The 132,423-nt window shown below is 37.0% G+C and overlaps 2 protein-coding genes across 3 annotated transcripts; both read left to right on the forward strand.

Moving 5' to 3' along the window:
• The first annotated feature begins 8,753 nt into the window (after positions 1–8,753).
• On the forward strand, positions 8,754–39,720 carry LOC139122900 (inhibitor of nuclear factor kappa-B kinase subunit alpha-like). Of its 2 annotated transcripts, none has more exons than XM_070688760.1 (21): positions 8,754–8,906; positions 18,564–18,704; positions 20,731–20,940; positions 21,653–21,811; positions 23,561–23,650; positions 24,326–24,450; positions 24,911–24,969; positions 25,272–25,320; positions 27,652–27,787; positions 28,392–28,589; positions 29,451–29,541; positions 30,592–30,715; positions 31,617–31,718; positions 32,568–32,617; positions 33,441–33,502; positions 34,249–34,370; positions 35,322–35,371; positions 36,276–36,378; positions 36,860–37,007; positions 37,806–37,993; positions 38,917–39,720. In XM_070688760.1, the coding sequence occupies exons 2-21, from the start codon at positions 18,591–18,593 to the stop codon at positions 39,047–39,049; spliced, it is 2,313 nt and encodes a 770-aa protein (XP_070544861.1). In that variant the 5' UTR covers positions 8,754–8,906; positions 18,564–18,590; the 3' UTR covers positions 39,050–39,720. The 2 variants fall into 2 exon arrangements, with proteins under 2 accessions (XP_070544861.1, XP_070544860.1); XM_070688759.1 differs by having other exon boundaries at positions 8,776–9,056.
• Positions 39,721–44,913: 5,193 nt separating this feature from the next.
• On the forward strand, positions 44,914–77,953 carry LOC139122901 (uncharacterized). The gene is made up of 12 exons (XM_070688761.1): positions 44,914–45,122; positions 48,036–48,258; positions 49,135–49,358; positions 50,005–50,102; positions 51,739–51,866; positions 58,324–58,380; positions 68,865–68,939; positions 69,688–69,810; positions 70,358–70,489; positions 71,419–71,457; positions 71,745–71,836; positions 72,919–77,953. The coding sequence occupies exons 1-12, from the start codon at positions 45,010–45,012 to the stop codon at positions 73,025–73,027; spliced, it is 1,413 nt and encodes a 470-aa protein (XP_070544862.1). The 5' UTR covers positions 44,914–45,009; the 3' UTR covers positions 73,028–77,953.
• Positions 77,954–132,423: the final 54,470 nt, after the last annotated feature.

The following is a 132,423-nucleotide window of genomic DNA, read 5'->3' on the forward strand; positions in this document are numbered from 1 at the left end:
GGTATACACATTTTAAGTCATGCTGTGTTGTTTACTTTTGTCCTTGAATGTGATTTCTCATGTTATATGCCTTTAATTCTGTGTATTATAATTGGACGACATCGCTCTTTTTAAGCTTTTCCCCCAAGAATTTTGTTTGCTATGAAAAGTTAAGCTGTTTGAACACTTGAAACATACTGTAATACTGGTTAACTGCATAAAACCTCTGATCTAGTATGCTTGCAGCCTGACAGGATTAAACATTCTGTGTAACATTTTTTCTACCGTGTCTCTACCGTAAAATCAAGTCAAGTGTACAACGCTAACCTTGCCAAGGTGACATAACAGTTACGAGTTACTTATATTACTACTATAACAATTATATGTCGTAGTAAGTAGTAATTGTAACATTACTACTACTACTACTAGTGGTAGTATTAGTATTAGTATTAGTAGTAGTAGTAGTAGTAGTAGTAGTAGTAGTAGTAGTAGTAGTAGTAGTAGTAGTAGTAGTAGTAGTAGTAGTAGTAGTAAAACAGTAATACTAGAGGTGATTGTAGGAGTAAGGGTTGACAAGAGTTCATTCGTTTAACTTGTGCAACTTAACTTCCAGAAGAAGGTAATAGACATGACATCAAGTTTAAATCTTACAAATTAACAATCCCTTTGAAATAATTTCTTGTCTTCCTTAATTGCTGGAAAATTGAAAACCTTGATTTTACGTCGATCATTAGAAATCAATGAGGGAAACTGTCTTTTTCAAATTTTCTTTGTTGTCGATTTGGCGCAGACGATCAACAAAACGTAAAAGTTGGTCGGCTGTATTTATAATCTGAACTTTGCCATTTAGGTCACCATACCTTTTGACCCTACAACTTTTCGAAGTCAAAATGAATAACTTGATTGCCCCGTCCGTCTTTATCTGCCTTCACCAGTCTTATACTGTCTGTCACAAACCTATCTAAACATGACTGTAACTATCCTGTACCGTTCCCAGGCCTTCAATCTTTATGCTTAGTGTCTGAAAATGTAAAAAACTCTACTCACAACAATGGCCATATGGACCATGGATACATGTAGCTTAAACACGTCCCTCCACAAAGTGGAGGGACCGTGGCTTAACCGACGAGTTTCGCCAGTCGTTTGCAGAGTATTTTCCCCAAAAAGCCTTTGTACTCTACTGTTCCTTCATCTTGGTTAGGTTCTTTGGTAATTTTTACGTGGCAGGTATGAAAAACGAAGAAATTTAATGCGCTGTTCAGGTTTTAGCAAGGCATACTCCTTCCATTTAGAGCGAGGCCATGTAGTCTTACACTCATGTGAGATATTATAAGCCAAAAACAAAGCTACGCCGCCTGCGCAAACGCCCACGCATTTTGCCTTACCTGTATTTGAGACTCGAATTTCTTCACTGATTTCTGATTTTCAAACACGGCTGACAATGTCTTGATCCAAACTGCGAGAGGCTTGTTTATACATTTCTTAATATCAAAATTTGGACATTGGGAAATCCACCACGCGTACTTTTACATTGTAGAGCTAATGCTTTAAGGTTAGGGATTCCCGTTACTATAAATAGCGCATGCGGGGTAGCCCCGTTTGTATCATTATTCGAATATGGCGGACGCACTATTTCTTGTAAAAGTGGACAAGCCTGACTTGAGTACCTCGTTATAGATTACAATAGTTAGATTCGAAATCCATCTGCTTTCCATGAATAGAATCACTTCTTCCTGAATCCGACAAGGTGTCTCGGAGTTTCTGCGTCTCGTTTCCCGGAAGTAGGGGCACACTAGTATGTGAAGGCACACGTAACAAGCTGCTTCCGCGATTCACGGACCCGTTGAAAGTACACTGTCACCTCGGACACACGTGCAGTGATCGTAAATTTCCGTTTGATTCATTATAATAGCGAAAAGTTTATGCAAAAGAAAATAAAAATAAATTGTGCCGTATCGAAACTGGCAGTGATTACTTAGAAAAGGATTAAATGGTGACCGAAAAGCGGTCATAATGTCGTGTAGCCCCCATGCTCATACGAGCTGTGTAATGTGTCAGTTATCGATATCAATATCTGTTCAAAGAAAGCTCCGATATTTCCGTTCTTACTATAAATGATGACTCGAAAAACTTTCTTGATTTACGATGACTCATGTTACCTTGACATTTTCACTGACAGACAACTGAACCAACAGACTGTTTTTATTACTTGCATCGAAAAGTTTCTGTAGACAGAGACCTCGAGTTGTACCGGCTACTATTGGTAGATGTCATCGCGACCAAACCATCGACCTTCGTTTGGGAAGGGGACGCAATTAAAAGAAAATCGTGCCCGAAGTCTTTTTTTTGCGAATACGGAACAAAAGAGTCTACCTATGCTATTAGAGCGGCATTTCTTCCGTTTCAAAATTACGGTTTCTTGGTGTACTCAAAACGTAGTATGATGTCGGAAATGACTACTTTTCATCCTGTCAACGCGGCTAAAAGTAGTATCAAAAGGGTAAAGTTGGCCACTGACTCCTAGTCATAATTCATTTGTCAACATTTACTTTGGTTTTGCCCATTTTCAGAATTTCTCAAATTTAGTCACTTTCAGAGAAAAATAATATTCCTAGGCATGCGCGGGAAATGGCTATCAAATACCACTGATCACTGTCCAAAACATATGTAGCAGCTTCAGCTTTGAAGAAAGTGGACTGAAGGTTTATAATATTTTCACCGTGACTCAAAAAGGGTAACTTATGATTATTTATAAACACTTTGTCTTCCATCACAAATCGAAATACAGGATTCGATATGAACATCTGGGTCCTAAAGTCCCGCCTGTTTTTTAAAGAGTGATTGTAACTCAACATATTAGACACAATATCTGAGATAAAGTACTCCGACACATCTAATTAAGGTACTATGCGCTTCGAAAGTGAAAGACTTAAACTTTTGCTAAAACTTTCCTTAAGGAATCTTTCAATCATTCTCTTTCAAAATCAAGAATAAAAATCTTTGGTCACTATGCAAATTTTGCTACCAGAGAAAAAAATAACCCAATGCAAGATTTACGGATATTTAAAAGTCAAAATGGCGGTCATTCCTGTGTTAACTCTATGGAAAAAATAAAATTTTCGAATTTTGAAAAACTAAGCAGATGAAAACTTTTCTTATACCAAGAGCTTTAAAATGAACCCCCGCAAGTGGTATATCAGAAAAGAATTGTATAAGTTTGAGAGTCCGAATATCTGTCCCCGATGCGCGCTCTACGTTGATATTAAAATATTCTTGAAACGTAAAAAAACTGAGTTTTTTTGGATTTTTGAAGAAAAATATTGTTAACATTTAAGAATTTTGAATTAGTCATTGCTTGTTACACGAGCTTTATTCCTGTTTTATATCTACTAAATAACAATTCAGTTTGAATACCCTTTGGTCTAGTGGTTGACATCTTATTATTTTCCATGTGTGGTTTTGGCGGTAAAATATAGTCTGCTGGTCAAGTGACTTGATCGAAATCTCCATATTTGCACAAATTTGTTTCCAACTTTCAAGTCATTTCGATCAGAATTTCCTCAACTTGATCCTCAGCTACTATGAAATGTTCAAAGTCTCAGACCCATTCCCAAATTTCATGAGACGCAAAGAGAACAGAAGTCAGAAAATTCGTAATAAAGATAATCGACTCTGGTCAGTATGCATCCCGCCTGCATGTGTACCGTGAATAGTGATTTCGTTATCGCTCCACCTCAAAAAGCAGAAATATCACCATCATCACCAAAATATCAACTTTGTTTGCAAATCTTCCTGTATTTCCTCTTAGCTTTCTTAACTTCTGTTAGTTTTGTCCCACCCTGCTCACTGACCTCTAACGTCATTGGAGTCAACTTCCTGATTCTGTGACAAGATCAACAACTATCTCGGAACCCGAATCCTGAACTCCCTCTGAACTTCATCTTCCGCTTTGAAAAAAAAATAAACAAACCACTCTGACCAGAAAATTTCTAGCCTCTAGATACCCAATAGTTCCTACATGAAGTCCACTGAAAGACGCTTTTTTTGTACGTTTGACCTATGAACAATTTGACCACAGACAAGGATTGACGCAGACGGTCAGGGACGGCTCAATGATACGCTCCAGGAATTTTACAGGATATCCATGTTTGTCAAGGTCTAAGTTGTTCAAGTTCTCCTGACCAGTGACTTTAATACCACAGAAACATACCATTTCTGAGAATTTTACACCCCCTCCCGCCCGCAAAACATCTTAAATCGACAAGTCATGACTATAAATTATGAAACACCTCCCTTTTTTGGAGAAGCACGACTCTCTGCTTTACATTGCACACAGTCCTTCAAGGAGCGATTTTGTGTTGGGGGGAGGGGGACGGCGGGGCGGTATCGCGATTTACCAATTTATTCGTGCCGTTACAACATGATAATCAGATTAAACATTTTTTGGTGAATTTGAATAACTTTTGAACACAATTAAGTAATTCACATTTTTGCATTTCCACGTTACGTTGAATATTTTCAACATCCGTACCCTTCAGTGTTCTGTGCATACATTAACACCCTGTGCCTACAAACTGTTCGAATGACTTAGTGAAGAGTCGTTGGTAGACGTAAGCATATCCCCTAATGGAATCAAGATAATAACAGTCAATTTATACACTGCTGCAAGAAAGATAACAAACAAAATAATAAAAAAGATACCTTATAAATGTATCTTAAAAATAATATGTCTGTTTAAGCTATATGACAAATATTTCAGGTGTTTATTTTTATATAAATATTCCAGGTAAATGTTTTATTTTTTATGTTTCTTCTCTTCGTGTAAAAACTGCATAATATGTTTTCCTATTTTACCTGATCCATAGTCTCTCTGACGTCATGAACGTGCGGTGCTCCAGGCTCCGTCTCCAATTGTATCCACCTTTGCATTGATTTAAAACCCTTGTCCGGCATTCATAGAGGATCATCGCGTTCATCATCATGTTCTCAGAACACTGCTCGATTACAAGCCTTTTCTTATCTGTAAACGGATAATGGCTTTTGAGTTTCGATATTATTTTAATTATTTTTGTTCAAGAAAAATAAATATACTTCTTCTCCCTAAGGTATGTCAAATTAAAAACTATTCACGTGAGCACACCGTATATAGTATGCAGTATGCATTGTTCTCGCCCAGACGAAATTTTACATGCACACACAGGCTGTTGATAGTGGTGAAATATATCAGCATCAACAAGCTAGAATGGAATAATGTATTATAATTAAAATCATTCAATCGTAACTTATCAAATTGTTTTCTGTCTTTGTGTAGTTTTTTCCCCTTTTTTGTACATAGAAGTAATCATATGTTGACCCCGATGAAAATCAGTCGACAAATAACGTTTTGAAAACTGGGCTGGTCACGAAAAATGTAAATGAATATCCATGACTCAAAATATTACATCTCACAATTACCGGTCTACTACCACCTGTGTATTAGTATAATTTAACCCTTGAGTGCCGAAGTCAATTTTTGTCGCCTTTCAAAAATATACCCCAGTCAATTTTTTTCAGATTTTTAAAGACACTGTAGCTAATGAAATGTGATATCCATTTGGTTCAAAATTATCAAAAGAATTACTGGAAAATTCATGAAAATTGGTAAAATGTTGCACTAAAATTTTGGTGGGAAAAATTACAGCACTCATAGGGTTTAAATTTGCGGAGGAAGCTAAGTTTCACCGTCTTGTTAGGTGAATATCAACATTGCTAAGACTCCTCAACTTGAAAAAGAAGAGCGGGGTCTTTTTTCACAAAGAATGGTGATTGCGTAAATGTTAGATCATTTACACAAAATATTACTGTAGCAATATTCTGAAGATCCACGCACATGGTGCCTGTTGTCACAATAGAGCATATGATTGATTGTTATCAATTAAAAGATAAGTATGCTATTTGACCTGTGTGTTCTAGATAAAAAATATGATGACGACCAGCAAACACAGTAGGATAGTAATTTATGTCAGAACCACTGTGACAACACTCGACGACCATTGATATCGATGTCCGATCCTGAAACCGCAGACTCCTTGTCTATGCTGAAACCAAATATGTTGCCGAGAAGAATTTTGTTCGAATAGAAATGAAACCGCTCGTGTTATTTGAGACGCACATTAGCGGTTTCATGATGCAATTTCAAGTATAAGTATCCGGCTTCGAAATCTCGATGTTTCAGTTCAAGATTCAAATAATTAAAGATAATTCGGCAGCCCTTTTATGCTAATTTTAACGCATTGCGTAGACTGAAACAGCTCGCCAAATCAAAACATCAACGATAGGGGGCAGCAAACAACTTTCGCAGCTTGTCTGGAGTCTCGCACAGGCAGTTTTGTCGCTGCATTGAAACTTTAAAAACCCCGAAAGTATGGAGATGTCCTAGACTACTGTCAGCATAAAACAGAGCAGCAAGCTTTCTCGAGCTGCTATTTTGTACTTGTGTGATGGGCGCGAAGTTTTTTCCTTCTCCCGTGCTCACGTGCCACTATAGGCCTACATCAGTAAGTAATTCAAACGAGAGAGCAAAAAATAATATGTCGTTTGGGTTTACCAAAGAGGGGTAGGAGTATATCGTTTTACGGGAAGAGGACATAGTTTACTTTGTGGGAAGTACAGAGGAAATCTACAAAGTGGAAGTTGAAAGTTTTTAAAAATCGTAGCAGGAGGGCACTTACGAATATGCCAAAGTACTCGTACAGGTTTCACTTCCCCTCCAACTTTTAAATCGATAAAAATTCCACAGGACGGTGTATTTAAGAAAATTAACAAAGAAGAGTGGAACATTCGGTCGTGTATGGGTAGTTCTCCTACATGAACTACAACACTGCCATGATGTCGGAGTTGGCGCCGGGGGTAATATGGAGTACCAATTCACGACTGAATCTTGCACAGTCACCTGTGGTCTATTCCGCTCTGCGTCTATGCGCCCCACTGACATAAGCCTGAGAAGAAGACTCCTTCTCAGGTATATGCACACACGTCTATTGGGCGCATAGACGCAGAGCGGAATAGACCACAGGTGACTGGGGAATCTTGCAGTCTACTAGCATAGCATCCCGGCAGTAGTATAGACCACAGCTTATCGTTTCTCGAAATCGACTAGTTGGATGTGAGTAACTGTGAGTAGGCCTAGCCATGCAGTGAAAATTACATGATGCGCACTATTCAAATAAGGCGAATAAGTAGTCGAAGATATATGATATCAATATCATAATTATGAAATATTGGTATTGCATCAGGAATGAGCTTCTTTTATTCTCAGCAATACTTTATTAGGCAGTACAGTGTCAGCGCGCATCAAGGTATTATTACATGCCTCGTATATCGAACGTCGCACGCTCCATAGGGTTCAATGGTAACTCGTCACGATGTCGTAGCGGGCCGCATAGTCATCACTTGACTGAAAGTGAACCGGAACTATTTTTCTGCAAAATTTTCCAAAAACCAGATTTCCTATGCATAACATGAAATTTCAACATTAAAAAAATGATAAACCGCATAACAGTAGTTTAAATATATCAATGCGCCATTCCATGATGAAAATCGTTCCATTTTTAATGGATTTTCGTCTAAGATGGAAATAATGCATTTAATTGTCATTTGCCGATAAACGTAAATATTTTGAGGGAAAACTGTGTAAGAGGGGATGTAATAAAAACATTATAGCCCAAACAAGGGACTATGTACCCTCGGTGCAGGAGACCACATGCCCTCCTAAAAAATACGTCGGACTACCATTAAATGGTCACTGTGCAATGCTACTGCTGCAACTACATTGACCATATTTCTGAGGGTCTATGCTACAACTGCGCTAATTCGGCATAAATTCTGATCATCGTTAAGGATTCGAGTGCTGAAGGGTACTTTTAACTATACAAAAATGACAGAAATATGAACTTTTTATTAAGAATATTCGTAATCATAAATTTATTAATAACAGGTTCAGTTCTACACCCGGGGTTCTACAACTTGCCTGAAAACTAATCGTCATTCAGGATGCAAGTGCAGTGGAAGTATACAATAATGGAAGAAATATTTACTTTTTATCAAAAGTATTCATAATCATAAATTTATTAATTGTTTACGCTCTTGCTATGACTAATCATAGACCCTAGAGAAAAACATAGACCCTAGGTAGTTTTTGTCTTGGGTCTATGGACTGATAGCGCCTTATGGATGATGGCCCTGTGCCTCGGCTTGAAGCACAGTCGCTTGGTGGGCTATTCAGCTCTGGGGCTATTCGCCCCATAGACGAGTGTACAGAAGCGAGAAACACCTCGCTTCTGTACACTCGTCTATGGGGCGAATAGTCCCAGAGCTGAATAGCCCACCAAGCGACTGTGGCTCAAAGGTCTAGTGTACGTGTATATATAGTGATGGAAAGAAAGTCACATATATTATGGAGGTAAAAAATGATTACCTCCATGAATATATACAATCAGCCGAGCGCCTCCCCTGGGGATGGGGGTAAATATTGTTTCGTTTGCTAGCTGCGTGTACCTCAGCAAATTCGCCCTCAACGGTGTGCTTTAGCAAACTGACTGTCGTCGCGTCGACGACGTCACTGCATAAGTTGCGCAGCGAAATTTTGTGAAATACATGAAGGTACACATTTATGAATGCATTTTTGGTGTCTTCTTCCACTACGGATCAAACTGGATAGCCTGTAAGGTGTAGAATAGGTCCCGTCCCCCTTGATCACATAATAATAATAAGCTAACGAGAAAAGAGTCACAAACAAACTAGCGGAAGCTCCCAGCTGAAAAGGGGAAGTCCCGTCAACAGTGAAATTAGTTATGATATGTGGGAACACCATTACGTCATTTTGTCCTTTTTATCACATTACAGGCAAGGAAAATTAGGCGTTGTGTAGGTAGAAGACACCATTGTAGGTAAGCCATAGCCTTACAAGGACCAGTCTTGTGGAAAAAGTTGCTAACGCGGAAGTCAATCTTCGCTATCAAGTGCCCGAAAGACGTCTAAATAAGGCCTTGTAACCCGTGTGCGACTGACTTGAAAATCGTTAAAAACTGCCCGATAAGGTAACGAACGGAATCGAACTGTAACTCGTAAGATCTTTTTCTGTCGTCCCATGCATATTTATTCTTACACTCACTATCGTGTCGCTATCAACTAACGAATAATGAAAAAAACCCAAAGCCTTCGTGCTTTTTGGTTCAGAACTTCAGTCATTGAAGGTTAGGCCACAAGATGTCTGTTGCAGCTTGGAGGTACCCTCCCTTCTGCCCCCAAGGTTGCAGTGATGATAATGTTATCGAAATAATACTCCCAAGATAAAAGATCGAGAGTTAAAATAGAAGACAATCATCGTGTCATACCTACGTGTAGACTGAAGCCTAGGTGTGACTAGAAAGATGCGGATCTCATAGTGAACGATTTACATTCAAATTCAAAATCGTCCTAGGTTTTGGAAAAGTACTAACTATTTAGCTTTTTCCAACACCGGTCAAGTCGACAGAAGTCAGCAGGAAATCAGTATACACATATTGACTGACCATGAGGGCAACAGCATACATTTGTACCCTGAGGGACTGTGAGTCACCACCAAAAACAGACTGTTTCCCCAGGCCAAAGGCTGAGGGAAACAGTCTGTTTTTGGGGTGACTCACAGGCCAGAGGGGTAAAAGACGTATGCTGTTGCCCTCATGGCCAGGCAATATGTTTTTTATAACACACCTCATGTACAGTCATGCATGACAACATACCATGTACACAAAACTTGTCGCATGTAATTATGTCAGAGTGGTTCGACAAGAAAAGGTTTTTTCTAGACAGCGTCGCAGAACTTCTGCAAAACGTTCAGTGCATCATTGATTATCGTTTTCATCCCTTTCAAATCCTTGTTGGAAACCAGAGTATTCAGTTCTTCATCAAAAAGTAGGATAAACCGAGAAATTTCCAACTATCATTTCGCTCGGCCGCAGATGACATCTTTGTTTACAATACGGTTTGCGCATGTGCAAATGTCGTTTTTAAAATCAGCGGGCATCATTTTTCGGAATTAATGCCTGGCAGGCAACAGTTCCGACAAATAATGTGTGATGACGTCGTTTACGTCGATCAACACAGAAAGAAAGCATCCTATGTGACTATCAATTGACAAATTAGAACACAGACTGCAGATAATCCATAAGGTGTTCTATAATGTAAAATGTTCCCAAGACATAAAGTGATAAATGTGCTATCCCGCTCTAAATCAGTTGTGATCATAATGTTTACATGCTCCATTCCACCTCCATGGTCTTATAAATACAAGTTGGTGAAAATCACTGTGTTTCTGTACAAATGGTCATCTTTCAGATGTATTGTGCAGAACATGTTGAGTTAGTCAAAACGCATTACACAGGACAAAGTTATGCCTTACTTTGTTTATCCAACTTGAGCTGGCAGCAGCACATGAACTTGTAATGAGAGAGTTCAACGAGGAATCCCTTTCCTGCCATGGTCAATCTGTCTGCAACAGCGTCAGTTTAGTCTAAATCCAGCACATAATATTTCCCATTTAATGTTTTTATAGCCCTGACCATTTGACGAGCTCTAAATTGACTCATGTAAAACATGATTTTTTATAGCTGCAACAATTGTAGCTCACAGGCCGTGTGCAGGCTTCATGTTGGCTGTGTAGCACAATCCCGTAGGCTATGATTCTGGACCAGTGAAAGTGCAGAAATTTTGCCCAGCAGATCTGCTAGGTGCAAAATTGGTCACACAGGCAGCCAATTTTCCCATATCTTGCTCAAATTTTGCCATAGTCTTGTTTCCTGGTAATAAGCAATGCCATCTATGCTAACAAAATGGTTGACAGTGTGTACTGTTGACTGGCAAACGATGGTTTATATCATAGATAGTAGTACTTCTACTGACCCCATGTCAATGGTTACATTTTGCAAGATCAAGGCAAGACACAAGATGGCAGCAGATTTGAAGGAAAAATTTACTCAGAGTCATTAAACAGTCGTTTTTCAGTGTAAGATTACACATTTCACTGTTTCATTAGCATAGATTGTATTGCTTAAGACCAGGAAGCAAGACTATGGCAAAATTTTCACGAGATAAGGGGAAATTTGCTGCTCATGCATCCATTTCTGTGCCCAGCAAATCTACTGGGCAAAATGTCTGTACTTTCAGTGGTCCAGAATCGTAGCCCTATGGGGTTGCTACATAGCCAACAAAACAGAAGAAGCCAATGCACAGCCTGTGGGCTACAAAAAAATTATGTTTTACATGATTCAATTTAGGACTTCTCAATGGCAGTGTTTTCCCCAGAGCAATTATAGAGTGGTGGCTGCCACTCTTTAATTTTTGGTAAACGATAGAAACTCATTACCATAACAATTACATTTATTGTTATGCAAATTAGCCACCACTCTTAATATGGGAAATATGGTGTGCTGGATTTTGCATTTCTGGTCCCAGCAGATCTGCTGGCCAAAATTTCTGCACTTTCAGTGTTTTGGAATTGTAACTCTACGGACCATTGCTACTCAGCCAACACGACAGAAGAAGCTGGCGCATGGTCGGTGGGCTACAATTATTGCAGTTTGATTTTTCAATTAGATTTTTCAGACTTGCCTGGCAATGCGCTTATAAATATGGTGTCTGCTACTCTCTTTTGACATGCCTTGATTGTGAGTGTATGTCACAGCAATCTTCTGGACAGCTCTGATTTTTGTGATGATTTTGAAAGACTTGACCCCATGAATGTGCTTCAATGGCTGAATACATTAAGTGAGGCTACCCACAATTCTCCATGATCTGTACACCCTGAGATCACTCACTGAACTGAAGCAATTTCTTCTGTACACAGAACAACTCGATCCATATTTCAAATTTCTAGCAACATAGTTCTAATAATCATAATTTTCTGATTTGTCACTGTGAATAATGAGAAGATCAACCCCTTTTCCGCAGAGGAGATAGCAATTTTGTAATTTTGTTAACATAGATTTTTGACAGCCATACACAATATTTCAAGGAAACTAAGGGAATAAGTTGCATCTGTGTTGGCAAAAGAAAGGGTATTGATTTTTTTCATGTTTGTAACAAAGGAAATTTGCATGTCTGACATGTGGTATGATGAGACCATCTTAGTTGCTGATAACTTCATCTTGGCAAGTGTGCAATTTTAAGCACCTCCAAACATCGACTTCTCATTCAATTTACTTTTGAATTAAAAAAAAAAATTTGGAACATAGTTTTACAAATAATCCTGAACTTAAATTGTAAGTTAAAAATTGTTAAGAAACTGATAAAATTGAAAAAGCCTTCAGTAAAAAATGTCAGAGTGAACAAATCAAGGGTAATTGTGGGTAGCCTGACTTACTGTGGAATGGTCATTTTTTGGCTGGTGCTTCAATGGCTGATCACATGTGAAGCTTCATTATACAGTGAACTGTACATCCATTCCAGGGATGTAGGGCAAGCTGCTTGTCACAGTCAGGCCACCCCATCACCACCATGGCATGAACCATATCAATGGTTGCTGAGCTTGCTGCAAGTTCTAGGCAAACCATGCACAACCATAAAAAAACAAAAAACAAACAAAAACATAAACAGCCAGAGCTGACACAGTACATCAATGCTCTGACAAGAAACAATTCTGAAAAAATACCTATTCCTAACTCAGGACTCAAATCAACATGTGCAATGTCTGCCTGAGAAAAGATGCTTTGAGTAAGGGATTTGAAATGGCCATTCATTAATTCTAAAGCCCATCAAGGTCATACCGTAGTAGTATGTGTAGATTTGTGTCCCCAGGCTGAGGGAAAGTAATTTTCAGATATCCTTTCGATCAATTCCTTTGTCTAACCATCGATGGATACCGTAAAGTCTGGTATATTTTCAGGGTTATAAAAAGCGCACCTGAAAATTACAGCGTGTTAGAAATATTTTCCTCTTGTAGGTACTACACTACTTGTGAGACAGATGTCAAGTGTTTGAATGTAAAGACAGTCTGCAATGTGTTCCTCCAATGGGCCAAGATTAAATATTGACTGTATTGTATACCAGTAGCATAGCGCATTCATGTGCATAATATCAAACATGTTCAAACAGTGTCAGTTAATTAATGCACCTGTTGCAGAGGTATATATCATTTGAAAATGTGTTTCAGCTCATTTGTATACAAATTAATACAAACTCAAGATTGATACAATCGTTTATAGTGCAATCAACGATATTTGAATGGTAAACATATTCAGAGTGCATATGGTTGTTAACTTATCATATCCGATGAACTTTTAACGCAAGGTCATGGGACTTTGGGCATGCATCAAACTAAAGTCAACCTTGGATTTGAGCCTTTGGGAGGTCAAAGAGGGCCAGTGTCATGCAATTCATTGAATGTACAACACTGCAAACTCAGGTTATTTGGATGTGTCTCTTGAAGAAAGTCCATGATTATGATGGCACGTAGTATTAACACAATCAGCACATACAAAGGAGGCTGTACTGTGTGTAGGCCACAATGCATTCAAAATTACATACAGCTTCTTTGAAAAATACCAATACACCACACTAGATTTTAGTCACACATTCATCATGGTCATTGCTACATGTGTGTTAGGCCTCATAAAATGACATGCTTTCATGAGGTTTGTACTGACCCTTTTTTGGCCCAAGTTACAATGTATACAGTGTACAATTTGAGGCACATGAATACTCTTCATTCATAATTAGTCATCAGCATAATTGCTGATTTGCATACCTAAGCAGTATTCATTAGTACACTTTGCATAAATGAATATTAATTGGTTTTATCATGATAGCGTTTTGTCGTGATATTTTTGTAAAAAAAATACAACATCTGGCACTACAACAGGAATAATGCATATTGCTTTGGTATCATCAATTAGCTCAGGCAGTGTAATGCATTGCAGTAGTAATGGTCGGGTGGGAAAATGTTAAGGAAGAAAACAGAAAAAAAAATAGTCACATCCATATGTCAATTTTTGTAAAATGTTGTGGACCAGAAATAAATCTGATTTTTGTCCAAAATTGGAAAAATTTATTGGAACTAATTTTGGATAAAAAGCCAGACTATTTCTATGTTCGTGGAATATTAATGCATGACTATTCGACAGTGTTGCATGCTTATCATTAACAAATAGTTTTGAAAGATTATCTAATTGGCTGTTGATATTAATATGTTGATTAGAGATTATTCCAGGATATGTTTTCATGTTAGTCATGACACATGAGTGTATTGATGCAGGATGCATCATATATCTCTGTGTTTTCATACGGCAGGACCATGGTTGCCTTGACCCTAGACCTTGTTTGCCTCTATGCCTCCATGTGGGTGGAGGCAAGCGGAGTCTAGCGTCTAGGCAAGGTCCATGGTCCCTCTATCAGGTGATAGAGGGACCATGCTGGTATGAAATGCATCATGTCGTCACCACGACATTACTGCTAATTAGAGTGTTTGTGGTTTCAGACCATAGACCCATGAAAAGATCTATGGTTTCAGACCATAGATCTTTTCACATTTGTTAGCAACTGGTGACTTCCTGTATTTATCTCGTCTATTGTTATAGTTAGGAGTGTAAATTAACCTTTTGACAACGGTAATGACCTAATTCTTTATGTATGCAAAACTTTTTACAAAAGTTTGTGTCATCATTCAAATATGCCATATTGCTTCTTTTCCCAAACAACGGTATACTGTACATTGTCAAGCCAATAGCCAAATTTGTACCATGTATTGCATGTTGTAATTATACAATTTATGTCTTGTAATATGGCCTTGTACAAAGTGCATTATGTTTATCGTGTAATATTGTCGTATAAGTGATATTATATAACTTTGTGCATTATATGATAGTACTTTATATAGCCCTTGTAAATGTGTGTCACTTGTCTTTGAGGTATCTAATACACATATGTACCAAGTGCATCATTCTATACTGCTTTGAAATGCCAGAATGTGAAGTACACTGTACATATGTCAATGTGAATGCACAGTGTATGTCAAAGACGTATTTATAGACCCCATTAGACTCTATATTTGGGCATAGACTCTCGAGGGTCTATGATTTGGGCTTGTTGTAAACTTGGCACCTGTCATCGGAAATGACATTTTTCTTTACTTTCATAAACGGATAATGGATAACATCATAGCAACCTGTTGTACGCACATGTATTTCCATAGGGAATCATGGGAAACCCCCTGACAATAGGTTGTACTTCAAGAGAAAACCTATAAGCTTGTTAAGTAGTTCACAGAGTGCATACAGTATGCAGGGTTAAACAAGGTCTTTCATCTGTGTTGAAATCTGTACCAAGGAGTACGGTAAGTGTAGTCTTAGACTGACAAAAGTAACATATTTCTCCAGCTGTTTGGCAGAATGAATGTTTTTCTGTCCCTGTTATCCAAAAGGCAAAAACTCAAATTATTGCAAAAGGAAACCCACTACCTATAACCCAATTAACTAATGTAGTTAAAGCCCCCACTCAATTATCAGATTCATCTAATATAAATATTATTTACTTGATGAAATATTCAATGGAAAACAAAAGAATGACAAACTGTTAATGGGCTGTTGACACGTTTGCTAATGCGAGAACCTGGGATTGAGAAGGGCGCCTTTTAAGTAGGTCACCAGATTGTGATCAAAATATTTTTCATAAAAATTAGCAATGTTTGCAGTAGTCCTTAAGTTCAAACAATTTTCCATCATCAATACTGTTAAACTGATCGGTGTGTTAAAAATATAGATATTGTTCAAGAAATTAACTACATGCATTTGTTCTCAATTTTACTGCATGGGCGAGGTGTAAATAAGTATGGTATTGCCAAATAGGAAAATGACAGAGTAATGATGGAAATTAGTCATTCTAACCATGTTAGCATATTTTATTAGGGTCCACTTACTTATGATAAATAACATGATCCGCTGAAAATGTTTGTGATTGAAAAGTATGCTGAAAAATTGCATTGTTATTATCAGTAATGTTTCTAATGAACAAAGCTTTTTTTTGCAAAACTTTGTGTAGTTTTGTCCGCTCTCTGAAATAAGTTTTCATCTTTGATTTAGAATTTTGGTTCTGTCATTTGAAGTGTTGACTTCCGTGAGTTCCGGCCGCTGTAAACATTATGATTCAATTGAGGTCAGCCAGTATAACCATCCTGGTGATCAGATTTCATGTAAATGAGTCAAAGAAAATGCCCCGATATTCACCTCATGTGTACACGTTTTACCAATTTTATATTGCAGTAAAAATGGACGGGACTCTAGAAAGAAAATCTTGTCATCCCTTGGTATTAGGATAATAATTTACTTATTATTGAAATTTTGGTGTAATCTATAGCATTGACATCCGTCCGGTAATCCAGTATCCTTGTTATGTTTCACAGTAGTTCATCATAGCGGCACCATGACAAAATCATCATTCACGACATAAATTTGAAAGATTTTGAGAAATGGTCTTTGTTGTCGCCCTGTCGCTTTTTAGCAATACCCATGCATTTAATTACAAAACGTAGTATTTCGGAGATATGCCCGAAAATATAAAGTGATAACCAGCGACAGTCGCATCTGAACGGCCCAACAAATATGTTCACTGAGAACAGCTTATCCTGATTCATATGTTGTATGTTTCAGTTGTGTACTTAAAAAAGATCAGCATATGTTAAGTAAAGAATCACAACTTAAAATATTACATTTGGACAACACTAGATGTAGCTTGAACCCCTTGCACCACCATGGTTTGGCCCAAACCCATTGTCACCAGTGTTTACTGTGGACCAGTTTACAGGGAATCGGGGTGAACAGGTTGAATAAGTGAATGTAATTTTTTCCCTATCGCTCTATGTGTAAGCATTTTGTGTTGTAGTCTAAAGTTGACAGTTGACCCATTTCAAGTTTGGTTCAGTGTGATAGTTTCCATTTCATGGGATAAAGTCAGGTTTTTGAGAAAAGAATCAAGTCTTTTGTGTAAACACAGCATTCATCTGTATAATTTGTTTACAAAACATACAAACCAGCCCTGAAAATTTCCAACAACGTTCACTGGACAAATGTATTGGATCAATTAATTACTGTTCTGCACTTTGAACAGAATACACAGATTTCTGAAACATTATATTTGACAATACCAAATCATCTTACTCAATATTGCATGATATAAGCAGATTCCTGATTTCTCAAATATCAAATAATTCAAATACAAAAGTATTACTGTGTCTTCAGACGTGAGATTTCAGCCTTTTAAGTTGGGTCTCAAATAACACATTTGTAGTAAAAACTCATAGAAATTCAATTGGTCATATGCATCTAGTGTTGATAGCTTCTCTTGATAGAGGAAATTGGACCTGTAGGTCAAAGTCCTTGCATGTAGTGCACATACTGTAGTAACTATGTTCTTATACACCTACTGCTATAAATGTGTATGAGTTGATTTTAAACCATTTAAACACCTCTGGTTACATTGACTTTGCAAAAATTTAGTATACCCATTTACAAGAATCATCATTATCAGGTTCAATTGCTGTTTATATTCCATTTACCATCAAAATTTATGCACAATGGAAACCTCAATGTTCATGGTACATAATTTGCATAGTGTACACAGAGGCGTCTAAAATTAATGTTTCATGTTCTTTTCATCAATTATGTACCTTTAAATTTTACCATATGTATTCATGAAATTGCATCAGTGCCATGGATTTCAATCTAAAACTTTGCTCACAAATCAGAGGAAGGCCTGATATTTTTCATAGGTCAAAGGTCAATGACTTCGTGCAAGTCAGTATGACAGGGCAAAAGGGTGGGTGGAAATCTGTCTGTTGTATGTATTGATATTGTTTTTGACCAGGTGTTGTCATTTTATTTACCTTCCTGAACCCGGACGTGGCCCAAAGGGAGCCTTAGAGATTACATGTATGTGGTAATGTCAGATTCTGTAGTAATACTAATAAAAACCTGACTTCATTAGGCTGATGGTATAACGTCAGAACATTGCTGTGAAAGTCAATAAATAAATCTTGCAAAACAGTGTGAGCAATACAACATATGCAACATGCCAGAACATAAATTGTACTGCAGAAATGAAAATCTCCAGCAAAGCGTACAGTAGTGAATATATATTTTAGGATTTTGTCTGTTTGAGATACATGTACTATATGGTGGATATCTATTGTCGATACAGTGCGCTGTATGTGTCAGTATTTGCACATGATGTATAGGCATTAATAACATATTTATTTTACATGTTTAGGTACTCAAGATATATTTGCAATTTTGACTGATTGTAGAGAAACTATGTGAGAGATCATGTAGTGTGGTCTACTGTGTGTACATCACTGGGATTGTTTTCCAATATTGTATGTATTAATTGGTAATGCATTGGGGTTTCCCATTCATTTCATAAGCAGTGCCTCATACTATTCCAAGACAATTTTCCCCAGGGAAAGCACACAGAGTATTCAGGGACTGTCCAAATAGACAACATGGCAAATACAATACACTAATATATACTCTACTATATATGGATTTATAAAGTGAATACATTGTTTTTATTTTTTCAAGGACTTGATGCATGTCTGGTAACGTGCTATGATGAACAACCCCGCGCAACTTATATCGCAAATACCCGAGAAAGATGGATGGAAATGCATAGAAAACATTGGCTCAGGTGGTTTCGGTAATGTCTTACTGTTTGAGAATAAGGTCAGTGAACTACGAATCTGTCAATGAGTTTGTGTGTTTGTGGGAAGAATGTTGAAAAATTCACACAGGATGCACCTTATCATTACGTAAAGAGATGTGGTTTCTGTATGTTCCATTTATGGCTTCATATGTGTTAGCATTTCCTGTTTTCTGAGCAAGTTCATTCCATTGTAACTCCATACGTCAGTACGCCATGGTATAAATGAGATGTCAGTTTGTTTGTTTGTTTGTCCCTATCTCTACAAATTTGTAACTATGGCGATAAATAAGTATGTCCGCAGAGTAGACTGAAATATGCATGCATTCAGTTTAAGGACACATTGATACCCCGGTTGTATAGCAAGATACATTTTGTAAATATTGCTGTCTTTGAATTGGTAGACTTCTCAGCTATGAAGGGGAGGGGTTAGGGTCACATGACAATGCATGTAGGTACATGTATGGTAAGTGTTTACATTGCAGCAGTGATAATGTCTTGTGCAAATTTTCAAATGATATGGTATGAAGGGACATGACAAGAAAGTATTTATTCATTTCAAATATTTACATCATTCAATAATAGTTGGCATTGCCAACGTCGCCCTGTTTCCATCTAATTTGCTGGCAGTTTCTGTAGATTTTTCATTTGAATTTGAAAATGGGAGAAAATAAGTCATATGTTGTCTGTTGATAAATTACAACCCTTGTCTCCAGGTAGAAAGTGCTTCACAAAAAAGGATGATGAATGGTTTGTCAAAGGCAGGAAATTCAAACTGCTGAGAGTTAAATTCAAACTACGCTGATTTTGTGTATTCAGAAGTATGTAATCAGACCAGTTTTCAAGTGGGTGCTGTGTGAGTGTGAACACAATAGCTGTGCAATCATGCTATAATAATAAATAACAAAGAAAAGTAAATAAACAAATAGGTAAGGAAAGATCACCTGTTGATAAGCAGTCAATATTTTCCTGTCTCTTCCTCTTACCTTTTCTGTGTTTGAATATAGAATATACCGTATTTCCACACGTAAGCGCCCATGTTCTGGAATGCGCGGTGCCCATTCCTAAAGTATCCACTGTGATTTTTCTCACGTTTTTGGAAATGGGAAATTAAAAGAACTTTGAAATCATGGCATTATGTGAGAGTCTGGTTCATTCTACAGTCGTTGTTGCTGACCATGAAACCAGTGTTGCAATACTGAAATGACCCAAATTTAGTGTCAACAGGCCAAAACTATATGCAAAACAATTGCCAGCTAGCTGTGTTCCGATTCTTGAACATGTTGAGCTGAGGTCCCGGTGAATAGACCCCAACGCAATGTAATTCTCGTTACCTTACAATTTACGTAGCCCTTACAATTTACGTAGCTTCGTTTGGTCTTGTGCTAAGCATTACGGGAAGACTCCATTAACTTAGGAATACCCTACTTCCATATGAGGATCAATTTCACAGACCTGCCTTTCCTACAATGGCACTACAATAGCACCAGCTGGATTAGATAAACATAACAATGGAACAGTCACACCTTGGGGATTAAAAGTCTTCTGTTTGTCACCCGAGTTGCTCAGGCAGGGACTTGGGTTTCAGGTACCATGCAAGTTAATGCAGTCGTCCCCTAATGGGGACAAACTACATGACATTGAAATGCATTGTGGTAAAAGTTGACTTCTCACCTCGGCAAGAGTTTGTAATGGTGATACCATAAATATGTATTTCTATAAGACTTATATTATCAATCTCATGGCAAAAAGTCCTGTTTGTTCATGAAACTAGCTAAACTAATGCATCTTAGCATTTCTGGTATGAAATTCCTGTATAACCTAAAACTTTAGTTGGCTTCTGTAGTCTTATGTGTTTCATCTGTAGAAATCCAGGCTATTAAAAAATATGGTTGGCCGCCTTGGACTTTTATAACTAACTTAGGTGACAAAATTGTATTTTTAAGGTACTGTGTCAGTGAGAATAACCTATATTCATACATGTATACTTGCATGTGTTCATCTGTGAATTGTAACCAAGAATGTTTTGTCATTTCTTCAATTCTACAGAATATTAAACAACGGTTGGCTTTGAAGCTTTGCCGACTTGTATTGGAAGGAAAACACCGGCAAAGATGGCAGCTGGAAGTCACCATCATGATGAGGCTGGACCATCCCAACATTGTAACGGCTATCGAAGTGCCGGATGCATTACTTCCGCCGAAGGGAGAACTTCCCAGAATGGCTATGGAATACTGTTCTGGAGGAGATCTCAGAAAGGTATAGTCTTTCTAACAAGTTTGGTTTTTGTGGTGTCGTCCGTAGAATCTTGCACATTCTGAGGGTTGTCAATATTTGCTAAATGCAACTAACGGTATTTGGAGACCTCGGATACCTTGTGCAAAGCCCTCATATTGCATGCATAAAGTGAACAAACACAGCGACAGAGGGACTGTGATATGAGCAAATAATCGGCCCTTTTCACACTTGACCTTCTAAGGATGAATTTTACTTCCTTGCAGTTTGATATGTATGATTAAATTTGCATATCAGGGTTTAGTACACTGTGATGTCACAATGTACTCATTTGCATAGTTTAGAGGATCCTTTCAATATCTTAGTCCATAATCCAATTGCAACAAACTACAGAAAGGCAGAATGATGTTACAGTATGATCTTTAGGGACATTTACTTACAACTTTTACGTTGGTGATTATCTAACAATCAAATGCCACCGGTGACAGAATTAATGAATAAATTTTATTGTGACTGTCTGGTCATCAAGGGTGATTTCACTGTGTTGTAGTAGCTTAGAATTTGCATGCTGATGAGATCAGCCGAGATATGTTTTGTGTTTTATGTTGTAGCTTTTGTTTTGGAATTGAACTTGTAAGACTGATAAACAGGAAATTTCCTCTATTTGTCATGGAAATGACGTTATTATAGCTTACTGTTTTTCCTAACTTGCAAACATACGCACTCTGTTTCACAGCTGTTAAACAAACCAGAGAACTGCTGTGGTCTGAAAGAGAACACAGTCAAAGACATAATCCGTGATATAGCGTCTGCCATAGAATACCTCCACTGTAAAAGGATAATCCATCGAGATCTCAAACCAGAAAACATTGTCTTGCAGCCTCAAGGAGAAAGGGTAAGTGCTTTACTTTTGTGCCGTGTCAGTATACATGTATCAGTCAGCTTCCTTTGGTGAAGTAGTTCATGAGAGTAATAAAGTTCTACCACTTTGACCACACCTGAATTTATAACAAGCTTGACGTGTTGAAATTCAGTTTTGAGCTCACGGTGTGGAAAGAGGAAAGAGTACATGCAACAGTCCAAGGTCTAAGACTACCAAATTATTTGCTATGACCTGTGAATTTGCCATTTCGTTTGTCCTACAGACCTTGAAACTAATGTATCTGTATTAGGATTTATTGATAAATACTTGACTTTTATTGATGCTGGTACGTACAGAGATCGTTAAAACTGAAATGATTCGGTAATATCTATCAAAAGAAAAACTCTATGAACAGTTTTGTATGGAGCTTGAAAACTGCATTTTACAGCATTCTTAATCCTTGTATCTATTTGTGAATTTTTGGATTTTTTTCATTTACATCAAATTGTCCAAAGTATTTGTAATTTTGCAGGAAAAGTTTGTTGAGTAGACTTTTATGGGGCATTGTCATGTCCTCTGTACAACTTTTGTGAACATCTTGATCTTTTGTCAGCATTTTTGAGAAAAAATGTAGATTTTTTCTTGTTGATAAGTATTAAAGTCATTATTCAGTACACTGTGCAATGACAGTGTAGATTTTTACCTAAGTTACTTGTTACAGCTGACAAAAATGTCAGTAGATGAAATATAACAAAGTACAAAGCAACATTTAAATTTGATAAAATTAGAAAATATACACAGCGAAGCCTTGTGTGTATCAAAGTTATGAAAATAACTGCCTATTTGTAGCAAAAAATGATAAAAAAATCTGCTTAACTTTGCTTTGTTCTTTTCCCTCCAAAGTCAATCAATTGATCAGTTAGTAAATCAAATTGCGATTGATAGATTGAGGACTAAAGTAGAAAAGTTAAAAAAACAGATAAGACTTCTAGCCTTTCATGAAATTGTTCATTGACAATCTGGCTGATATGCCAATAGCTTGAGATAGGCTATTCCGTATGAAAGGAGATACTACTCAAAAATAACATTTACTGTCAGATATCATGTTCCCATGCCTTTACTGTAAAGCGGGTAGTATTCAACTTGAAATTGAAAGATTTAAACTTTTGCTCAAACTTTCTGTATTAGGACATTTCGAATCATTCACATTCAAAATCAAGACTAAAATTTAGGGATCCCCTTGCAAAATTTGGTACCCCTTGCAAAATTAGGTACTTCAGAAGCAAATTACCAAATATTTCAAGATAATTGAAATTTACCCCTTTGAGCGCCAACGTCAATTTTTGTTGCCCTTATAAAATATACCTCAGTCAATTTTTATCAGATTTGTGCCAAAATTTTGATAAAAAACTGTGGCCAATGAAATGTTGTGTTCATTTGGTCTAAAATTATCAGAAAAATTACAGAAAAGTTCATAAAAATTGGTAAAATGTTGCACTAAAATTTTGGTGGGAAAAATACAGCACTCAAAGGATTAAGAAAGCAGTTACCACTACGTTATCTATATGGGGGAAAATTTCACAAAAAAGCCTTCTGAAAACTTGAGTTACTCTGCCAGCTGCAAATTAACTTAAGCTTTCCCACCCTTTGGACGTTTATTATGATGAAGTTTTACTCCTTGTAACTTGTTATGTGTATTTTGTTTTCACATTTGCATTAGTTGTGATATATTTGAAATTAAAATCTTATATTTTATGAATTTGGTTGTTTCTTTACTTTCAGACACTTTACAAAGTCATAGACCTAGGTTATGCCAAGGAACTGGACGAAGGCAGTTTATGTACATCGTTTGTAGGAACTTTGCAGTATCTGGTAAGAATATACGCTCTATCACCGTCTTTCAAATTGTCGAGGTCTGATTAAGACTCGCATAGCCCCTGGTTCATTACACAACTTCTCAATTGTCTGTAAAGGGCCTATGAAAATGGTCATACATGTACACACCAATGAAGAATTCCTAGTGGCTCTTTGACGTATACATATACATGCATTTCTGAGGGCATTTATTGCCTGTATTTGCTGGATAGTGGACAAATGAAAGTGTGAAATTCGCACTTCCTAAAAGTTAGACGAGTCAACCTTTTCCACCTTTCTGAAGATTACCCAATCTTTAAGCGTATATGTACAAAAAAAATTTCACACCTCTGTTCTGACAATGAGACAGGGCCTCATGCACAACAAAATGAGGAATTCTGTCACAAAAATTTATATATCTTTGAAATCAGTTGGAATTATGAGTCACAAGTCATTAGAATTTGATGCAACTTCAATACTCAAGATTTTCTTTCTGGTTTTAAAAAAGCTCTTTGCTTCTATATATTATTTCTACAAGAGCCTTATTCAAATGAAAATGATTTAGATATTCTAAAATTTTCAGTCAAATTGATCGACTTTCATGCATTGAAAAATGGCAATTTCTTGATATTTTGATGTGTAATTGAGTGACATGTTTCATGCTTTCCTTTCTGTTTTTTGCAATTTCTCCAGGCACCTGAATTATTTTCCAATCGAGAGTATACAAAAACAGTTGACTACTGGAGCTTCGGTACAGTTATATTTGAATGTGCTACTGGGTACAGACCGTTCCTGCCAAGCCTTCCTCCTGTGAAATGGTAAAATTTAATGTTAATTATCAACTTGAACTTTGATGTTGTATGTACTTAGTTTTGGACTGGATTACTGAGGGGTTTTTGAAGATCGATGAGCCGTACATTCCACAGTCAGGAAAGGAGACAAAAATAAAATTTCTCTGAGACTTAGCATTTTAGACATTTTCTACATCCATTATTAACCAATGCTGTCAGCTGCAAGTATATTGCACACACTGCGATATACCTGTTTTCGTATTTTCATATTGACATGCTTACCTGATTGGGACATCGATGTTACACATATGCGGAATCTTATACATTCATGGGTCTGCAGAAAATCTTTGGTTGTCTTGGACCTCCAACTATTGATTCTGTGTGTGTGTTTCTGTGTGTCTCTGTGTGTGTATGGGTGCATGTTTCATGTAACTGATGTGAAGGAAAGCTTAATTATGTTTTTGTCTGCTGTTTTACTATTTCATAGGCATGGATATGTAATGCAGAAAAGCAATGAAGACATATGTGCATACCTTGATATGCAAGGTAAGATGTAACGTCTCTGAAGGGACAGAAACTGTAACTTTTGGTAAAAAAATTCAGTATTTTTGTTCTGTAAAACAATTAGATTTTCTCATCCTTCGAAAATTTTAAAATTTTCATATACAAAATATTGTCCTTACCAACGTAGTGCGTTTGTGGTGTGGAATGTTAACCTGTGTAAAATCTAATAATCAACCAGACTGTTGCAAAATTGACAATAAACATAACAGACTTCAGTTGTTCTGTGGAGCTTTGATGATAAATTTGTAGAAAAATATGTGATATTCATACCTGTTTCATTCCAGGTGAAATTAAATTTTCGCGATTCATACCGTCACCAAATCATCTAAGTGGGTAAGTCCAAAATGTGATTTCCGCCCAAAGTTTGCTCTTTTTAGCTCCGCTGTCAGCGACGCGGAGCTTATCAAATAGGTTGATTTTCCGTCGTCGTCCGTCGTCGTCCGTCGTCGTCGTCGTCGTCCGTCGTCGTCCGTCAACAATTGCCTTCTCCTCTGAAACCGCAAGTCCAATTGCTTTAAAATTTTATATGCAGTTCACTTAAGGTGACCTCACTTCAGTTTGTTCAAATCGTGGTGAAATTTGCATATTTGTATTTTTGGGGCATTTTTTGGTGTTTTTGGTAAAGAAATCTTCTTCTCTGAAACCGTTTGTCCGATTGCTTTGAAATTTGATATGCAGTTTGCTTAGGGTGACTTCAGTCAGATTTGTTCAAATTGTGGCGAAATTTGCATATTTGTATTTAAGGCAATTTTGTCATTTCTGGTAAAAAAAATCTTTAAAAATCTTCTTCTTCAAAACTGCCAGTCAGATAGCTTTGATATTTGGTACATAGGTCCCTAGGGATGATCTATTTCAGATTTGTTCAAATTGTGCAGAAATATGCAAATTTGCATTTTTAAGGCAATTTTTGCCATTTTTGGTCAAAAAATTTATTTCTCAAAAAGTACTGGTCTGATAGTTTTGAAATTTGGTATACAGGTTTCTATCGATGAACTAAGTAATATGTATTGAATTTCTGATGAAATCTGTAATTTTGTATTTTTGGGGCAATTTTTGCCATTTTGGTCAAAAAATGTGTATTTCCAAAACTACTCATCCGATAGCTTTGAAATTTGGTATACAGGTTCCTACAGATTAACTAAATGATAGTTTTTGAAATTATGATGAAATTTACAATTTTGTAATTTTGGGGCAATTTTTACCAGTTTTGGTCAAAAAATGTGTATTTCCAAAACTACTCATCCGATAGCTTTGAAATTTGGTGTACAGGTTTCTACAGATGAACTAAATGATAATTATTGAAATTATGATGAAATCTGCAATTTTGTAATTTTGGGCAATTTTTGCCATTTTTGGTCAAAACATGTGTTTCTCAAAAAGTACTGGTCTGATAGCTTGGAAATTTGGTATACAGGTTTCTACAGATGAGCTAAGTAATATGTATTGAATTTCTGATGAAATCTGTAATTTTGTATTTTTGGGACAATTTTTGCCATTTTTGGTCAAAAAATGTGTATATTCAAAACTACTCATCTGATAGCTATGAAATTTGGTAAACAGGTTTCCATAGATGAACTAAAGGATCTTCTTTGAAATAATGATGAAATCTGCAATTTTGAATTTTTGGGGCAATTTTTCCTATTTTTGGTCAAAAAATGTGTTTCTCAAAAAGTACTTGTCTAACAGCTTTGAAATTTGGTATACAGGTTTCTATAGATGAACTAAATTTGATCTTTTGAAATTATGATGAAATCTGCAATTTTTACTTTTGGGGCAATTGTTGACATTTTTGGTCAAAAAATTTATTCTCAAAAACTACTCATCAGATAGCTTTGGTTGACATGTTCTTAGGGATGATCCTATGTGATACATTCAAAGTATGATGAAATCTTCAATTGCGTATTTTTGCAGCTTATTTTAGCCACTTTTTTCTGGCCACTGCATCGAGCTATCAAAGATTTCCACCCTTCTTCATCAACATGTGTCAAAAATAGTTATTCTCTACATAAACACAGCGGAGCTATATCGGCCGGTAGGTCGCTTGTCAAAGATATACTGTATCAATTTGAAATGCCCTTGTCCAATCATGAGCAAGATGGCTGGTCTATACAAATTTTTAATGAAAGTGAATTATCGAAGTGTGCCTCCAAAGTTAACGTTTGGCGGGTTATTTTTTCATGAGCTGTACTGCACCAAGCTGGATTTTAACAGAGTACTATCTACAGACATATAATTAATGTAAAGTTATGATGTATAGTCGCCATCAAGTTCAGTTTATGTATATTTAAGTTTGTATGCAGAGCTGTTCACAATGTTTATCTGATAGCATTTCTTATAAATTGCTTTATCAATGGTAAAAGGCTTTTATGATTTTTTTCCCCTGAAAGTTAAAAAACCTCTGTGTAGAGATATGATGAAGGGAAGAAAGAATATGTGAGGATCTGTGATTCTCAAAGTCAAGGGCATGTAAGCTAGGCCTCTAACCTTTGACCCCAACCTATGAACCTGACTAGCCCCAACCTATAAACCTGACTATAAACCCTATTGTCAAAACTTTATGTAGAGAAGATGAATATTGCAAGAATGAGGGTAAAGAATGGTGTCTAAAAATTCCACCTTCTATGGTATAATTTTCTCTAAATTTTTTTTGCGTGTCATCCTCAGGCCATTTAAAGAAGAATTGGAAAAGTGGTTGTCATTAATGTTGCAGTGGTACCCTAGACACCGAGGAGGACCTTTAGATGCAACGACAAAAAAAATTCAAGCCTATGTTTTACTTGACAGAGTCTTTGCCACAAAGGTTTGTGTCCAGAGGCTCGCTATCCCTTGCTTTTTTTTTCACAATTTTAAAACCATATTTGTTTTTTTTGCCAATCTTTACGGAAATGAGCCTGTATGACTTTGTTGTATACAATGTATTTCATGCACGATACCAAGATGCATCACATCAACGCCGATAGCTGCAACATTTAAAGTTTACGATATACATTACGACAAACATGCTTTAACTTTTATCAATTGCCACAAACCTTGGATAAAATGTTTACATTGATGGCATGTGTCCCATATGACCTTTTGGTGCAGTTCTGATGACCCCTGACCCTGATGACCCTTGACCCCTACTACTCTTTGCATGTGAGACATTTTAGTTACTGGTAACGTTTACATTTTTGCATTGTTTAAAGTATAGTGAAAGACATTAAGCTATTAAATACACAAAAATTGCTGATACTGAAACACCCTGCATTATTGCAGCCCATAGGTTAATCTGTTCACCCCTAATTCCCTGTAAACAGGTCTGCACTCACCATTGATAACAATGGGTCTGGGCCAAACCATAGTGGTGAAAAGGTTAAAGAAATGGGTGTACAATATCAGTTATTCTATTTTTTCTCTTGACACAGGTGGCTCATATTTATTGCATTCATCTTAACAAATTATTGTCCTATGTAATCTCGGAGAGTATGAGCATGCTGGCCCTGCAAACGAGACTTGCCAAGGATTCTGGCATACCCATTGAGGAACAAGATATACTTTTTCCGAAGGGAGTCGCGTATGACCCAAGAAAGCCATCCCTCCAGCTTTGGTGTGAACCAGAAGAGGTAAGGCTTTGGGAAGAAGATTGATTGACTGTTGATTGATTGATTGATTGATTGATTTCCGTGATCAAAGTTTAGATTGAAAATAGATCTAGCAGATATACCTACCAGTAAATGGTTACATATGTCTCACCTGAGTAGTAATGATTTGCGTATGAGAAAACTACAAACCAAACAAGAATGCAGATTAGTAAACATACAGGGTACGTTGAATTTATCACTAGTAAGCTAAGGAGTCATTAGGGTTAGGTTAGGATATAGCACCAGCTTGCAGTGCCCAAGAAAACCTTTTATGTTTATGTCCAAAGGTTTACGGCCACAAGTCTTCATTTGCCCCAAACCACTCTTACTGTATTGAGATAACTCTCTTTTTTCCTATGGCAAATCATGCATTTTTAAGCTGCAGTCAATATAGTTAGTTCAACATGATCAGGTAAAGTGCATAATGTAGACTCTGGGGGAAATAATTGCCAGAAAACAACATTGTGATCTTTCCTATTTTGGGCTACTTCCTTGTCACTTTATGAGAGTTTAAGCTGCTTTCTCTGTTCACAAAAAGAGGTTTTGACTGTAACTTTTTAACCCTCTTAAACATCACATTTGACTGTGCTCTGTACGAATATCAATCTCTTTTATTTGGATGGCTTCGTGTGCTGTTCTCAATTCAATGTACATTCATGCTTCAAAGTTAATAAATCCAAAATACCTCATATGGAGCTAAGGGCTTCAAGCATATAAAGTGTACTGTTGATGTACACCAGTGAAAGGTACATTTACATGTATATGTATAGCCATTCACAATTAGAGTACACAGTGTTTTAAAGCATGAATCGTAATCAGCCAGATTGCTTCTCTTTTCCACAGGGACATGAAAGTATCATATTCTTATTTAGGAAACATGCCAAACAGATTGTGTCCAATGAGAGACATATACCAGACCTTGTGCAATGTATGAGTAAGTATCATCACACCAATAGCAATTAATGCAGCTTTAAATTCAAATTGACCAATCAAATGCAGATGTACTTTGGATAAACCGATCATGGTTACGCTTGTAACAGATACTTGAATTACTGATCAGGTCACCCGCAGTTTAACTTTGTAAGTGGGAAAGTGAAGTTGCATTCTCTGTTCCAGTAGTTTACAAAAGAAATTTGCATTTGTTTACAAACGTATTAAAATTCTCCATTGTCAATTTCAGCTGTTGATACATTCACATCAGTTATTTTATGTTTACAGTGATTATTTGCTCAGTGTTTTGTATTGGATTTAAAACCATAGAAATAATTTAGTGATGAAATCTGAAAAGACAGAAAAGAATGAGTTAGTAAGTTGGAGAGCTACCAGTAGTACATGTAGCTTTTAACTTTTGATGATTTTCTTACAATTTATGTTTGAAACGTTATCATGGAAAGAGAAAATCTAACCAATCACAGATTTTAAGCGGATGGCAGTTTTTTTAAAACAGCGCCCTCACATGGGCATTTTGGATACCAAGGAGCGCCCCTTTGACCATATATGGGCATATTTAGATTGCAGGTGACCGTATACCTTTAACTACACTTTCTTTTTCTACTGCCAAAGCATGTTGAAATACACAGAACTCAGCTTGTCAACTCTCAGCCTGTACATGAGGAAATTGCTGTGTTATTGTTGACAAGTGAATACTGGTCTTGGCTGAAAATTCAAATGTAAACAATAACAGTGCATTTTGTATGTACAAAGTAGAGGCCAGGTTGACAAGCTGAGTAGTAATTGCATGCTTTGTGGAGTAGAACAAGAACTTGAATTGACACACAAGACAAAAAAGAGTGTGAAAATCGCCAAAAGTTATGTGTACTGGCCTTTCAAGCAATATTGTTGTCCTCATAAATGCATGTGTTGGCATGCTGAAGGAAACCTTTGTAACAAGACTTGGGAGAATTGAAGAGTTTCACAAATACCATTTGATATAGAAGTAACAGAAGTCTTGAAGTTTTTATTTCTTTTTACTTCTGGTTTCCAGTCTCAGAACCTCAAACCATGTTGTTGTTCGAAGATCAGAAGAAAACGTGGGCCCAAGCATTGTATTTCTGCTGTCAGCAGACACTCTGTTATCAGAGACAATTACAGGGACAAAGAGCTGCTATGTAAGTCTCAGAAAAAGAATGCCATTCAAAAGACGGAGGCCATACAAAGAAAATTATGATTTGCTGGGTTTTACTCAAAACATCCCAAGTGACAAAACAGAACAATATCTTATATAATCCTTGGAATCGAGTCGAGTACACCCATGAAATGCTCTCTGGCTTTTGTTTTAACCCTTTTAGTGCTAAAGTCAACTTTAATTGCCTTTATGAAATGTACCCCAGTCAAATTTTTTCAGATTTTTGCCATAATTTTGATAAAAATGTGTAGCCAATGAAATGTGATGTCCATTTGGTCCAAAATTATCAAAAAAATTGCAGAAAAATTCATAAAAATTGTTGAAATGTTGCACTAAAATTTTGGTAAGAAAAATTAGAGTACTGAAAGGGTTAAACGAAGAAAAGTGTTCGGAATAAATTCCCTTTCTATTTTTCTTTTGTCGAAGTAAATTTTTGTCACCTTTATAAAATATACCCCAGTCAATTTTTTTTCAGATTTTTGCCAAAATTTTGATACAAAACTGTAGCCTATGAAATGTAATGTCCATTTGGTCCAAAGTTGTCAAAAAAATGACAGAAAAATTCATAAAAATTGGTAAAATGTTGCTCTAAAATTTTGCTTGGAAAAATTGTAGCTCTCAAAGGGTTAACCTTTTGTCATCAGCATGGTTTGGTCAATTGTTGTCAGTGGTGATTGAGGACCTGTGCACTTGGAATAGGTGTGAAAAACATAAACTGTGTTCCAATATTGGTACCTCCCGTAAGTTATCTTTTGAATTTGAAGTTGTCTCAAGTTATAAACAGTAACAAAATCTATCCCGACGAAATCAATTGCATTTCAACTATTGCAAATTCCATTCGACAAGAACACCCTTGAACTTTGACCTATGGTGTTTCATTGCAGGATGAGTCTTTGGCGGCTCAATGCTAACTTGAGTAAGATGAAAGCCCAGATGATAGAAGATAGCCACAAAGTCACAGCCCTCATCGAATTTTTCAAAAAGAGGTAAGCAAAATAGATTTCATGGATCTGCCAAATTACAGATTATTTTGTGCCCAGAAAATATTGCTGATCATACAAAAAATGCAAGATGTCATCGTTATCTTATTAATTTTGATATTTGTTCACTATATGCTCTTTTTGAACACTACGCAGCTGTTTCTGTCTGCTTTATTGCTCTACACTTTTGAACCTAGAATCTGATATCTTGTTAAGAACTGTTGTATTGTTACCACAGTCTGTGAATCTATCTTATGCATTTCTAAGAAGGAACATTCATTTAAAAAAATCATTTCATTGCATACGCCTCATTTACTCATTTTGAAACAAAATACCTTTGTGACCCAGAAAAAGATCAAATGTACACCCCATCATATATTGATAGGGCTACGTATGCAACTTCTTATCTATTACCTACACTGATGCGCCCTCAACAGAGTGAAATGAAATGAAATGAAGGCTCAAAAAGGCCAGAAGGCCACACTGTGTAGTCAATGAGGAGCTGTGAGAGAGGCTGTGCTTATATACCTCGACAACATGACATCAGTGCAGCAATGCACACTGTGGGTTTTACAGTAACCTTCTCCTGGTAGATTGCATTTGTCCTGCACATTATGGTCGCTTGCCTGTCACACATGAATCTGTTTTTAATAATGGGATTTGTCAAGGAACATAAATGTACAAGTATGTGCAAAGTTTGGCTTTTCAGGAATGCTCAGGTCAGCTGACAAAGCAGTCCATTCCTCAAACACAACAATTATCAATATTAATGTTTGGCTGTTTGCTTACAAACTTTTCAAACTTTCACCAACGTTTTCTCTTCTAACCAATTGCTACCTGCATCTTTCATTTCAGTCATCAATTTGATTTGGAAAGCTACAAGACTCAAGCTAAGAGTGGAATTGGTAAGTTTCAATGTACATTCTACCTCCAGTGCTGGGGCCTTCCACCAAGAAGTTTCCAGCCGACTAAACTTTATTTTTCAGCCAAAGCAAAATGCCATTGAATAAAAGCCCTAAATAATCAGTGTGGACAGATTTAGTTTCGATGGAGACTGGAAAGATTTAGGCTAAACTAGAGGCACATTGCTTTTGACATACGTAGTAATCGGTTTATTTGGAATATTGGTCAGGCCAGAGTCATTAAATTCTTTTTTTTTTGGTACTCAAAAATTTTGAAGGTATGCTGGGTTAGATGGTTCAAAAGCACACACAAAGATTTTATGCACAGGAGCTTTATATGTACTTGATTTTTCCGCATAATATGAGTGCTTACTCAAGTATGAAAGCAGAAACTCTTTTTCACCTCCATACTTTACACTATCATGTGACTTGCTGCAAGCATTGGCACATTTTACAAAATTTGTAAACAAGTAATTCTAGGCAGAAAAGATATGTGATAAATACCTATTCAAATACACTGTGTGTGTTTTTTTTTCATGAAAACCTCCAGAAAGCTATGCATGGGGATGCAAAACAAAGAATTTAATAATATTTTGGTCTTGTGGTAGCCTACCTTGTAATGTCAAACCTGTTGATAAAGGTCTATTCAATAATCAGCAAAGTTACAAAACTTCGGTAACGCAGTTAGGTTGGCAGATGAGCGGCATTTAATTATTTCGATTGCAAAACCAAAACTAATAAACACTAAATATGACAATGTTTGGCTGATTTTTAGTCTATGTTTAATTACATCTCTCTTTTATTTATTGATACTTTTCACCGGCAGCTTCTGACAAACTCTTCAGATCTTGGGAGAAGATGGAGGAAGATTTAGCCAAGTATCAGTTGGTATGTACTGTAAAATCATAATAATGATAGTATAGACCTACATATATTGTATGAATGTTGTCCTAGTAACAATGTCACAACATTCAGTTATCATTTGCAGCATATTTTGTCATGATGTCATGGTTTAAAATTCCAAATGACAGTGTGATAACATTTACTGATCATTGATCACATGCTCTGTCATGTTGCAGTGCTTTGAAATTTCAAATGGACTGGCTACAGTATGAAATATCAGCCAGGGTCACCTAAATGTTGCTGTGAAAGCTATAGTGCATGATATTGAATTTCTTAACCCTTTGAATGCTGTAATTTTTCCCACCAAAAACTAAATGCAACATTTTACCAATTTTTATTGATTTTTCATAATTTTTTTTGCTAATTTTGGATCAAATGGATATCGCATTTCATTGGCTACAATTTTTTATCAAAATTTGGCAAAAATCTGAAAAAAAATGACTATAATTTATAAAGGCAACAAAAATTGACTTTGGCGCTCAAAGGGTTAATACTCATCATTTGATAAATTAATCATTGTCAGATTTTCACGCTCAGGGACCACTCCAGAGGGGTTGCTGAACAACTGTCTTTAGTTTGTCCTTTGGTTACTGGTTGCGAATCACATGACACACCACACAGCATGGACGATTCCGTTTGTGCAAATAATTTGAGTTTGTTGGTTTTGTATAGAGAACAATTGCCTTGTTCACGCAATATTTTTGAGTTTTGAAACTTTTTCATGTTCACAGGCAGGTAAAGTCAGGCAACTTGAAGAGGCGGCTATGGGTATGCAGGGGAAGATCATGGAGCTACAGCAAAGTCCCTTCAGCAGAATCAAACAGATTGACGCACCAACTGAACTCATTTCTATGTAAGTACAGACGATGTGGTCAAATCACGTCTATTTAGGGACAGACCATTAAATCTTTGGAAGTGAGGATGGTCACAATCAGACTGTGAATATTTTTTTTTATTTTACGATTGTAAATTTTTGAAAATTTTTTCCATGTGAGTCTGAATTTGCTAATTTTTTTCTACGTACACTGTCAGATTTATAATTTTTTTGCGTTCTGATTTATTTTTGTTTTTTTTGCAAACTCGTCTGAAGATATTTTTTCCTAACTTTTTGCATTGAAATTTGTTTTCTGTTTTTGACCACCCCCCTCCCAAGATCTCAGTGGTCCATCCCTTATGCTCTTCAGTTTTCATTTTCTCACATAGGAAAGACATACTGCCAGATATTCGTACAGCTCTGTTGTTCTCTATGGATGTGTTTGACCTTAACTCTTTGAGTGCTGTAATTTTTCCTCCAAAATTTAAGTGCCACATTTTACTAATTTTTATGAATTTTTTCTGTAATTATTTTTGATAATTTTTGACCAAATGGACATCACATTTCATTGGCTACACTTTTTATTAAAATTTTGGCAAAAATATAAAGAAAATTGACTAGGGCATATTTTATAAAGGCAACAAAAATTGACTTTGGCGCTGTAAGGGTTAACTCTTGAAGCACCATGATTTGGCCAAAAGTCATCAATGGTGTGTGTGGACACATGTTTACAGGGAGTTTTGGTGAACACATTAATTAACACTGCTGTAGAGGGAAATTTGACTAACAGCAAAATGCTTAAAAAGTTCAAATGTTCAATTTTAGTTGTGTTCTGTGAAAATATAAACAGTTTGCTAAAATGTCTTATCCTCAAATCAAGCTTCTTTTTACATTGTGAAAATGGAGATTCATGAAATCCCGTAATTTAGCTTGTGCCTTCACTCTAATATATTGAGCAGAATATTTAGAAAGATTCTTCCTCTTTTCTAGTGAACATGAGGCACAAAGGTTGTTTGACAGACTTCGGAGGACAACTAAAGGTAAGTACTCTGGTAAGCAAGAAATGACTTTAAAAAAACCCACAAAATTCAAAGCTTTAAGTTTTATGCTTGTTCACTCATAGACCCTAGGGTCTATGGTTCCACAGAAGTTGATATATTCATATTTCACTTTGATACACTTTTATAATTTTCCAGTCTCATTCAGTGCATTCCTCTATACATCAATATCTCAATGCCTTATCTTTGTTGAGATTCCTTAAGGCAGTATGTGCCTCGAAAGTGAAGACTTAAACTTTCGCTCAAACTTTCCTAAATTAAAATTTCAACATTTTCTTACCAAATCAAAAATAAAAATCAGGGGTCACCGTGCAAAGTTTGGAACTAGCGATACACATTACTCAACATTTTGTGATATTTAAAATTCAAAATGGCCACCATCCCTGTGTTAACTCTATGGAGTAAAAACAAAATTCAGAAAAAACTAAGACAGTGAAAGTTTTTCTTTCTTCAAAAGCTTTAAAATGAGCCCTCACAAGCGTTAGATTAGAAAAGAATTGTAGATATTTGAGAGTCTGAATATCTGTTGATCATTGTCGTATAACTGTGTTACAACAGTACTTCTATGTGCTGACTGCAAGACACTGTCTGCAGTTTGCCCAGCAACAGTGGGCTTACTGTGTTAAGATGTCATTGTAGTGGGTATCAGAAACTAAACCATCAATTTCTTCATCCATTCTGATACTGAACAGGGCTTGTCAGCCAGTCTTTCAGCTTGTTTCTGGAGGCACAGATATGTATAGTGAAACATGAATCTCAAAGAAACACAAAATTTGCAAAAAAGTAAAATCCAGAGATGTCTCTTTCCAGCCTTTTAGCTTAGACTGTGCCTTGGGGACAATTTATGAGACATTCACATTTTGTGAAAAAACTTTTTAACTTCCAGAATACAGGCATCAGTTTCAAGAAAATACAGAGATGTACACGACAGTGGTCAAGTGTTTGACTAGGAAGGATGCGTTGACAAAGGATCTTTCATCACATCTCAGGTAATCTATGTGAACTCTGAACTTCTGAGTACAGTTTGTATGATGCACAAACACATGCACAGTGGTTTGCGGTGAATTGTTGGCATTACGGGAACTAGACATACTGTCTAAATTTAGGAGTTGCCAACACTTGTTGGTTGTGATTATCTTCTAGGCGGTAATATCAGTTTATCACAAAGGAAATCAACTCTGTGAAAGTTGAAGCATTATCTAAATGGAGGTTAGGTACAGTCAAAACAATGCACATATCTCCCTAACTCTCCAAAACGCATCATTTGCAAATGTGGTTTGGTCCAGTTAAATGCCAAACCCGGTTTCTAAAGGAAATTACATACTCTGCATCCTCAGCGCTTATGGGGAGAATTCTGCTAATGTAGGCAGTTACTTTTTAAAGACTCAATGAATTTCTCAGAGTGTCCGTCTTTCTTATGTGAGAAGGGATTTATATTTAATGTGTTTCGTGTGTTCTGTTTGATGTCAGTATGATAATGATGTTCAAATCGGAAGTGGTGTCGCTGATGCCCAAACTGGAGGAAATGCTACAGAATCTGAGAGAAGCCAGGGCAGAGCTGACACAGCTTCAACAACAGAGACAGAAAGATGTCTGGACGCTGGTTAGGGTCGCTGCGGTAAGAAAATGCATGAACCAAATTTCTAATGCAATAAAGGGGGCTTTTCATCATTCACTTATTATTGGCCATGCGATCCAGGAGTTTACATCGGTTACTGATCATGTCCGCCACACGGTCCACCCCTCCTGAGCATTACGGGTATAGTGTGGTCTGATCCACATTTCAGACCACAGTAGGACATTGATGCTGTAAGAATTAGGACTAGAGTAGGAGAATGGGGGGGGGGGGGGGGGGGGGGGGGGGAGTTATGAAAGGGTTGACCCTCCGGAAGTTCATGCTTCCTGAAAGTTTTGACACAAGGTAATGCATGTGTAGCTTGCATGTCAATGGAACAGGATTTTCAGAAAATTTGATAGACCATGTAACTTTCGTGATCAGATGCTTTCTTTCAAAATCAACTGATCTCTCACCAAAGAAAGAACACAGATAGTAACAAGGTGTTGTTTGCATACATTTATGCACTCTTTTATAAGGCTTGAATGCTTTAGTGCTCCATGGCAACAAAGTCGCCTAGCAACATGGTTGCTTGGTAACATGCACCTTCTGAGACAGTTTGACTTAGTGTAAAAATCTGGACAATGGTGAGGTATGTATGCAGTGTCAAGCTGCTATGAAAATTAGGCAAAGGTCATGGCCATTGAGGAAACGAATCAGTATTTTTAAGCAAAAATTTGATTGCAAGTACAAGTCTACACCATATATGGACACGACCAGCTATCATCTTCAGATTGGGAAGATAAAACAGAGTGCTTCAGCATTTTGACCAACATCCTCAACATTATCTCCCTTGAACAGGGACGACAGACACCAGCGGGTCAACAGACAGCGGCGAAGGCCAGGCCGATGGATTTACCCGTAGCCGTCGCCAATCCCATGACCTCGTCAATTAACGCAGGCAGCATGAGCATGATTCAGTCAATCATGGCAGAGAACAACGCAGACTCCATGATGGCCGTCAATCAAAATGAAGAGATTACTAATCGGTGAGTTAACATTCAAGCTGTTCACACCTCAAAACTAGAAGATGCAAAATTCCGCTCAAACTTTCCTCATTTCTGTGTTAACTCTTTGGGAGAAATATTAAATTTTCCATTTTCACATAAAGTAGATAGTGAAAACCTATTCTCTTCACAATTCTTAACCCTCTGAGTGCCATATTTTTCCTTCCAAAATTTTAGTGCAACATTTCGTAAATTTTTGTGTATTTTTCTGTAATTTTTGTAACGGATGTGGACTGAATTGACATGATATCCTATTGGTTTCAGTTTTTCAGCATAATTTCTGAGAAAATGTGAAAGAAATTGTTTGAGTTTCATTTTACAAAGGGTGACAAAAATTGACGTTGGTGCTCAAAGGGTTAAAGTGAACCCACACAAGCAGACGACCAGAAAAGTATTGTCGAAATTTGAGGGTATAAATACCTGTCCCTGAAGTGTATCCTATGTTGACTTATTGGAGAGAAAGCTGACGGATTCTCAGTACTCTCTTGCGGTAGTCTTGCTATAAGATTGCATGATCTGAACGTATACAAGCGAGTCCACTTACTAATCCAATTTGAGAACTAAGAGTCGGTTAAGAAATTTCTGTGACCTGTTCACCCCTATTCCCTGTGAACCGGTCCACTGTCGCCATTGACAACAATGGATTTGGGCCAAACCATGGTAGTGAAAGGGTTACATTTTCTTGTATCAACCTGGTACCAATATGTGCATCAACCTGGTACCGATATGTGTGACACATCTGTGAGTTAAACAGAACATTTTAGAGTTCAGCGCTGAATGAAAGCAGTTCAGAGTATAGCCTGATAATAAATTGCAAAAAAACGTACTTTTAGCATTAAATGCCTGTAAATTTGTTTTAAAATTATTGATATTTGACTTCTTATTCCAATATCTTTTTTCGACAGATTTCGCGAAGCTTTTCAGAGTCTGAAGTCTGAAACCGCTGAAAGTCTTGCCCTGACCAAGTCGATGGACTGGAACTTCTTGACAGGGAGCAGTGAAAAACACAAAAGTGGTGAACAGCTCAGCAAAAGATGAAATCAACCACAAGCATACATTCAAACAAGAAAAAAGGATGAAAATAGGCCAGAGTTGTGCAGCTGATGCTTTACGTGACGTCAGACTGCTTGTTCGTTCCGTGCCTGCCTGGGTACATTACTTCACTTTGGCACTGGAGCATGTCCAAACTGAAATGCATCTGTTATCATACCAACATTACTGATAGATCGCAATGATTGATACCACATTCATCATACAAAGATCATTTCAGATGGTAGATTTATTTGCGAGTTATACGTATATAGCTGTTCACGGGTGCTCACTGTATGTACAGCCAATTAATATTTACTTACTGAATATACACTATCCTGAATCAGAAAAAAATAGCATACTATGTATTGACATGTACATGTACATCCGCAACGATGGTGCGCTTTCTCAAAGTGACTACAACTCCCTGCAGCTGGAATTTTGTGAAAAATTACTTGCATTAAAAAATGCACATTTTCTTTTCTGGCAGGGCCTTTAGTTCCCAGAATCTGCAGATAGCTTCTGTTTTTTTCAGTGACTTTTGCAAAAATGATAATGACATCAAAGGACTGGAAATGCGTACTGTAAATATTTAAAAATTGTGTAATAACTTATGATTAGCAAAAAGAGTGTACTGTAGCAAAGAATTTATTTCATTAAAATTTATGCATAGAAATCAACCTACAATACACACTTTATACATGTCATTGAAAAGTCCAAATGATTTTCTCTGATAATATTGGGTGGATTTCACACCCTATACTGTTTTTGTATCTGACCAAGCAATGGCGCTCCGAAACGTCAAAGGAAGGCGACCGTGAATGATTAACATAAATATTGCAGAAAGGACTGTGTTCCACATAACGCAAGATCTTTTGTGAACAACCCTGGCAGATAAATACAAGTCAATGGTAGAAGATTTACCAGTGCACATTTGCTTGTGGTCAAGCATGTAACTTCATGAAAAATGCGGATTGCTTTAAGCAACGTTCCACTGTGCCTGTAGAGACTTCAAAAATCCCAGAAAGTTTGGTTCAGATGGCATCCCTCCATAGTGCTCAATATAGACATCTATGAACACAAAGCAGCGCAACTGTGAACACATTGAATATTTTGCTGTTGTTTAAAATATTACAGTGTACTGGTATGTCTTCTGGCAGTCTACTGTGAAATCATACGTATTGAGTTATAGATAATATGGTGCTGAACACGCTGTGTAAAAAATTGTCAGAAAATACTCTTCCTAAGGCATTTTTACATTTTTGTGAGTCTTATCATTAATTCCGAATACTGTGATCTGTGGGTAGTTATTGTATGCATATCTATATGAAAACTGCTATCATATTTCTACCAAACTGGAGACTTTGGCTGTGTTATTACCCGTTCAGGACCATGATTTGGCCCAAGCCCATTGTAATCAATAGTAATCATGGACTTTATTACAGGGGAGTGGGGTTGAATAGTGGGCAATATAAACAGCTGCTGGTATGAACATACAGTTGTGAACAGTTGTCATTTATATACATGTATCTGTACATTTCATCCATTGTGTCTTTGTAATATACAGATACAGTACGCGTATATGTGTTGTATCCTTGTTGTCTACTGCTTAAACGGGTAACTCTCGGTAGGCCCTACCGAGAAAAATCGATAAAATGGGCGGAGCAAAACATAACTAATATGGTTTCTTTGTGAACAAAAAGTAGCAAATTAAAACAGCTGGTTGAACACCTCCAAAAATAGAACGTGCATGCCACATAATGTAAACATTGACTGCACGGTGACTTTACGTATACTATTTCACCAATTTTACGGTTTACTTTCCATACGATACATCCACTCATTTCCCCATAGGTTTGTCTTGAACATAGACTTTTTCGAAGTCTTACTGGAGCAGAGGTTCGGCGCGGCGGCGCCTCGGATTTGTACAAACCGTGATGACGTTGCCAGGCGATCGATCGACACTAGTATACGTTTCTCGTCCGAAAACGAAGCGTTTGTCATTGTATTCAGCGCGTTTTTGAATGATTCAACATAATGCGTATCATGACAGTGGCAATAGCTATCCGCATCTTTGTATACGGGTAAACGATGCAGAAATCCAACGAGTAGTTTTTCTGCCAAGGGATCAATTATCGGGGTTTTCCTCGGCTCATGTCGTACATCACTCTTGCAGGGAGTCTTGATTACAGAGTCCGAACGAACGCCGTCCTAGAAATGCCGCATTTCAGGAAAGAACGGGAAAAAATCAAAACAGTTCTGAAAGAACAGCAAATTCGCCTAAGACGTGTCCAAATTTATTGAGTGTGATTCAATGGACGATGTTGGACATTTACCACAATGCTCAACGGCCAAGTCGTCTACCAAATTTTGTAGAGCTTTACAAACAATCCTTTCATTCGACCTTAGTTCAGCGAGGCAGGGCTGTGTCTCCATTATAAAATGTAGTTTTCTACAGTTCTTGGATGGTAGTTGTAGTTTAAATTTCAAAAATTTCGTTGTCTCATGAACTCGGCGCTGTCGGATGGGAGGGTACCGACGACTATTTCCCAGGCTTCGATTACAAGTTTTATGGTGACCGAAATGAAATATGGTGTCGATTTGTTGTCTTATGATTATTTCAAAAAGCTTCTGAAAAATACTCATTTTAGAAATCAAACCTGTTAATATTTAATCACCAAAAATAAAATCAGAATAAAGTGATCGCATGAATTCTCGGCGCATTCGTTTCAATGTTCATCCCTCCTTATAAAATGGTGAGTTCTAGTATTTCGCTACTTGAACGATCCCGCCAAAATCGAGTGCACTTGCACTTCTACACTCTTCATGCAGTCGCGATACTAGTTCATTACAAACGCGTGGTAGCTAAAGTTAGAGTCAGACTGCTAATCACACTATGTCAACTGGTTTTATGAAGATAGCGGTCACTGATGAGCACTAGAGGTAGCCTCGGGAATTTTCTTTGCCAGGAATGAATTGGAGCTAGCTGTGATGGGGATCGAGCGCGGACATTTGAGTGCAACTTTGGACATAGTACGGTGACCTCAGCTGCCGCCGCGCCGGCGACGTTTGTCAACTCGACGTCTGATCAGCATAAGTGACCCAGCAGTGACGACCGAACATGCCGAAGGCGATAGCAGGCGTCAAAAAAATCCCGGTTTTGTCAGCACATTGGATTCTGGAGGCTACTTGTTTTTTGAATTTTGACTTTGTTCGCTTTGTGTTACATAGGCATGCACGGCTTAGGTCGGGAAGAAAATGTATATATATCACTTTTGGAAACAGCTAAGCGATAGTTACGCATATCGCATTGCGATGATTGCGCTTTCAACAGTACGTTGACTAGAAGGTAAAACTTGAAATTTGAAAAGAAGACAGAAGATATACAGACAATGTAGACAAAGTGAGAGATCATGCCAGAATTCGTGCTGGTACTTGTCAGTGGTCTCAACCCGAACATAGCAGACGTACTTTATGTCTGGCAGAAATGACAGTATACCGGGTAGGCCTTCCTGTCTGTAAAATGTACGGCTCAGGTAGGCCAACATAAATGAAAACGGTCCTTTTCAGGACCAACAAATTTTCCAAAAAGAGAACTACCGAATCAAATGTGTTTGCATGTATTTATTATACACAGTGTGTGTGCGTTTGTATCTTTCGGTACGCTCCAAGAATTTGGTGGTTTTTTCTGCGCTGAACAATGCTACGTACGTAAAAAGTAAACAACGTATCGCTAATGACTCATTTGCAATTTGCATATCATGTCAGTCATGCAGATTCAAACTGAACATCGAACGTTATACCGGCGATATTGACGGCAAATATTTTATTCTTTTTCTGGTTCCAGACGTCATTTCAAATTTAATTTCGTCAGAAACCAAGTATATTGTGCTCCAAATACTTATACACCTATCCCTCAATTTTCAAGAAAAAAATTAATCGGTAGATTTCTAAATTAAAGGTTTCTATCGACGACGTCCAGAGCGTACCGAGTACGTTTGAATATCCCACCATTATGACCACTCTCGTAGGTTCTCGCGCTTTTATACGGGAGTTGGGCTTTAATGTAAACATTTCTTATTGTATATAAATAAACTTGTGACAAAGTCGCACTTGTAGTTTGTATTATATGGAATCATATACTGTATGAGAGAGTGTCATGGAAAATAAATTACTAAAAGTAATATTTCCAACAAACAGAAACCCAGGGCACACCAGCGAACCACTAGTATTTTGACTTCTTCAACATGCTGAAGTCATTGATACCCTAGCAATAATATGTTGGCAGGACCACAGTCCCTCAACCACAATTCTAGATTGAAAGTAGCGTTTGGATTGTTTATAGGGGCAGGTTTTATATCAGCGTTATCTCTGAGCTAATTGACCAACTGTTCACAACTTTCAAAGGAGAAAAAAAAGGACCAAAATCACATAAACAGTGATTGTCAACAAATGCCTGAATCAGGGATTGAGGATTCAATATGTCAAATGACCACTACCACTGTTAGCGATTAAATTTGTTCTAGGTACAGTAGGCTAAAATCATATGGCACAAACCACCCGCTAAAGATTTGGAAGACTGAATTATGTAATCGGAAGTGATACAATTGCTCCAGTTACTCAGGGGAGGTCAGAAGGGTGCATTTTCATAAGCCAGAGCTTTTTTGCAAAAATCAAGTGGTAGCACAAGTAGTTGATGCCATTAAGAAGCCCATTGCGCTGTAGGATGATGAGGGCCATCACCCTCCTGATACAAAAAACTTTTAATATCACTTATTAAAACAGAGTGATTTTGGGGCCATTTAGTGTTTTCATGAAATATCTACATTATATTAGACACAGAGTGATTTCCAATTCTTACCTTGTCAATAGAGATATATGCATATGCAAATAGGAAAAAAACTTCTATTTGACTCTGCAAAGAAATCAAAATGCAGCTTTTGCACAAGTATAGGCAACAAAAGTTCTTGGGATTTTTAATGATCCAAAATTTATGATGTGGATATTAATTAACAGATGTATTCTATAACATGCTTTGAAAGACAAAAGAAATTACACTATAGCATATTAAGGCATATGTAGGCAAGTTCTTGAGCCTTTGTTGAACCTTCTTCAGCTTGCATTTCAAATGAGCTAAAAGTTGTTGGAAATTGAAGGAGAGGAGTTCTGCAAACATTCAATATTTGAGGATGGATGTAATCCCCTCTCACAACAAATACTTTTGTTGACAAGTCCTGATAAATAAGCCCCGCACATACTTGTGAGAACAAAATTGGACGCAAAATGTCAGGCAATGTGGAGAAGCTGAAGTGGGTATTCAAGGTGTTCTCAGGAGCAAAGGTGAGTGTAGCAGATACACATAATTTACTTATTTTAAAATTGAAAAAACTTGTGTTGAACAACTTACAGCAAGTTGTGAGTTACAATAATAATCACAATAGGGCATTAATAATGAAACGAAGATGTGAATATGGGGCGCTCTGAAATGAAAACTATCATAAACATGGGGTGCCGATGATGAAAGATGCTATACCACAGACAAATTTTTCTTTGACTGTGTTTATACAAATAAGACTCCACAACGGCACACCAAACAATGAATACTAATGGCTGAAAGTGACTGTTGGAGCATTATTTTTTACTTCATGTCTGCTTGCAATCTTTATTCATTCTTTCTGCCATCTTTGGCTGGAATTTTTTCAAAGGCAGCCTCTTTGAGTCTTCTGTTTTTTTTGAAAAATCTTCCAAGCCTCCTCTCCTCCTGGATGTCAAATGGTTCACCCCTGACAACGTCCAAGCATTTAGTGTTTTGGTACACCGCCATCAAGTGTTCAGATGTTGAACAACAAACGCACACATTAACCTTTGACCTCATATGAAAACATGGCGGCTAATAGTGCAGAGAAACGCCTACCAGAAGTACAAATTTGAAGCAACTCTCGAAAAAACACGGTTTGCTTCCGTTCAAAATGACGAATGCAAGTGTAAAAATCAAGATAGAGGGGAGAGACCTCTTTCCTGCCAAGACAGAAGGCCAGAGCAATGTTTTCAGTGATATGCCCTTCACATTAACCCGTGCGAGGTAGGTATCCCGGTCTCGAGTTCAGATAAGGACTTGTCAGTTGTTATGTCCTTCGCTGGTTCTTCCTGTCATGGACTGTGAAAATATCTTTATTCGCTGACTTTTGTCTTCCTCCGGAAAGAACTGGCTATCAATTAACGGTAGCAATTTTTAGCTAAACATTGACGTTGTTAAACTCTTGTGTACAAGTTTCAATTTAAAAAGTTTTATCATAGACCTCGACGGGTTTTTTTGACGTATTGTCCTGTGCTATAATTTATAAGAGCAGTGTGTTATTTCTCGATTTGTATTTCCACCTGTTTCCCCAATTTCCTTTGACTTCCAGGTGATTAATTTTTCCTGCCACGTTTGTAGAACCCGAACGGAGAAAGCAATGAATGAAAATAATATATACTGGGGAAAGTTCTCAAAATATTTAAAGAAGACTGAGTTGCTGCCTTTTAACTTCATTTAGACACCCCACGATTTTCTCTCGCAAACTCTGTGCCAATGTATCCACTTTTCCTATGCCACATCATACAAATTGCACCGTAGAAAAGTTTTGGCTTATATAGAGTGAGAACTGACAGTGACAAAATCTCGAAAAAGTGTTATTTTAGTAATGAAACAACATATCTTTCAACACTCTGACAATGCCTGTTGTCTGCCGATAAAAAAATAAAAATAAATGAGTAAATAAATACATATAGAGATAAATAAAAGATTTACAAATTTTAATGACTAAATTATATATACAATCCTTTTATTGCCATATAATACATAGCAAGCTCTTTTGTAAGTGTGAAAACATGTTCATGCTTCAGGACTGAAATACAGCATGGTGGGTCCTACTAATTACTGCCCGTCGCTGCCCTTCTCTGCCCGTCAGGAAAATAGCCTTCCAATTACTGTAATTAGTCTATATTTCAATACCAAAGACCACTACTCTTTGTAAAAACAAAAGAAATAATATTCCCAGATCCAAAAAACATTGTAATTGTGTGATCATACATGCATCACCACTGGCCACTTACATACTGCCCGTCGACGTCCGACCACTGCCCGTCACTGCCCGTCAGGAAATTTACCTTCAGTTGATATCTCATATCAAAATCATTACTTACAATAGAACCAAACAAAATTGTCGTCCCAGACCCCAGCAACGTTGATTTGCAAACGAGTGGCAACGCTATCTGAACACTGCCCGTCACTGCCCGTCGAGTCGAGAACTTAGCACTCTAATATTGATTATAGTTCTGAGACAGGACTCAGGCATTTGGAGTAAAACATATATATATGTTTATTTGGTATTATAGGCCACCGGCCCTTCATACAATTCATGAAAATAAATAGTCGTAACAGACAACATTTGGAAAATGAAAAATACTTGCAGGCTATTCACAGCACTTCTCAAATACAGAGAGAATACTGAGAGAAGGAACATTCACTGCATATTTTGTAATAAATTCTCTGTCTTTTTAAAGCTATAAAACAAGAATTTTGACTGACTTAGCAGAGTATCACGATTTTGTGAACGCATGAGCAACATAAATTTTGCCATTGTCGGTAAATTATAATAAAAGGACGGTAAAAATTTCTTTCTCAATTCATGATATACAGGGCAAACGAGACAAAAATGGAATTCGTTTTATTTGGAGTAAAACAAACTCTTATTTTGTAGTTTTCTATTATATTAGTGGTCTTTGGCATTGATATATCGACTGATTACAGTAATTGGAAGGTTAATTTTCTGACGGGCAGTCGACGGGCAGGAATTAGTAGGACCGCAGCACGGCTATTAGCCTTGCTTTATTTTATTCCTGAAGCATGAACATCTTTTCACACTTACATAAAAGCTTGCAATGTATACCATTCCTGTCTCTTTTACTTAGCAATAATGAAAAGAACATGAATGCGGCTGGTTGTTACTTGCATTTGATAAATTTTATCCAATGCAAGTAACACTTGGCCACATAAGTTTCAGAGATATCTATCCTACCTTTTAAAGCTAATTGACAGGAAACTCACATTTTCCCTTTTAGCCAAAACATTATAAAGATCTCGAAGTCTCCAGCATTCAAACTGTGTCAGTTCTCAGTATATAGTACCCTGCTGAAACTAGTCATGAAATGGAATAATTTGAGTCATAGAAAAAAAACAAAAACAAAACAAAACAAACAAACAAACCAGTGATTAATTTTGCATTTAAAAGTCAAATAATATTGAATCTTAATCGCTCATAAAAAATCAGTGAATGACAAAATGTTTGTATAAAATAAATTTTAAAATGGATATCAGGGATTGTAAAAAATAGCCGGCAGCCGGCAAAAACAACCGGCTGTAAATTAAATTTGCTGGCTGTGAAATGTAGTTTCAGTGAAAATCAAGACATTTTGCACAAACTTTGTGTAACCGCCTACACTTTTATCTTTGCCATGTGTAACCAAAATTTTCAACATCCCTGGATATGGTAAGAAAAGAAAATGCCATATAACTTGTAAGGTTTCCCTATAATGTGTCAAAATCAATTCAATGTATGTTGAAATTTAATTATTTGAGCAAGCATGTCAATTTACTCAAATTGTTCATGAGTATTTTTCAAAATTTTGCAAGTGTAGGATGGATGGTGTCAGGAGAAAGTGACAGATGATCCTGGAGTATTTTATTTCTTTTTTAAACGTAATATTACATAAAGTTTCAAAAATATTGACTGATGAGTGACTTTTTGCTAAATTTGTATAGAAATGTGTCTAATATACCATTAAAAATTTTTTTTATGTGTAGTTTAATGATCCCCAAAACTGTAAAACCCCCCTCAAACATTTCTGTAGAAGGAGACCAGTCCCCCCTGTTGTAGCATCCTAGATGAAACATTGATGTGGTAGTGTGTGGCCAGGAATATTCAAATTTACATATCATATGTGAAATCCACAGGTGGATGGAAGATCATGAAGCGGTTATGTGCAATGTGTGCAACCAGAAATTCAATCAACTTCGTCGTAAGCATCACTGCCGAGTGTGTGGTCGAGTTGTCTGCAACAAATGCTGCAAGGAGAAAGTGCCTCTGCCTCAGCTTGGCTATGCAGAACCAGAGAGGTCATGTGATGACTGTCGACCAATCACAGAGCTTATCACCAAGTCAAGGTCGCCACTTGTTGTGAGTTCTGTCTATATGCTGCTAAAACTTTGTAAATCTTGTTTCTGCCTGTTTTACCCTTTCACCCTGTTTCCAGTTGTTGCGGCCAACTTTACCGCAGAATGCAATAAGGTTGTACCAAAATTTTGGTCGGAAAAGGATTGAACATTCACAAAAAGCTACGATACATGAAATGATCATTTGACTACTAACATACTTGTAAGTAAACCTTTGTGCCCCATCATGTCAATTAAATTTGTTAGTTTTACTGTGTTTTGTCACATTCTGATAAGGAGAAAGTAGTTCAGGGAGACAGCAGTTCACAATGGGACTCATAAAATCCACTCACCCAATTGCCCTGTTTTGAATTTATGATACTGTTATGGTAGGCACATGGTTCCATGACTGTTATCTCTAGTCTGCCTAACTCCTACTAAGTGGTGGTTGGGAAATGTCGGGGTGAAAGTCCAGTAAATAACATCTTGATACCAGGCACATACAATACATTGGTGAGCAAAATCAAGGAGACAGTTGTCTTCAAACCAGAAAAAGATTCAGGTCATGAAGTTTCTCTCTGTGTGCCAGATGTAATGTAATGTGGCTGATGTAGGTTTGTGGGCTATTTTTTTCTGAAATCACAGGAATTTCTGAAGATTTTTTTATAATTTTTGGCAATTTTAAATTGTACATTGAAATCATCGTAAGTGGCTTGACTTCTTACACATCAGCAATTGTAAGTGAAAGTTCAGTAGTGTTGTGATTCTCAGCACGATTAGTAATGAGGTTTGATTTATATCATTTTAGTTTGGAAATATACTGAAAATTTGAAGACTGTTAAGTTTCAGGGAAGCTTTAATGAATGATTGATATTTTGTGTGTGTTACTTTACATTCACAGTCATTTCAGCTAGAGTCGGCAAGTGGTCTGTACCAGGCAATGCAGGACACACTGGGTCTGGTCAAAATCCTGCAGCTGGGTGGGCTGCAGACATTAGTGTATCTGTCCAGAACTGACCACACCGAGATCAGAAATACATGTGCTGCAGCAATTCAGATGTTCTCCACACACACAGCTCTGCATTCCTTGTTGAGTGATGCTGGGGCAATCAAAGCTGTCTGCAGGTACAGTCTGGTTTATGTCAGCACCAGTAATATCCTACATATTGTTCCAATTTTACCAAATTGTGAGAAGCAGTACACAAACCCAAACGGAAACACTCATTGTTTTTTGGTAAATTCACATATTTACTATCACTGACCTGTATTCTACTAGTACACTTAATAAGTGCATTCCTTCCTTTGCCATGCCGGTGTTTTATTTGCGTTTATTCGTAAAATATAAATCGCCAATGATGAACTGAACAGCATGTACACTCGTAGCAAATTCACAGAACTGCACACAGATGAAACGAAATGGTGCAAGGGTCTTTAACTGCGTTGCAAAGATCAAAATGGTTTAAAATATCTGTGATTTGATTTTTCCATGTTTTTCCTCTATGGGAACAAACATTATTACTGTACCTTGGATCAAACGTCCTAGTTTTTTAATATACAGCGCCCTCAAGCACCAATTATGAAAAACCTTTGTTTATCTGAGATACACATAAGTACCCTAATGATGGCATCATTCAATCATTTGATGTAAAGAGTATCGTCATAATGTTCTCTAGTTTGTTTCCTTTGTGGATTAAAAAATGTAGAAAATCAAAAGAATTTACATACCATGTAGTGATGGTGAATTGTTCTGTTTTCAACTTTTTCTTTCCAGTCTATTGCAAAAAGCTCACGGTAGTGAAGAACAGACAATTATAAATGCAATCAGTGCTTTGATGATATTTTGCAAATCACCTGACTTGAAATTGCAAGGTGAGAACCCTCTATCTGATCTTCTTTACTTTTCTGACTCAAAAATGAAGTTTTTAATGGGCAATGGTCAATTTTTTGTAGTGCTATTGGACATGCTTTTATTGGAGAAATTACATAAAGAAGAGATAGAGTGTGTTTTAAACTTTTAAAATTGAAGGAAAAAAGATGACTGGTGTCAGAAAATTTAAATCAGTATGCAACACTTGCAAAAAGTGAATTGATCAAACAAATTTAACCCTTCACCACCTTGGTTTGTCCCAAATCCATTATTTTCTATGGTAAAGTTGGACCTGTATACAGGGAACTAGGGGTGAAAGGGTTAAATGAGCATTTTTAAGTCTTGTTAATAAACAATTATTTCACAGAAATTTCACCAACTTGATAATTTGGCTGACGATGTCTAAAAATTTAGGGGCCAATGTTTGTACAGAGGAAGCATAAAAACTAACTTTAGGGAGATTATTCAAATTTACTGTCATGTGGTATATAAGCAATGATCACAAAATGTTAATCACAGCTGTTGCCAATATGTAGGTTTTCAGAAAATATGCACTTTAACGGGATTACAAGCTCAGTTTTTGCAGACAGTTCATTGTTTGGGAGAACCCAATGCTTGTTCTGCATCCTTAATGCTATTTTGCAACCTGATGTGAAATGTATTTTGATCAATGGATCTGAAAAATACTTCCAAGACATATGATTTAATGTAGAATGCATCTTGGGGACAAATGTTCAGACTCTCAAACTTTGAAATTCTTTGACTGATCTTCCACTTATGGGGGTTCATTTTGAAGCTCTTGGAGTTGGAAACTTTTTATTTTACCCTATAGAGTAAAAGGTGTACTGTCACCTGTTCCTATCTAACCAATCACAGATTTTAAGCGGGTGGCTGCTTTTTAAAAACAGCGCCCTCAAATGGGTATTTTGTATACCAAGGAGCGCCCCTTTGACCATATATGGGCATATTTAGATTACAGGTGACTGTATACCTTTAACACAGGGAGGACAGCCATTTTGAATTTCAAATATTGGTAAATGTTAGGTAATTTCCAAACTTTGCACCGTGACCTCTGATTGTTATTCTTGATTTGGTAAAAGAATGGTATAAAGTTTCACTGAAGAATGTTTGAGTAAAAGTTTAGGTCTTTCATTTTTGAGGCACATTCTGCCTTTAAAACAGTTTCATTCTTACATTTTCAGTATTTTGTCTGTAGAGTGTCCATAGGGTGACATTGAGCTCCATCTCTTAAATTGGTCTTTCTTTTATCCCCTGCTTGTAGCTGTTTTAGTAGCGGTGCTTGGTGCATAACTCAAAACAGTCCTTTTCATTTTTTGCAAAATATGAAAATACCAACGAAAATAATCTGTAAGTTTTGAGATGACACCTTTGCAATCATCTATTTCTGTAAAATCAGCACATCTTCTATAGCAAAGTTTGGTCATAACACAAATGTCTGTGGAGATTAGGAGGTTTAGGATATAACCTGGTACATCGCTCTAAGAATTTGACAAGTTCAATATTTCTCTATCGCTGTCTTCAGCATCACCTTATAGGGCATTTCTCCTACACTTTTGATAATAAAATGATAGTTGTCAGTTGAGAAATCATACTATTTCTTCTGTTTGTTTCACTTAGCAATAGAAGACGGTGCTCTGCAGCCCGTAATGCAACTCTGCAGTGCCAAGGAAGAGATAGCACTACTAGCCATGATGAGTCTCAGTCTTATTGTGGAACATTACGGCACCCATCCAGCCATTATTGAGGTAGGCCATTGATACCTTTCACTACAATGGTTTAACCCAATGCTCTTGTTTTGAGGATTAAATTGGATCGCCACACAGGATAATAGGGTGAATAGGTAAAAGTTTAAACAGTGTATGTTGTTGTGATCAGTCCCAATACTCATAAATACCAGTACATATGTTAGAAATGATCATCAATTATTTTTAGCTGAGACCAGTGGTGTGAATATACCAAACGTGCAAGCAAATGTCCGACAGCGAACCTTCAGTATCTTAGGATAGAATAAGCCAACCATTTTCAAGAAAAAATCACTGTATGCAAAATTGTCATGTAAAAATATTTGTCTTTGCAGTGGGGAAGGGAGAAAAATTTGAACTCTAGGTCTCTTCAGATATTTAGTGGATTATATATTTACAGGGCCCAAGGATACCATTGGAAAACAATATGGGTATATCAGGCTTCCACAAGATACCATGATTCATAGATATACCCTTTGTCACATTTCTGTCTTTGGACAGGACCTACTTTAATAAGTTTAAGGTAGTTTACACATTCAGAGTGCAAGTCTTCAACTTTTGTGCAAACTTTCTTCAAGGAAATGCTTTAATACCTACGCTGTTATACTGCATTGGGATTGAATAATTGCACAGTACTGGCATGGCACCCGCCACTTGGATTCCCCCCCCCCCCCCACCACCCACCCCCACCCACCCCCAGTAGTTACTGGACCGGACTAGACCATTGCCTGTGTGGTTATATCCGCATAGTTTTCAAAATTTGTGATTTAGCAAACTCCAAGTTCTTACTCATTCGACAAAGGAGTTTTACTTATGCAACAGGGTGTAATTTTGTGACAGTTGCTACTATAGGTCTTTGCAGTGGGCTAGATAACTGTTCATCATATCATGTTTTCACTCAATGACAGAATCTAGAGCAGCATGACCATGAACCATTACCGGATTGGTTAGAACTTTGCGTAACAAAACAATTATTCACGGGTGATTACCTCAAACTGTCCTTCAGCTATATATAGCTCTGTTATGTAATACAGGCTGGTAGAACATTTACACACAGCTCATTCTTTGCATGCGCTGTTGTCTGAAGTGCGACAAGTCAATACAGTATTTCACTTTTTGATTTACATGATGATTGAATTTAGCTTAGTGTTAGACTGGCTCCAAGTCTATAACCATGAAATGTCAAAACAGAGTAAATTGAAGGAATAAACTTCAGCAGACTGTCGCGTTAGTGGTGGGCTGTAGTGTAGATTGTGTGGTGAATGCAATGGTACGGTCCGGTCCAGCAACTGCTGCCGGGGAAAATCCAAGTGGTGGGTGCCAGTCTAGGCTAGTGTAAATAGCCCCGGCTAACTTTCTACATGTGGGCTCTTCCATTTTTATGTTTTAATAGGGATGCTAGTTCTGATTTTGCCTGGGGATGAAAAAAGTTCCATTGGCAGCCTGCTGAAGTAAAAATCTGTCAGGAAAATGATAGCGTTATATGTTTGCTAGCTGTAATTTTTATCCCATACACAATCATGACAATTGTGAGAACTATGGATTGTTTTTGCTGGCATCATAGAGGTATGGGTGATTCCAAATTCTGGGGGAAAAAAAGGGTGGACAGACTAGTTCTGATTTCAATTATATGTATACTTGTTGATCTGCCCTTCAGTAATGATTGGTATGGCCCTATCAAACAGATAGTCAAGGATTAGACAAAACCATTTAACTGACACAGGGTGGAGAAAAGCTAGGATGAGGGGGTAAGATTGTCAGTTAATAAATTTGGAAAAGTAATATTTCCTGGTGTTTCCAAGGTGTTGCACGTGAGTTCACCTGTTTTTGCGGGTGTTCACAGTGGTACACAGCTCCGCTGACACCATTTTGGCCATGTTCACACCGACAACTGAAAATGTAAAGGGTATTCACAAGCTCCAAAAGGTCATGCAGCCTGCTCAAAGGTCGTCGAGCAGGTCACAGCTCCCGGAAAGGGCATTGGCAACCGTAGGAGAGTGCATTGACCAGGGCAAGTAGCATTGACTCGCTGAGAAGCGTTGAAAGTGACACAGTTAAGGTGTCAATCAAGACCATAGAGTTCACTTCCCTGTCTCGTACTCGAGACATCCTTTGCGTCTCTCAATTCAAAGGACAGACAGCGTGAAAAAACAAATGACCTCTCCTATAGACTCTCACTGTGAATTGACTGTCCTTGTTGTTGTTGATGCACTCTCAGTCTTTCTCTTTTCCACTGTGAAAATCATTGACAAATAATTTATGAATAAGCTGCATTTTCATATCTCATGGTTGAAACCTCAGCCTCAAAGGCCGCACATTGACCCACTACATGTTATACTGAATCACAACAACACCATAGGGCCTATGGTGACACTCATCTTCAAGTATTCTGAATTATGTAAAAAAGTACTTGTCTTGTTTACAATGGCCATTTCTCAAGAAAATTTCAATGATTTAGGTTTCGCTTGCCCAGTGCATGTAATGAATTTAACTTGCAACATTTGTAACTTTGCATTATATGTGGTCCGTTGTGAGTACCCAAAACATGAAGTTCTCTGATATTTTTTTGGAACATTGTATGGACGTAAATTTTTACATCTCCTTTGGAAGTGATAATATTACTCGATATACCCACGCCAGGAATGATATCAAAATGAGTGAAATTATCTTAGCGTCAAATCTGTTGTTGGTAAATTAGAATAGATTGACTCCTCTACCCTCTGGCTGTCTTAGTTTTAGTTTAGCCCAATTGTCTGAGGCCTGACTGGAAGTTGGACTAGTCTACAGGGGTATGGGGGTGGACAATTTAATTCCTGGGTGACTGTGTCCAGCATTTTGATGTTTCAACTAAAAGAAGGAAAATAAAAGTTACAATACGGGAAATATGGAGAATAATTTTCCTCATTATGACCACAGGCCTGAGTTCTGGCAAAGGAAAGATAGTAACTGTCCCTCAGATGCACTTTGGTGTAGCCCCTTCAACACTTTGAACAGGGTCAGAATCAATTACATTAACTTGCATGCATCATAGTAAACCACAGGCCTCTTTATGGCAACAGCGACATATGTTACCGTTTTGCGTTGGTTCATGGATTGGAGAAATGTGTATGTCTGCATCATGAAACGGAGGAAAACTTGGGTATTATAAATGTAACTTTGGGACAGATATTCAATCTCAAACTTTATTCTTTTGGCATACCACTTTTGAGGCTCATTTTAAAGCTTATGGAATAAATGAAGTTTTCACCGCTTAGTTATCTGAAAATCACTCATTTTATTTTTCCCATAGAGATAACACAGGGATGGCGGCCATTTTGGATTTCAAATTTGTAAATCTTGGGTAATTTGTTTCTTTAGTACCAACATTTGCATGGTGACACCTGATTCTTATTCTTAATTTTGAAAGAGAGTGGTTGAAGTTTTGCTGTAGAAAGGTTTAAGCAAAAGTAATGTCTTTCATTTACGGTGCAAAGTACCTTAATCCTTGTTATGCTTTTGTCAAGAGTAGATACAGCCATTATCCATGTCTGTAGTATAAATCCTCTGTTGTAAAACCACTGGCTCTTGAATCTGCACGGCATCATGACACCAACATGAAACTTTTTGGGTAAACTGAGTGAATTCAGGATCGATTATTTTATGTACTGCAGTGGAAGATTTTCTTTTCATAACTTTTTTCTTCAAATATACAGTCTTCAGTTTGTAGTCTTTTAGTTGATTGCAATGATCAACATAGTTTAAATTTGTCAAAAATGTGTAAATCCCTTGCTGATTTCGTTTAATCTCAGACTGCACATATCAACAGTTTTCAGACTAGTGTCAAGTCTTATTACCGGTATCATGATGTTTTTCAATGATACACATAATGATAATAAGTCTTGCTGCAAGTACAGGAGTTGGCATTCAGGAGTAGCATTTAAGTCTTCAAGGAGTAGACCATTTGATACGGGGATGGATGCGGTGGGTGGGATGGTGGACTCAGACATTGAAGATCAAATTTTTGCAGCAGGATTTTTTCATCAGGAATCTTCTAGATATCATATTTTCATTCCTGCTCATTTCTCTCATCTTGTTGCTAAAAGTTGCTTGACCCTTTTTCAGGGCAGTTCACCTTGAGTATTTTTTTTAGCCTGCTTCTTCAAAGTACATTCAGGATATCAAGTGGGCTCGCCCATTTCTTTTTTTATTCAAATTTCATCTATGGCCATCAGACAACTGTCATTTAAATGCACAATGCGGACTTTTATGTAACTTAAGAAGTAGCCTCGACTGGCCACATAATGAGTGAAAGTTTCTGGATCGTGTACAAAATCTGTACATGAAATGAATGAAAAGCACTAGAAATGTAAGTCCAAGTGGAACTCTATAGTTTTTGGCTACTGAATATAATTTTTTTTTAGTAGATTTACTTGAAAGAGACATGGTACAGAAAGGGTTAACAGAGCCTCTCTGGTTTGATAATGTAACTTTGGCAAGAAATATAATTCAAAAAAATTTACAACAACGAATTCAACAGGGAGCTTGTAAATAATTGAACTTGTTTTGATTTTATATACAAAGTTTCAGCGTAGCCTCTTGATCCTCTCTTACTAAAATCATGATTTTGTGAATAGTATTAAATATCTTTTTCTTTGTCTCTTTTTCGAGTGCTAGTTTTTCAATTAAACATAATTTTTACACCATTTCTCCACTGATAGTGATAATGGCCTGTGGTATGAAGCTTGCAATGTACGTGTGGTATTGTTAAACCTACAGTAGACAATTTCTTACCAAGAATTAATTTGCAATTATTCTTTCAGTATGTCTTACGGAAATTTATGTTTCATGGCATTTAGTAGGTGTTAGCTGTGTTCAGAAATTCAAAACATTATGAATACTCAAAACGTCACAATCATTTCAGTCGGTTCAAAGCCCTTGAAAAGTGAAACCTATACAGTCTTTCTCTAAAGGTCAAAGGTTAAAATTGTCACCAGCCTTCTGAATGAATCAGTGCAAGATAGTTGGGAAATCATCACAGTTGAATTTGCATTCTTTAAGGTCAATGACTGCACAGTCATTGGAGCAACCGATCTCTCTGTTGGGGAGGACATGTCACCCTCCTCCTAATTATGTCTGTGTTCAAGGTAGCTACCCTACCAGTCATATTGGAATGTTCCGACTCTTTGTAATGTTGTGAATCACAGTCGATAATAATAGCTTTGGAAGGACATCATCAATGTACAATGTAATTAGGTAGACCCACAATTGCCACGCATCTCAGCTATGTGTATTTGAAAGTTCCAAAAAGTACTGAGGATATAGTTAAGGTAGTACGGGCCTCAAAATGCAAGGACTCAGACTTTTGCTAAAATTTTCCTGAACTAAGCTTTCAAACATTCTCTTTCAAATCAAGAATAAAAATCAGGGGTCACCGTGCAAATTTTGGTACCAGAGAAACAAATTTTCCAAGATTTACTGATGTCTGAAATTCAATATGGCCACCGTGTGGAATAACTCAATGGAGAAAAATTCAGTTTTCAATTTTTATCAAAATAAGATGGTGACAATTTTATTTACTTGAAGATCTTTAAAATGTTCCCCTACAAGTAGACCAAAAAAGTATTGTAAAATTTGAGCGTCCAAATATCTGTTTCTGAGGCGCATTCTGCCTTAAGGGTTTGTGCTGTATTCCTTTGAAAACAAATAATATGAGGTTATGATTCCGTAATTTTAACATCTCTGCTTCCTGTCAAACAATGTGAGACATTACCAAAAATGAAAAACATTGCAATATAAATCAGATTGTTTCGGCCATTAAATTTAATGCCTTCCACAAGGTCTCATTGTTGTTTTGGAAGTAGATGCAAGTGAACAGAATCCATTTCGTTTGATGAAATCGACAGATTGATGCTAAATACTGCATACAGTAGCATAGATCATAATATTGAAATGATATGACCTATGAGTATATGGTACCACAGTGCATTTAATGACCATATACCTGTGGACACAGTGTTACCCAAGTATTTCGTAGCATTGTTTTTTTGCATTCCCTGTGAGAATGTTTGTGTGGTGAAAACAGAATTATCCTTGAATTTAAATGTAGATTACGGAATAAACTTAGGATTTCAAAATTCATATCTAGTGGATGCTTCTTTCATCACTTATCCCAAAGGATTGAGTGTGCAAGGAACAACATCAAATGATGAATTTCTGTTATGTGGCTAAACTTAACAGTGTCATATTTGCCTGCGATATACGTGGACATAGTTCACAAACAACACTTTTGCTGTGACCACCAAAACATGTATTCATCTGTAACAAGCTTAAAAATTTCTCTCAGAGAAGGCAAATACAAAGACAGACTTGTAAGAATGTATATAAATAATTAGACAGGACATTACTTTTATTATCATAAATATGTTAATGGTATACGGCATTTGAGGACTTGATTAATTTGATTTTACTTTTTTGTCAACAGAATGACCGCAATGCCTTGCCAAGAATACTTGATCTTACCACTTCTAGAGATGAACAGGTAGGTGTTGCAACTGGTGTGTATGTTGTTTAGTTTTGGTGTGTTTGTTAGATTGCACCATTCAGTTGAGAGGGGTGGCCATTGCCACTTGAAAGATTCCTCTTATTGATAGGTTTTGTTGCACAAAAACAAATCTCCAATGGCTTGGACAGTTTCATTTTTGCCGGGGGGATGATACACTTTGACTTGTTGCTACTGTAGAAGTTCAACACTATTGTTTATACTTTGCGCAAAGTAGAACTTTCTTTGAACTCGGTCGATGGTTTATAACTTTGCGGTTCTGTCCCTCTACAAAGAGGAGATGCCGTGATTCATAAAATGTATTTAAAGTATCGGAGCCAAGAGTCAGGAACAACTTCTGAACATGTATGCAGCACAGAGAGCATACTAGCCTTCATGGCAATTGTCAGTTCAGTCGCTCCAGCGAAAATTTCGATTAACTTCTGTCATTTGGTAGTACTGCTGACGTACGTCCTAACCATGTCAGCCATGAATGCATGGTTATGGCAGTCTGATATACAACTCTGGAGGTGCACATGTAGTTGTAGAACTTGCTCCGTGATACCTTTTGCGTGCATGATTTGCTTGAGGGTAATCACAGGGTCTTCTCACTTTCAAAACAGTTGAGTGAAACCACTGCATCTGGGGGATTATGTATCTGTTGCATTGGTCGAGCAGGGCCTTTTCTCACTTTGTTACAAAAGATGAAAGTGCAAGTTTTCATTTGTTTGTGAAGTTGCAGGTCTGAATCAAGATAATACTGGTATATTTTTATGGTACAGAAAGTGTTCAGTTGCTCACACTCATTCTCTTCGTTTGATCGATTTACGTGAATGGCGGCGACCTCCGTTTTGCCGGCTGTGGAATCACCTTGAAAGATGTCAAATCTCCCTTTAGTGTTTTGTAGAAGAGATGTACCGGCAGTCACTATGAGTGAAATCTCCTTTGTCCAACCTTCATTGTTTTCTGTGGTGTGGTTTATTCCAAGTTGAAGAAAACAGGGGTGATCAGTGTTAGATGTGTTCCTAGTTGCATGGGGGATAGCATGGCCTTCGAACATGCATCCATTATCAACAAAGGGAAGTCATTGAGACAGGAAGTAGACTTATGGTTTGAAATCAACATTTCTGTTGAATAGCCAATATTTAACAGCATCGATAATTTTTGCCAAAACTGTGAAGATTTCTGTTAAACATATCAGTGGAAGTGATTATTCTCATGGTCTTAGAATCTAAAAAGTTGTGTGTGATCGCGTGCTGATCTCAATTCCATTAGAAAACACTCTATTGTCACTGTCATTGACTGTCTGCAAAACTTGTCACTCAACTGTCTGCCATCACAGTCACCCTTGACCCATCAGCAACTGATACAGTGTAGGTGCTAGGTAGAGAGTTTTGGAGGACGTTGACCTCTTCTACTCCAAAATAAAGGCATGGAACCCAAACAAGTCTGCTTTGAGTTCATTGACCTCTGAAAAAAAAAACACTGAGAAGGCTAAGAACTGTTTAATCTGTCCCCTAAAAGATTTCCATGGGAGTTAATAGCATAAACCACCCTGCATCAAATTTTGAATATTTTATAGCGATAGTCTTGTGATGAAGGGATGAATGGAGTCGAGTTTTAGTTCATTACACTTTGTAGTTGAAGATCATCGATGTAAATTCGGAATGGAATGTGAAATAGAATAAATATCTCGTCATATTTTTCAGAGGAGTAAATAGCAAATTTTACAATGATATGGTATAAGTAAACTTTTCACTAGAATAGTTTTAAAATATTCACCCCTGCTCAGGGCCGTGAACATCGAGAGGCAGTCAGATATTTGTGTGCTTTTTCATAGGTTTGTCAAAAGTATTCTCATGAATTTTCCAGATTTCTCATGTGGGAGTGGGAGGGAGGAGAAAGCGATGCAGAAACCAATTGATATGTTTCACAGTAATCGATCTGTTAGTAAAAGCACAAATTTAGCACACTTTAACTGTTCTTGAAATTTTTCCATACTTGTACTTGAAAACATTCGGATTCAGCGTAGAGAAGACTTGCACGGGAGAACCATTTGATTCCAGTCGGGGAGGGTGATACTCTGGAGGAAATTTGCATGTCCACCTATTATTCAACTCAGTATCACAACACAATAATAATATGATGAGTAGTAGAGCTACAAAGGTGGTTTGAAATTCTCTGTGTCAGTCTATGTAAAACAATTCTTGGTTTCCTCACACAGCCTGTAATGTTGAATAAATAATAAAAAAATTAAGATTATATTGAAAAATTAGTGATAAGAGTTTGGCCATTATTGACAGAAACTCACGTGACTGTGATAAATATAGAGTTTTCAAGAATAATGTGCCCATCACTTTCATATTAACTTACATTCTTTTTTGGAAGCTTGGGTGCTAAATTACCATGTAGACAAATGGCATTATAAACCAAAGACAGTTGAGTTCAGAGTTTCCAAAGAAATACATGTATTCTTCTGCCGTAGAAAAATAAATAAACAAATTTGAGATTCTAATGACTGAAAAATGTACCTCAATTGTCGCTAACAAAAGGCAAGCACAGAGAAATTCTAGTATTTCAAGGTGGTGAAATGATCAGTGCATAATGAGGTTATGTAATAGTTAATTGCGCCCAGTTAAGCGATGTATTCATTGCTTTGATCAAGTCTGTGAGTGATGCGTGATAGAGAGTGTGTGTGACGGTGTGTGTGCATGGGTGCTTTATGAACTCTACAGCGTGTGGAGGGGTTACAGTCAAAAAAATTGTATTTAACAACTATACAACTGGGCTATTGAACCACTTTTTAGGGGTGAGGATTTAGCTGAGCAGTTTTCATTTTGATGTCTTCAGTAGATGACTGAGTACTGTACGTTGTATGCTGAGTTCGAATCCCATGGAGAATTTACTGAATTTCATGCTTTCATATTCAGAAATATACAGATACAAATACTGTATGTATCACTATCAGTGTCATTGGAAGTCTCATATCCAAATCCCACAATGGTGCTGTGCTCTGATCCTCAGTAATTTTCAGCTCTTCCATCATTTTTTCTGAGGACATACTATTTGCAGCAATTTTGTCTTCAAATTCAGGTAGTTCAGCTCTTTACAGTAAACCCTTTTGTTTCTTCTTTTGAGAATAATAATTTTCGTTTTCAGCTCTGTATGGTCATTTTCTCCTTTTACTGGGGGAAGCAGCAATTATTTCTAACCCTAGGTTCTAAAATGTTTACCTGTAATCTGTAGTTAGTTCCTAAAATTTTCAACCGCCATGTCGTACCCTTCAAATCACCCTTCAAATCATTAAATGGTCCCCAACCATGAAATGAGAGTACCTTAATGTTTGTTTCAATTTCACAAAGTTTTGTCAAGATGTACTTCCTGGTAAATAAAATTAGGGTTGGACCATTTGATTTGGGAGGGGTAGTTGTCAGGAAGATTTTTGAAAACTTTATGAAAGACATTTCTTGCAAACTTCTTCAAAATCTCAGCCACAGTTGGCAAGAATAAAATAAGGTACCAAGAAAACACAGACAAAAATATCATTGATGGGACAGACCAATTCATACTGTCTTTTCCAAATGAAATGAAGGTTGCCATGAGACCCTGATTAAAAAACAAGGTGTATGTTACAAAAACAATCTTCCCCAATACCAAATGGTTCAATCCTCTGAGGTTACGGGAATGTTCATTTTAACCCTATGAGCGCTGTAATTTTCTCCTGCCAAAATTTTAGTGCAAAATTTTACCAATTTTCATGAATTTTTCTGTAATTTTTTGATAATTTTGGACCAACTGGACATCACATTTCATTAGCTACAGTTTTTTCTGAAAATTTTGGCAAAAATCTGAGAAAAATTGATTGGGGTTTATTTTATAAAGGAGACAAAAATAGACTTTAAAGAAACTCAAATTTGTCCCTGGAGTTTAGACATTCCTCCATATATCCATTTTTTCATGTCACAAAATTTTACTTTTTATTACTTGTTCAGTAAAAACAAGCAAATGCAGTCAGTAAATGTAACTATTTATAAAAAAACCCTGTGCGGTTTTCTTATTTGAATATTCCATGACAAATAGTAAAGCTGAAATTATTTGACTTGTAAAGATATGGAAAACAGATCACTTCTATGCTAGCTTTGTTGAGAAAATTTCATAATGCTGAAGGTCGATCAGTAACTGCAATATGTATAGATGTACACCTCTCGCCCAGAGACAAAGCAAGTGACCTTTTTGCTGACGGGCATGGGTCATGCCTGGTTTCCATTTCAAGGAAGACCCTGCTTTAGAGGCTAAGTTCAAATGGAACGTGACAACATGCAGGTCACAGCCTGCCAAACAGTTCAATGTACTCTAGGCCATTGAACTTTAGACTGAAATGGAGGGCAAGTGGATGGCGCCGGGCGACCTACCGGTGTGATGTTTTCAAAGATGACCTTGCAGAGGTCATTTCATGGGTGTTCATTTCAATTTTTCCGTGCTTTCAGTGTAAAGACGGTCAATGACAGGGGAGTCGGATGAGGGTGGCAAAAACTGGGGATACAATTATCTATTCACGGTCAGTGCACAAGTGCTCTTTCTTTTCCCAAATCTCATCGAAAGTTCAAACCCCAAATTAGCAGTTTTCATTGAAGTATGGCCTTGCCAAGCCATTAACGTCATTGTATGCCATGCTACCAAGTCTAATTATATGCCATTGTACAGGGAGGAGGGAGGTAACTGCTCCCCATTGCATCGGCAAAGTCATGTTGTTTCTGTAAACTGACAAATATGTATTTTCTATCACAAAAAATGTCATCTATTACACTTCTTTGTTCATGAAATTTTTCTATTGATGCTGTTTTGAAGCTTTCCTCCTTCTAAATTTTCAAATGGTACTGGTATGTTAAAGTGATAATTCTTTATTACCCCTGTACCCCCATATTCACAGTCAAATGTACCACTTAGAGGAGGAGAACAAAGGAGCCTGATCGATTTGTAGGGGTTAGTACATGCATATCAGGTGAAATGTTGTGAGGGGATAAAAATAAAACACAAATGTAGAAACCTTGGATGTAATTGTGTCATATTGAGGTGATGATATTTACTGCTTTTGTAATCTAAGCTTTCTCCGAGTCTTCAATGCAAAAAACTGATGCAGATTTCAGGAATTTCTTCGAAAGGTTAAAGTTCTCAGCGCAGAATTAATATTGGTAGAAAGAAAAAAATATGCAACATTGCCATCACGAAATGCAGACAAAGATGTTGCCAAAAAGAATAAAAACCTGTAATGTTTTTGAATGAAAAAGAAAAATTACCAGAAAGAACATAAATGTGCAACATTGTTATATGAGATGGCAAGGATTTTATCATTTGTATGAGGCACAATTAGTCTGTAGTTTTTAGCCTCGTAGTTCACCGTTGTTTTGTAATATTTTATGGTACATTTGCTTGTTATGAGCTCTTTTGCATTCATATTCTAACCTTGTTTTCTCTTTGTATTGAAGATATGAAAAATGTTTAAATATACATATGTGGAATTTACTTAGAGGCTTCAAATCTGATGACACTTCACACCAGTCAATGGCAGGTGTAGAATTGTTTCTAAACAGAGAGAAAATTAAATTTTTCAGTCTTGCTTTTGTTAAAATTTAAAGATATCATTTTTCATAGTGTGAACACAGAGATTATCAGCCATTTTGAATCTGAAAACTCATTACCTTTGAAGTCAATTGCTTCTCATAGTGTCTAATGCAAAAATCTGCACAGTTAATTTATATTTTTATATCTTTATTATTAAAGAAAACCTGAATAAGTTTCCCAGAGCAAAGTATGACCAAAAGTCAAAACTTTCTTTTGGAAGGTGTTCGAAGAACCTTCCAAGGTGTTTATTGATGACAACCATGGACAATACAATGACAACCAGAATCAGTCATTAGGTAATTTGCATACATTTAGATTCCATAGCTATCAAATATCTTCATATCAAAATTTTATGTCAAAATTGGTTGGAGGTTTCATACTTGACTGTATTGTGTAAACAGAGAAGTAATTGTACATGAATTTCTGGATTTTGTCTGTGAGGGGGTATATCTACTCATTTGCTATGTGGTGTAGAAAACTGTGTTCGGGATACAAAAATGCCACCATAAATTTTTCAAATCTTTTGTTGCAGTTAAACTCACAAACAACCAGCTACTTTGGGTTATTTTTCGTCCTAGAAGCTTTTATTGTAGAAAAAACAAACAAATCTCAGAAAGTTTGAAAATTTCTCCTTTTCCCTTCAGTTACAAAAGATTTACTTGCTATTATCCACATCTCAAATAATGTCATAGAAAATTAAAATTCGGTAAACTACCTTAAAAAAGCAGACCAATAAACAACCAAAATATTTCAGGGAATATCTGGATAATAGAGTTACTGTTCACATGAAAGTATATGTATCTCAATTTTGAATATCAGAATAGCCAGTGTTTTTACTTCAGCACATTTAATGATATGAAAAAAATTATCTGTTAATGACTACATGTACAAGTAATATTTCATTTGTTTGTTCCTTTATTTGTATGGACAAGAAATTAATTTGGGATCATTAATCTAACTGTGAAAATCTGAACTTGTACCAAGATGCATTTCTTAATATATGTTGCCAAACATATCTGAATCATTGTTGTTTCGAATGTACTGGGTACAGTGAAATTTCAACAAATGTACTACTCCCTGCATTAAGAAATCCAGATTTAGTCACTGTGATACACGTCAAAATGCATTAATCCGTGCACATCCTCTATGCTGTCAAGCCATTTCTGACATCCCACGACCAGACACGGCACAATCATGACAAACCTAGATGCACAACAATATATACTACGAAGTAGAAATGTAACCTGCTGAAATGTTGAAGAAAGATACATTTAGAAGGTTTTGAATAATTATTACAAATCGTACAACCTAGTGAAAATGTAAAAGCTCAACAAATATTCATGGAATATGATAAATATATAGTACATGTATACATGTGTAGTAAGATATATAGAATGTACAATATACCACCTACTGCTTAACGTCTTCAACAAAAGTAGTGACACAATTTAAGCAACCATATATATAATATAATATATATATATATATATATATATATATATATATATATATATATGTATATATATATATATATATATATATATATATATATATATATATATATATATATATATATATATATATATATATATATATATATCAACATCACAAGTCATGTCATGGTATTTGTTTGATCTAAGCTCTATAGGCTAACATAAGCTGCACATCCAAACCTCTCCATTCTTTGTCATGACAAGGTTTAAGCCCAGTGTTTCCTATGGCTTTTGTTTTACCTACCTGATCGAGACATGAAAATAACTGCTATATTCGCATTTTAGCACGGTTTGTACAGGCATGAGTTCTCAGCTAGAGAAAAATTCCTTTTTAACGTTTCACGCCATAATTTCAAGATACTGTTATGATATTATAGCAATAAACCACCCAAGCAACGGGTATACCACTCGATTTTGACCAATTCACTCCACATACGCATTTCCTTTCGCTTGTGCGCATATGTCGTGAAGTGGTCAAAATCTCATGGTGTACTGTTGCAGGGTGTGCTTTATTGCTTAGATATGATGCAAGAAGCTACAACTAAAAGTTTGAAAAAAGCATCACATACACAACCAGTGAGGTGTTAGTGTAAAGTTTGAAAAAATTGGCCGATGGTTGTTTTTGTCATACACTTTCATGTACAAGATGGTCCAATTCTATTGTTATCAATTATGTAGTGACAATAGATGCAGAGAAATAGGAAATCTGGCATTTGTATAGTTGACTAATTGAGAATTGCTTTAATTTGATAGGTGCAACTATTAACATAAACAATCAAATACTTTGCTGTAGATAATGAAAATGAATGAATAAAATCAAATATATTCCGTCTGTTCATTGTTACTTATAGGGTAGCTGTTCACCAAACAAAAGTGGATTTTAACAAGCATTTTGCAGTGTCCTTAGCTACTTATCAATCATTAGTATATACAATCAGTGCCATATTTTGAAATTAAACAGTAACAAAATAATTCATAAGGCTGAAATCTTGTATCACTTCAAGTTTGGTTCATGGAACTGAAAATATTTGATAGATGGTAGACTTTGAGACCAACAATCTGTAGTTCCAACTTTATTGTACTTTATCAGTTTCACTTATCATGCTCTTGGATCGAAAACAACTGCCTGATAAATTCATTAAATATTTACTCAGTGCAAAATCTCAACCCCCAAGCCTGCCATCAGCAATTCCTTGACTTCCAAGGTTAAAAATAGATAAAATGTATCCTTGTCCTTTGGATTGACACAGGCCGACCTTGACTGATTTTCTTAAGGCATGTGTCTTTGTTGTTGTGCGTTTGATACTTTATGCACAATTACCGGTCATGGTTGTTTGGGTCATTGGAGGTCAACAACCTCATAAGTGTGGGGTCACTGGAGGTCATTTACCTCACTGTGGTTCTCTACCCTGACCCTCAAGTAACCTCCACAGTGATTTGAGTCTTTAATTGACGTCTTGGTTTTTGTAAATTCTAACTTTGACTGAATATGGCAGCTGCATTATCAGCATAGCCCAAGTGCACATGCATATAAGAAGTCTATTTGACAATAGTAACAACAATAGTGATAAATATATATATATATATATATATATATATATATATATATATATATATATATATATATATAATATTATATATATATATATATATATATATCACAATTTCAACAATGTTAGTTTGCTGAAAGGTGAAAGAAGCCTGTGCATTTATCTTTTCCCTTTTTGTGAATTGTAGTTAGTCATAGACAACTCCAAGATATTGATAGTTAGATGTCAACTTCACAACTTGAATCCTGCCACAAACTCAAATACCTTTTACTCATGCAATAGTTTGTCATGAAGTGTCCATGCTGGTTGGTGATGCAAAAAAAGTCAAGTTATTAAAATGTATGTTTTAGATTTTCTTGTAAGGTTATATGATTTTATGACTAAATTTCATTTGGTGTCTAGTAATTGTCTTTTCACAGTTGCTGCCCCTGATTGCTGTGATGTCGTGAATTATCTGATTCAATAAATGGATCTGTACACTTAAAGGGCAGTTAATGGATGCTCCCTGCAGCCATCATTCAATTCATAGTTCTGTTGGCTCTAGTGAGTTAGGTTTTATGTAATACTATCCCAACTGAAATCCTAGAAATGGTTTGGTGTCAAATATCCTCTGAAATTATCATATCAGTGCTTTTGGTAGGCACACCATTTGAACTCTACATTGACACAGTTTCTGGTAACAGTAGGGGAAGTCACGGAACTAACCCGGTTTTCTCAGCACTGCATGTTCAAAGAGGAAGTTATGGCGGGGAAGGGGGCTGGAAAAAAGTGAATGAAGGACTGTAATCCTTTTCCTTAGAATTGACTCATTATGTTCTACTGTTGTAAGCAAATTCATCAGTTTCAGTCTGTGTTGATCTATGGTGTATTATTTTGGTATACTAGTAAGTTAATATAGCTATACTGTAAACTAAGAATTGTCACAAGACACACAATCTTATCAGGACCATCTTACAAGAGTTAAATTATCTTGGTGGATAAACAAGACAACACAAAACTCAAACAAGTCGATGTCACACACACAGACAAAACTGTATGCAGGGCAATGTATTTTTTTTTGCACTGGTTCTGAGAACATGTTTACTGGGAAATGGCCACAGAGCTATGCTAACATTTATGCTGTCTCCAAGTGTGACTAATTTGATATATAGTGCATACGAAGTCAAGAAAAGGACATCTACAATCTCCATGAAATTTACAAGGTTACATGCACTGGAGAAAATAACATGAGTAACTTCAGAGCTATTATTAGTAACGTAGTTTTAATGTGTTCTGCTTTTTTATTACATGCCTCATATATCAAACTTTACACATCCCATAGGATTCAATGGTAACTTGTTGATGATGTCACAGGCCGCATAGCCATCATTTGACTGATAGTGACCCAAAATATTTTCAACTTGGCAACTTTCGGTTTCAAAATCATCAAATTATAAGTTTTACGTAGGAAAACCCGATTTTTAGAAAAATATCTATTCAAAATTGATAAACTGCATAACTGTAATTTAAATATACCAATGCACAGTTCAATGACGAAAATCATTCTATTTTTAAATGGATTTTCATCTATCATTGAAAGCATATAATTGTCATTTGCAAATAAACCCAAGCATGTGGCGTGAAACTATGTAGGAGAGGCATGTACAAATAAAACGTTATTGCCAAACAAGAGACTATCTACCCTTGATGCAGGAGACCATCTGCTCTCCTTACATCAGGCAAATGTATGGTTGCCTACCCTCAGACCATGGAGCTATGCTTGGACAAATAGTCCCTTGTTTGGGCTATAAATATATACTGTGTGTTTGTCTTATCATAGATGCAGGAGGTAGCATTCAGAATATTGGCCACACTCTCTATGAGTACAGATAGGCACAGGCAGAGGCTAGTTCAGGTGAGTAATTTCAAAGTTTTGCAACAAACTAACAAACTGTAAATAAACAAAACAAAACAACTCTTCTATCGTAGAGCACATGTATCTGCAATTACAAAAAGACAGACTGGTTCAAGTTGGTCAACTTAAGTTGAAAGCAACAATATCAGGTCCACCAAAAAAATTTGTAGATTTGCACACACAATTATTAGCCCTAAAACATTGTTTTTCTGCACTTGAAATATACCAAGATATAACAAACCCAAAGTATCTCAATTGTAAAGTCTTTTAAACTCAGGAAAATTTGAACAATAATAACAAATATCAGACTTCAGATTGTATAATTATACCTACATGTACTCTGACAAACTGTTTCCTCACTGTGTGTTATCAAATCTAGCATTTGTCATGATTTTGTGCAATTCATATTTACAGGGGCCTCAGCACTGACTGCTCAAATTTCCAAATTTCACATTTTTTACATTAATTCCCTTTGCAATATCAGTAATCAATAGATTTTAGATTTCTGCTCATACCATAGCAGAAAATATTCTGGGCTCAGTCCTATAATGATGTTAATGCTGATTTACCTGAATTATTTTAAACCTTATTGTCTACATTTGAAACCCAATTAATTATTCCAGTTCAGATCAATTCAGGTTGCTTTCAATAATATTATTTGACCACTATGCTTGCAAAGGAAAGTGATGAGGGGAGGAAATACAGTTGAATTCACTCACATACCCTCTGCTTGAATTTTCTTCTAAAGGAGGATTTATCTTCTGGAAAGCGGTTCGTCCAGGCCGTCAATCGTAAACCAAAGAACACCCAAGTACTGTGCAATGCTGCCTGCCTCTTTGCCAATATAGCGACTTTACAAGAACACAATCAGGTATTGTTTGACTACTTTGTTTGAGTTAATATTTATTCTACCCAGTGATTTTACTTTTTGAAACTAGGAAATTGAATGTCATAGTTGCTTCTCCATAAAGTTTGCTTGAATTGAAAATCCTCTGTCTTTCTTGTCTATTGTGTTTCTTCCAAATCAAAGCAACTTGCTCCATGTCCATTCCGTTTTTTCATTTCTGGGACTGAGCCAAAAAGAAGCTGTACAGTAACTCCTTCATGGATCAAGAATTATTATCTAAAGAAGACCGGTGCCTTTCTTAAGATTTTGAAATATTTATCTGTAAATGATTTAGAAGGTTCTAATTAAATTTTGCTGTGTCCCCGGTGGTTGTTTTAGAATATCCATGGAACCCTAATAACATGATTTGAAGGAATCATTTACCAGCTTTCTGCCCTGAACAAAAAACTTTGACATTTGTAAAAGCTGCTGCAGTTTGTTCACAAGAATACTATTGTTCTACAGTGTCTGTATTGTATTGACTAATGTTACTTGAGGGCGCTATACAAGATTTTGAATTTTCATTATTTAGGGTTCACTACAAGACTACTTGATCTGTTCCTGTGAGATGCTAGAGCTGTATTCCACACACAATGATGTCATCACCCACGTTTCTAGAGGCATTGCAAATTTCTCAAAGTATAAGATACACACCTCCGTCATCGTAAGTCAATCTGTGCCCTTTACCACATTCAGTGCCATATTTTGGTACGATTCTATTGTTTATATGACAAAGTTGGACTTCTACATTGGAAAATGAGAGTGAAAGGGTTAAAGTTATGATGAAGGCTGTCTGTCAAATGAGATTTCAACCAGGGGTTAGCAAATCCATTTGGTATTTGCTTATCCGAAGGCCAAGTATCAAGGTCAATTCCATCAGTGCTGCAGTCTAATACTAGTAGCTTGGATACATTTCTTTCACGCAGTTCCATCATCCACAGTAACTTAAGTTTTCTGGCGTTACACGTTCTTCTTATTACTTCTGCCTGCACTGAGAGGAGTGGGTTGTATGGTTTGAACACTAAGATCGAGTCGTTCACCTTACTCTGTGTAGAAGACGACCTTTGCCATCTAAGATAATCAAATGTCAGCAAATCCTTATTTAAAATTGGGTAGTCTGATGTGACTTTCTACACTGAAGTCTTTACTAAGTCTGCTGTCATGTTTATAAAGTTTGAAAACTGGCAATGAAAAAGAAAGCAAGAAGAATATGAACATAGAGGGCGCTCTTGTATTGCAAAGGATTCCTATACATGTATGTATTTAATAAAAATTCAAAACAATATACATGTATATATATATATTTTATACAATGTGGATGTTGTTCATTCAAAAACAAACAAACTGTATGAGTACACATCAACATAAAACGAGTATTGCAGTATTTTATCATAGTCAGTGTATCAATATTACTACCAATCAGCTGTTAAATCAATAACTGTCCAATTTTCAGCCGCATGTCTATAAATTAAATGTGCAATAAGGGCTTCTACAATACCCTGGTAATCCAATAAAGAACAAGTAACTATTGCTCTGTTGTATTTCAGAAGTTTAGCTGTAAGATTTAACTCTGTGTCTCTCTTTCCTGCACAGATACAACATCTGGACAACATCATTAAAAGACTACTAAAGGTATTGTGACAAAAAATCTGCTTCCCCATTATTAATAGCATTTTCAGAGATGCCCTGGTGTTACCATGATATAAGTAAACAAGTCTAGGGCTGACCTGCAACAATCTGGCGAGTCTGTTAGTGATTAGTTCGTTTCGGTAGCTTTTAGATCAGAACAAGCAGTGACTTTGTATAATGGGTGTGTAAATCTGTGATCAGTGGCACCAGACCATGTAGTACCCCAAGCTGAAAGTTAACCCCAGCAATTTACTCATTCTGAAAATCTGTGTCTCTTTCTGTGTATCTAGTCATCAGTTGTCAATATTCAATACCAGGGAGTACGTGTTGTCCTGTATCTGCTGCGCCATTCCACAGACACCACTACATCAGCGCTTCTTCGGTGAGTACCGGCAGACTTGAAGTGACATCCCCCATCTATCATTAAAAGGACAATTGCTCACTTTGGATGACAAATCCATTTTGTTTATTCCATAAAACAAATACAATTCATTATTCTTCTCCCTAAATTATCTTTAAAAATATTCGGCTTGCAAACACATTACATTATGTATAGCATATAATGTATTTGTTGATAAATAATTTTAGCCCAGACTAGAATGAAATCGTCAACAATAACATTGGACTTTCTAAGTGTACAGGCTGTGTTGACAAGATGAATAATAGGAATTTCAAAATGGTGTTGTAATAGTAGAACAAGCGGTTATATTTTACAAAGAGAACAAAAACTCTGGAAATCATATCAAAAGTTGCGGCCAGTGGAATTTCACCCTTTCTCCATTATTGTTTAAGCAAACCCATTGTTATCAACGCTAATTGTGGACCTTTCTATTGGAAATTGGGGATGAACAGGTTCAATAGTGACAATCATGTTACCAGACCTTTTGAAATCAGATGCACAAGATCTGACAAAACGACACTTTGACACCACAAATTTCAATTGCTCTCCAACCACAAGCTACAGATGTAAATACAGGAAACACAAAGCTGTCCAAATTTCTCATTTCAGCTGACGTTGCACAGCAATGCTGTATTTTGCTTCAAATTTATGATTTCAATCAGTATTTTGTTTTTCTAGCCTTCCTTCATTAATGTTTAAGTATGTTCATCTGAGAATGAATACAGTATATTACCGGTATAAGTTTGCTGTTAGATTGTTCATTAAAGTGACTGTTATAGATAGTGTAAGAAATTCTAATGAAATACAGAAAATGAAATAATCTTTGATGCCTGTCATTACTCATTTTTAATAGGGGCCTTGGATAAATTAAAACACATCAATGACAAGCAAAACTCATTTTAATCACAACTGTTACTGCTCATTGTTCATTTTTCATTTTTGTGCCATAACAAAGAGATGTTAATTTTCAACATGTTCAAGTGAATTTCATTCAATTATCATCAATAATCAGACAAGACATAGTAACAAGTCAAATATTGCCTCTTCATCCAATTTACTTGCAGAGAGGGCGCGACAGATGTCCTGCACGGCATTGTGGGTATACCGGGTGTCATGGAGTCAGCACAGGCAGCCATATTACAGAATGTTCCTGAGAGAGCCAAGCCAAGCTAGCTCTTCAAATCCAGCCCACTTGAAGAAGATATAGGTATTGGTACATGAACCATGCCAATACAGGTTGGAGAGTTGTGAACAGAAAATACCATTGACTTTACGGTGCCACTGCAAGATTATTAGTGCAATGTGAGTGCTCTCACAAGTGTCTGTCAGAGTCTGTACCAGAATTAGACTGTGTCATTGGAACTGCGCTCAAAGGTCGTATGGGACCCATACGACTAATGTAAACACTGTATCCATGGTACGATAGTGGTTGATGGATGTCAAAACATGTCTGTCATAATCTACATCGTATAATTCAAAATTTAAATACATTGTTTGTAAACAAGAAACTCAGACAGGTGCAGTTCCGATGGCTGTGTCCCTGTAATGATTGTGAGAACACACTGTTTTAGATGGAGAGTAAAAAACATTTTACTAAAAAGTAACAGGGCTGTCATTTTGGGCGACTTGCAGTGATTTGGAAGCTGTTATCCAATTGATTGTCAGAATCTTACCGTTACAATTGAATAATACAAATAGACTCCCTAAGTTGCTGTGAATAAGGACAATCAACCAATCAGATATAACCTTGCAAACACGCTGCAAGTCAGCCGAGTCCTTTCAAAGTGACTGTACAGATCTCCCATTGCCAAATTTGGGTCTCATTTCCATGATTATGCAACCTATGATAATTGCTGAGAAAACGTTCTACATTTGACGTCACAGAGTGAGGAATTCTTGTATGCAACTTAGGTAGCTCAGTTGCAAAGTAGCAAATCTTTGAGCTTTGTTGCTATGATAAAAGTATACATATATACTGTCCATTTATAGGCAGGTTATTATTATTTGTAAAAAGAGCATGCACATGTTTATATACCAACAAGAGAGCCAATACCATCATGACAAAGTACTGCTGTCTTTGATAACAGTTTTAGTCCAACAGACAATGGACAATAAAAATACACAAAAAAGATAGGGTTTTAAAGTTTGAATGGCATTCTATCCCTTGCAGTTATATAAATGTCACTGAAATATCATGATAGAATATTTTATTTGTGTTTGAAAGTCATACATGAAACTGTCATCATACTCCTCCCAGTTTTATACTTGAGTTTCATCCATGAAATGCTGTGAAAAGGTGTGTGTACTTGTATTGTGATCCAAGTCAAGTATAAGAAAATCATGAAGAGCTTTGAAGTTATATCATTATTTGCTCCCAAGGAGCAACATTGTATCATATTGAGAGGTAAACTTATGAATTTTTGACAGGAGATGAATCTTGAACCGAAAAATTTGAAAATATTTATGTAGAGTAAAATATGTATGAGTAAAAAATTGCTTTGTCTTTAAAATCAATGAAGTAAAATAATGAAGACAGCTGGCAGTTTGTTTATATTAACCCTTTCGACACCATGGTTTAGCCCAAACCCATTGTCATCTATGATGAGTGTGGACCTGAATACAGGGAATTGAGGTTGAACAGGTTAATGTAGGATGTGCCTCGGGGACAGATACTCAGACTTCAAAGTGTTTACAATACTCTTCTGGTGTAGAAGAGAGTTGTGTTGGTTCATTTTAAACTCACAGAGTAAATAAAGATTTCACTGTCTTGTTTCTTTGAAAATCGAAAATTGGATTTTTTCCCATAGAGTTACTATGCAGGGATGGAGGCCATTTTGAATTGCAAAGGCCTGTAATTTTAAACACTTTGTTTCGTTTGTATCAAAATTTGCAAGGCTACTCCAAATTTTGAGTCTTGATTTTTAAAGAGAATGGTTAATTGCTCCCCTGAGGAAAGTTGGAGCAAAAGTTTAGGTCTTTTTATTTCTAGGCGCATACTACCTTAACCAGAAAACAGATTTGTTACAGATGTAGCCAGCACCTTGTCTTGTGTATGGTATCTATCCCAGAATGCCTCAGCATATTCAAACTACAATAGTTGAAACCTTGAAGTTTACAATTTACGCAGATGTCTCATCATCTTAGAACTGAAGAATTTCAGATGAGATTAAGAAACATATATGTGTTTGAATTTCATAATGTATATAAATGGAGGGAGCGATGTCTGAGTAAGAATTTTTCAAAACAGCTGGTCAGCGTATAATTTGCACTGGTGCGACCTGAATCAAAGTGAAAAATCAGAGTCCTATGGTAATATTTCTATTTCTCTTCTATAGTAAGTACATGAGATTATCATTTTCTGAAAATATGTGCCAAATAAGTTTGTTGTTCATTTACTTGTTATTAACCTCTTGTATAAACATGTATAAGTACTACAATGTATTTTTTAACATTTTAGATACATTCTTACTTTAAAGCCAACAATCGGTATTTGATACTTGGAATTATGCACTATAAAGGGTGTGTTTTGTTGGTGATTCTTTGAATCGGATGTTTCAGAACCACTTTCCAAATTCATAAAAATTACAAGGTTACATACTAACTGCAGGTATTAACCCTTTGAGCGCCAAAGTCTATTTTTGTCCCCTTTATAAAATAAACCCCAGTCAATTTTTCTCAGATTTTTGCCAAAATTTTCAGAAAAAACCATAGCAAATGAAATGTGATGTCCATTTGGTCCAAAATTATCAAAAGATTATTGAAAAATTCATATAAATTGGTAAAATTTTGCGCTAAAATTTTGGTGGGAGAAAATAACAGCGCTCAAAGGATTAAAATGACCTGTAAAAAAATTAAGAGTGACCTTGTCAATTATTGGGTGATAAAGCTTCACTTTGTTGAAGTTCATTTTTACGGGCCAGTTATCTTTGGTAATTTGTAAGGGAAGCTCAGTTTCAGATGTTCTGTCTAGTATATATTCTTGGCCTTTTAATTGAAATATCTATCATGTTAGTAAATTTTGAAGTAGCCTATTTCTCCATAATATCAAGAAGTGTCCTTACTACAGGCCATAAAGCCTAACCCGTCACACAGAGGGACATCATCAAAAGCTCAATGTAGGATAATAGAGCCTTAATTCCACAGAATTTGCTGCCAACTGTCCTATTTTGGTGATAAACTTAAGTCTTATATTGATCAGTGCTACATTGCATAGATTTTTGAGCACACTGAAAGCTAAATGCATTGTGTTACAAGCTCTTTTATGTTTGCAGTTTCCCTACCTCTGAGGTTCTAACTATCAAATGAGTTCGTAACCCATATTTGTAGTAGCCAGTCACTGATTAGTACTTGCGGCCATGCAAAGCAGTGATTAGTGCCGTCAATATTCCGTGTCTAAAGACATTCCTTTTTCACCACATAAATAATGCATTCAAAATTGCCGTGAGTGAATAACTTGAACTGGTGTTATCTACTATGGAACTTTTGAGAATGCATGGTCCCTCTGTGTGCAGTATCTATGCAAAGAATAGAGGCTGACGCTCATAGAGCAGTATTACTAAGTCAATGCACTTTTACTCCAGAGTTGAAAAAATGTATCTTTTATGACAACTGTTCATAAATATTCATAGTTCTTTGATCAAATATATCAAAGTTTTATTTCATCAGTACTTTGTGAAATGCAATAAACTGGTTTTGTAGCTTGGTGTATAACGGATCAAACAGTTCTAAGTGTTGGAAGAACCCTGATATGCAAATAGTGTGTAGCAGTTAGTTCCCAAACTACGTAAATCTTTGCTTCATAAATTTCAAACGTCAACTGTAACAATGCACATTATTTATCTAAATTGTACGGAAAAACCAAATGCCAGGCATTCCTTCATTCCTACAAGCAAAGCTGAGTAGAACACGATGTGGTTGATACAGTACAGGGATCAATTTAGAGTCAAGTGATGTAATTAGGATTAACCCTTTGAGCGCCAAAGCCAATTTTTGTCACCTTTATAAAATGTACCCAAGTAATTTTTTTCCAGAATTTTTGCCAAATTTTGATAAAAACCTGTAGCTAATGAAATGTGATGTCCATTTCATCCAAAATTATCAAAAAACTTACAGAAAAATTCATCAAAATTGGTAAAATGTTGCGCTAAATTTCGGCGGGCAAAATTACAGCACTCAAAGGGTCAAAGTTTACAGTATTACCCACTTATTCAATGATGTAGCTGTGGGTTACTCTCATCTAAGTCAGAAAAATCTGACCCGGACAAAATCAAATTTAGAAGGTTTACTTGACATCATGTAGAGTAGTCAGAGGATGTTATTTCAGGAAATTAAACTGATAAAGCTGAATATTAATTCAATACACAACCATGAAAAAATCACCTTAAGTTGTGGATTCTTGAAGCAAAGAATGAACTTGTTTAAAAAATCCCAATCACTGTTTAAAATTCAGAGCCATTATTTATTAGATGATACAGTGGGAAAGACACTGATAATTAATTTTTTGAAAACTATGTATGGTAACTTGTAATTTTTGGCTCGAACCACCTACCTTTAGACAGTCATCCTGATTACAGGGGTATCTACAAAGATACTAGTAAATTACTTGTTGACATGTAGTGATGAAGAAAATTTTTGAGTTACAGATTCTAATATGGTCTCCATGTCTTATATCTTAACCATAGATTTAATGACACACAGTATGTTGAAAGCTTTAAAGCCATTTATTTCGTAAATCTTCAGCACACAAATTTCTTCATAGAAATATCTACTTTTTTAGTTTGTATGACCTCTTGGGGGCGCTAATCCACCTGAAGGTGTGATCGGCCACAGTCTGGCTCGGCCAGCTCCACTAGTAATGTTGCTTGCAGATTACTGGACACAAATTAATACTTTATCAAATTTTTTCTTTAACCTTTACCTCTTCATAATGTTAACAAACATTTACTCAGATGTATTTTGGGATTAGAATAAAAATCCTAGATTATATTGAATACCAATTTGAGTAGTGTTATTTATACATATATTTTCAAACTGCTTGGTGATAACATTTCATCTTGTGTACAATTTCTCAATTTTGAAATAAACTATCTATGCAATATTACACTTGTTGTGTTCAATTTAATTGAGTATTGCAGTACAATTTTCTCAGCACTCTTCAAATCCGTTTTAGGAATGTCATGTAGGATAGTGACTTTGATTTTGAACAATTATATTAGATCTAAGAAGTAAGCAAGCATATTGAGTTTTATATATATATATATATATATATATATATATATATATATATATATATATATATATACACACACACACACACACACACACACACACACACACACAAAATGTATACAATGTGCCCTCCCGGATATCACCATAATGGCTTTATGGCAATCTCTGAACTTGGGCACAAACAGTATGGTTACACATTGTTGAGGATTGAAATATGGACTCACCAGAGTGCTCTAACGGCAACACGTACCATGAGCGAAGCATAGTGCCAAGAGTGAACGCCCCTTATATTACGCAAGAGGCTGCCCAACAATCTCAGAGTGCTCTAACTGCTATTAAAGCAGTGAGCGAAATACTCAAAATGTATACAATGTGCCCTCCCGGTTATCACCATAATGGCTTTATGGCAATCTCTGAACTTGGCATATATATATATATATATATATATATATAATATATATATATATATAATATATATATATATATATATATATATATATATATATATATATATATATATATATATATATATATACACGCTTGTATCTTCTCAGATGGATACAGTGCTTGATTCACGATGCAGGATGGCAATAAAATGAGAACACGTCAAGTATGTTTGATACCAATTATTTGAGTTTCACCTGTTTCTAGAGTTTTACCTATTTCGCAAATTTTACCTATTAAGCAGAAAATAACACATTTCTAGTTAGTATGTGTATAAAGCATATACTGATAAATTATCTAACAATTCACGTGAAAGTGAATGCACTCGTATTCTGGCTAGCCTTCCCTTCTGACGGATATCGCCGATGTAGGCACTTGCAGAGCTCACAACTGGCGGACATCTTTGGATGCTGCTGGGTTTGGATTTCATAAAAGCCAACAATTGTACTGGCTTGATCGTCAAGTTACACAAGCATTTAACAATCCCCTGGTACTTATGATGAATGGATAAGAGAGACTAGAGTTCCCAACAAACAAGTTGGAGCGGTTCCCAAGTAAATCCGGGAGATAATGCAAATTAGGGACGGACCATTAGATCTTTGGAGTTGCGGGTGGTCACAATCAGATTGTGAATACATTTTTTACAATTGTAAATTTTTGAATTTTTCCAAGTGAGTCATGATATGCTAATTTTTGTTTTCTAAGTAAAATGTCTGATTTATAATTTTTTTACGTTCTGATTTAATTTTTGTTTTATTTTGCAAACTAGTCTGAAGATATTTTTCCTTATCTTTTGCTTTGAAATTTTTTTCTTCTGTCTTTGACCACCCCCTCCTAAGATCTAATGGTCCGTCCCTTAGGCGTTTCGACGGTCCTGTTCAGACAGGTGTGAATAAAAACTTGCTGCTCCTTTCTGAATCATAAGGTGAGTGCAAAATGAATTCAGTCATCATAAATTTGATACCAAGGTCACGTGACTATGGCCGGTTGAAGCATTAGGACCGGGGGGGGGGGGGGGGAATACAACGGTTTACTAGTTTCGCGATTTACCAAAGACCTTTGGGCAAGTGACTGCGATTATGCGCTTTAAATAACATTCTTTGTTTGTCGTCCACGTGCTCGTAGGTTATCAGACGAAAATTAAGAAAACAAACACAATGTTAACACTATTACAAATAAAAATACTATTTTTCCAAAGGAAACCAAATGAAAATTGAGATATGTTATAAAATACACTTTTTTTTGTCCGTGTTTGTTTTTTTTCTCTGGCTGGCTGGTAGGTTTTCAAAAATCAAAGGACGAAAACCAAAGAATTTTGTTTAAATGGCCTTATAGGTGAACACTTTAATGTATGCGCCTTGAAAGTGGAAGACTTAATCTTTTGCTCACATTTTCTTCGAGGTAACTCCCAAATATTCTCTTACAAAATTAAGAATAACAAACGGGGAACTGTGCAAAGTTTTTGTACTAAAGAAAGAAATTGCCTAACATTTACCGATATTTGAAATGCAAAATGGTCGCCATCCCTGTATTAACTATTGACAATTTTCGATTTTCGTAAGACAGATAATTTTTCCTGTTCATTCCAAGAGCTTTGAAATTCGAATGAGCCACAAAGTGGTAGATCATAAAGGAAGTTTTTCAAATTTGGGAGCCTGAATATATGCTGAGGCGCATTCCAACTTAAAAAAATAAAAAAAAACACTGAATTATTTTCATTATCTCAATTTTAAAAAACTGTATTCAAGAGTTTTATTTCGTTATAATACTCTACAAATATCTTAAATTTGACAATGCATGAGGAATATTTCAAGTTAAAGTGTGCGTTTACAACAACTTTCGGTCTCTCGAATACACGAACGGTTTCTTTTTTTTCAACCAGGACAGCAGATTTGCAGATAAAAAACGTTAACATCAACAATTGTCGAAAAGAGGAACTTCAACTAGTCGAACGTAATGCAAACAAAGTTTTCAAAACTTACGATGACGTCACTAAAACGTAACTGACAATATGATGACCTCGCATGTCCGCATAAACGACCTATACTTATTCCAACAGATCTGTGGGAGCTTTAACCAGAGGAACATGCGAATGCAGGGTCATCTCTAAGTATGAGCGCAATACTTGCACGTGTTAAATTCATGCTATTTTAAATAAAGAAGTTAAGTACCACCATATTAATTCTTTACATAAAGAAAATTAAAACATCAAAACATTAATCTACTGTCATACTACGAACTATAAAATTGATATTCCCCATACATGTAACATGTATTTAACATTAAATAGCCAACAAATAGTGTTTTCAAAATGTAAAATTATATAAATAGTAGAAAAATATATGTCGTCTTTTGACAAAACATAGGAAACTAATCGTGCTGTCTCAAAGCACACTGAAAGAGAGAGTAATGGTTTACACGATGGTCTATAGCTTGAATAGACAATCTTGCACAATCGCTAATTTTGGCGGCCTCACTCTCGTAAATGTATGTGTAGCACTAGATAAAAGTCATTATTGGCATTGGATCTATACCCTTTCTCTACCGCATGTACATGCCACTGCCAGTTTAACTGTAGATGGCTCATAGACGTAAAACCCATCAGAGTCACATTCACTGGTTTTCATTAAGACAGTCAGGTCAGGAGTTGTCACCTTCTCACATCGCCACATTGGATGATAGTCGCTGCTTTCTAGAAGATCAGTGATGCAATTGGGACAATCGTAACACTCGGCTTCTACCAAGGTCTGTGGATAACGGTCAGTGTTTGTGTTTTCAACATTGTAGTAAGGACAAGTGGAACGGATTTCCAATGGAGCACCTGGACCGTACAAAACTGGACACGAAGTCGATGAGGGCGGGCTGTATGCCCCGGGATTGGTTGCGTGTGGAAGAGCGTTCGGTGTGTACTGTTTTAACTGAGCCAGCAGAGCATTTTCGCCCGGTTGTTGACAGTTGATAGGGTTGCCATGGACACCATTGACGTTGTGAAGGTAAAGTAAGGCAACAACCTGTAGAAAAACCGATTGAAAGGTATTTTTATCTCATTATTAGAGCTTGAACGATGTTGATGATATCCTTAAAATTACACTATAGATTTGCAATACGAGTGACTTGTATTTTGAAGAGCATTACAACTTTTGTCTCTCATATCGTCATCCTCTTGGACTAGTTCACAAGCGAATCAGAATGCGTGCGATATGATTAAATAATAAGATTTTTAGTTATAAACTCAGGGCCGACGACATAAGTAAATGTTAAAAATAGATCTAATCGATAACAGATTTTGCCCCTGCCCCTTGTACACTATCCGACGGTAATACTTACGAATAATTCGTACTGAAAGTTCATTTTAAAGATATTCCAAGGATCAGAGTCAGACTGCTTTCCTGGCAAAGCTGATTTTTGAACGAGAGGATCTGGATTATTTTTTGCTTCTGCTAGTGTACTGGATGACAGTCCTTATATACTTTACGTCCAAGAAATAAAAAAACCCATGCCTATATGGAAATGTTTCAGAGGATCTCAAGTAGTAAAGTTTGACTTCAACCACTATCATGATCTAAAATTAGAAGTTGTTGGAAACCAAATAACATCCCTTTATCCTTGTTCTGAGCGATTATCATAACACCATTTTGTGAAACGTGTCTGTTTGTATGTTTGCACTTCATTACTGATCATACAGTCATCAAGGACAACACTTGAATTATTGGTTAGTACCGTATTCCGAGTTGAAAATAATCCCCTGTAGTTCACAAAGTGCGATGCATGACCTTCAAAGATTATTTTTTCCAGCCTAGCACTTCCCCTTGCTGGCTTGCTGGGATCAACTCACAGCATAATACCTAGCCTAGGCAGTTGACCGCAATGGATAACTGAAGGGCCGATAAGGATGTGGTAGATAACAGTATTGGAAATACGGAATATCCTGAAGTACACTTAACGTATTTCCATACCATGTTTATTGTTTCCTTGTTTTGTATTTTTATCTGGGCTTGTTGTTTTGCGAAAATGGCGACTGAATGTCAATTGCGACTGTTTTCTACAGCACGCGTATTCTTACTACCCTAAAACTCTCTAGTTTACCAATGGAGGTACAAGCAACTCACCTCCACTGTTCTACCCTATGCAACCGTTTTGCGGTAAGCAGACGGCACATGGGAAATTAAAAGCAGATGATGCTCCATGGCCCTTTTTTAACTTAACGTAGTACGTGCTTCTAAAGTAAAAAAGACTTTTGCCCAAACTATCCTCCATGAAACTTTCAGTTACTCTCTTTTTAAATCAAGAATAAAATCAGGAATAACGCGCAAAGCTTGGTGCAAAAGAATAAAAATTACCCCACATCTACAAATATTTATAATTCAAAATGGCAACTATCTCTGTGTTAAGTACATAGGGAAAAATAAAATTTTCGATTTTCGAAAAAACTCAGACGGTGAAAATTGTTCTTACTCCAAGGGCTTTAAATGTGGCCAACAAGTGGTAAACCAGGGAAGTATTTTTTTAGAAAATTTAACAGTCCGTATGTAAATATATCCCCGATGCACTTTCGAGTTTTCCGCCATTAACACAATTGGAACTAATTTGGGATAATTGGATGTCATATTTTTCAAATTTCTCAAAAATGTTAGGTGCCTTATTGCTGAATGTTGCAATATTACAAATTGCTCATCGTCACTAAAATATACATCTATGTGTATGTATGTATGTATGTATGTATGTATGTATGTATGTATGTATGTATGTATGTATGTATGTATGTATGTATGTATGTATGTATGTATGTATGTATGTATGTATGTATGTATGTATGTATGTATGTATGTATGTATGTATGTATGTATGTATTATGTATGTATGTATGTATGTATGCATGTATGTATGTATGTATGTATGAAGTAGCTATATATATATATATATATATATATATATATATATATATATATATATATATATTTATGCATATATCTATGAACGTAGCTATATATGTATGTATGTATGTATGTCTCTCTATGTGTCTCTCTATGTGTGTATTTTTTTGAAATTTTAAAACAGGTATCTTAGTTACTTGATTGTTGTTGTCGTTATATGCTAATAAAATTAAAGAACACTGCTGATTTTGTATTGCTATTAACTCTTGTTGACATTTAGCATTCAATCACATTGAAAACATTAATTATACATGTATCAGAGCAACATAATAGAATTTGGCATCCATGAGTGGGGGGGAGCTATCGAGGACGGACGGGAATGAACCTGGCGTAACGCATGCCTACATGAATACAAAAGATGCAAATGAAGTAACTTTTCACCTCACACATCAACCGTTAGGGGCAAAAGTCACCTCTTCTCATACCACTTTCAGGTGCCGCCAACTGGTAGATTTCATCAATTTCGCAAAATCATCACAAAATATGTTTTGAAGGCTGATATACCGATTTCACTTATTTTTGACCTTGACCTAAAATTTGGAGGGGAAAGTAGTGCTGTTCGTAACTGCCCTCCCACTAGCATACACGGGAAAAATGCCCTCCCACTGAATTTTGACGCCTACTGCCCTCCTGTAGGAGTTATCCCGCCAGAGTTATCCCCACTCCCCACAACAATTCAAGCTCCCCACTGCCCTCTCCCCACTACTGACATTCTCCATTGCCCACTAAATGTCCTCTAGGCAATCAAAGACAGCGCAAAACCGTGAAAGCAGCTAGTACTATACCTTGGAACATTGCGCCCCTCTAAGTTATGCGCTTATATCTCCCCACAAGTGCTATTAAGCACGGCTTTCCCCTCCCTCTCTGTATTTTCCGGTACCCACTGTCAAAAATTTTCTCCCCACCCACTGAAAAAAAAATGAAATTTCTTCCCCGCCCACTGTAAATACTGACTTTTTCTCCCCGCCCGCTGATTAGTTTTGAAATTTGCTCGCCCGCTTAAAAATTGCGCACGAACACCTTTTTGCACGAATAGCTTAGTTGGCGGCACCTGCACTTTCTAACACGTGGGGTGGCATGGATGGCCCTTTTGAGGGTGTGCCCAATTCTCCCTTTCACAATCTGGGATATTTGTATTATGAGACATGCGTTTATATTCGCTACCAACAATCTCATCTCCCTTTCAATTGATCACCTTACACTGATGTTTAATCAGTCCACAGACATAGCCTAATCATCAAACCTCACCAAAAAGGTCGAACGATGTTGAGCAAAGCATTGACAGTTGAGCGGCCGCTCTGTTGTCTATGCTTAAAGGGGCAGTCTTCAATCCCTGGTTCTTACATTAACTCGTGTTGACATTGAGTATTCAAATGATGTTAGCCCTTCGTTTACAATCGAATTTCTATCAGGTGGGTCACTTTGCTTTCAGACAGCGCTGATAAAGATTATGCCCCTGTAAAGGGAGAAGATACAGTTCGCAGACATGTCTTTCTTGAAAATATGACAGATCGAAAGGTAGAATAAGACACAGCCCACATCCCACGCCGTCGTTTCTGCCGCCCCTTTGTTAAAAAACGGTATGTCGAGAACTTGCATTAACATCACTGATCTATTTTGGGCTTTACACCCTACTCAGATCGCGATTATCGAGTCTGGTGGGGCACTTTTTAACCTGGACGGACACACTCCTAAGCCAATCGCATGGTCTGTATGTAATGAAAGAAACCGAACTTCACCGTGACAGGCGGTGTGATTGGTTCGCAAAGTCCAGTAGGAACTGACTCAACTACTCAACTGCACTGTTAATAAGTATGGATGCGATGCAGATTACTGCGTCTAACGCTTTATTCGATCAAGGGATAAATAAATTACACTTTCATACAGCAACACCATCATAACATCTATACAAATCTGTGATTGTAAAAATTTGCTTTTTATATGTGGTCGATATGTTCACGATGGAAATATTTACTTTGTAAGACAATGTTGTATCTCCTAATTTATAATAACATGTTGCTTACCATGATGTTCGTAAGATCTAATTATTTTTCAACTCTTTTTATTTCTAAAATTTCCCCTTAGTAATTTACATACATTACAGATCAGTTCTAAAACGCCCATTTATATGAGAATTCTATGTAATTTAGCTTTATGATGTAATTTATGTTGGTAAGAAAAGTTTTAGGATAAAATTATTGTAACGTTAAATTATAATTTATAGATAAAATGTACAGTATCGTATATTGTGTCAGGATTTTCAAATAAGCGACTTAAATCAAAAGCCACAAGAGCGTTTGTAATATCATCGCTGGTAGAAAAAGGGATATTAACTCGGTGTACAGTGATGCAGAATCATTTGGAGTTGATGACGTCACACTTCTTCAAACCTAGGGGTTCACAAAAATCCGCCTTTAAGTAGATTTTGCTCCCTGCATGTCCATTGATGACTAAAGGACCAACATTGACTTGAATTTCCTGTTTTGGGTTCATTGAACTGGCACAATCTTTGTTTGTCAATCCATCAGCTGATAAGACCAGGTGAAGTAACTGGCAGTAGTGGGGAAGTACTCGTCTTAAAACACACTTTGAAGGTTGCATACAATACGTGACGTGACAAACCATGGCAACGAACAATGTACACATTTACAGATGTGGGACAGGTTTGAAGAAGACCGTTAATTCCTGAGCTATGCATACATTTTTATCTCAGCCTCGGAGCACTTTTCTTGGAATATCATTCATCCTCCTCAGTTTTTTCAAGGCGACGCTACTAGACTAGTATGATTTTATGCTAATCACTCGATATCGAATATGATTTATTTCCTTATGTTCTGATTGTTTCTAATTTTAGATCATGATGAAATCCTTCAAATTACAGTCGTGTGTGGGAATATGTTTTGACTTTCCCCGAAAATATACTCTGATGCTCCCGCAAATGTGGTGTTCAGATCTATACGGTATATAAAGACGATTGTCGGGTACACCTACACTTAGAAATCAAGACAGATTTACTGCCTGTGCGTAGGATCCGAACCTTCATTTGTAACATCACCTTTCCTAAGCGTCTAGCCACTTAGAAATTTTTAAATAATGAACATTCTTTATGGATTATGTGTAAGTATTCTGTTTCAGCATGCACCCTTGTCGTTCACATTGGATGATTTCCTGAAAAAGAATCCAAAAACTGTAACAATACTAACATAACTGACGCTTTCATTCGCTACAAAGATATCAGTAGTAGTATACCGGTCTGGAGACTGCACTGTCGTACTTTCTCGACGGAGGAAATGGGCAAAAATAAGTTTCGTGCTCATGTCAGTTTGTTTCTTTACAAACTTAAAGAGAAGTCCAAGCATGTAACACTATTTTTAATTCGGCTTGATTTGATCTTTTTCCTTCAGGTTGCCGCCATATTTTGTCTTTACAATATACACGGTATCCATGGTAATCCGATAAACTGTAAACAACCGAGTCAAGATTCTCTGCGGACACAGTTGGACCAATACACACCGAACGCACTCTCCTTCGCCGCGATACCTGGTTCATATAGCCCGCCCTCATCGACTACATGTCCAGTTTCGTATGGTCCAGGTGCTTCATTGGAAATCCGATCCACGTGTCCTTACTACAACGTTGAAAACACCAACACTGACCGTTATCCACAGACCTTGGTAGAAGCCGAGTGTTACGATTGTCCCAATTGCATCACTGATCTTCTCGAAAGCAGCGACTATCATCCAATGTGGCGATGTGAGAAGGTGACAACTCCTAACCTGACTGTCTTAATGAAAACCAGTGAATGTGACTCTGATGGGTTTTATGTCTATGAGCCATCCACAGTTAAACTGGCAGTGGCATGTACATGCGGTAGAGAAAGGGTGTAAATATTATTGGCATAGGCATCGTTAATATATCTCCGATTCGACGTTTTCGATATCGGAAAATTTATTTACATTTATAATTAGATGTATTTACATTGATAATTATCCCAAGATCAGAGACTGGTAAGCCGAGCGTCTTATGAAATGCTTCACAAATTATATGCACCAAAACTTTTATCGACACACGATACAAGAAAGTAATATTTTATATTCTTATTTACATACCTTTTTGTTATTAACGCGCGAGTATTGCGCCCAATATTATAACAAACGACCCTGTACGCACCATTTCTGTCTTATAGCGTCAGATACAGCTCTTGCAAAAGATCTTATTTACTGTCATGGGAAATGACAATATCGTGTTCGTTCAGGGTCAAACTATGTCAGTTACGTTTTAGTGACGTCATCGTAAGTTTTGAAAACTACGTGCCTTTGTAAGACTACCTGAGAAAAAGTATTAGGAGCAATTTAAACATTTTCATATGTGTTGTTTGTTTATCAAAAGATTTCATTTAAATTTATATAAAGTTTATTTAATATAAATTTTAATATAAATATATATCTATACTTATTTAAGAGTGTTTTAGTTAGCAATTGATATAGATGAACATATATTATTTAAATTTATATATATATATATATATATATATATATATATATATATATATATATATATATATATATATATATTTAGTATTAAGTTTCTAAAAGAAAATGTATTCAAGTTATAAGTAAGTGTCGTTTTCTTCTGAAGATAAGGACAATTTTTTCCCAAATAGGAAAGCACAAGTAATGAATAAATCCATATATATCTTTAATCCGACATTACATCGTCAGTTTCATTATTTTACTTTTGAAAGGTTTTCAGTGATCTCGTTTACACCGAAACGAAACGTTGTCACCTCTACCGACAGAGTTGACATGCGCAACATATTTTGTAAAGGATCATGGTCGTGTACTTTTTAAGAAGTGAACTTCAATGAAGCACACACATCACTGAAGCCCTCATATATATTTTGGAATCGTCAAACATTTTAATAGCGTCCAAGTGTTAATAGACTCATTATACGCCTATCTAGTCGAAGAGATCTTGAAGTTTGTTCCACAGTGCAGTTTTCCACCATGCAAAGTTACTAACTTGGGAAGTTGAGAGACCCAGAAAAGGTTGAAAATATATTTGCTTTTGCTCCTCAGTATCCTATTCTGATATAATATATGAAAGTTTCCAACACCGGGGGCATAATTATGACAAATTAAGACACCGTTATCCTATATAAGGTTGTCAATTTTTATTCACAACATATCTATGTGCTTTCACGGATTATATATTCCCAAATAGCTTTGCGTCACGCACTTCTTTTCAGAAGGACATCCGAATGAACGAAAATTTTAAGAGGGTCAACATTTTTTTTTGCTGAGTCATATCTTAATAGTGTTTGTAACTTGCATTATTTATATATTTTATAGAATTTAGAACGTTTAAATAATATAGCATATTGCAAGCTCTTGTTCGAGTCGTTGTGAAATACCGGTTTGTATTGATACGTTATTGCAATGTTTTAGTTTCTGCTGTAAGTTATTTTCAGAAAATAACAGGATAATTGGATCTTCATATTGTTTTTTCTCAAAAGTGTTGGGTGCCCTATTGCTGAATGTTGCAATATTATAAATTACTCATAAAAGCAAGTGTATAAAGAACAAAAGAATAGCAGATGAGCCCATATTTGCAGATTAAACCGACATTACTTCATTATCCAATTATAACACGATTGGAACTAATTTGGGATAATTTGATTATCATATTTTTCAAATTTAAAAAGTGTTAGGTGCCCTATAGGTGAATGTTGCGATATTACAAATTACTCATAAAAACAAGTGCGTAACTTAAATGAAAAGCAGATGAGCTTACATTCCAGATTAAATCGATATTACTTCACCATCCAATTATCCCAAATTAGTTCCAAACGTGTTTTATCCCAAATTAGTTCTAATCGTGTTATTCTTCAAATTATTTTTTAATTATACAAGATTTTCTTTTGACATCAATCCATATTTTTGGGTGACATGTTGGTTCTTTTTTTTTGTTCACCAAATAAACAAGATGAAGAAAGGAACCTAGCGTTGGTAGATGACGACCTAAAACTTTGAACGTCCGAAAAAACGTCATGTTAGTAAAATTATCTCGACCATTATTCTTACAAAAGGGGATAATCTATTTGAGAAGCTGCCTCCGCGAACACGAATCACATAACTTTCAAGGTCAAGGTCAACAACGAAAATAACGCTAATGCATCAACAAAACATTTATTGTATTATCCAGACGAACACAAAGCCCAGCTATCATGAAAATAGTTACAAGGACTGCCCCGCGGTCATCTTTCCAATGAAAGTCAAATAAAACCAAAAAACCAAAAAAAATTTAAAAAAATATTTAAAAAAATAAAAATAAAAAATAAAAATAAAAAATAAAAATAAAAATAATGAATAAGCTTATAATCTGAACATTTTCGGGGATTTATAATGGATGAATAAGTCAACAAATTCATCAATTAAGACACAAAGTGTCAAGTTGAAGGAATGACCGAGCCTTCATGACTAAACTCTATTGGAATCACACTATCTGTGTCTTCAAGCTGAAGACCGGGAAAAGGTTTCAGCAAAAGTCTAGAAAAGAAAATCCCGTGTACACTGGTTTTAAACCTTTTGGAGCGAGGATGTCAGTTCTGTATCGCGCTTTCAAATTGAAGATTTTCATTTCAGATCTTTCGACGAGAGATATAAGGCTTTATCAGTGTATATTAACACGGTTATCCTAATTTAGGATAATTGGATATTGCAGTAATGTTGTTTAAGCTCGTCTGCTTTTCTTGTTTTGCAATACACTCGTTTTAATGGGTAATTTGTAATATTGCAACTTCCAGCTATTAGGTACCTAACACTTTTGATAAATTTGAACAATTAAAAGTTCCGTAGGATAATGGTTAATAAGTTTGTAGGGTTGTCCACAAAGTTTTCTTCATGGTCTTTCAGCGTTACGAATGCTTGTTTCTTAGCCAGTGCAGTCATTCTTTTGTCGCATTCCAGTTCACTTGCTAGTGTTTTGGCTCCTTTGTTGGTTTTATTATAAACATTTCCATCTTTTGTTTTTCATTTTATTCATAGTCCAAAAACAAAAACATTCACAATTTTAATACGACTGCATGAATTAAATTGGGTAATTGTAAAGTTCAGAGTAAATCTTGTATTTAGTTCAGCAAACGAGCTCATAGTTTAGGAGGCCACCAATCGAAATATTTTCTCCATTTGAAAATATTTATGTATAGGCAATTTACCAATCAGTATAAGCAATTTAACAAAGTTTTCAAAAGCTCTAGAAAAATTATCTCCACAACAAGAAAGTACAATGTGTTTTCTTGTATATTACGTTGGCTACTTCAACAGTTTCCTTATGATAAATTCTATCACGCAAACTTTCCTCTTCTCATAAACTCATTTTAGTTTTTGTCATCATATCATTTGTGCGCGGTGGAGAGTGGTGGATATTGCGTTTGTTTAAACCACATTTCATCCAAAACAGGGAGACCCATCGTGTCGACAAAGTCACACAGTGTAGCTGCAAGCTCACCACCTTTGCGCTCTTAAACCGTGCTTTGTGGCCCTTAAAACGTTCAACTGAGCTTGTAGTATGATTAATGGACTTCCAGTGGACTATCTAGGAGAACACTGTATTATATAACTTACTAATTTCCTTAGAAATTGCTGGCCCTTGTTCAAAATACGTTCCTGCAGACCTTGAAATCGCGATGTTGGAACCTCTTTGGCGAAGACCCAGCTCACGTGCAAGCTTGAACGTCTGAATATTTGGAAATATATCTTAAATATCAATTTTGTTTTTCAAATCTCTAAAACTCTTTTGTTGGAGACTCCCTGTCGGACTGACAAATTATTGCAAGTTTTCCATCCGTGCAAATAGTAACTTTCATTTGAAATTCCTTTTCCCGGAACTGGGTCGACGGTGTTCGTCAACAATCGACAAATACTGTAACAGTAGTCAGTTAGTTAAATAGTGTCCTTCCGGAAATTTGCTTCTCGAATAGTTCTCATGAATATTTCTGGTAGGTGAATTTTTGCATTAAATTTTCCTACTTGGTTTTCTTCGTACAATGACGATAGTAAAATTAAATATTTTACTATTAGTGTCTATTTGAAAAGTTGGACTTGTTTTGCTTAAAATAGTCGCTATAGAATCATCCTGTTATGTCACTTCAATAATAATGATGTATATAATTAGCATACACATCTTGAAGTAAGGATAATTTGAAGAAAAAACATTTGAAGTAGGAATTCTCTGATATTCACAGGATTGGTGTAGGAAGCTTTCTGCTTTTACAAAGTTTTTGTACCTTTTCATGTATAAATATCAGTATAATATTCAAAGGTCAGATGAAAAGTGAATTGCCAAACGTTGAGTAGTTCACAATGTTAATTTTAAATCGTTGGGTTTTTTAATGTCGTTTCATTATGAAATCTGAATATTTTAGAAAATACTATAAAATTGAAAATTTGACTATTTGGATTCTATAAGTAAAATATGACGTTGTAGAAAAAAATGTCATTTCATGTTTTTCTTAATATCTAACCCCCCAAAAAGAACGGATTAAGCGGGGACAGCTTGAAAAGAAGTTACCTGATATTCATGGTTTTGATGTTTTGATCATGATGTCGCCATGAAACATTTTTTTAAAAACGTGGCATATTAAAGGTATTCGGTCACCTGTTTTTTAATTGCCAATCACAGATTTTACGCTGTGCCCGTTTTTAAAAGAGGGCCCCAACGGCATTTGCCATGCCATGGCATACTCAGTAGTGTCGTCTGCATGAATTTTGACGTTTCAAATATGGAGGACTGACACGTATACAGGTGTTACGGGGTAGAACGCCAAGTCCCTCCCCTTTACCATAATGGAATATACAAATTTACGGTGACCGTGAACCTTTAATGTCCTGACCGCATTGTGGTGATATATTGCGTCTGAATATTAAGGAAGATACTCAAATTCGAAAACTACATAAATGTTTCGAAAACCAAACCGTATCGCCGATAGCACGAGGTAGAATCACTTGACATAGAAGTGATTCAGAATCATCGGAGTGAATGTCATCGCGCATGTTCAGCTTTTAAAGGTCATGAAAAAACTCCACCCTGTCGCTTTTACCTCCTTTAAGTATCAACGACAAAACGACCAACGCGACATTGACTCGGAGTCTTCCGGTTTTTGTCTGTTAACCCATTCAGCTGATAATACCAGGTGAAGTCACTGACTAGAAGAGGGGAAGTAATCGACCAAAACACTCTTTGAATGCTGATAATACGTGGCGTGACGAACAACGAACAATGTACATAATAACAGATATCGGTCGGACTTTAAGGGAGACCGTTAACTTCCCAAGATCTACACGCTCTTTATCGTGGCTCACGTGCTCATTACTCTTTGAGTGAAAACCTATCCATTTCATCGAATGGTTTTACACTAATCACTTTGATTGATTATATTAATCCCCTTTATTCAAAATGATTCTAATTATAGACCGTGATTAAGTGATTCAAAATACTACCAAACGGACGGACATGTTTTGATTTTTCCCGAAAATATACTTACTTTTGCTCTTGAAAATCTCAATTGGAGTTCACATATAGATATCGTATATAAAGACGTTTGTCGTGCACCCTAATTTAAGTGAGACCCGAGCCTTCGTTCACAACATTATCTTGACGAGAAAACTTCTATAGGCTGCTTATACGCTTCGAAATGAACAAGCTTAACTTCTTTAGATTGTGTGTAAGTATTTTATTACAACCTACACTCTTGACGTTGTGATGTCTCAGAAAGATGATAATATTATGTCATAATTTACACTTTCATCTGCAATCTTGTTGACTTTACTGACAAAAAGAAGACAGGTTTTAAACTAGGACACTGTTATAAAAATGTAATTATAGACTTTATTTAATTTTATCCACAGATTGTCTCTTTGATATACACAGTATCCATGGTAACTCGATAAATTGTAAACAACCGAGTCAAGATTCTCTGCGGATACAGTTGGACCAATACACGCCAAACGCTCTCTCCTTCGCCGCGATACCTGGTTCATACAGCCCGCCCTCACCGACCTCATGCCCAGTTACGGTCAAGGAGCCTCATTGGAAATCCGATCGACATGTCCTTACTACAACGTTGAAAACACCAACACTGACCGTTATCCACAGACCTTGGTAGAAGCCGAGTGTTACGATTGTCCCAATTGCATCACTGATCTTCTCGAAAGCAGCGACTATCATCCAATGTGGCGATGTGAGAAGGTGACAACTCCTAACCTGACTGTCTTAATGAAAACCAGTGAATGTGACTCTGATGGGTTTTATGTCTATGAGCCATCTACAGTTAAACTGGCAGTGGCATGTACATGCGGTAGAGAAAGGGTATAGACATTATTGCCATTTACATCGTTCGTAGATATACGATTCTACGTTTTCGATATCGGAAACTTTATTTACATTAATTAGATGTATTTGCATTTATAAGTATATCAATCCCAAGATCAGAAACTGGTATAAGCCGCGCTTCTTATGAAATGCTTCACATTTTTTATATACACACAAAAAAGAATGTAATATTTGATATTTCTTATTTACATACCTTTTTGTCATTAACGCGCGAGTATTGCGCCCGATATTATAACAAATGACCCTGTATGCACCATTTTCGACTTTTAGCGTCAGACACAGCTCGTTCAGAAGATCTTATCTACGGTCATGGGAGATGACATTATCATGTTCGTTCGGGGTCAAACTATGTCAGTTACGTTTTAGTGACGTCATCGTAGGTTTTGACCGAGAAAAAGTCTTAATAGCAATTTCAACATTTTCATATATGTTTTGGTTTTTTTATCGAAAGATTGGCATATAATTTTCTATAAACTTTATTTAATATACATGTATACTTATACGTATTTAAGAGAGTCTTAGTTACAAATTGAAAAAAAAAATGTATTTATTTATTTATTTATAAACACATTTTAAATTCACACACTCACACACATACACCCCGAACACACACACACACACACACACACACACACACACACACACACACACACACACACATATATATATATATATATATATATATACATATATGTGTGTGTGTATATATATATGTATGTATATATATATATATATATATATATATATATATATATATATATATATCATTCAAATTTATCAAAAGATTAGTATTAGTTTTCATAAAGAACATGTATTCAAGTTAACATTAAATGTTGTTTTTTTATGGCCACAGGGACAATTTTTTCCCAAATAGGAAAGCACAAGTAATGAATAAATCCATATATATCTTTAATCCGACATTACATCGTCAGTTTCATTATTTTACTTTTGAAAGGTTTTCAGTGATCTCGTTTACAACGGAACTATCCGTTTTCACCTCTTCCTACGAAGTTGACATGCGCAACATATTTTGTAAAGGATCATGGTCGTGTACTTTTTAAGAAGTGAACTTCAATGAAGCACACACATCACTGAAGCCCTCATATATATTTTGGAATCGTCAAACATTTTAATAGCGTCCAAGTGTTAATAGACGCATTATACGCCTTTCTAGTCCGAAGAGATCTTGAAGTTTGTTCTACAGTGCATTCCCACCATTCAAACGTACTATTTTGGGAAAGTTGAGAGATCCAGAAAAAATTGAAAATATCTTTGCTTTTTTGAAGAGACTCCAGTTTCCTACACCCAGGGGCATAATTATGGCAAATTTAGACACCGTTTCTTTTGATAAAGTTGTTAATTTTTATTCACAAGATATATAATGCGCTTTCACAGATTGTATACCCCAAATAGCTTTGCGGCGTCTCACACATTTAAGGACATCCGAACGATTGAACATTTTAAGGGTCAACATTTTTGTCGATGATTCATATTTTAATAGTATCTGTAACTTGCATTATTTATATATTTCATACAATTTAGAAAGTTTAGATAATATAGCATATTACAAGCTATTGTTCGAGGCATGCTGTTATTTATTCGTATCGATACGATATTGCAATGTTGTAGTATTTGCTATAAGTTTTTTTTCAGAAAATGGCTGGATAATTGGATCTCAATATTGTTTAAATTTCTCAAAAGTATAGGGTGCCCTGTAGCTGAATATTGCAATATTGCAAATTAGTCATAAAAGCAACTGTAGCCCTATAACTTCAAAAGATATTCTTTAAGATATCAATCCATATTGTGAGTGACATGCTGGTTTTTGTTTGTTCACCAAATAAACAAATCAACAAATAAACAAGCTTAAGAAAGGAACCTGGCGTTGGTAGATGACGACCTATAACTTTGAACGTCCGAGAAAACGCCATGTTAGTAAACGTAAAAATGACCTCGCCCGAAATTTTCACAAAACGGGACAATCTATTTGAGAAACAGCCTATGCGAACGCGAATCATATAACTTTCAGAGTCAAGGTCAACAACGCAAAGACGCTAACACATAAATAAAAAAACACGTATTTTCCAGACGAATACGAAACCCAGCTCTCATAAAAATAGTTACAAGGACTATCACATGACCATCTTTCCTATGAAAGTCAAATAATAAAACTAATAGATAAGCTCATAATGCCGACATTTTCGGGGATTTATAATGGAAGAAAAAGTCAACTTGTTCATCAATTGAGAAACAACAGTGTCAAGTTGAAAGAAAGACAGAGCCTTCATGACTAAACTCTACTGATATTAGGAAGACCTGGGAACGGTTTCAGCAAAAGTCTCGAAAAGGAAATCACATGTACACTGGTTTTAAACCTTTTAGAGCGAGGATTTCAGTTCTGTATCGCGCTGTGGAATTAAAAATTTCATTTCAGATCTTTCGACGAGAGATATGAAGCTTTTATCAGTATATATTAACACCGTTGGAACTAATTTGGGATAACTGGATACTGCAGTAATGCTGTTTTTAATCTGCAAATGTAAGCTCATCTGCTTTTCATTTTTTGCAATTTGAATGCACTTGTTTTAATGGGTAATTAGTAATAATGCAACTTTCAGCTATAAAACATCAACACTTTTGATAAATTTGAACAATTAAAAGACCAAATTCTCCCAAATTAGTTCCACTCGTATACATTTGGGTGTTTTATCACGGTCCTGAATTAATTTTCAGAAAAAAGTGCTGTGAATATCACCTCGACCTAATTTGTTCCTGTTGCCCGGGAGCAGCTCACTTAAACTATCGCGTGACTCCTGGTGTAAATTACAAATGATATTTACAAATGTGCCTCACAGCCAACTTGCTCATCGTCAAATCACGCCTAAATTACAAGTGATAATGGAAAGTCTTTGGCTTCTATAGAGAGGTACGATATTCTTCGCTGAATAAATGTTTTCGACTATCTCCATGCATCATGTTTCATGTATCCTGCTGAAATGCGATATTATTGCAAAATACCAACGTGCATTATGTTATTATGGATGAAATGAAATATTGATATCATAAAAATGATTGGCATCACCCGGTATCACCAAGATAGGTTCCACAGCTTATCAGGTACGTCCTTTTCTCTATGCTAGACATTTCTTTCCCATCCACGAGTGCAATGTAGTTTTTTTCCCTTGAATCCACTTCTATCCTGGCATCACTCACTATATTGTCAGTCGTCCACACAAGCAATGCCATTTTCAAAGTTTTCTCAACAAGTAGTGTATTTCTGAAGGTCTCAAAAACATTCCTATAACTTCTGTGTACGCTAAATCGAACAAATTTCACTGTTATATTGCAATTTAAAAGTACGCTGAGATCTGTTCATTTCATCACTCTCTTAAGATGTATACCTGAAGCTCTAGCTATAGAGCGAAACGTCGTACGCAAGGAATACATCTAAGTGTAGAAGAAATAACCAGAGTGTCAGCGTGCTTCTTTTCAACATTTTTCATATATATATATATATATATATATACAACCCAAAGTATACAGATGTGCTATATGCCACAGCTTTATTGAGAGTAACATAAATTACTTCCGGCAATCCTAAGAAAAAGTATTTCTTCTTTTCCTCTTTTGCTTTATGAAGACCTGTATACGGTTTGGGATGTAAATTTCTATTTGGTTTTACTATTATGAAATGCTCACTAAATCACCACATTATGTGTTTTTAGTTCCTGTAGGTATAAAATCGCCAAAAATCAGAAAATCTTTTTTTCGCAAATATTTATTAATTGTGTTTATGTCAACACAAGCATTACCATTTTTTTCATTTTATTAAAATGCATACCCCAAAAAACAAAAACATTCACATTTAACATTTAGTTTGCAAATACAAAGTTATTATACGACTGTATCAGCGTTAAAGTTGCATTTAGTTCTGCATATTTTAGAAGACCTCCAATTGAAATATTTTTCTCCATTTGCCAATATTTATACATAAGCCATTTACCAATTAGTGTAAGAAAGTTGACAAAGTCTTCAAAAGCTCAATAAAATTATCTTGACAACAATAAAGTACGATATGTTTTTCTTTTACATATGTTGGCTTTTTCAAGGTTTACTGAGGATACATTCTATAATTCACACAAATTCAGAAATTGACAATTAAAGTCTGTGTTCGAGGGTGTCTATCTCCCTACAGACATTACAATCCATAGACGTTCTTTTATTCCAGAAGAAGAGAAGTTTGTCACACGGAAATATCTGTGACAAAAAATTCCAGTTAAATTCAACTAATTTAATCTTTTTTTCAGTGATTTTGTAATACTCAAACATGAATTTAGGTCAAAAATATCAAGAGAATGATATAACCTGATTTCCATCTATGCGCTTTACAGTGGTTTGCATTGAACCGTTGGCAATACGGGAACTAGACATACTGTCTAAATTGAGGAGTTGCCAACACTGCCAGATGAAATTAACGTGTAGGCGGTCATATCAGTCACTTACTTAGAAATCAACCCTGCAAAATTTGAAACATTGTTTGGAAGGAGGTGAGGTGAGGTGTAGTCAATACAACAACACCAGATCCGCACAAACGAGGCTCGTAAATGATGGGTTCTGAACACTGAGCTAGCTGGATGTGTGGTGTTGTTTTGAATACTCGTGACTTCCTCCTTGACAATGTTTCAACTTTCACAGTTGATTTCTTTGTTATTGACTGATATTACCGCCTAGGTGATATTTACATCTGACTGTGTCGGCAACTCCTCAATTTACACATACTAGTTCCCGTATTGCAAACGGATCAAAGCATACTACTGTATACACTACCAAGCTGCATGACGGTTAAGGCGGCCAAGAAACTGTGACAGCACATGAAACGTACAATGTTCACATCGACATCCCGACTGAATCCTTCGGCAAAACTGTTAAAAGAACACATATTCTGTCGTATTCTTCCTTGAAACAGCACACAGTGAATAGACAGGTTATCTTTTTTTTTCAAATTTCCAGTCATAAGGCGATTCAAAATTTTCAAAAGATTTCCGAGTGGATTTCTTACATTAATTGAAGTTCCGTTGGTGCATGCAAATATCAACTTTATAAAGTCACATTGGTAGAAACACAAATCTGACGAAAAAGAAATGTAAGTGACATCATAAGTATTATATACCCTTAAATATGAGACAAGATTACAGCAATAGAACAATATTTACATTGATTTAGTAACCGTGCCTAGACAGAAGTACATGTTGCTGCATCGATAACGACGGGATTATCAGAAGGATTATTGCCGTCAACTGTCAGAGTCGCCAAGAATGTTCTCATCGGTGCCGAAGTCTTCGCTCTCGTTGTAGCCTCGTTTCTTCCGTGCGTGTTGTCAGGCGCTGTAGAACCTCCAGGCGGCATGGAACGGTCTTGACGGGTATTGTGATGTGGAGCAACCGCGTTGCCTGCCTTGCCACGGAACAGCTTTCCTGTCAGCAACTCTTTGTAGGCCACAAGGAAATTCGCGTTGCTGAAACCATAAAGAAACGGGTTCAGAACTCCCGCAAGATTTCTGAGTGGGTACACAAGGATGAGAGATTCAATTGGAGGTAGCCCGCCCAGTGCCGTGTAGATATTGACGATGAATATGTAAGGTAGGTAACCGAAGAGAACCAAAAAGAATACCGCAATCAGAGCTTTTAGCATCCGAATTTCTCGTTGACTTGGTCCCTTGTTTGTGTTTGCACTCTCGTCGGGGTATGACTGGACACGCTTACGACTTTGGCGTACGTGGATAAATATCAGCAAGTAAAAGGCAACCGTCAACGCACTTGGGAAGTACATGGTTACTGCGAACTCCAGTTCGGTGACGTACGCCCGACAACGAAACACAGGTGGATGGTACTCGGAGTTGTGTGGGACACCGTAGCCATGGATAACGGTCGGCAGGGCCCATATGAACAGGACAGCGAGAGCAAATGATAATTTGGTGGTAATGCGATTGTAAATGCCGTGATGCACGATGAAAAAATAGCGATTGATAGCGATGCAGGCGGTCGAGTATAACGACGTACCTACCGCGATCGGATGAAACACGATGTGGATGACACACATGGTGTAACCGAGGTGTCAGCCACGACGTAATTGGGAGTCGATTGAGAACGTAGAGACGAAAAGGACAGAAAAAATGTCAGTCAGACTGAGATTGACCATGAATGCGTTCCAAAACGTTTGCAATTTCTTCTTGAAAATGATGGCGCCGATGAAGATAAAATTGCCAAAAAGGATAATCACCGCGAAGATGATTTCGATAGTGCTGGAAACTTGTGTCGCCCATTTTGCCGGCACGCGAAGTTGCATCTCGTTCTCTGATGTGGTGTTGTTCATGTTCTTTAAAAGATGAAGTTTCCTTGGCAGAGTTAGGTGAGCCCCTGTCCTCGTCTCGCCTTGATCTGTTGATGAACCACTAACTGTCGAATGTCAGGGTTGAAATTTCATATCACTGATAACTGTCCAACGTCCGGTGCCAAAAGCGATAGCAACGTCCCACTTAGAAGCATGTATCCAACGTAATGACGAAGCATGGCATGAGAAATTACCGAGGACTTCTTGATCATTAGCATAATGCACGCAGTTTCCATTCTTACTGGGGTGAATTTTGATCACGTGACCTCGATAGTCGCGAACTCAGATAGGACTTCGACATAATTAGCATTAACTGCAGTCTGTTTGGTATACGTGCGCTTGTTGCACAATAGACAGAAAAGTAAAAGTCAGGGCCGCGTCACACATACCGCGTGTGTAAGGGAGCGTTCAGTTATTATGGCCGGGGTTGGGCCGGCAAATTCTTCCTGTGCATCAGTCCGAATAAGTGAACCCCCTACCCATTGCACCCAAAATTGAAGATCCCCCTTTTAAGAGGACAAACATTTCATGACCCCCTTGCTTGAGTAAAGCTGCACACACAAACACCTCTGGACGCGGGGGAAGGGGATAGAATCCAAAAAAAAATTCTCAGATTTTTTCAAATGATCCCCTTACAAACTCACAAAGTGTTTATGTTCAAATTTCCCCTTCGGGCTTGCTATACAAGAAATCTGATTTTGGAATTTCACTGAAAATTTTCATCCACTATACATGGGAGTCTATGAGGAAACTATGAATATTTTTTCCAATACAAAGATAGGTAAATATGTGTATTTATGTACTCTCGATTGTCAATTGTAATATACTTGATTAGACTAGGGTGGTAACAAACGGATGTGTTCGCCAGAAATTGGAATTTGGAATTTCACCAAAATGTTGATTCACTGTACATGGGAGTCTATGAGGAAACTATGAATAATATTTTTCCAATACAAAAATAGGTAAATCAGAGTATGTATGTACTCTCTATTATTAATATTAATGTACTTGATTAGACTAGGGTGGTTACAAATGGAAATGTGTGCAAGAAATTGGATTCTAGAATTTCACCGAAATGTTGATTCACTATACATGGTGGTCTTTTAGGAAACTATGAATAATTGTTTTCCAGTACAAAAATAGGTAAATCTGAGTACAGTATTTATGTACTCTCGATTATTAATATTAATGTACTTGATTAGACTAGGGTGGTTACAAATGGAAATCTGTGCAAGAAATTGGATTCTAGAATTTCACCGAAATGTTGATTCACTATACATGGTGGTCTTTGAGGAAACTATGAATAATTTTTTTCCAATACAAAACTATCTAAATCTGTGTATTTATAGACCTTTGATAACTCATTTTAAAGTACTTAGTTTGACAAGGATGGTTAAAGGTTGATATTTGTGCAAGAAATTGGATTTTGCAATCTCACCGAAATGTTGATTCACTATACATTGGAGTCTATGAGAAAACTAAGAATAATTTTTTTTACAATGCTAAACTAAATTAATTTGTGCTTTTATAGATGTTTGATAATTGATACAATTGTACTTGATTCAAATAGGGTATTTGAAAGTTCAGATGTTGACAACAAATATTATATTGGAATTTCACCTAAAAGTATAATTGCGCTTTTCATGGTACTAGTAGTCTACAGGTAACTGTTAAATAATTTCTCTGACAAAACTTGCTATATCTCTAATATGTAAGTAATAGGAATTGTTCATTGCTCTCAGTGAGCTCGATTTACGATAAGACAAGCCTCAGAGTTGCCAAGTCAAGATGTTCATGTGACAGATAATTATACTTTTGTTCAGATTTACAGTTAAACGACTTCAGAGAATGAAATCATGCAGCGAATCATTTTTATCTCCCAGAATATTTCTGAACATTGAAACTGCTTTTTGACGGGACGGATACTTATGAAAATTAAGTGACCCCCCCGCTCTGAGCTGTTTGAAAAATACATGACCCCCTTTGTAGTTTTCAAATTTAAGGTGACCCCCCGGATTTTGCCGGCCCATCCCGGCCGTAATAACTGAACGCTCCCTATTAGTCACTGTTAAAATGTAGAAAATACCGTATATGCACTCTCACAAACAAAAATACCGTATATGCACTCTCACAAAAGAGGACAATTTGGATGGGTCTCTCCATACAAGTTATGGACATTGCCTTTCTATCAATCAAGCATAAGCCTTTAGCTAGTACATTTTATAGAATATGTTTTACAGCTTTGATTAAAATGATCTTTTAAGGAGTGTTTTGTTTCAGTGCTTGAATCGGTATATATGTAAGGAATATGGAATTCTGTAGTCTATTCCCTAGCCCGGAGTATTTTTACCTTCGGAGATTGTTTTTGATATCGTTACGTCACTGGCGTCCCTTTCAAAGTCAATCACTCAAAAGTTTGGGGGCGTAGCTACAATATAATTAGCGCGAGAAATACTAGCCAGAGAATGTGTGCCATAAATGGGCAAAATGTCATGAGAGGACCAATTTTATCTGATTGACTTTGAAAGGGGCACCAGTGAAGTGACGGTCACTGTTGGAGACCATTCACGTTAAAATTGTTGAATTATATTGGTCAACAACAACAGCAACAGAAGCACGACCGATATAAACATCAACAACAACAACCATACTGGGTCCCCTGTGGTAAAACAAGAAAAGCAAATAATGCAAAGTGAGTGATAGATAGAGAGATGGATAGACAATATTTATGCATTCAAACTTTCCTCTTCTCAAAAACTCAGTCTATTTTTGTCATCATATCATTTATGCGCGGCGGAGAGTGGTGGATATTGTGTTTGTTTATACTAAATTTCGCCAAGCACAGGGATACCCATCATGTTAACAAGGTCACTGTGTGCTGCAAGCTTTGTGGCGTTTCGAACGTTCAACTGAGCTCGCAGTACGGTTCAGGGACTTCTATCGGACTGTCTGGGAGAACAATGTATGATTCAACATCGCCTTTACTGTTGCTGGCCTTGGTTCAAAATACGCTCCTCCAGACCTTCAAATCGCGATGTTGGAACCTCTTTTGGCGAAGATCCAGCTCACGTCACAAGCTTGAACATTTGATTTATTTGGAAATGTATCCAAAATATCGGACTGACTGTCGGACTGACAAATTTTCACAAGTTTTCCATCAATGCAATGTTAACTTTCATTTAAAATCCTCTTCCCCTGGACTGACGGTGTTCGTAAAAAAATTGACCGCGTGGCACAAATACAATAGTTAGTTAGTGAATTAGCCAATCAACATGTTGAAGTGGATAACCAAACCAAAAACTTGATTCTTGTACCTTTTTCACATTTTCATGGAAAAGTACCCGGATGTTTAGTGTTCTTCTTGAAATTTGCTTCCTGAATGCTCGAACAGTTCTCAATGAATATTTCTGATAGGTGACTTTGTTCGCCTTTCTTCGTACAAAAATGATAGTAAAATATTTTACAATCAATGTTTGCTTGAAAAGTTGACTTTTATTTCCTTACAATAGTCGCTATATAATCCTGTTATTCCACATCACTCATAATAATGTAAATAATTAGCATACAGATCTTGAAGTAAGGATAATTTGAAGAAAAAACAAAGTTATCTAATATTCATAGGTTTGATGTGGTGTATCATGATGTTGCCATGAAAACATTTTTCAAAAACGTGGCATATTAATATCCTGAGTGCATTGTGATGACATTTTGTGTCTAATTAACTAGTTAAGATACTCTAATTCGAAAACTACATATAAAATGCAAAAGGTAGAATCACTTGACATAGAAGTGATTCAGAATCATCGGAGTGAATGTCATCACGCATGTTGAGTTTTTAAAAGTCACGAAAAAATCGACCGTGAAGTCAATTTTGCCTCCTCGACGACAAAACGACCAACGTGACATCGACTCGTAGTCTTCCGGTTTTTGTCTGTTTACCCATTCAGCTGATAATACCAGGTGAAGTCACTGACTAGACGAGAGGAAGTGATCGACCAAAACACTCTTTGAACGCTGACAATACGTGGCGTGACGAACGACGAACAATGTACATAATAAGAGATATCGGTCCGGCTTTGAAGGAGACTGTTACCTTCCCAAGATATACACGCTTTCCTTCTTGACTCACGTGCTTCTTACTGTTTCGGTAGAAACCTGTCCAGTTGTACTTCATCTAACGGTTTTCATCAAATCCGTCGATTTATGATATTAATCCCCTTAATTCAAATTGATGCTAAATATGGATCATGATGAAGAGATGCAAAATAGTACCAAACGGATGAAGACATTTTGATTTTTTCCCCAAAATTTACTTACTTACTTTTGCTCTTGAAAAGTTGGTGTTTTCATAACAGATATCATATATAAGCACGATAATCATGTACAGCTTCAATCTAACACAGACATCACTGCGAGACCCGAAGCCAAAGCCTTCGTTTGTGAGATTGTATTGCCTAGGAAACGTCTAGAGCTGCTTACAAGTTTTGAAATGAACAAGCTTAACTTTTATGGATTGTGTGTAAGTATTTTGTTACAAGATGCAACCTGATCGTACACAGTTGCTGTCTTAGAAAAATAATGATGTTGTGACAATATTTATGTTTTCATCTACAACTAAGACGTTCTTAATGGTATACCGAAAACAAATCAGGAAACTACAGTGTCAATCTTTCTCGACAAAATAGGCGCATTTAAGTTAGTTGATAGTAAATGGACCTATAAAAGTTTGTTAATCTATCACCAGGTAGTCTTTACAGACAAAAAGAAGACAAACGAAGGAGTTTAAAACTAGTTTCACTAAACTAGATCACGGTTTTTAAAATTTGATTACACTTTATTCATTTCCCCCTCAGGTTGCCACATTTTGTCTTTACAATACACATGGTATCCATGGTAATCCGATAAACTGTAAACAACCGAGTCAAGATTCTCTGCGGACACAGCTGGACCAATACACGCCAAACGCGCTGTCCTTCGCCGCGACACCTGGTTCATACAGCCCGCCCTCATCGACTCCATGCCCAGTTACTTACGATCAAGGCGCCTCATTAGAAATCCGATCCACGTGTCCTTACTACAACATTGAAAACACCGACATTGACCGTTATCCACAGACCTTGGTAGAAGCTGAGTGTTACGATTGTTCCAATTGCATCACTGATCTTCTAGAAAGCAGCGACTATCATCCAATATGGCGATGTGAGAAGGTGACAACTCCTGACCTGACTGTCTTAATGAAAACCAGTGAATGTGACTCTGATGGGTTTTATGTCTATGAGCCATCTACAGTTAAACTGGCAGTGGCATGTACATGCGGTAGAGAAAGGGTGTAGATATTATTGGCATTATATATCGTTCGTATTTATCCGATCGACGTATTCGATATCGGAATAGTATTTACATTTATAATTAAATGCATTCACATTGATAATTAAATCGAGCCCAAGATCAGAAACTGGTAAGAAGCGCTTCTTATGAAATGCTTGACCAATTATATGCACCAATTTTTTTATCGACACACAATAGAAGAAAGTAATATTTGATATTTCTTATTTACTCACCTTTTTGTTACCATACAACGCGCGAGTATTGCGCCAAATGTTATAAAAAATGACCCTGTGCGCACCATTTGTGACTTATAGCGTCAGATACAGCTCTTGCGGAAGATCTTATCATGGGATCCGAAAGATGACAATATCGTGTTCTTTTAGGGTCAACTATGTCAGTTACGTTTTAGTGACGTCATCGTATGTTTTAAAAACTCCTGTTTTTGCAAGACTACCTGAGAAAAAGTCTTAGTAGGAAATTAATCATTATATGCTTTGTGTTTGTGTATCAAAAGATTGGCATTTAATTTTCTATAAAGTATATTTAATATTAATCTATATCTATATGTATTTAAGAGAGTCTTAGCTACAAATTTAAAATTATATACAAGTATTAAGTTTTCTAAAAGAACATTTAATAATGTTAACATTACTTACGACAGTGAGAAATTTTTCCCAAACGGGAAAGCACAAGTTATAAATAAATCAATGTGTTTTCAATCCGAAATCATATTGTCAGTTTCATTATCATATTTGACGTCTATGGTATGCTTACTATCTGTAGCTACTAATATTGGAGTAAAAACATTATTCGTTTCAACGATTTATGTCGAAGTAAAATACACGACTACACCATAATCACTGTGTTATCCTCACAACGAAATGTTTATCTTCCTTGTAAAATGCATCTACTAGGTCATCACGCGTGTCAGGTCGATTAGGACGCTTATATTTTGTGTATTTTCCATGTTCTGATCTCAAAGCACTTTCGGCATATATCACCACTTCTGATCAAAGAGAAAAAGAAACATACTTTTACCTATTTGGCACCTCTGGACTTGAAACTGAATTTACAATCATATATATACTTTCACTGTTGCAAATAGTCAAATTTATAGTTCGCGGGGACTATGTCATTGACAATGACTTGTTTATTTATAATTTTATTTCGGTTGAAGAGCCTGTATTTGGATGAAAGAAAATATACTGGTTTTTGTTTCTACCTAACCCTAACCCTAACCCAAACCCTAACCCTTACCCTAATATATTAACATATGTCCACAGCGACACCTATAAAATCTTAATTTTCAGAGAAAATACGCTCTTTTTCACGATGCGATGATAATTATTCTTAGATTGAAAGGAAAGGGAATTTTCTCAATTGGTTGTAATTCAATAAACCTGTATTTTAGAATCTCTGTATTATTTACTGTTGAGACACTGCCAAGGCAGTACTGTGACCAGCCATCGAGTTACCGTGCAATGCTACAGCTGTAACTATATGACATAAGCTTATATCTGTGGGTCTGTGCTGCAAATGCGTGGATTTTGCATAAATACTGATCATTAATCAGGATTCGAGTGTTTCAGGGTACTTTTGTTACTATACAATAATTACACCCTTGCCCTAAACTTTCCTAATTAAATATATTGATATGCTTAGTATTTGCTTATATAAAGATATGGGTATTAATTTTTATAAAAGAATATTTATTCAAGTCAACAACTTAGAGTTGGTAATTTCCGATCACAATAAGCAATTAATATATTGAACAGAAAGCAAGAGTAAGAAATATTTGCTTTATATTTTTTAACATAAGAACATTGCATAGTCATTTTCATTACATGATGCCTATGACGTAATTACTACGAGAAGCTGTTATACTTACATGTTCGCTTTGTTACATAGATTGTTTATTCCAACGATTAATATCAAAGTAACACAAGACTACTGATCTCTAGTGCAACGATTAGTACGTTGTGGTAAAAGAAGATTGTAAAGAACGTATTAATATATATATATATATATATATTATATATATATATATATATATATATATATATATATATATATATATTAGTTATAACAGGTGGTAGAATTTGACAATGTATATATTTTGTGGTCCTATATTTGAAGCCTTTCATATATTTTGCGTAAATGGTAACTAAATAGATTCTAAGCCTTTAGTAGTAGAGTAAACGTGGACAACTGGGATGAAGTAAGAATTTTACACCCCATTTTATTCATTTATCTACATGAAGCGAAGGAAAAATTAACCATCCATGTAACTAAAGTATGACCCTGACCTATATACGAACTCACGCATGCGCAACAGGGGTTTGACGCAGCAGTGCATTGTCCTGAACTAAGCAGGGAAATTCCCTTCTGAGTCACACAACATGTTTATACATGTACGGGAAATTCCGTGTGAGTCATCACCATCAAACTAGCCTATATAAAGGACCCCGTTGTCAGTCCGGCCGGCCGGTCGCGGAGTCTAGCTGATGTTGAACACGAAGTTCCTATCGGTACGAACTTGTTCACCTGATAGATAAAATTTTAGTAATTTCCTCTGAACTTAAAATGTGACGGAAGACCATTACTTCAAATAATATGAGACGTTTCAGATGAATGGTACTGATATCTAAAGTGTTCACTCTTTTATCTCTACGTACAAATGTAGTTCCTAAGTCGTTCTCTATTCTATTCCCACCAACAAAACATTCAATACTCATTTCCCCTCCCTGATCTTTATCAATACTTATGATAATATCACAAGTTGTTCTGTTATCTGTTTTCATAGCATAATATCCAACCAAATCGTCAAATTCATCTCCAGTAGCTAACTTTACACATCTAATGAGAACTGTACCATGTTGAAGTATTTTCATATTATCAGTCATCTGTTGATTTACAGTCTGTAAAGTGAGAACAGCTGCCTCATCACCGACACTTTTAAGACCCAGTTTCTTTAAAGTTGTGTCCCAAATAATCTAACTGGAACTCCGCTAGCTGTATACGAGCAATAATTCTCCCCCTCGTTTATCCACCTTCTTAGTGTATTATCTGCCTTCATTATTGTATTAAGAGGACTAATTTTAAGGTGAATCGGTATACCAAGAAGTGCAATGTATGGATTTGTAGGAGTAAGCCAACTACGAAAATCTAACAATTTATATTTGTTTACATTGCTATCAAAATAAATCACATTCGGAGTTCCTGGTGGTTCAGCAACACCTCCTGCAATTTCACTATCCAATATATCTAAGATGTTACGCGGCACATTATAAGGCATGAATTTCTGACTAGCCGAATCCCATGTCAGAGCAAAAGGAGTAGAATCATTCGAAGCCTTTGTGGCGTCATTACAGTTTCATCAATGTCTTTAAGTTCGGAAAATTCTACAGCATGTTCGTGGGGTGGCGCCGCGGCATTGGCTAAAACGAAATATTTTTCGCGGTCTTTATAACGAAGGACGTAATCCTTATTATGATTAGCAGCCATTTTAGTATTATTGTTAACTTTAACATCACTCAGATCTTCAAGCTCAAGATTTTGCATACGAATTGTACCTAGACCGAAGCCACTTGGATCAGACATACTCCGTAGGGACCTATATACAGTGAAAATTAAATAATACCTTGTAATATACAATACACAGTCATGGCTTCAGCAATAGGAATGACAGTTCTCGGTGCTGTATTAAATGCAACGGCATTCACAGGAGGAAATATTATCGGACAAAAGCTTTCTGGGAATGGTGAGGCTCTTATTGAAGAAAAGATCCGACATGATAAAGCATTAGAAAAATTTGAACATGATCGCAACGTCTGGTCAGAAAAAAGATTACTACAGGCTGACTGGGAAAGAGAAAATCAAGCAAAGGACGCACATGCTGCGGCAGAATTAAGAGATACAGATGCAGAAATCCTGGAAGAAGCAGAAGCGGTGCAAAGCAACTCTACGTCAAGTCCAGCGCAAGCGTTAGCGCAATTCTCAGATTATTATCAACCCAGTCCTGAGCAAAAGAAATATGAAATGATATATATTGCTGGAGGATTGGTCGTGGGATGGTTTATCTTCCGATAGGGTTCCTTCGGAACGCACCGGTAGGGGCCCGCTTCGGGACTACTACAGCAATTCAATACAAAAGCTAATTGGCCAGTTATTGAAATCGATCATGTTCCCATCCTGATCTGTTATCCAGATACGCATTGAATTCATGTAATCTCCCCCTTTTCTCAATGGCATAGAAATTGCTCCGTTTTTAAAATCGTAAGTAACCTTTTCACTTATTCTCTCGTATCCCGGATGGGAAGTATTTGTAAACAGTTCGATACTTTCCCCTGTATGTATCCTCCGGAGGCACCCGAACCAAATGAAACATAATTTCCAGTAACATCGACTACATCTGAATGAACTATATATTTAGTGACTGTTAAGAAATCCACTTTCTTCGGACTCATAGTACTTTTTATAACTGGGTTGTCCTCTGGCTTATCTGAAAAGCCAACGACGTTGGCGAAGCTACCTGTAGCATTGAAATAAACTTTAACATCTTTAGCCAAAGTTAGAAGAACGTGGTTTGTCGGCAGATGTTTTTCAAATTAATTTTTTGCTTCAACCCGATTGCTTTGTTTAACGTATCGATATTGTAGTTACCTGGACGTATTGATTTAGTCTTCTTCGGTTGGTCACCTTCTTGATATTTTATTACATTATTCGTCGATGTTATGTTATGCCATGAATTATATAGTCCGCACTCTAGCAGTCTTATCTTCGTAAACTGTGTCGTGTCAATGCAAGGGTAAAAATTAACAGTGACTGGTTCACCTGTTTGGCTTTCAATCCAAATGATCATCGTTGTACGTTGTATGTATATATTACTAAGTATAAATGTTCGATGAATATTATTATTATTCCGAAGGTGCCCATTACGAAGTATAAGGTTCTGCAGGAATAATATTTTTCTGTTCAAGGAGATCTTTGGTCGCAACCGCAGCAGCAGTAGCACCGCCTAATTTTGCCAAGCGAGTTAAATTTGGTCGACTTGGATCACAACCTCTATTTTCAGAAATTTGCTGGAGATCATAAGATATCCCATCGCAAGTCCTGCGATTACAATACCATCGTACATTGTGTTTACAACTGTTTTAATATCCATGATTGCTGACTAGTATATAAAATAAAAAATAAAAATAAAAAATATGGGGAGTTAATCCATCTCATACAATGTAGAGGAGCTGGAAACCTCTCCTCCCCCTCCCCCTCCCCCTCCCCTCCCGTCGGAACTGTTCTGGAGGGAGCCGCTACTGGCTCTGTTTTTTCCGCTTTCTTATTTTGGGGAGGATCTTTCCGATCTGGACTCGATCGATTAACGGGACAGGGGGTATGCCGAGCACGCCCCCAATATAGCCCTAATGCAGTCAATGAAACTCCCACAATTCCTAAAACAAGATAACATTTATTATACCAGCGTGAATTATTATCACACTGTTCTTTCATTGTAGGCGGTAGGCTTATACAGTTTGTCGCTACCGCATCGCTCCCCCCTCCCCCCCCCCCTTCCCCTCCCCTGCTTTTTGTTTCTTCTCCCTTTTTTGCCTGTTCCATTCCGCTAGTCGCTTGCCCGCAGCAACTCTCCCTGGATGCTTCGGCGGTAACGTCACTTTCTCTATGTTGCGCTGTGGCGTAGGGAAGATCGTCCCTGACGGAGTCGTTTGCGGTGTGGGCTCCGTCGGCGGGGCTTCTGACGGAGTCCCTGGCGGAGCCGTTTGCTGAGTCGGCGAAGTTGAATCCATTTATTTCAGGTACTATATTAAACCCGATTTTTTTAAAATTTAAATGTTTACCCGTAATTAAACCGGTGGAAATTAGAGCAATCACAGGCCCCCACGTGTACGCTATCCGCCCTGATAATCGTTTTATTTCACTGTTTAGAATAAAATCCTTTTTAAGATCAGTGGCATAGTTATCTCGATCATCGATTGGAACTACTTGACTGATTGCGCGGGCTCCTAGATCTATGAAACTTTGAGTGATGGTATCACTTATAAGAGAACTGTATTTCGCTTCATAGACTTTAAAGGCTTGTGTTATGAATTCATCTTTCCACGTTTCCACTTCTCTAACTGTAAACTCCTTACCAAAAATAACTTACTTTGACCACTTGCGATGACACAGAGTATTTTTTCACGTTTTGTCTCTATTATGGATTGAGCGTCCGAAGGCACCGAAGGCGCCGAAGCCCCTTCGGAATGCGCTGCCATATTTGCCGCTGCTGATGACTTTATTAAATTCTCCATTGTTTGCAGTATGTTATCTATTCTTAGTAAAAAATAAAAAATTCGTTTAAACCTGAATCCGAAATAAAGTATTAACATAGTCTGGAATGTTAGTACCCCTAACGTTCCGACAGGGATTCCGGGAAAATTCTCCTCCATTTAAATCTATATGTATATAGAAACACGAATAATGAGTACAGACTTATTCCCAGTTGCTTTTCAATTGAATAAGACGAGCATACCAACAGTACAGCATGCTGATACCCCCCCTTCCAAACCGGACGGGGGAATAAAACCTATTCTCATGGACTTAGAAATATATGTAACGCCGACAGATAAATTTACTTTTCATCCTCGAGATATATTTAAAGATAACGTAATCACTCATCGAACAGCGAAAGAAAGTAATGTCTGGCTGGGCGGGCCAAACATGAAATACTGGGACCAGCAACTGAATTTCGCTGTATGGTGCAGCACTACTGGTTGTGGTATATCATTCGCCCATCTCTTTGATAAGAAATTTCCGCCCCAAATACGATCATTCTGCCGTTTTCATGTGTATTTTACAATACGTAGGATCCTTCACGAAATGGGCGTTGCACTTCCAGACGATACCCCCACCTTCAAAGCTGGCGACAATCCATACAATCTCGTTCAATATGAACTTCTATGTACAGAATTTGGAAATATAAGCCCCACGAAGTCCGACTTTCGATATCGAAAAGGACAAAACTCAGGTCTTGGTTATGGATATGAATATTACACTAATCGTGGGCCTGTTCGACAGCCAAAAGCGATATACAACGGTCGGGACTTTTTCCTCTCCGCCGACGGAGGCGTTTTCTATACACATACCATTTTTGGAAAGAAAAAACATGTACTGCCTGCCAAAGACAGACCACACTATTATTTCTTCCGAAATGATGGATCGGAGGGACAATACAATAGTTTCATTCCTCTGAAGGGAGACTCGGGACTAACAAAGGCCGGTCTCGCCCGCCTCAATGAAAGCCTTGAAGCCTACGTATATTGCATACTCGGCGCACAAGCAAATATTCGCAGTACCATTGTGGGCGATACTGGCAGTGCAGAGCAAGTCCGAAAAGAATTCGGCGTTCTCCTCGAAGATGAAATTCGTAATACCGACAAAGTAATCAGTTATAGGCGATATCAAGACACAATAATGAATACTGGTGTCAAACTTGATATGGCAGTTTCACCCAATTTACTTCTCTTACCGTCTGAGATGGTCATTCTTTCGGGCCCAGCAATCTCAGGTTATAATAATGAATTACAATACGCTACAGAATCTATGTCCTTCGGAGTGAACGGTGATATAAACACAGAAGTTCGAGAAAGTGCTGTACATGAGATGGAAGGAGGAGGGGAGGAGAGGGGGGATCCCGTGAAGTGGCAAGACGAGCCCGGAGAGTCACCTCACAATGACACGACTCGGATTCGGTCCCCTCCCCTCCCCTCCCCAGAACGGGCAGCAGCCGTGACCAGCGTAGACCCTATTCACGAATATGGTAAAATTGGTTTGTTATCTTTAGCAATATTCATTACTATTGTAGGTACTGGAATAAAGTCACTAACTATATAGTTCATTCAGATGCTGTCGATGTGACTGGGTTTCATCTAACTCGAACCAGTAACTTAAAAGAACTAGAAGAGATTCATTAATTTACAGTATATAGATCCAGAGGAAATGTCAATATACGTAACCCCACCATTCAACATGATTATAACTGGACCGACATATTCTGGCAAAACAGAATTTATGTTGGACCTCCTCACCGGTCCGTACTTAAGGAAATTCGAATATGTGATATTCATTTGCCCAACATTCATGAATAATAAAGCGTATAATAGAAGATTCATTTTCACCGATGATAATGTGTTTATATTTCCAGTCGGACTCGATGCAGTGGATGATACATTAACCTACGTGCATAAAGAATGGGCTGGAACGAACACTTTAATAATCCTCGATGACTGCGCCTCGTCCAAAGATATGAAGAAGCGCAGTAACGTTTTAGTCCAACTTGGTTTCAGCGCAAGACATGACGGACTATCTGTCTGGGTTCTGACTCAGCAATATACTAGTATTAGTAAACCATTTAGGGAAAACATACAGATGTTAGTACTTTTTTACACACCGAACAAGATAGACAACAAAACTATTATAAAAGAATATGGAATGGAGGTGTCAGAACGGGAAGCCGTGGGCCTAATCAAGCAATTGAAAAGTAGGCCATTCAGTAAACTAGTATTTCGTTTACGGCATCCGTATAGTATGAGATTTATAGAGGGTCCGGTGGCCGCCGATTTTGGTACTATATAGATGCCCTCCGTACGACATAAAATTATTCGTATAATATAGCAATTATGGAAGCTGAAGCTGAAGGTTCTACCGAAGGTACTCTTAGAGAATTATATTACAACCCGAAAACTGGTTTTGGAGGTGTACAAAAATTGTATGACGCAGCACGGGCCAGCGGACTGAAAGTGACCAAGAAAGAGGTGCAGGAGTGGTTAAAAACTCAGCTAACTTATAATCTACATAAACCGGTACCTCGTACTCGCGGGGGTGCCTTCCCGGGCGGCCGGCGCGTTTTTGTAACATCGATAGACTCTCAATGGCAAGCGGATCTCGTGGAATTCCCTCCCCCGTTCGCAAAAGAGAACCGTAACATTCGATACATGCTAACAGTAATAGATGTGCTCAGCAAATATGCATGGGCCAGGCCGATACAGTCAAAAACGGCTGATGATACGTTGCAGGCGCTACAAGACGTGATTAAGAAATCCGGGAGAAGGCCCGACAAACTTCAGACAGATGAGGGGCGGGAATTTACTAACCGAAAAATGCAGGGGTGGTTGGAGGAGGTGGGAATTCACTGGTTTCACACCTACAGTGACAAAAAAGCTAGCGTCGTTGAACGTTTTAATCGGACTCTTAAGACGATGATGTGGAAATACTTCACATATAAACAGACACGTGAATGGCTTTCTATTCTACCAGAACTTCTCGAGAATTACAATAACACCGTTCACGGAAGTATCAAAATGAAACCCAGGGACGTAACAGAGGAGAACGATTGGCAGGCATTTTATACACTATTCGGTCCTGAGTTGGCAGCCGGGGAGTTGACCCTGAATTCAAGCCGGGAGAACGAGTCCGAATTACAAAATACAAGACCACTTTTAAGAAAGGATATTTACCAAATTGGACAGAGGAGATTTTCGTAGTTTCAAAAGTGGTGTATGCAGCTGGACTAGGAACGCCACCAGTTTACAAAATAAAAGATCTGAATGGAGAGGAAATACTTGGCACTTTCTACTCCGATGAACTTCAGAGCGCACCTTCAGAACGCGACGAGCTGTACAGAGTAGAACGAATTTGAAGACGAAAAAAATAGAGGAAAGAAATATTATCTGATAAAATGGAAAGGTTATCCAGAAAGTTTCAATAGTTGGGAGCCGGAGGAAAATGTTATTAGAACTTCGTAAGTTCCTGTCCATGGTACTTGTCAAGTACTACGTAAGTTCCTGCCCATGGTACTTGTCAAGTACTACGTAAGTCCTGTCCATGGTACTTGTCAAGTACTACGTAAGTACTAACGTAAGTATTTACGAAAGTTATTCAATAAGTACCATGGAAAAAGTCTTAATTTCTTGAAAGCCGAAAGTGTCAGTTTACCACCTCGCTTCCACCCACCTGGCCAAGTATTTATCATGTACTGTCGTAAGTAATGTTCACTTACTGCATCTTTTTCGGCCGTATGTGGATGAGGTGGTACCTCAGTTCCTGAACATATTAAGTTTGCAAGATCTTCAAAGCGACTTCTCATGTTGCCACGGTCCGTTCTTTCGAGCGCCCCTTTTTCAGCTTTATCAATAAGTTCTGGCTGAAGTATAATGTACACAACTGACATGAACCATAGACAAGTAACTCCAAAGTCCACCCTTTTCATCATATCAAGTGCTCGTAAGTCAAACGGAGCATTATAAGCACACACTGTTTCACAAGCATTAAGAAGTTTGTGTAGGTTCTTGAGTGAGACTCGACGTTGTTCTAGTTGTTCTTGACCAGGTGGGAAGTACGCTTTTTCAAGTTCCTCCTCCTCGAAACCGTCTATTAAAAATCCCTGGCTGCCGCTATCGCTGCGAGGGCTACCCCATGCAATTCCAAAGTCAAAAGCTTGTGGAAAATCTACTGGTCCGACTGTCTCTGTATCAATCGTTGGATTAAGTATATTCTTGAGAACTTCAGGCGTAAGGGGCTGACTAATTACCAAACATGGAAGCCTGTAGTCGTGGCAATTTCTAAGAAAGTCTGTTTGAACTTGTTGTGAATCTCTTCTAGTTCTTTTAAGGCGGTACCGGTGATTTCGTACGACCTGGCTCGAGTCAACACATTCCGCCTGCAATAATCCCAAGGCATATCTTTGAATATGATAATGAAACTATGCAAATGGTCAAATGCTCTAGAAACAATCTTTTTTTCTTCCGCTGCCACGCCCCGGATTCTAGAAAAAGTTAGATGTTGAATTATGGAAGAGTCACAAATAATGTAGCGTTCCGAAGGAGAGGTCCTCCCAGCCCGACATTGTAAACTAAGAGTATGTTCTATAAACTGATTCTGAAAATCGGCAATCGAAACGGGGGTGACACGCCCATTATAAAAGTCGGCAATGTTGCTAGAAAAACTAGTGTCAAATTCTGGTACGTGAGACGCAGACAAATTTACTGCATCGTAACTCTTACCACTTCCAGTTGGTCCATTTATGAATATGTATGACATTTTGGGGATACTATATCATAGAAATTTTTTTAAATTTTTTTTATTAAGATATATACGATAAGACAATGACAATCCTTTCTATTTCAGATGCAATAAAAATACTTGAAACCGGAGAAAACATCAAAATTGATGATGGAGGCAAATTAGTATTTGGTGAATATGTAGATCCTATTATATATGTAGACAGTGAGCTAGAAGTGGTTTTCAATATCGGACCTAAGTACGGTTCGGGAGGAGATCCAGCTACATGTGATGAAATGTGTGTCCGTTGGCAACCGAGTCTTCAAAAGTTTACCGATCTGATAGTATTCCGTACCTTAGGGGAAAGTTTCGATGCAAGCACTGCTAAAAGTTATGCTGCAAGCCTGGCCGCTCACTCCAAGAATACTACTGGATTTTACAATCCATCTAAAGTGTATCAGAAGCGAGGGAGCGAGGCACAGGGCGTGGCGTATTTTAAATTTCGGTTTAAAAGAGGGGGAGGGGCTCACGATTTCGCTACATGTATTGATATGGTTCAAGAAATTGACTGTGCTTTTAAAGCAGTGAGCCCATTGCCAGTCCGAGAAAATCCTGCTATTGTACCTCGTAATATCCGGAAAGGTAGTAAGATAGAATTCTTAGCATTTAAACCGCGCTTAAATAAACGTGCTCTTTCTTTCACTGTTGAGAGATTAATATTTTGTGCTGCGCCTAATAAACCAGAAATTCAAGATGTGGAAGAAATAGTCGACTTAGAAAGATTAGGTGAGATATATAAACAAATAAATGCTGACAAAAATATTATAGTGGATTTTGATGACCTATCATAGAATAATTATTTTTTCATTTTAAAAATTTTAGGATAGTATATATCATAAAGATTATTATGGCCCGTCGATTACATACAGCATTCAAGGGAGCAGTTTTACGAAAAGAATTTCCTGAAGTCAAGCGAGTCAAGGATATCGGGGAGCTGGTGGATATTGAAGGTATGGTCCATTCGGAACGAAAGATGTACTCTGTTTATACCGAAATGGAAGTCAAATTATCGGATCCGAAAACTGGTAATACACAACCGCGTTCATTGTATGTTAAATTAAATGATACATACACAAAAGATGTAAGAGGATCGGGATCGGATGTGGGGCAACAATTAATAGATCGCTACGATCGTATGCTTGATACAATTGAAAATGTTGAGGGTTCTGGTCTCGTTCTCGAGGAGATACTTAATTTTAAAGTAATTCTAGTAGAAGTTTTACTCGGGGCTGGCGCAGTCCAACTTCCCGGATGGTTAAAAAATAAGCATTGTGTGAGCGATCTGGTGCTACCTTCGGGCAGCGAGAACTGTTTTCAATACGCCATCGTAGCAAGTTTAAAGTTGGCCGACCCCGAGTTTCGTGAAAAGAAATGTGGTCAGGTAAGGAGAAAATGGAATACGTACGCTCCATTTATGACTGACTACTGTTGGGAAGGTATTCCCACGCCCACGCCCGCCGATCTGACTGTATTCAGGCGCTTCGAGCAGCAAAATCCAGGCATCAAACTTCAAGTATTTCAGATCTACGAAAATGATCCCACTCCCCCGTCCGACATAACTGTGTTATATAGTGCCCCTGGCGGAGCCCCTGACGGAACCGTTCCGATAGGGGAAGGTGAAGCCCGTTCCGAAGGCGGAGCCCGTTCCGAAGGCGGAGCCCGTTCCGAAGGTGATAGGAATCAAATAGCAAATATCTTACTGATAGTTGGCGAAGACGGCGGCCGTTCTCACTTCGTACCAATTACTGCGGAAAATCGCCTTCGTAATTCTCGTACTAATCGAAAGAATGAGCGCAGCAGACGGAAGTGTATTTGTATGGTTTGTAAAAGAGGTTTTAAGTCAACAGAAGAATTAGAAAAACATCAGGTGTACTGTGGAACAGACACTGCCCAGCCAGATTTTCCTAAGGAAGTGTGTCAATTTGAAGGACATCGGAAGAAGGTTCCTTCTCCCTACGTCGTCTATGCAGATACTGAGGCAATTTATGAGAAGGGGACCGGCCGACACATTCCAATTTGTCTTTCGTATGTTATGGTGGAACGGGGGTGGGGACCTTCGGAACGAGGCCGACCCACTGTTTATGGTAAAAGAACATTCACAGGTCTCTCCTGTGTTACAGACTTTCTAAAGGATATGAAAGAACGGGCTGAGTATTATTCGAAATCGTATTATTGAAAATAATACCGATGAGGATCCTTCTAATTACCGGCGCGACGGATGTGATCCAGTCTGTATTGCATGTGGAGAGCCGGCAGGATACCGAGTAGTGAAGGAGGAGGCGACCTTCTATTGCGAAGGATGCCGGCCGTCGAGAACCATTCCTATCTACTTTCACAACCTCAAGGGATACGATGGTTCTTTTATTTTGAAAGAATTACATGAAATCGACGCCGGAGGGGGACCAGAGCCTAAATTATAGCTAAGACGAGCAATGGAGGAATTATGGGTCTCTCGAAAACATTTATTTTTCACGCCTCAATTGTTGTTGCCGGAGGGAAGAGGGAGATAAAGAAACGTTTCTTTTCTATAAAGTTTATGGACAGTGCTCAGTTGATGATGGGGTCATTGGCGAAGTTGGCAACGACTGTGCCGAACCACGGATGGACGGCAGTACCACTTACGTACCCGGACATTCAAAGGGCGAAAGGTTTCTTCCCCTACGAATATTTAGACTCGGTTGACAGACTGGGAGAGGAGGAGCTCCCGGAGAGGGGCAAATTTTATAGTGAATTAACGGAAGAGGGGATTTCGGAGTCCGATTACGAACATGCATTAAGAGTATGGGACGAAGTTGGATGTAAGACGATTCGTGATTATATGGAATTCTATTGTGAGACTGACGTTCTACTTCTTGCAAATATATTTGAAAATTTCCGTGACACATGTTTAGAAGCGTACAAGTTAGATCCAGCCCACTATATGTCAGCGCCCGGCTTGACATGGGATGCTATGTTACTTTACACGGGTAATAAATTTGGGCTCATTCAAGATGTGAGCAGATGACTTCGTACAACGGGGAATTCGAGGCGGCATCAGCCAGTGTAATATTCATTATTTACAGACAAATCATCCGGCTTACGCTGGCCCCGCCGGCGGGAATACTTACGTTAGTTACGATCCAGAGAAGCCGGTGACCGAAATAAAATATCTCGATGCAAACAATCTCTACGGCTGGGCAATGAGTCAGGCAATGCCTACGGGCGGACTTCATTGGATGACGATGGAAGAGTGGGAGGAATGGGGCGGAGCCGGCGGAGCGTGGGGACCTGGTTCCACCTTTCCACCAAGTTTTCTAGAAGTAGACTTAGAATACCCAGCCGAATTACATGAAGAACACAGCGATTTGCCATTAGCACCGCATCACTATGAATTTCCGAGGCAGGGCGGTCGACTGATTACAAGTGTGATGGATAGAGAGTCCTATGTCTTACACTACAAGTTGCTGGAATTCTATCTTCGGATGGGAATGAGATTGAAAAAGATTTATCGGGTGCTTGCTTTCGATGAAGCTCCATGTCTCGCGAAATATATCGACTTTAACACTAAAATGAGGGCAAAGGGGAGGACAGATTTTGAAAAGAATTTCTATAAGCTGATGAATAATGCAATGTTCGGTAAGACAATAGAAGATGTTCGAAAGTACAGAGACTTTAAATTTGTTTCGGACTGGAACGGCACGGATAGTGGACGTAAAAAGATTCAGAAGTATAATCCAAAGATGAAACATATAACTTTCATAACTTCCGAAGAGGATGGTGATTCCTGCGACAGTGCCCTACTGGAACTGAAAACGGATGAGCATAGATATGTAAAACCAGTTTTCATCGGCGCCGCAGTACTGGAACTTTCTAAGCTGCTTATGTATGAGACACATTACAATTACTTTCGAAAACAGTTCCCTGGAATACGATTAGCCTACATGGATACTGACAGTTTTGTTTACAGTGTGCCGATCCCGAACGCCTCCCGGACCCGGACGGCTCACGCGTCAGCACTTTCAATGATATAGTTCGGGAAGATGTGGAAAAGAATGGTGAGAAGTCTATATATGATACTAGTGGGATGAGTGGACCCAACTTTCCGAAGATTAATAAAAAAGTGATAGGTAAATTAAAGATGAGTTGAATGGTGAACCTATTCTTGATTTTGTCGGCATACGCTCGAAAGTGTATGCTTTTCGAACTCCAACTTCGGAGACGAAAAAAAATAAAGGGGTGAAAGATGTTTGTGTTAGAAAACATTTAAACTTTGAAGATTATAAAGATCTGTTTGAAACTGGGAAGAAGCCGGAGCCGGCACAGTTTGTACAGTTTGTACGGAAAAAGGCTGGAGAAATCCGTAGTGAAAAGCGTAGTAAAATCATGATGGCGCCAAATGATATCAAACGTGTGCAGTTATACAATCCAGACACGGGCGAATGGTTGGCAGAAACATGGCCGATAGGACGGACGACGGGTCATGGTCATGGTTAATATTGTAAAGACTTTAATCTACTATTTTCAATAGAGACCAGGGCATCACTGATAACATAAATGTGAGCAAATATATTGACATCGTGAGCGTCATCGCCAACCTTAATTGAGGTGTCTTTCTTCAGAATTTCAAGTTGAATTCCGTCCTTTGTGTTCATTACTTTTAAACCATTTCCATGAAACTCAATATCTTTAAAGCTACGCAGATCGATAAACAGACAAAATTATTCTTCAAATAATCGACCTCATCTATATCAATTTCACACCAATCTTTATCTTCAGCAAAATACCGTCGCACCTCTCGCCAAAATTGTCTTGGTATCATCTTCTGAGCGTACACTTTGTTTGCAATGCCTTCGATTGATACAGACACAGATCAATGTAGGGGTTAAAGAAAAATTCACTGTTCAGTTCTGCATGATACTGATTTTTAGTGAAGAGTATAGCGATACCTCTAATGCTACGTCGTGGTACATTTATATTTTCATTGATAACCGTGTCCGATTCTTTGAATGGGATTGTTCTAAAATAATGTATATGCTCGTAAAGGTAACTTTTTCCACCGTTGTAATAACCAGCAGTTGACCTCGCGAGTTCGGGGTCAGAAATTGTCTCGTATTCCATTTGAATGTTTTTTTAATTTATAATTGGCTGTAAAAATATTATTATAAGCGATAAGTAATTGTAAGATGGGTGCAAGCGTAATTTCCCATTCAATATGACTCCCTAACGCTGATGGATATGCAACTCCATGGCCTGTTATGAGGGGATGAGTGAGACGAATAGCATATTTTGTTTTATATGTGTCGAAAAGTAACTTATCGCCCATGACGGTGGCATCTCCATCGGTCGAACCGCTTCTTAATTTTCTTAGATTTTCGTTCTGAATTCCGTACAGTGTCATGTTCGTTCTCTCCTTTTTATGTTTGAAGAGATCGCGATAACATTCAATAAGGTTATATTTATTCAAATCGAAAAGTGTCTGGCCCTCAAATGTGAGTTTCATACGCTCCACCAAATTTTTTGCAACATTTTGTACTACTCGGTTATTTTCATCTCCCATTACTTCAAGATCAAAAACCAGGTCGAAAGTATCTGGAACTAAGAGTACTCCGCTTTCTAACTTCGGACATCGTATGATAAGTGTCTGGCCTGGATCTGCCTCACTTGGATTATGAGCAATCACGTGATGAGTTCTTTCTGACTTTGTTCCATTCGGTATTCGGTTGGTGAAAGTCGGTGATAATGTTCTATCGTACCCCATTTTCGTGTAATGTATATAGTAGAAGAAAAAAGAAATTACATGTTAAAAAGAAAATTAAGTTTCACTTCGTATATATATAATAACTTAGAAGAAAAATCACATCTTTACATAAATATTTCCGTCTGCCTGAAAGATAAATCGATTGCCTGTGTCGCGAATCAATCGAAGAACCCAATATTCTTGGAGATGATGAGCCTCTTGGTCATCCTCAGTATCCTGGAATACAGCTATGAATTCTAGTCGCTTAAAGAAGTTAGTCTTCTGACATTCCTTCACGAAAGCTAAAATGTTATGATATAGATTATCATCTTTGAGTCGGACACCTGGATTTGCTCGAAGTATATGTCGATTTACCCGCCGGAGTTTGCACCATTCCAATTCGACAGAGAAACCAAACAGTTTTTATTTTAGAAAGAAACTTTGCAATATTCTTTTCACCAAACATGTTGATGCCATATTAATACATAATTTTATTTATAATGACTAATGTTAAACCAGTTAAAAATATCCATAGCTGTTCTCCGACAAATCCAACCACCGATCCTGCTGTTTTTAAAAGAAAACTGACAAGGGAACCGATTAGACCGGGTATTGCAGCAGCACTTTTGCGGCCAAGGTTTTTAACCATTCGCCAAATTGTTTTATAATTTCTTTCGCTTTTGTATATACTTTGGGCGGACCTGAACCAGACCCGCCAGTTCCTGCTCCCGCTCCTCCTCCTCCCCCTCCTCCTTTAGTCACAGCTAGGGCAATTGTTGATATTGTCATTCCAAGGGCAGTCAGTATTGCAGCGATTGTAATACCATTTCGTTTAAATAACTCTGTCAGCTTCAGCCTGAGTGACAATTCTGGATCGGAAATTACATCACGAAGAGACCTAGTCGACGCCAGTCTTTCACGTGCCCCACTGATCATATCATGTTGTACTTCAATTCGATTATTAATTTTAGCTAGTCTTGTTCTGAGTTCGGGTGTAAGTTCTGTCTGCTCTGACGTAATTTTATCTCTTTCATTGTAAAGCTCATTAAGACGCATATTCGCCATCTTTAATTCATCAACAAAAGCTCTGTAGTCAGGGTTTAGATTATTCCATTCATCGATTTTATTTTCTATAGTATGTATTTCATCGGCATTATCGCTAAAATTTACTCGTAAATCTGTTATTCTATCTCTGAGTCGTCCAATGTCGTAGGGTTTCAGTCTATCGGCCTGCCTGTTCATTAATGTTTTCGCTTCATTATCAGTCAATTGTGTTACCATTTCTGGTGGATATTCTAATATATCTCTTTTAAATTCTGCAGCTCCCTTACCTTTTATTGAGGAGGGCATTAAAGACTTCGTGCCTTTATTATATGTCAGCCTGGCGTCTCGATAATACAGCTCTCCATCCCTAATACTAGCATTCGTATGCATTAATCTTCGTTTATCAAAATCAGTAATCATATTAATATCTAAGTATTTGTTAGCCGTTATATCTGTAATTTCTCCTCTCTGTCTAATCAACGACTCACCTGCGGGTCTGTCGCTTGAGCCGGCCTGGAAAGGCTCGGCTTCTGCAAGGACATTATCGCCAATAAAAGATGTTTCAGCAGTAGCATCATCGTCATTCAAATTTGCATCATCGAAATCCTGGAGTGGTATATCTTCTCCTCCTTCTGCCATATTGTATTTCTATATTACTACAATTATTTTTTATCATCCCTTACATATACAGTAAAAATGCACATCTCAGTTGTTGAAAGCGTTGAACAATTGGCTGATTACATAGAAAGAACAAGTGCTGCATATCGACGAAGTTATAAATTAATGGGTCGAATTGATATGGCTCTTAATATTACTAAGGGAATTCTTGTAAGCTCTGCTGTAATAGCAGCAATTCCAACAGTTCCGGTACTGTTAGCCTTAACTCCTATACCTGGTGTTGTTATTGATGTAATACAAGGGAAAACGGGAGTATCAAAAAAACGAGAGAAATATAAACATTATTACGTTCAATATAAACAGCTGCTTACACAAGTACAAGAAAAAGGTGCAACCCTTCGGAACGAGGAGGCTCCGGAGTCAGAACTTATTCAGGACATATTTCATCAGGCGCTAGAAATTCAAAAACAAGAAGGATTTAGTCCACCTCTGAAGATATTTAAGACATTATGGATTGAATGGATATGAAATTTAGTTCGTACCGATAGGAACTTCGTGTTCAACATCAGCTAGACTCCGCAACCGGCCGGCCGGACTGACAACACAGGTAAAAAGCTCCTTTATATAGGCTAGTTTGATGGTGATGACTCACACGGAATTTCCCACCTTCCCACCTTCGGAACGTGTATAAACATGTTGTGTGTGACTCAGAAGGGAATTTCCCTGCTTAGTTCAGGACAATGCACTGCTGCGCCAAACCCCTGTTGCGCATGCGTGAGTTCATATATAGGTCAGGGTCATACTTTAGTTACATGGATGGTTAATTTTTCCTTCGCTTCATGTAGATAAATGAATAAAATGGGTGTAAAATTCTTACTTCATCCCAGTTGTCCACGCTTACTCTACTACTCCTTTGTATGGAAAGTTAATATTTGTTTCAGTCTTTAAAAAGTAAGTTTCACCCTGCACAGGAGTGCAAACTATGTATGTACAGTAGACGGAAAATATAATTCATACAAGGAAGCTGGGACTACCTGACATCATTTGGACGTCAACTGAACCGTGATTTACTCCGTTTGTTTGTTTTTGTTATACATTTAAGTAACTTAACACTGGTGTAAGAACTTTCTGTTCACGTTATCGTCATCATGTCAAAACGAATGACGTCGTTCGCTTTGTGTGGGTGACGTAGTTTACGTTGAGTGCATTTCGGAAAAAAATACAAGTCTAAACAAAAATGCAAGAGTATGTATTCCTAGGATTAAATGGTTAATAAATAGGGTCTGTTTTGCCGATACAAGGATGGTTTATTGAAATAAAATATGTAAACCACAAAACAGTCATGGTAATAACACTGACAAAACGCAATGGTTCTACTTCGGAACAAAAAAAGACGCAATGTGTTCTACAGACTCAGCATTCCCAATAGATCACGTAACGGCGGTACATACAAACACACGTGTACAAACGAGTACGGAAAAAAACGTCAAAACAGGTACGGAAAAACACATTTGTGCACGTGGCTTTGTTTGTACTGTGGTTAATTCGAATTCCGAATTTGACTTACTGCAAAATGTTCAATGATTTTTTTTCAAATGGGTTGTCTATCATGATATTTGTTAAATACCACGTTCATCTGTCAATTAAAACAATGACATAAATGTCGTTCTTACGATTGAAAAGTGACGAGTCGTAAACTAAAGCTCTGTATATTACTTATGAAAACACCTTCCTAAACATAAATTATCTTTACAAGGTTTAAATAACTTGTCATACATAAACATCAGTATAATGTTCAAAATTCAGATGAATTGCTAAATGTTCGCGTAGTTCACAATATTACTTTGCAGTCGTTGGCTGTTTGAATGTCGTGCAAACAACATTACATACAATATTAATTATGGAGTCAAAATATTTTGGAAATCACATTCACTTGATAATTTGACTATTTGAATTCATGTCGGTAAAATTTTACGTCGCAGAAATATGTAATTTTTTATTTTTTATAATATTTAATAGAAAAAGCAGACCAGATAAAGTGAGGATAATTGGAAAACAGTCCCCTTAAATAGAAGTTATCTGATATTTATATTTTGATGTAATATATGTTCCCATAGAAACATTTTAGACAGAAACGTGGCATATTAACGCCATGCCGTTTGGATGACATATTGTGTCTGAATGTTTAGGTAAGGTACTCTAATCAAAAAACCAGATGAAGGTTACTAACTTATCGTCGATGGCAAAAGGTAGATTCACTTGACATAGAAGTGATACAGAACCATCAGAGTGAATGTCATCATTCATGTTAACTTTTTGAAGGTCACAAAAATCAACCCTGACCCAATTTTGCCTCCTTTGTGTATCGACGACAAAACGACCAACGTGACATTGACTCGGAGTCTTCCGGTTTTTGTCTGTTAACCCATTCAGCTTAAATTACCACGTGAAGTCACTGACTAGACGAGGGGAAGTACTCGACTAAAAACACTCTTTGAACGCTGAATACAAAACATGGCGTGACGAACGACCAACAATGTACATAATAAGAGATATCGGTCGGGCTTTGAAGGAGACCGTTAACTTCCAAAGATATAACGCTTTCCGTCATAGCTCACGTGCTTCTTACCTTTTCGGTAGAAACCTATCCAGTTGTACTTCATCTAACGGCTTTCATCAAATCTTACGATTAACGATATTAATCCCCTTTATTCAAATTGATTCTAATTATGGATCATGATGAAGTGATGCAAAATAGTACCAAACGGGTGGAGATATTTTGATTTTTTCCCCAAAATATACTTACTTACTTTTGCTCTTGAAAAGTTGGTGTTTTCATAACAGATATCATATATAAGCACGATAATCATGTACAGCTTCAATTTAACACAGACATCACTGCGAGACCCGAAGCCAAAGCCTTCGTTAGTAAGATTGCCTTGCCTAGGAAACGTCTAGAGCTGCTCACAAGTTTTGAAATGAACAAGCTTAACTTTAATGGATTGTGTGTAAGTATTTTGTTACAAGATGCAACCTGATCGTACACAGTTGCTGTCTTAGAAAGATAATGATATTGTGACAATATTTATATTTTCATCTACAACTAAGACGTTATTCATGGTATACCGAAAACAAATCAGGAAACTACAGTGTCAAACTTTCTTGACAAAATAGGCGCATTTAAGTTAGTTGATAGTAAATGGACCCATTAAAATTTGTTCATCTATCGTCTGGTTGTCTTTACTGACAAAAAGAAGACAAACGTAGGAGTTTTAAGCTAGAACACGGTTTTTAAAATTTGATTACACTTTATTCATTTTTTCCCTCAGGTTGCCACATTTTATCTTTACAATATACATAGTATCTATGGTTACCCGATAAACTGTAAACAACCGAGTCAAGATTCTCTGCGGACACAGCTAGACCAATACACGCCGAACGCGCTCTCCTTCGCCGCGACACCTGGTTCATACAGCCCGCCCTCATCGACCTCATGTCAGTTACTTACGGTCAAGGCGCCTCATTAGAAATCCGATCCACGTGTCCTTACTACAATATTGAAAACACAAAGACTGACCGTTATCCACAGACCTTGGTAGAAGCCGAATGTTACGATTGTCCCAATTGCATCACTGATCTTCTAGAAAGTAGCGACTATCATCCAATGTGGCGATGTGAGAAGATGACAACTCCTGACCTGACTGTCTTAATGAAAACCAGTGAATGTGACTCTGATGGGTTTTATGTCTATGAGCCATCTACAGTAAAACTGGCAGTGGCATGTACATGCGGTAGAGAAAGGGTGTAGATATTATTGGCATTATATATCGTTATATATCCGATCGACTTATTCGATATCGGAATAGTATTTACATTAATAATTAACTTTATTTACATTGATAATTAAATCGAGCCCAAGATCAGAAACTGGTAAGACGCGCTTCTTATGAAATGCTCGATCAATTATATGCACCAATTTTTTTCATCGGCACACGATAGAGGAAAGTAATATTTTGATATATCTTATTTACATACCTTTTTGTTATTAACGCGCGAGTATTGCGCCCGATATTATAACAGATGACCCTGTACGCACCATTTCTGACTTATAGCGTCAGATACAGCTCTTGTAGAAGATCTTATTACTGTCATGGGGATGACAATATCGTGTTCGTTCAGGGTCAAACTATGTCAGTTACGTTTTAGTGACGTCATCGTAAGTTTTGAAAACTCTTGTTTTTGTAAAACTACCTGAGAAAAAGTCTTAGTAGGAAATTAAACATTTTATATGCTTTGTGTTTGTGAATCAAAAGATTGGCATTGAATTTTCTATAAAATATATTTAATATAAATCTATATCTATATGTATTTAAGAGAGTCTTAGCTACAAATTGAAAATTCTATATAAGTATTAAGTTTTTTAAAAGAACATTTAATAAAGTTAACATTTCTTACGACGGAGAGAAATTTTTACCAAACAGGAAAGCACAAGTTATAAATAAATCAATATGTGTTTTAATCCGAAATTATATTGTCAGTTTCATTATTATATTTGACGTCTATGGTATGCTTACTATCTGTAGCTACTAATATTGGAGTAAAAACATTGTTCGTTTCAACGATTTATGTCGAAGTAAAATACACGATTACACCATAATCACTGTGTTATCCTCACAACGAAATGTTTATCTTCCTTGTAAAATGCATCTACAAGGTCATCACGCGTGTCAGGTCGAGTAGGACGCTTATATTTTGTGTATTTTCTACGTTCTGCTCCCAAGGCACTTTCAGCATATGTCGCCACTTCTGTTCAAAGAGAAAAAGTAAACATTCTTTTACCTATTTGGCACCTCTGGACTTGAAACTGCATTAACAATCATATTTATATACACTTTTACTGTTGCAAATGGACAAATTTATATTTCGTGGGGACTATGTCATTGACAACGACTTGTTTGTTTATAAAATTATTTCGGTTGAGGAGCCGGTATTTTGATGTAAGGAAATATACTAAAGAAATAAATATTGACATCTGTCAACACTTATAAAATCTCAATTTTCAGAGAAAATACGCTCTTTCCCACGATGCGATGATAATTATTCTTAGATTGAAAGGAAAGGGAATTGTCTCAATTGGTTGTAATTCAATCAACCTGTATTTTAGAATCTCTGTATTATTTACTGTTGAGAGAGACTGCCGAGACAGTACTGTGACCGCCCCATCGAGTTACTGTGCAATGCTACAGCTGTAACTATGTTGTCATATATCTGAGGGTCTGTGCTACAACTGCGTCGATTTGGCATAAATACTGATCATCAATCATGATTCGAATGCTGTAGGGTACGTTTGTAACTATACAATAATGACACCCTTGCCCTAAACTTTCCCAATTAAATATATTGATATGCTTAGTATTTGCTTATATAAAGATATGGCATAAATTTTTATAAAAGAATATTTATTCAAGTCAACAACTTAGAGTTGGTAATTTCCGATCACAATAAGCAATTAATATATTGAACAGAAGGCAAAAGTAAGAACATTTGCTTTATATTTTTAACAAGAAAATTGCATAGTCATTTTCATTACGTGATGCTCAAAGTAACACAACACTAATGATCTCTAGTGGACAAGCAATTGCGGAAGACTTCATACAATGCAACGATTTGTACGTTGTTGTTAAAGAAGACTGTAAAGAACGTATATATATATTTATCATACATGCTATGCCTGTATTGCCATTCTTCTATTGTTCAGACGGTACTGATGTGAGCCCATATTTTAACTAGTGAAAATACGAATTATATTTTCACTGTAACCGAACTACTTACAGCGACGCGTACGCGTGACCTTCGCTGTATGCATGACCTTCGTTGGTTTATTAGACACCTATTGCCTGGTAATGAGGGCTATAGCGCACGTCTATTTCAGTTGTACTTGGTTCTACTTTCTTTCAAAAATATTCGAAGCATACCTAGCGACATCCTTAGTTGCACTTTAATCTTTTCCGTTGATGAGCTGTTCAAGTTCCTACGCTGTTGGAATGTTGGAAAATGTTGGAAAATCTGTTTTAGAGAATGTGTCGTCACCTATCCCGGACGCACATCACGTTCCAGTCACCCGCCATTGTTGCAAAGCTGCAGACGACACTCCGCCCGTGACGGTCACGTGACCGGGCACTTTTCCAAATTTGGTCAGAACTATTTCCCTAGGGAAATAGCTTTTCAAAAAATACCCTCTGACGTCACTTTTTTCGATCCGGTGGGGACTAGACGTATCTATTTTCTCGTCACGTGACGTATTCTGGCGAATCGCGACACGGAATGAGCATGTGGCGTGTTATAAATACTTATAAAACAGCTGAGCGTCATTATGATTATGGTCAAAATTCTGTTGTTTGCAGTCACTTCATGGGCATTGCACTAGGCACAAGTACAGTTGTACCAAAAACATACAAACAAACGTATTGAAAATTTGTATAATTTGCCGACACCTGTCAATCACGGCCGGTCCCGTGGCAGTGCACGGTGCAGTGTTTTCGTGTTGTCTACGATACACCATGGATGCATCATCATCATGATAGAATCGCTTTACGACAAGTTTCCTGTTGATGAGCTTAAAGTATCTGGGCGGTGAATTACATCGTTAACAGTCGTAATGAGCCACGAAAATCCGACCGCACTGAAAATAATCGCGACTGACAAGGTTGAAGGTGCACATGATATTTCCGATTTGTACCTGTCATTGCACAGGTCATGATCGTGTCTGGTGGCACCGATGCGGTGCGGGTTTCAGATAACAATGTACCATCTAGGGAAAGTCAAACTTTCGCTTAGGTTGTTAAAGGAAGTTTAGTTCTATTTAGGCAAGCCAGGAACGAAAATATACGAGCAGACGACGGAAATACCTTTGAAATGTTTTATTCGTACAGCAACAAAATCACGAACAAGTTAGCGACACTACAGCTTACAGTGTACTCACTTCATGTTTTCACTAATCCGCTTACTGAGGTTGTAGATTCGGCATATTTGACGTCTGGGAACATGGGGATGGGATATTCTTCGAGATAAACTGACTGGTACGGGTATGTGCATTCATAGATGTCGCAGAGCTGCTTGCTCTGTGCTCTCAGCTGTTCATACTCGATAGAGTTTGAGCGTGGCGCGAGTATTTTGACCCGATTTTGGCGGCCTCATAACTTTCACGCAGGGATGAAGTTACGTATCAAAGCACGAAAAAACACCCATTTTACAAATCCCCGCCTATGTTTTACATCCACCGTCATTTTAAACTAAAAATAAATGTTCTTCAAATTGTGAAAACCTGTGTCGACATCGTAATATTTAAATTGTTTGCTTTAAAAGTGCTCCATAAACCCTCCTTTGAAGTGGAATGGCCCAATAGCGGAATAATATCAAGAAGTGATACGGTTGTCATCACTCCTTAGCAACCAACTTTTTATAAGTACAGCCTAGAGGAAGCAAGGTCGATTTCAAGTTGATTTCGTCGCTAATTTCGGAGCGTCTGTAGGAAAACAGTCATAACCAAAGCATGCATGTATGATAAAGGGGTTATTACACGAAGTTAGGGCGATACCGCGTCGTATTCTCGTGATGTGTCCGTATTTTGACTCGTTGCTGCGCAACTCGTCAAAATACGGACACATCACTCGAATACGACGCGGTATCGCCCAAACTTTGTGTAATAACCCTAATTTATATATATAATATATATATATATATATATATATATATATATATATATATATATATATATATATATATATATATATATATATTGGCTATAAACAGGTGGTAGAATTCGACAATGTTTTATTTTTCGTGGTCCTATACTTGAAGCCTTTCATATATTTTGCGTAAATGGTAACTAAATACATTGTAAGATTCTTCGTATGGAAAATTAATATTTGTTTCAGTCTTTAAAAAGTAAGTTTCACCCTGCACAGGAGTGCAAACTATGTATATGTACAGTAGACGGAAAATTTAATTCATAAAAGGAAGCTGGGACTAACTGACATCATTTGGACGTCAATTAAACCGTGATTTACTCCATTTGTATGTTTTTGTTATACATTTAAGTAACTTAAAGGGGCATCAGCTGTAATTTTGTACCAATTTTTCACAACTCTGTTTCAATGTATCAACTACAGAATTTTACTATAATCCGATCATCATGACCAATGCCCGGTGTCCTGCTTGCCAACACAGCCTGTATATGTGAAATAACCATTGTTATTGTTGATAAATGTATTCTAGTCCGGACCTGAATACAAAATTTAAACAATAACAATGCAGATTATACTCATATAGGGTATGTTTATGAGCTAAATATTAGGAATATC

The sequence above is a fragment of the Ptychodera flava genome, chromosome 22, assembly GCF_041260155.1.
Source record: "Ptychodera flava strain L36383 chromosome 22, AS_Pfla_20210202, whole genome shotgun sequence".
Taxonomy (NCBI): domain Eukaryota; kingdom Metazoa; phylum Hemichordata; class Enteropneusta; family Ptychoderidae; genus Ptychodera; species Ptychodera flava.

Bases quoted from the DNA above. Each gene is read 5' to 3' on its own strand.
- LOC139122901 (XM_070688761.1), top strand. From the start codon at position 45,010: ATGACGAATGCAAGTGTAAAAATCAAGATAGAGGGGAGAGACCTCTTT. The intron at 50,103-51,738 runs GTGAGAACCCTC...TGTTTCACTTAG, and splicing joins ACCTGACTTGAAATTGCAAG to CAATAGAAGACGGTGCTCTG. The intron at 71,458-71,744 runs GTATTGTGACAA...CTGTGTATCTAG, and splicing joins TCATTAAAAGACTACTAAAG to TCATCAGTTGTCAATATTCA.
- LOC139122900 (XM_070688760.1), top strand. From the start codon at position 18,591: ATGATGAACAACCCCGCGCAACTTATATCGCAAATACCCGAGAAAGAT. The intron at 23,651-24,325 runs GTAAGAATATAC...CAATTTCTCCAG, and splicing joins TAGGAACTTTGCAGTATCTG to GCACCTGAATTATTTTCCAA. The intron at 34,371-35,321 runs GTAAGTACAGAC...CCTCTTTTCTAG, and splicing joins CCAACTGAACTCATTTCTAT to TGAACATGAGGCACAAAGGT.